Consider the following 130397-nt stretch of genomic DNA (forward strand, 5'->3'; position numbering starts at 1 on the left):
TCCTCCTCATTTATCCTGATCTCTCTTAGGATTTGACTGGACTGATTGTTAACCTGTGGCATGTTATCTGTTTTTCATTTTGTAAAAACCTCTGTGAAATACTCATTTAGAACATTTGCCACATCTTGTTCGTTTTCCAAGATACCTCAATTTTTGCCCTTTATCTGTTTCACTTCCTCCTTTATTGACCGCTTGCTGTTGTAATATTGAAAAAAGCTCTTTGCATTAGTTTTAGCTTGAAGAGCTATGTTTCTTTCTATTTCCCTCTTTGTTTTCCTGATCCCTTTCTTAAGATCTCTTTGCAGCTCAACATATTCTATGTATTTTGTTTAGTCTCCATCCCTTTTGTATGCGCTATACAACATTTTCTTCCTCTTTATATTTTCTTGCATACCTCTATTAAACCATTTTGGCCAGTGTTTTTTGGTCCTCAAAGTTTTGGTACAAATTGCTCCTGAGCCTCAAGTAGTACAGGGAGGGAAAAAAGTATTTGATCGCCATCTGATTTTGTATGTTTGCCCACTGACAAAGAAATGATCAGTTTATAATTTTAATGGTAGGTGTATTTTAACAGTGAGAGACGCAATAACAATAAAAAAAATCCAGGAAAACGCATTTCAAAAAAGTTGATGAGGGAAATAAGTATTTGATCCCCTATCAATCAGCAAGATTTCTGGCTCCCAGGTGTCTTTTATACAGGTAACGAGCTGAGATTAGGAGCAGTCTCTTAAAGGGAGTGCTCCTAATCTCAGCTTGTTACCTGTATAAAAGACACCTGTCCACAGACGCAATCAATCAATCAGATTCCAAACTCTCCACCATGGCCAAGACCAAAGAGCTGTCCAAGGATGTCAGGGACAAGATTGTAGACCTACACAAGGCTGGAATGGGCTACAAGACCATCGCCAAGCAGCTTGGTGAGAAGGTGACAACAGTTGGTGCGATTATTCGCAAATGGAAGAAACACAAAATAACGGTCAGTGTCCCTTGGTCTGAGGCTCCATGCAAGATCTTACCTCGTGGAGTTTCAATGATCATGAGAACGGTGAGGAATCAGCCCAGAACTACATGGGAGGATCTTGTTAATGATCTCAAGGCAGCTGGGTCATAGTCACCAAGAAAACAATTGGTAACACACTACACCGTGAAGGACTGAAATCCTGCAGCGCCCGCAAGGTCCCCCTGCTCAAGAAAGCACATGTACAAGCCCGTCTGAAGTTTGCCAATGAACATCTGAATGATTCAGAGGAGAACTGGGTGAAAGTATTGTGGTCAGATGAGACCAAAATCGAGGTCTTTGGCATCAACTCAACTCGCCGTGTTTGGAGGAGGAGGAATGACCCCAAGAACACCATCCCCACCGTCAAACATGGAGGTGGAAACATTATGCTTTGGGGGTGTTTTTCTGCTAAGGGGACAGGACAACTGCACCGCATCAAAGGGACGATGGACGGGGCCATGTACCGTCAAATCTTGGGTGAGAACCTCTTTTCCTCAGCCAGGGCATTGAAAATGGGTCGTGGATGGGTATTCCAGAATGAAAATGACCCAAAACACACAGCCAAGTGGCCTAGCCAGTCTCCAGACCTTAATCCCATAGAACATCTGTGGAGGGAGCTGAAGGTTCGAGTTGCCAAACGTCAGCCTCGAAACCTTAATGACTTGGAGAGGATCTGCAAAGAGGAGTGGGTTAAAATCCCTCCTGAGATGTGTGCAAACCTGGTGGCCAACTACAAGAAACGTCTGACCTCTGTGATTGCCAACAAGGGTTTTGCCACCAAGGACTAAGTCGAAGGGGTCAAATACTTATTTCCCTCATTAACATGCAAATCAATTCATAACTTAAAATTTATAATTTTTGAAATGCATTTTTCTGGATTTTGTTGTTGTTATTCTGTCTCTCACTGTTAAAATACACCTACCATTAAAATTATAGACTGATCATTTCTTTGTCAGTGGGCAAACGTACAAAATCAGCAGGGGATCAAATACTTTTTTCCCTCACTGTATATTCTTAAAATATAACCATCCATTTTCAACTGACTCTGTATCCAATGTGCTCCAGTCTACCTCTTCTAAGTGCCGCCTCATACCTGCAAGGTTTGCTTTTCTAAAATTGTAGACCATTGTTATACACTTGGTCCTTGTTTTTTGAAAGAATGCCTCAAAGCTAACCATATTGTGATCACAGTTTGCCATTGGTTCTCTAACTAGTGTCCCTTGGTCATTTGAAAAGATCAAGTCAATGCATGCCCTCTCCCTGGTTGGTTCCCTGACAAATTGAGTTAGAAAGCAGTCATCTCAACCATTTCTATTTCTGCTTCTGTAGTTCCCACTGGGCTTTCCCAGTCTAAGTTTGGAAAATGTAAATCCCCCATTATAACAGCCACATCCTTGCTACATGCAGTCCTGATTACACTGTGCAATGCAGCATCTTTCTGAATATCTGAGTTTGGTGGTCTGTAACACACTCCTACTGCTAATCCTCCAGATCTCTTGTTCAAAAGTTTCACCCACAAAGATTCTGTTTCATTACTGGGATCTAATACAAATTCTTCTGCCTCAATGTCATTTTTCACATATAATGCTACCCCACACCCTCTTCGATTTTGCCTGTCTCTCCTAAACTGTGTGTATCCTTCCAACTTGTATTCATCCCCATCATTTTCTGTAAGCCATGTTTCTGTCACTCCTACGACATCATAGTCACTCACCAGCACTGTGGCTTCCAAGTCTAACATCTTGTTCCTTATACTCCTGGCATTGAGGTACAAACATTTCAGGACTTTCCTACTAGCAGTTTCCCTTGGTTTTCTTTCCTTAGAGGAACATCTCCCTTTGTCAGAGCTCCCTGCCCCCCTGGTTCCTAGTTTAAATGATTCTCAATTTCACTGCACATACGCTCTCCCAATGCATTAGCCCCCCTTCTGTTTAGATGTAGACCGTCCGGTTTGTACAGGTCCCATCTATCCCAGAAGAAAGACCAATGCTCCATAAACCTAAACCCCTCTTCCCTACACCAAGCTTTCAACCACATGTTAAACTTTCTAAACTCTGCCCGTCTCCCTGGCCTGGCACGTGGTACCGGAAGTATTTCAGAGAAAACTACCGTGGAGGTTCTGCTCTTTAGTTTTGTTCCTAACTCTTTAAATTTGTCATGCAGAACCTCTGTCCTACCCCTTCCTATGTCATTGGTTCCAATGTGGACCATGACCAGTGGATTCCCCCCGGCTTTGGCCAGTAGCCCATCTACTAGTTTAGGGAGATCTGCAACCTGAGCACCAGGCAGGCAAGATACCATGCGGGTCTCCTTATCACTAAAACACACTGTATGATCTACACCTCTAAGAATTGAGTCTCCTACTATAACTACCTCCCTCTTCTGGGGGGGAGTGGGCACCATGGTGCTCTGGTGCTCAACTGCCCCCCCATCACCCTATGAGCTGTCACTGTCCAACTCGGTGTCCAGCTGTTGGAACCTGTTGGGCAATTCTAGCTCTTGGGGTGTCTCTAGGGGTTGTGCACGCCCTTTTCTGCGGTTACGACCTACTGTAACCCAGCAGTTCTGTACACTGTCCTGCTCTAAGGTCTCAACTCTCCTAGGTTTTGGCGTGCACACCATCTCTCTCATAGGCTGATTGACCAATTCTTCTATATCCCTAATACAGCGCAGATCGACAAGCTGAGCCTCAAGATCACGAACCTTGATCTCTAGGATTTCAACCTGCCGACAACGTTCACAAATGAAGCCTTCTTGGATGAGTTAATCCAGGAAGGCAATCATTCTGCAAACCTGACACTGTAGTGGCCACATGCTTCTAAATGTTATTTTTTATTTATTTTTATTTTTACGTCTCTTGGTTCCTGCTGCCTAGTCAACTGCCTAACTTTTGTCAACAAGAAACAGTGCAACAGCTGCTTTAAGTAGCTTTTGTCTACCTACCCCCAATTCACACCTAACAGGCCACACCTGGCTCCTCCTGCAACAGAATTCCTGCTAGTCCTAGACAAAATCTCCTCCTTTCAAACCTGGTTACTTTCACCAACTCAGCAGCTGAACTGAATTGACTTCTTCAATTTAGGCAAACTACAGACAATGCTAACGTCAATTAAGGCAAACTTAAAACAAAATGAGCAATGCTAAGACTATTCTGAAACTAGTGAAAAAACAAGATGGCTGCCTCTCACCTGTACTCTCCTGTCTCTCTCTGTGGCAACTTGTAAATACTTCTAATAGTTTTACATATGAACATCACACATAACATTTTCAGACCAGAAACACTGCATTTACATTGCTTTTTTGTTATGTTTTCAAAACGAGTGCATAGGTTCATAAACATGAAAAAACAAACAATAAAATAAACTTCTGTATATATACTGCTGTATATAGCGGTATGCACATATCTTAGCAGATGTATAAAACATAAATAACCAGTTGTAAAAATAGCATAAAACTGAAATATGACATTATGCACATGAAAGCGCTTTGAAATGGCTCCATCTATTACAGTTGCATATCAATGCAGAAAATGTACTTTTCAACACTACAGTGCTCTACACTAATACAAAAATAATTAGCATTCAAAGTAGAGACCTGGGTTTGCAATGTGAGCAACATTGAATTCCACAGGAAAGTTAGAAACTTCCTGAGCCGGTCAAGACAGACAGATGAGAGCTATAGCAGGTGCAAATCTGCTAATAAAACAAATAATGATAATATATGAATATGTGATGTGTAGAAAATCACATTTCAGCAATCAACACTATTATAACTTTCACAATAACTAATTTTATTACAAAGCTTAGATTTTTCTTTTTGTTGTTTACACCAACACGGAGCTAACTGAAAAGTGTTTTTGACTCGACCTCAGCTAGTATAAGCAATTCAATTTCACGGTCTGAAGAAATTGTTTCTTGGCCCTCTTTGCCATTACGCAACGTTCTTCCCAACAGAGTAGCACAATTGCAACTTGGCCTCTTAAAGGGATAGTTTCAACCAATATAAGCTTAATTGGAGTTGGTTATGTATGCAAATGATCACAAGCATGCACACGCAAGGAGATTACGAACAATCAGTATTTATCAATGTTGATTACTTACTAGTGTGCGTAGGAGTCATGTACGCATGCTTGCTAAATCCCAATTTTCATTTTCTACACAATGTTCATAAATGAGGGCCCTGGTATATTGTGAGCAGCGTGTCAAGATATGTGTATTACACATTTAAATCCAGGAAATACGTTTGCAATCACATATTACACCCAAAAGCATTGCTAAGAAATCTGTATTTAAAATAAATAAATAATAATAATTAAGGGGTGACATCCATCCAGTTAGAAAACATTTAAATTTTCATAGTGAAGGAAATGGTAGGCTCCTAAATGCAGGAGGCTCCTAAATGCAGGATTGTTACATTAACCAGCACTTTAAGTTGATGAAACCGAGTTGTCCGAGATCAACATGAATTCTTAACCTTTTCCCCCTAATATTTGAGCTGTCAGATAAATTATTAAATTCGATCAGGAACAAATGTATTTAATTTTAGAACTGCCCACCCCTAAGGCTGGCCCTGAGTTAAGATCATGTACATCCTAATATTCCACTTTTTTGAAGAAGCAGGGCTGTGTTCTCTCTTCCAAAGTTTTGCCCAGCAATGTATATAATGCTTGTCTTGTATGTTTGATTGTGGTTTTCAAAAGTCACTGTTTCATGTGGAAATTGCTTCAGAGAGTGATGATGATAATAAACAAACTATGGGCAGAGAATATAAAACCAGAATACTAGCTGAGTTATTGAAGGAGACTCTGGAGGTGCTTCAAGGAAATGTACAACTCACTAGAGCACAAACACGTTGGAGGTCAGTGTCAGATATTGGGTTGGAAACTTCCTAGGCCAAAAAGTATCCTGTACTAAGCTGAACTAAGCATTTATCTTCTAAAACACTTTCAAATAAATCCATGAATCCATAGTTACAAACTCAGCTCCTAATCCCACCTTGTTACAGCTGAGAAGGTATATTAAAGAGAAGGTATATAACCCTTTTTGTCCTCTGTTTTTCCACTTTATGTTTTATTGTTAATTTAGGATTTGTGTTACTGGACGTTTATGAGGTGAACAATGATTTAGGGCATCCTTTACATTGTCAATGCCAAACTACGACAGATTAAATAAATTTCTCACCCATGGTATCACAAAAGATGTTTAATAGAGATCATCAGCTTTTTTCAACAATTGTCACTGTAATGTTTGTTTGTTCTTCAGTATCAAAGAATATATATATTTATGAACCAAGCCAGGGCCAGAATTATAAGTACTCTTAGTCATCTTTAAGTTTATTCATCTTCAACCAGGAAAATGCACAAACAAAGGATTGTTATGAACAAAAATACATTACCATTTGTGTAAGGCTTTGGTTTTGTCTGGGCAAGTATAGCATTTTATTATTTTTAACCTGCAGCTGAAAACAATCAAGGTCAGTGATTGCATGGAGACTAAGATATACCATGACATATACAGTAATGCACAAGGCACACTTCCTTTCCCATTGGATCTTGTTCTGTGCTCTATACAAACAAACCCATGGCCGTTGATTGTTACCTGAATCTGCATAGCATTAAACCTCTGCACCAATAATATTTAAATACAAAGTTGTCTAGTGCAATACAGAATTCTGAAGTTTTGTCAAAATGTGCAGCATTTTAAATCTGTTTTTGCCAAAAATTGGTTTACCAACACATGTATTTCCAGGCTACATTTTGGGCCTCCAACCACTGATGAACTGCATAAGTTTCTTCACTTGCAACTTGCTCAACTTGAAGTCCTCTGACAGAATCTCCTCTGTAAGTTGCACAAGTAAATTACCATCAATCTTTTCTGTGACAAATAATGACACAACGTCTTCAGAAAGGCCTATAAAACGAAGGGACTTTGACACCTCTTCAATTGAGAGTCCTGTGAGATTAGTAGGTGGCTGCCATGGTGACCCATCACCACATGATCTTGGTGCCAGTTGCAGGTGCAGAGGAGAAGAGAATGGATATGAAATGGAGAAGATGTCTGGTACACCCTTGGGGCTTACTGAGTGATCTTCCAGCTGGTCCACTGCACCAGGCCGAGATTCTTCCTCTACACCTTCAGTGGCCGATGTTAACGATGGCACTTCTGCAACTTTGCTTTCATCATTAAGTTTGGGTGCTCTTGGTGGCAAGATGGGACACGAGAGGCTTTGCTTAGAGCTACATTCTCCTAAGGCCTTCTCTGTGTATGATTCAAGGGAGTAACTTGCAGATTTGGGGCAGCCCGGAAACATTTTAGCCACTTCACAGGGTTTAGACGGCAAAGCGCTACCTTCAGAGAGCTCGGGCCCTTCAAAATCAAAGGCTGCAGGATTATTTCCTTTAGGGGAACCTGGTGTTTTTTGCCGAGGATAGCTGTAATAGCTTCGACATTGAACTGGCAAAAAATCATTAATCCCATGGGACTCTCCTCCAGAGAAGTTGTTTGGCCACGATGATCTTGATGGAACGCCTTCGAATGTAGGGCTCCCAAAAGGTGACGCATTGTCACTGTCAGTTGCATCAGGTTTCATCCAGTTGCAGGGGTAGCACACTGGATTTTGTTCAGCTGGCTGGGCTACCTCATTCTCAGAGACCACACTAGAAAAGAACGAAAAACAAAAACAATGAAATAATTGCCATGCCATGATGCAATACTTTTTTTTATTATTAGTGCATTAAAAATACATTTATCCCTGACATATTTAAAGGGTATGAATACATTTGAACAATGTGCCTTTAGAAATATATTACATTAGTTTTGACAAATATGCTGGTGATATAAACATTCAGTCATACATTTATTTTACGAATTAAAAATAACACAATCAGAAAGTACACCTGTATTATTTTTACTAGATTTAGTTACAGTTGATCAATACTGTACATGTGCAAGCATGCATACACACACACATACAGTACAAAACAGTTTAATCTCATACCCAGAGCCTGGTTATTGTTAATGCATGTTTATAAGAGAACACGGGGGCTTACATATTGTGCAATCCAGAGGAGTAGTAAGAGAGAGTGGGGCTGGGGGAGCGGGTCTGCTGCTGTCGGTGTTTGGCGGTGGGTGCCGGGGCAGAGGGGCTGCTGGTGCTAGGCTTGGAGCTCCGAGGAGGGACAGGCGGGGCATTCAGGAGTCTGCATTCTTCCTTTACCTGGGGATATAATTAGCATTACATAAGATTACGGAAATGTGAAAATGATCCTGAAGAAAAGATGGAGTTCTTCACTGAGAACTGACATATGCATTACACCGATCACATGACATGCATTATACAGTCCTTTAAAATGTACAGGCTGAAGGTCAACATGAGAAACAAAGATATCAATGGAAAAATTAAGTGCATGTTATAGGACAGGGGTGGCTAACCCTGGTCCTGGAGAGCCGCAATCCTGCAGGATTTCCAGGTCTCTCTTAATTACCAATCATTAGATACCTTGAACACAGGGACATTTTGCCTAATTAAGACACACAATTGGTTCAATTAAGCAGTTAACGATCTGGATAGAACAAAAGCCTGTAGACCCTGCAGCTCTCCAGGACCAGGGTTAGCCACCCCTGTTATAGGAAGATAAATTCTGTGCAAAATACATATTTTTAGTAGATATATGAAATTGCTTAACACACTGATTAAAGGAGTAAAGATAATTCTTATCATTAACAGAGGCCTATTTAAATATAAAAACATACAAATACACAGATATAGACAGATGACAAATTAAAGGAAAAACCTGAATAAAATGAGTGGAGGAACATAACAAATGCAGATGCATCCAAACAGGTGCACTGGATGATACAATTAAGCAATTAACATCCTATTGTGCTCTGTGGCATGTGTAAAAATGCTGAGCAGGCCCAGTTTTCAACCCAATTGAACAGCTATGGGAGATTATAGACTGACGTGTTAGACAGAGCTCTCCACCACCATCATCAAAACACCAAATGAGGAAATATCTTTTGGAAGAATTGTGATCCATCCCTCCAGTAGAGTTCAGAGACTCGTAGAATCTGTGCCAAGAGCATCAAAGCTGTTCTGGCGGCTCATTGTGGCCCAAGACCTTACTGAGACACTTTCTGTTGGGTTTTTCTTTAATTTGTCACCCGTCTGTATATTCTAAGGAAACTATGAATAAACACATAGGTAGTTAAAGGTTTAGGTGGAGTTACATTATGTATCTAATTTAATTCTTATGAAAAACAAGTTGGGCAAGTGAATGTAAACAGATGGGTCTAAGTAAGAACTATTCAGCAGACAAAACCTGCTGGCATTGCAGCTGCTGAGACCTCAATATTGGTTTGTCATGGTTGGAAAATTCCCATGTTACTATGAAAAACATGATAGGACAGAGTGTTTTAACATTTGACTCAAACATCTAGTCTGTCAACTAGACTCAAATGGCACTAATTCAGATTAACTGTGCTGTGCAAATGATTAGCATTTCTTCTATAGTCTTTTTCTAGATTTCCCAGGATATTGGTAAAGATGCTGATACTGTATGCAGTTTTCCTTCCTTTGGTCAAACAGTGCGACTATCATATATATATATATATATATATATATATATATATATATATATATATATATATATATATATATATTACTATAATGAATTATCATTGACATCCTAAATGTATTCATCCTTCCCACACACATAAAATGCCAAATTCCAGTGAAAGCTGCTTTTGAAAAGGAAAATGCAGACTTATAACATTTAGTGTAAGCACAAAACAAGTTGTTTAACAAGAAAATATGGTTTGGCCTTGAAAATTAGGATCTAATATAAACAGTGGCATTCACTAGAAACATAGCAGTAAGAATGAATCAATATGGAATTCTAAAGATGGTGACATAATAATGATTCTGAATATCTTTTAGTTATATAGTAATGTGTTTGGAGAAATAATTCAAAACCACTGGATAAATGAATGGTATTACTTAAATGTGTGTCTGTGTGTGTGTTTAATAAGGTTTTAAGGTTGACTTTATTAAAATAAAATTTAAACCTTATGCTTGGATTTAATATAAAATATGCAGTGTCACAAAGTTAAGAATTTAAGCATGCTATCTAATATTGATACAGAATACAAAAACAGTTCTGCCTCGTGTCCCTATGGAAATTGATTGATGTTTCAACAGAAAAGCAGTGGGACGTAACTAACTGATTCAGGCAACATTATCAATCAATGTAATTTTGAGCTACATATGAGTGAAGTGCATGGAAGTTAAAGTTGATATATGGGTGCAGAGAGCAGATCGCTTGGACCCGCTGCTTCCCCATGAATGGCTGAGAGAGAAATGGAGATTCGCAGAGAAGTGGCAGCGGCTGGCATCACGGTATTGGACATTGATTACGATTGGGATTGACAGCTGTGTTTTCTTGTATTTGTGGTTTATTAGTTATATGTGTAGATTATATGAACAAGTTAACTATCCAATACATCTTCACACACTTGACAATGGCAGCAATGGCAATTAATTGTAACCTTTGTAGTTGTAATTTAAAGACATTGAATTGCCTGATTGTGTTTATTATTAAAATCAGACCCCTGAACATACTCAATCACGTCCTATGTGATGTATTGAATTAACAGTTTTGGCTAAATAAGACTTGAATTCCCCCAACACCAATTCTTCTAAAGAACAAATAATCTCAGTTGCCCAACCTAAGCTTCACAGTGAGTCATGTCTCTTCTGAACACATCTCAGTCCATATCTCTGTGATCCAAATGAAAATATCAGCACAGATGGAAAGGCACTTAATCACATTTTCAGGAACATTTTGTACCACTTGAATGATAATCCGGTGTTAAACAAACAACCAACCAACAAGAACAACAAAAAAAAGTGTTAAAATATAAGTGATGTATTTAAAAAAATATATATATTTATATAGAAATTATGCAAACAAATGTATGTAGCAAATATACTTTTAAATGTCAGCCTACTTTACATGATGGATTTCTGTTTGACGAATTCCGTCAATCAAATAATTTGTACACTAAAAAGTCTTAGATTTTGACTTGGTTCACATGCTTGAAGGCATGCTGTTCTCTTAAAACATCTCAATATCAATCAATAAAAACAGTTGCAATAGTCGGTATTGTTTGTAAACATTTAAGGTTAATTATGCAAAACAATACTAATTTCTTAACATCCAAATTCAGTTAATTCAGGTAAACACTTTGACATGTGTGTATGTTTTAAACACAATAGTCTAAAGTTACTTACGGCTTCAGATTTCGGAGGCACCGGAGGTGGAGGTAGACAAATTTCAGAAACCATGACGGAGCTGGTGGGGCCTGAGACAGGGAAGTGAGATGGCGTACTTTTTGTCCTAATAGAGCCCCTGTTGCCATCAATCTTGTTCTTTTCAACAGTAGAACAAGACACAGTCTGCCCAGAATGGCTGGCCATGCTCTGGTCCAGCCACAGCTCCTCATAAGGAATGTCTGACTTTGAAGGAACAGACTGCCCAAGCTCTTCGGTCACTTCAGGAAAAAGATAATCACTGCCACTATCTCCGGAGTCGGAAAAGTGCACAGGGTCATGAGAGTGCAGGGCCCAGTCTCCACACAGGTTCTTGCATCCCTGCAGGTTGACTTCACTGTTGCCATGCAGGTTGTTGCCATACACACAGACGGACAATCGGTGAAAAGACTGAGTCAGTTCATCTCGAGCGTAGCTGAGGGAGCTTGGCATGTGACTGTGAGCAGGGCAGTTGCTGTTGCCGCCACTGTTCTGCTTTGGGCTCTTGCAGTCTTCGTTCCAGTCCGCCCTCACATCGCGCACCGCCCGCGAGTAATCATCGATGTCAAACTGCTCTTGACAGTAGCTGAACCAGCGGTGCACCATGCTCTCATACCAGGCCTCGTTTTTCAGCAGGGCTTCTGGAATGGTGAACTTTGGCATGGCCAGGTGCAAGGGGAAGTGGGTGGGGATGATTTTGTTGCTTCGCAAGATGCAGCCAACGACCACTGTCTTGGTTTGGATGTTAACAAACTTATACCGATGGCCCTCGCGGATGAGGTGGAGGTCATGCTGGTTCCTCGGAGGGGTGCTGGGCACAGTGACGTTTACTGGCAATCTGGTTTTCTCCACAATGTTGCGGATGGTGTGCTCCCCTTCCTGCATCTGAATTTCCAGGGGGCTGCGTGTGCTGAAGCGTCCTTTGCACTGGAACGGCAGGCTGATGCTCTCGTTGGTCCTGTGGTTCATGCAGATGAGGCAGGGCATCTTGCCACGGCCAAACTTGCTGATGGAGTTCAATTTCCCAATCTTCTTGAAGATTGTGTTGAGCCTTGACTTTTCCCTGGAGGTTTTTGCATACAGGATTTCAGCCTGTCCCATTAAAGTCAATTCATCTCCAGTGCTGAGGGTGATGTTGTAAACTTCGGTGTCCTCGTTGCATTCTCCTGAAGCCACCTAAGCATTTTAGAGAGAGAGAGAAGAAAAAAAAAATAAAAAAAAAAATATATATATATATATATATATACAGTGAGGGAAAAAAGTATTTGATCCCCTGCTGATTTTATATGTTTGCCCACTGACAAAGAAATGATCAGTCTATAATTTTAATGGTAGGTGTTTCTTAACAGTGAGAGACAGAATAACAAAAAATAAATTAAAAAAAAACACATTTCAAAAAAGTTATAAATTGATTTGCATGTTAATGAGTGAAATAAGCATTTGATCCCCTATCAATCAGCAAGATTTCTGGCTCCCAGGTGTCTTTTATACAGGTAACGAGCTAAGATTAGGAGCACTCTCTTAAAGTCCACAGAAGCAATCAATCAATCAGATTCCAAACTCTCCACCATGGCCAAGACCAAAGAGCTGTCCAAGGATGTCAGGGACAAGATTGTAGACCTACACAAGGCTGGAATGGGCTACAAGACCATCGCCAAGCAGCTTGGTGAGAAGGTGGCAACAGTTGGTGCGATTATTCGCAAATGGAAGAAACACAAAATAACTGTCAGTCTCCCTCGGTCTGGTGCTCCATGCAAGATCTCACCTCGTGGAGTTTCAATGATCATGAGAACGGTGAGGAATCAGCCCAGAACTACACGGGAGGATCTTGTTAATGACCTCAAGGCAGCTGGGACCATAGTCACCAAGAAAACAATTGGTAACACACTACGCCGTGAAGGACTGAAATCCTGCAGCGCCCGCAAGGTCCCCCTGCTCAAGAGCACATTTACAGGCCCGTCTGAAGTTTGCCAATGAACATCTGAATGATTCAGAGGAGAACTGGGTGAAAGTGTTGTGGTCAGATGAGACCAAAATCAAGCTCTTTGGCATCAACTCAACTCGCCGTGTTTGGAGGAGGAGGAATGACCCCAAGAACACCATCCCCACCGTCAAACATGGAGGTGGTAACATTATGCTTTGGGGGTGTTTTTCTGCTAAGGGGACAGGACAACTGCACCGCATCAAAGGGACGACGGACGGGGCCATGTACCGTCAAATCTTGGGTGAGAACCTCCTTCCCTCAGCCAGGGCATTGAAAATGGGTCGTGGATGGGGATTCCAGCATGACAATGACCCAAAACACACAGCCAAGGCAACAAAGGAGTGGCTCAAGAAGAAGCACATTAAGGTCCTGGAGTGGCCTAGCCAGTCTCCAGACCTTAATCCCATAGAAAATCTGTGGAAGGAGCTGAAGGTTCGAGTTGCCAAATGTCAGCCTTGGAGAGGATCTGCAAAGAGGAGTGGGACAAAATCCCTCCTGAGATGTGTGCAAACCTGGTGGCCAACTACAAGAAACGTCTGACCTCTGTGATTGCCAACAAGGGTTTTGCCACCAAGTACTAAGTCGAAGGGGTCAAATACTTATTTCACTCATTAACATCAAATCAATTTATAACTGTTTTGAAATGCGTTTTTCTGGATTTTTTTGTTGTTATTCTATCTCTCACTGTTAAAATACACCTACCATTAAAATTATAGACTGATCATTTCTTTGTCAGTGGGCAAACGTACAAAATCAGCAGTGGATCAAATACTTTTTTCCCTCACTGTATATATATATATATATATATATATATATATGACTTCCCGATAGAATGTAAAAAAAGAACAACAACAATCAACACAAAGCCTTATGGACAATTGCATTTATAGTGTTTTTAAAAGAGTAGATAGAAAACCTGATCTGCCTGCCTTGTTCAAAGCAATTATGCCTTTAAATCCAGTTATAAAACAGAATATTCCAGGACAGAATCACATTTGAAAAACTTTTACTACAGATCTCACTGGGCACCTATGTTCTCCCGAGTACCTCAACACTTAGTTTAGTTTTAGGTTTAGTCTTCCAATTGGAAAAATTTGTAAATTTTTTCTATTAAATATATTTTTCCCTCAGTACTTCAAAAATTCAATATTATTGTAGGAGAACAAAATTATTCTGAAGCTACAGTGTAATCATTTAGTGCAATTAATGTACAACAAACTGGCAAATGACTGGCAAATCTCGAATAGTCTCTGCACGACACTGTGATATAAGGTTTGTGGAAAATGGAAAAATAAAGTGGTCTCCTACAAGTCTGAAACTTTTGAAAACTAAAAGCACTATAATGAAACTCCAGCAGAGGGCGCCAAATAGTTTTTTCTCTTTAAGAAAATCCCAGAGCAAATACCGGTATTAATTTTGTAAAGAGCAATATATTCATTTAAAATTAAAAACAAATTAAAAACTAATTAAGTAGTTCTGAAGATGATTTTGGTATTCAATACTAAAAATGCTTGGTACATAAACTGTTAATTACATGATCACATGCAACAACAAAGTTCACTCCCACGCTAAACTGACTCAGTGGAGCCATAAACATTGGTGCCCCAACCTGTTTTTATCAGTTTTTAAATGTGACAGTACAGATAGACATTTTAAATACAATAAAAAAGCACTTCCTTATGCAGACGAGGTGGACTATACACTAAAGTTTAACAAAGACCCACTTTACAGAAGTAATAAATGTTACAAATTACTTCTCTACTCTGCTAAGGGAAGTTATATCAATATCAAAAGGAGTGTCTGCCTCTAAGCACATTTCAAAACAAAAACACATAAACACACTACATAAATAAATAAACACACTGAAAATGCATCTGACTCCTTTTAGGACCTGAGCCAAACTGCTTGCTGTGCACATTGCAGTTTCGTAAATAATACATTACTTCAAACTACAGTTTAAAAAATAGTCATGTATTGATATGTTGAGGACAAAGAACACCACAGTGTGTCCCTTGTCTAAACTGTCAGATTAAACAATAAATTAGCACAGTATATTAACTAATGTTTATAATTCCAGTCACATATTCCCATGGACTGCACTGCAGCATATACTTGATTAATACTTTGTGGCTGTTCTCATGCAAATACTAACTTGTTCCGAGGGTCTGTCTCACAAGCACATGATACAGAATTATGCTCCTTGAGTGTTTTTTATGGTTGTGGTTTTGTATTTTAAACACATTAACATACAGCATATTTAACCCTTTGTTGTAATGTTTTATTTTAACACCTAAAATAGTAAACTCAATCACTTTTTATCTTGCATACCATCACCAGAATGATGCGTCATTTAGACATCACAAAGCATTGCAAACATCCCGGGCCTTTCCTTAAAAACAATGTCTAAATGAAAATAACTCTGCAGCACTGCAGTAATAGTCAGCATTTATGATTACTAATCATCCACGCGATTTATTTTATACGCATTTTATAAAGTGCCTCAATATAACAGTACACAATAAGAGGAATTATACAATAGTATGCACATGTGTTTGCACACCAAATTGTTGTAGTTTGTATTGGTTGTGTATGTGGAATAAAATCACAGAGCATCCTGGCATATTTACATAATATCTGTACAGACTACAGATTATCTCATGTTCATATTTTGAGCATCCAAGGCACCATTAAACGTGTGACAGACACCGAAAGCCATTTTCACAATCAACAACATAGGCAAGAGGACATTTAGTGGAAGTCTTCTAAAATGGACATTTAGAGGTAGTGCTTTTCAACCTGAATTACAGGAGGCAGTTCTTTAAACAAGTAAGGAGCAAGTCACCCAGTCACATAGTTGAAAGACACTTTCCTTCAGGAAACAGTTTGATAAAATCCTTGGATCAATTAAGTTATAAGAGTGCATCAAACTGAGCTAGCTAGAGCAAGAGGCTTCCTCTCAATTGTCATCTTTCTAATGTTCTTGTGACATGTCAATAGTGGCAAAGTCATCCCAGATTTTGTTCACAGCATCTTCTAATTTATGAGAGAAACTGGACTTGCTAATGCAGTCTGATGAATGCATGGTAATATAAGGTAGGAGATATTCTAAAGTCGGCGCCTGCATAAGAACTGACCAAAGAATACGTCTCTGAGCACTGTGAGAAGAGTTTCACGTTTTGCCATGAAGATTCCAGAAGCCAACCCGAGGAAATGATTTACCAGCGGCTGCTCACATTCCAGTCACGCATTGCTCGTTTGTTTCTACTTATTCCTTTAGTCACATATTGCAACACACAGAATCATCTATAAATGTACATGGAAACCAGTTTGTGTTCTCTGAAAGAGGTGGACCTGTAAATAATAATGATCATTATTTGTATTACTACTAATATGAAGATGAAAATTCACTAAAGTTATGTTTAATAATATATAAAACAAATATACTACATACTAACTATAACTTACATATACATGTGCCTGTCTGTATGTTTAGCTGAAATGGAAAAAGCTGGTGAGTAAAATATTTAATTTTGATTTGCTGTACAGGTAAAACATCTTGTTATTTGAGGTTTTGATCAAATAAAGTATGTTTAGGGCAGTGACTACAAATCAGATGTGGAATTGTAGCTTTACATTTTCATGTGTGTACATGAAGAGTTAATATCGTTACAGTGTAAAACCTGGGAAACAAAATTGTTTGGGGCTGTGAGAAAAATTGTAGTATTTAAAGAAAGGTTTGGAAAACAGCATATGTAAATGGTTGCCATGTATGTATGTATTTATTTAAATGTGAGTGGAACTAAGAGCTCATGAATATAAATTGCTTTTGAAATGGAATAATAAAAGACGACTCGCAAAACATTGCAGCCAAAATCGCAAAATCCTTTACATATAAAGTTATGATGTCTAAATGATTTTCAATGGGGAATGTCCTAATATGGTAATTGGCAGTGAAAAACAACAACAACAATCGAACAAATATATAACATTTGATTCCCTTCATGTTAAATTTCTTTCCAGTGATTAATCTCATAGGTGCTGATAAATATTTGCTCTTCATGCTGACCTTAACATTGAATGTTATTTCCTCCATGACATAAACCCGTTCAGGAAATGCCTTGGCCACCTCCTCCACACTGTTGAAGTATTGCACGGGTTCTTTTATGTCTCGGTCCTGTTCCAGCAGTTTGAACTGACCTACAGAGAGAAACAGAACAGAATTTCAATATATACAGACGTGAAAGTTTCAGTGAAGAATCTGCATACTTTCGTTTACTTTCATGGTTTGCACTTTTAAATTCATATGTATAATGAGCAACTCTGAAAGCACTTTTCTGTAATTTAAAGGTGCATATATCATTAAAAAAAAGTCCTCTAATGTATCCAATTATGAACTGCTTTGTGTTGACAAGTACAATTTAATGTTTTTGGCCTATAAAACGCAAAGTAGTTTTGCATGCATAGAGACAAAATACAGGCTGGTGTCATTTCACACACACATAAGAATGGATCATTTCATTAGCAAGGTCAAGAAAGTCTAAGAGGCTGCCAAGTGTCAGGAAGCTCGAAGGCATCAGGGTCAGTCATCCCAGCTTGACTGTGACCCACAACGTATTGCAGCTGAACTGTGCATGTCTCTTTCTTATACCCAGCTCAATCTTCAAGAACAGGCAAGGTCAAGGTAACACTTTGGCTTCCAGAGTTTGCACAGTACTGACAATGCACAAATTAAATACATAACAAAAGACAGATAAATGATAGCTAACCAGGCATGCCTAACCCTAGAGAAAATGATAGTAGTGATTACCCTACAAGAGAGTGAAATTCAGAACAGCTAAACATTAGGACAGTTCAGTAAAAAAAAAAATATGTAGCATATTTCCATGCAATGCAAAAGTCTGTATTTCCCATGAAAAATAAGAAATATAAGCAAGTTGACCAAAGTTGAAAAATTGTCTTGAAAAGCTAATGGGTATAAAGATGATTTGAAGAAGCAAAAATACTTTGTGGAAGCTTTAGAAAACGAGCTAAATTGTAGCTAAGATACACTATGACTGGTAGATGCTACTAGTACTAGTCTGCAGCAATACCATTCTCCTCAATAGGTTTCCAGTTTCAGCTGTTGACCTTTTCAGTTGTCAAGAGCTGAACTAGTACACATCCATTTATCTAGCAAATCTCAGAATATACTCTCATTACGTCTTTATGTCACAGTCATTCCCTAAATTAGAGGAGATTAAGATGTATTGTATAATAACAGTAATAACCAGAAGTTGCATGCAACTTTTAAGGCTTCCAAGCCGTATCAGAAGTTTGTAGTTTAAAATGCTTTTGGTTTTTAAATGTGTAATTTTCAAATTCAATCCAATGTAGTATACATTTGAGGTTTTCATTCTTGTGTCATTTGAAGTGTGTATTTCAGTCTCAGTGGACTTGATGCAGAAGTAATGTGTTGAAGTACCTAATGTCGCAGATACTTTGTGTTGCTAACAAATACTGAATGTACAATGTCCGCACAAGGTAGAGTGATTGCTCTGGCCCTCGCTCCGGATGAAGGGAAGGCTGAAGCACGTAGAGAGAGAGGACGGATGGTCGGTGTGGTATTTGTCCCGCCCCTCCTCTGCTGTGATTGGACGGCTGGGTAAAAAGTGACAGTGACGAGCGCTGCGTTTTACCCAAACTTGAACATTTTTCAACTCTCAGCGACCAGAAAAAAAAAAACGCCAAGCGCTCAGGTGTAAGTTATTGTGCGCAGCCTACAAAAACATAATATTCAAAATATGCGCAATAACCTACACCTATAATTGACAAATACCAATAACAGTTAAATGCAAATATAGCCTTACGAGGCACAATATTTATATGAATTACTTTAATTTAAAACTCAAATGAAGGCCTCTAAAATGCCAGATGACTGAGTAATAGCCAAATAAAAAATAAAACAAATAGGAAATAAATAAAAATCTCTCAGCTTTTCATAGAAAACATCACAACTGTTAGGCTAAAGCCTACCAAATGACAACATTTGCAAATATCACAATATAAGAAATAAAACGAACAACAGCTTAACAATTATTAGCTGTATAGCCAGATGCCTCAAGGTTTTTTTTTTTTTTAAAGAAAATAAGACATTCAAACGTAGCCTATGCTCAACAAAAAAAGATGTCCAAATATCAAACTTGCCTTGCTTTGGTTTTGTATAGTAAAAACCTGCTTTAATCTTCTTTTCAAACTTAATTTGTTGACTCCATCCTTCTTGTTAGCGCTAGCTAAATCCCGGGACCGCGGTATATTTTTTGACCGCCACTCCCACCTGCAGCACAGTAAAACCGCCGCTCCTGCAAGATTTGTGTTGGGTCCCGCGGGACCTCAATCCTAATGCAGTCCTCTGTTGTGACGTTTTCATTCTTATGTCATTCAAGATGCAGAATGCAATTTCCAAACTTGTCCACATGATGGAGGTAGAGGTCTATATAAGGAATGTCATGATGTGGCTGAAATGTGAAGCTGTCATTTTGATTGGTGTACAGCAGCCATGTTTTGTGTCCTATCAACTTGGCTTCATCGAGTTTTACACATTTGTGTACTAGTGTTAATCACTTAAAATTTAAGTACATTAAACTTTATAGTTCTGAAGATATTTGCTGCCATAAGTGTCATTTCTAATGCAATTTGCCACCATGCTGTGTCACCAATGGTGACGAAACTCACCGTAATCAAGCATAACATTAAATATTGTGTCAAGTTTGGTGAGATTTTGAATTTGGCTTATGTTTTTTTTTCTGGGGTCAAACTTCAGGCATTTAAAAATATGCATTTTTTAAATGTGCACAGTAATATTCTTGTGGCTGCCATGTTTCTGCATGCAGTCACTTGCCTCTTGCATATTTGACACAAAGCAGTATCTAGGTAACATACACAGAGTTTCAGGGCACTGAGCTTTAGAGTTCCGAAGCAGAAGCGATTTTCATATTTGAACACAGACACGTTAAATCCAATATTGCAGCTTAACCATGTACCCCACAAACTTCATTATCTGGTTTTATGTTCAAGGCGTAGACGTAAACATATGTGCAGAGTTTCATGTGTGTACTGTATTCCTGTGCGTAGGAAATGTGTAATGCGTCTGATGCGGCACATACGTTTTTTTTCATTGGCCCACGGCACCCTAGTTTTCACAGGTGAAACTCAACTTTAACAACCTTGATAGTACTCTGCATTAGTGTCATGCATGACAATTTGTGGTACAGTGGGCATTACGGTTCCGGAGTAGAAGCACCAGAATATGCATCAGGCAATATGGCGGACAAAGCGTGCAACTGGGCAACTTCTAATAAACAAGCGTAATAGTGGGGAATAAGGTATGTATGAGAATGAAGTGGTATATACATGTGTTAGTTGGTTTTGGAGAAGATGATTTTTGTAGCATTTCACAATTTCGCCGTTAAACGCAACATGGCGGCAGCATCATGTGACCAGCATGTGTAGTTTTCATTGCATTTGTAGGTATAAGTGGTTTCTTCAACACTTTTGAGTTTCGTGAGTTTTGATGAATGTATGAGTATTTTAGGGGCATTTGAATTGTTGGCGAAAGGAAATAAATAAAATAAAAAAAAAAACACACAAAAAAAATAGCACTTTGTGCATGTAAGCTTAATAAATGTAAATGGTTAGCCATAACTTTGCATAAATTGAGATTATGGTCAGTAGCCTGTGTGTGTGTAAACACACGCACACGCACATGCATATACACACAAACGGGCTACTGACTATAAGGCTTATATTGTGGTTCTGGTATCAAGAGCTTTAGCACATTTGGCTCATTAATACTTAACGTAATTGTCAAGATAAACAAGCAAAACTGTAAATTTACACATACACACGCTTTTCAGATTATTATTATACAAAAGACTTGGAACTGCACACACACAAATGTTTTTGTTATTGTTATTGGCCTGATATTTTGTTTCATACTGTTATACTTAACTGAACCACAGCTCCAAGTTGTTATATTTCTTACCAGTATATATTCATATTAATACATAGTGGCAGCAGGAAATATAACACGGAGATGTGGTTCAGTTAAGCTGAACAAAATCAAGCAAAATGTGTGTCTGTACTGAGAAGCCTTCAAAAAATGCTGTTTCCCATCTCCTGATAAGAAGCCAGGAGAACTTTGAGCTCACTATTCCTTTGCGACTACAGCTCCTATTAACATTATTAAGATGACAACAACTTCCAATAATAATAATTACTAGTACTGCAACTAAAAAACAAGCATCTACAAAACCGATATATGGACAGTATCATGGTAATACCCAACTTGAACACTTCTAGAGTTTAATTTCAATTCATTTCGTAATATGTATTGCATAAAAAAAAAATGAAGTCACAATAATTAGTGGATCTTGCTCTTTACGGGTATTTATTTTGGGGTTAACAGTAATGGCTTTGCATGGGTGGTAATAATACTTGAGAGGGGTCTTTTAAGTATCTGTGAAATAAAATTACCGGCCATACAATTATCATGGGACAAATAACTAGTTATTAACCAGATTATAATTTGTGAATATCCTAGGAATTCCACCACAGGCTTATTTAAAATCATGTCATTATTGTGCATTTGATTGAAGATGCTTACACATCCTCTGACAACACTTTGTTAATAATAATAACATCTTAGATACTTAAACTGGAAAGGAGTTGTTTTTCAATCAGTACATGCAGATCTGTTCATATCATTATGACATACTATGAATTACACATCTTTGGAATCTACCCCACAAAGTCAAGGATGATATAAAAAGAAAAATGTCTAAAACACATTATAATATACAAAACAGCTGTACCAGAAACACACTGTCTCACTTCAAACAATACAAAAACAGACAGGTAGTAAGTGTGGCACACAGTCTATCAGGAAGGGACCTTGTCATCACACAGCTGCTTGCCGTGATATATACTCCTGCTGAAATATGATCACAGGATAGTTGTTGCTCAATCCATTCATATCCTGACCTTGGGTTAGGAGGTCAACAGTTAAAATAACTCCTTGGGGAATAAATACAGTGGCAAAGACCATCTCGTCTTGCTTTGCTGCAAAATGTACATCCCCTACATTACATTTTATGAGCAGTTTATGGTTTACAGTGCACTTTATGGAAAGTGTGGGCAGTTACAAGTTTTCACAAACATGAGCCGATACCTCTGTGAAAGTCCTACTAAATCAGGGCATTGTCCATTTAATACTATAATGCACACAAAGTGATCTCCTGCCAATGATGAGTGTGTGGTGGTTGATAGTCTTGTCATATACCTATGAAAGTGATAATCATTATGAAAGCAGTTTCAATTTTTAAAATAATATTTTTTGTGCACACAAATTAAAACTAATTTCTTGAAAAACTTAATTATCATAAATGTATACATATCTTTTGAATTTTGAGCTATAGATACATGCTGACATACATAGGCATGTAGTCTTGAACATAGCAAGATTAATGTTTCCTTTGTAATACTACTAATAAATAGCTCCTTTAGGGGAATTCCTAGATAATACAAGATGCTCATCCTTTCCCAAATTACCTAATCAAGTCTGTGATGGTTTAATACAATTATGTAGAACCTGGTAGTAAAAATAGAAAAATCTGGAATAGCCCTAAGGCATTGAATCCAAGTACCTATGTAACAGAAAAATGGAAAATACTTTTTGTTGTTGTTCCTTAGCTTCCCAGATTATAGTATATGCAACAATACATTGATATCTTATATGTAATTTATTCTAAAGCGATTACCCCTCAAACTGAAAACTGTTATTAAATGAAATGGAGGACATGTCAAACATATATTGGATCTGTACATGTTCTTAATCCCTTATTCCCCCATACAACTGGGGGCAAGTTTATTTATGGCAAGCCCAAACCTGCCATTCACACTAAGGAAATGCAGATGTATACCTCATAACGCAGGACTGAACGCAATATAGCAGACTGTCAACAATGCTGTGCTTCTATTGGTTGTTCTTAGGTAGCTGATGACAGTGTTCACAAACAACAGATCTACACATCTGCATGTGCAACTAATTAAATTAATTAATTTTCAATATCAACACCCTGGCAAAATGTTTTAAATCAAGGCTGGTCATTTTAAAATCACAGATATAACCCACATTTGAAAAACAAATCAATTATTAAAATATTGATTTGTTTTTAAGTCATATTTAATACTTTTCACAATTAAAAAAGGCTTTTAGTACTCAGATCACATTAACTCTTAAACTACAGGTTATTAAACTTACAATTCTGCACTATTCAACCCATTTTCTTATTTAAATTAGAAAATAATATTATTTAGAGAGAATATGGTAGTACTGTAACTTTAACATTGCCCTGTGAATGCTGACAAGACAAAGTTACATGGACTGAAAAAAAACTGCTTAACATAAACAAGGACATCTCTTTCACAACATACATCTCCCCCTGCACCTTTCCTGAAAACAGACAAACATTCTAACTCTAATTAAAACAATTACTAATAAAGGTGTCCTCCATCCTCAGATCTCTTGGATTCAACTGAGAGAAACGCATGGATAAACAACAATAATTAGAGGCTTTAGAGGCAAGGATGGAAATATTTTAATGTTGACAGAAGATAGCCCTAATGATAGAGGTTTTTGCCTTATATTGTAAAATTAAAGTGTGACTAATAGGGTCCACCTCTCCTGGATCCATAAGAAAACCTGCAGAGGACTACGGACACTTACCAAGGCCCTGTACTTCAGAAATCTTTGTGGGCTGAGTACTTCAACCACAGCCCCTTTCCCACTTGCTTAACATTTCAATTTTTACAGAAGGAACCCAAAATGCTACAATTTCTTCAGTTAATAAAATTATAGTGAGGAAGTAGGACTTAGTTTGCAATAATTATTTTTTACTAACCTTTCACTGCATGTGCACGTGATTTTGTGCATTTTAAGGGTACCAAAATTAATCTGACATCATGTATTGCTGAACTTTAACACCCAGATTTGTGGGACTGTTGTTGACTCCACCAGCATGTCTCGCTTAAGTGGGTTTGACTGTATATACCTGTTGTGTTGTGGCTAAAAAGCTGTCGCCCAGGAGATGAAAGACCACACTGGTTTGTCAGAAAGTGATTCGAGTCCACGTAGGGAATTGCATGCTGCAGGATTTTATGGCAGTGCAGCCACCTGATCATCAGTCATTCAATGTGTGGATGCACAGAGATGTCAACTGTCATGCCAAGACCATCTGTGGGGTACAGAAAAGTGGGTGCATGTCCTCTGTTATTTGAGAGAGTCTGAGCGTGGTGGTGTGAATTCCTGCCACTTCAGTAAGGAGGTAACAGTGTGATGATGTGGGTGGGTTTCTCGCAGCTTTCACAAGAGGCATTGATTTCAGTGAGAGATACCATGACTGTATAACGACATCTTGGACAATATTAATAGGTTTTGAATAATATTATACAGCCAAAAACAATGTAACTCTATGGTGTAATAACACAATTTCAAGAAGAGGGGACTGCAGATTGGCAGATGGTGAATAGTGTTAAAAAAATGTCATGGCCTGATACTGTACTGTTTCTATTTTCATAGTCTTCACTGAAAAACTGTCCCATCGCTTTGGAAGAATTCGATCATTTTGTTAGGTCTGTAAACTTTACAAATAAATCCCCAAGATAAACGACTGTGGCCTGTTTTTACATTTAAGTGTTTCAACCCTCTTTTTTCATACAATGTCAAATGTCCTCATGGGTCTCAATGATCTCTTTAACCGAGTCATTCTTTCTATGTTAATTATAGTCTATAAAAATCCATCGGGGGCCATTATTGTATTTTATTCTTAAACAAGTTCAAAACACAGTACCACTGGGAGGTTCAGGAGTTATCTAGGATCCTGAAGCCTCCCTTGGAGCTTTCACACCAGGTATCCATGGCAACAAAATGTGTTCCTTAGTCATCTTTCACATTAGGATATAAACTAGGTGTAGTAGCCCAAAATGGCAAATATATGCCATACTGTCTATCAATCAATCTATAGCCTATATCATTCTTATTATTTTCACAAATGCATTTCATGAGGTTAAGAAAACAACCAGATTTTGGAATACTTATACGTATAGAGCTATCATTTTCCATGAACTCCATAACTAAAATAATATGTAAGTTCAATACAAAGCCATATCTTATTTGCATTGCCCTAGATTAGTATGTATTGAATTAAAAGGTTCACATTCTATGCAGACAGATTAGCATTTTCAACCCTCTCTCAAATCAGATTTTGCTTCTGAAACAAGAAACAAGATAAGAAGTATAACTGATTATAATGATAATGTGAGTCATATTGTCAGGCTGTGTTTGGTAGGTTTCCTACATCGTGGAGAAGACTGCTACAGCACAGAACACCATGTCTTGAAAGCAGAGAAGAGTAGCCAAGTCCCATTAGCAATTCTTACAAACAGCTCTTGTACTATATCTCCATAATCACAATAATATAATACTCATGATTATGCCTCAGCAAAGTAGATTAAAACCCTCTACAAGTGTACCTCATTTAATTAAATAGCAATTAGAATAAAACCCTGGTATTGTTCTCTTGTAATATCCAAAGGATTTCACTGACCATGATGTGCAGCCAAGATCGTATATTAATCTCTAAATGACCTAGAACAACCTTTTATACAAAGTACTAGCAGCCACTGGGAATATACCAGGCTAACTACTGCAATTGAAATATACCCTAACATGATCGACCACTACATTTGAGACCTTTCTTCTGTGGAACAGGCCAAGAGAAACAGAAAACAAAAATTCCCAATATTAATTAGTTGCAGAATTAACTTTTATCCAGGGTGCTGTTTTAGTGAGAACCATGATAAAATACTTGATATTCACCAGTTAGGAAAAATTATTACTGTAATCCTACCAGACATGATTTCCAAAGTATTCTTACATGTAGGCTATGTTTTCCTGACCTGCTCAATTGTCTGTCACTTAATAGTCCACCACACTTTTTTTTTTTTTTTTTTTTTGTGGTCTATGGTTTTTGTACAGGTGTGCTTGATTTTGCTTCTCAAAAAACACACAAACAAAACACTATGAAGACTATCATAAAAATAAAAATACAACTTTTAATGGATATTTATATTGATTCATCTGTATTAATTTACTGGCAATGTAACACATACATACATTTCAAATGCATTCAGCTTTAACAGTAAGACATTGTCTTATTGCAACTTTCACCAGCACAGTAGTTTAACTCAGAACCACATTAAACAGCTGTCAGCTTAGTTCCACTGAGGCCATAAGTTTTCAACTGAACTGAAGTTAGACTAATTGACTTCCTCAGAGATCAACATACACAACAGTGCGGTCAGGTCAATAGTGTAGTGGTCCAGTTCACACGAAAGACTTCAAAATAAATATTAAAATGGATAAAAAGATAAGAAGAGATTGTAAGAAGAGTAAAACTAATTGCTTTCCAGAGACACATGAGTGTTTAGCAGTAAAATACAAAGTTAATTCATGTTTCTAAATGTGGACTTGGGGTAAAATTGCTTTGCAGTAAGATACTAGTTAAAACTTGCTCTTATAAGGGTTTCCTTGTTCTTATTAGGATTTGTCTTGAAATTTCTCGTGAAACTTTCAATAAACTGAAGATAAACGAACAGACTTCAGTGTCTGTGAATTTATTTCCCGGGCCTGTCTCCTGTTGAAAAGTCTCATCTGTTACTGGAAGCGCTCACTGGGGTGCCTGATTCACTGGGATCCAAAGGGTTGCTTCAACTGAAGCGTTGTACCTTAACATGGAAACAAAGGGGATTTTTTTTTGTAAAGGATATATTCAAATTTAAAACAATGTGTGGCAGGTACTGATTGAAAATCACTCCTTTAAAGAGATGTAATGCCTACAATAGTAATGTGCTTTTGTATTCAAAGTTATACTTCTTCAGTAAATATGATGGTTTCACTGCCCTTGAGAAAAGTAACCTGCCCTCTGTAATTTATCTGTGCAGTACAGCACCTGAAGGAAATAAAGGCAGTAAACAACAATGCTGCTGTACAAAATAATAGAGGCATAGGATTGAAAGAATACAGCTTGATCCATGCAAAAACAAAAACAAAATTCTAGCTATAAAAATTATGATACAGGCCTAAACACAATAAACAAACTCAAAGTCTTTTTCTCATCATTAATTAGTAGGCCTACTGAGAATAATGTTTAGATTGATAATGAAGACATGGTAAGAAATCTCACCCTGTATGAAAGCTTTTAACAATGATCACTATCAGATTCAAATATATTAGAGGGGATTACCAACATTATTATTTATTATTATTTTCATTTCTTGGCAGACGCCCTTATCCAGGGCGACTTAAAACATAAGTGCAAAAATACATCTATTCATAACCCTTGCCCTTCAAGTGAAAACCAGCGGAAATTAAAACGTTTAATTCTAGTAGTAAAGCACATCCCAAAAAAAGATAAAGGAATCCACTGGAAGGTCAAAAAGATGTCAGAATCTGCAATCAAAGGAGTCCATTACCATGAACAATGTGCCTGCTCCTCAGAACATTTTGAAAACCATCTCAGTGAAATCACTGCTGGTGGGATTCGTGTAAAGACTGGTCTATTAATAGAACTACAACATCCTCACAGATTTCTTACAGCCTCAAGCAAGAGTGGGATGTTCTACAAATGTCAGTTTTGGATGTACCATCTTCAAAAGGCTGTAATGTGGCACAAATTTAAACAATTATGTACCTAACTGAGAAATAATAGAATCAGAAGAAATTACAGTGAATGACTGCATCATTATTTCAGTTTGGGATGATAAAAGTTTTACATAATAGATTCAAAGGGTTGACTGTCTTAACATTTAAATACACATTTAATTGATGCATGACATTTTGCTGTATTTTTTAATACCACTCTAATAATGTGTGGGAAACTCTCTCATAAATAGTGAGTCTCTTTACTGAGTATTGTGAATACTAAGTATGTGAAGACAGCATACTACAGCAAATTGAATTGCACAAAGAAAAGTATTTTCCATCTTATGTACAAATACAAAAAATCCAAGTTCTTACAGAAAATGTTAAGGGACCAAAGTAATATGTATGAATGGAAAATAGTTCATTTTTAAAATTTCTGAAGTATATAATACAAAGGAATATTTTACACAGTTAATTAGTTAACATTCTCAATGCAAATAAAAATTTAATAAAATTAAAAATAATAATAAAAAAAACAGCAGAAATTCACAGCTTGAGTGAAAAGGGTTAATATGTTAAATCAAATCAACAATATGAAAGTCGAGCTCATACTGTACATCCAGTAGGTTGAAATTAGCCATACATTTCTAAGCCTGGGCCCGTTCTGAAATGCTCATGCTGTTAGCTCATGGCTTCTTTTTGTTATATTTGATTTTAATACAACAAACCAATCACAGACACGATCAGGTCATGAAAAGTTTGAAACCCATGCTTTTTTCTTAATGGGATTAAATTACTGTGTAAAATCCTATTTGTACAATGCTAATGAAACCTCCCCATGAAGTCTGTGATTTCCCTGCTGCGTGGACAGATTGACTTAATTGAAAACATCACCGCTACTTGTACAGGGTGTACGGCCCTTTGTGTCGAATGGGCTTAATGCTTTGTGAGGGCAGTTCTAGCTTCACTACAGGAAAAAAGAAAATTGTTTCTTTGGTCTAGACAGGTCTCCATGGTTTGGAACAGCCCCTGTGACTGTAACACCTGCCGTCACCATCACGCAACGCTGGCGACTTCGGCAGCAAGGGCCTTGTAATCTGGGATATCAGAGACCCTCTGTGATCGGTGGTGTGTGCCAGAATCTGAGCGCAAAGGCCTCTGCCTGCACCACCCACACAGCACAGAGGAGGGGTCTTTGCCAGCTGACAGCTGCACTGAGGCTCAACCAGAGCAGTCCTTTGAAAGACTGGAAGCAGGAAACACTGGGTTTGCATTCAGGAAGAGGAGCTGCCTACACACAAGCCAAAAAATGGAAGCCTTGATACACAAACCGTGACAAATTGTTCAATGTGCAAGCAGACTCTGTCACAGACACCATCCTGCTAGATATCTCTGTACACATCTTATGGTTGAAAACAACAATGCAACAGCACCTACATTCTTCTCTCTCTTTGAAGTCCCACCTGGATAGCAACTCTAACGGAAGAATGTTTTAGATGTAAACCGTGACAGTCTCAGTGTTAGTTTTAAGATTTGCACTCAAGTAATATTATTGGAGCTGAAAGACAAAGAAAAGTCATACAAAACCTCTCTCTAGAGCCAACAAGTTGTTTTCACATGGTATGGAAACACTTGTTTAATAAAAATTCTGCTGTTTTCAGTAAATTACCCTGGTGGCTTCAAGACAATGATATGCTTCAGTATTTTACATTATCTTCCAAGGAACATAAGAATGTACCTTGAAATATTACATTGTGATTTCGGTGCAACAATCATTGTTTCAAATGTAAATTATAATCTTGTGAATATAAAAAATAGCATCCCAACTTGCACCATTTATGTAATTACTTAAAATAGTCTAGCATAATTATATATTTTCCTCATATCTGTATGAGAGCCACTGTTCCCAGAGGCTATACAAACCATGCAAGTACAATATGCAAGGTTATGCGAGTACTGGACTCTCCATAGCAAATGGTCACATTAAAACAAAGTTAATTCAGCTAATGTACTAAAAACAGATGAAAAGTAAGGTCAAACCATTTTTTAAAAAAATAAGTTCTTCACTACACTTCACACTTAAATGCATAAATCAATCAAGAGGAATAAATTGTCAGCTTTTAATTTTTTATTTGAATCACAATTTCCGTGGGGTGGGTTTAACTCACTTCCCAAGCCCTCATGTATGCATTATGTGTATCAGGCAGAGAACATTTAATACAACACCGTACGAGTGAATTAACATTCACAGAGTTTTTGTAGGCTTAGGGGAATGAAAGCTGCGTTGACCGTAACACTTCAGTGTGTCCCAAAACCCTCAGGCACACAATTGCTAAGCCTTGGAATATAAGCACTAAAAATAACCACTGTCGACCCCTTGAATATTGTAAAGCAAATTAGCAAAGATGTAATTCAAAATAAACACTTAAGCCAGTGAGGAGGTAATGAATTTATACTCCCAAACATTCACTGTGTTTGAGTCCTTAGAAGCCAAATGGCCATCAAAAGCACTAGTGAAAGCAAAGCTGCATACAGAACAAAGCCCTTCTGCAGTGGCAAATGAAATTACAATTCGCAGTACAGCACTCATGTCAAAGAAGGCTTTATGACAGCGGGGCTTTGAGAATGAGGATGTATAAAGCAGATAAAACTCTCTGAATGGGGAAACTTGCTCCTAAACTAAAGTTGTGCTATTTTGTGAGTTGTGAGCTGGATGTACACAAGGCATATTGAGAACAAAAATATAAAACATTGTTTACAGTATCCTTGAAATTGGAAAAGTGGGAACAGTACAGTACTAGAAAATAATTAAAGTAAATGCAACACAAAAAGAAAAACACATACAAGTGCAGGGCAGCTATGACATTCACACGATAAATGAGATTTGTTTTTTACTCTCATCGCTAGTCCTATGTCTTTTATTTGCTGTATGATACACTTACCATCAACACATTCATTTATTAAGAGTCCTATAAAAATGCTGAGGTTGAGTATTTTGCAGAAAGAGTTTTCTTGTAGCAATTTCACTGTAGTAGAAAACTAAGTGCATGGATACCGATATTTGATTATAGTAAATTTGTTTATGGTTTCAAATTCTAAGAGTGTAACCATGTAGCCATAAAGGTTGACCTGAATTGTCACCTTCATGCTAAAGTTAATTGAAGTGATATTTGTGGAGCGACAGATTTCACAAATGTTTATAGTTTAAGAACTAATAGGAAAAGATTGAGGCGGTGAAACAAAAGAAGAAAAAAACACTACACTTTCCAGGAAACAATTTCAATACAGGTAACCAAAAACAACCCAACACCTACTCAGTGCTCCAATTACATCACACTAAGCTCTTTCACCCAAAATACTAAGGAAATGGCAACTTCCAACCTGCTGTCTTACTTAATTCATGAGTGCCACAACTCGCCTTCCCACACATTTCTGTGCCTGTTCCCTGGAGAGAACAGCACATTCTCAGAGACTCTCAGGGCACATGCAGGTCTGCTATGAACTGTTTTTATTCAAAGGCATATTAAAAAAAAAAGATCATATAATATCAGAAATGAACACTTGACACAGTACTGGCATATCAGACTACTATTTCAATCACAAATTAATCCCAATATCATAGCAATGAGCAAATACCTTTATACAGTAACTGTTCACTTATAATTTAGCTTTCAGTCATATACATCATTTTAAAAGAATCGACTATGTATTTCAATTAATATGTTCCTACATTTTGTGCATAGAACATGCTACTGAAGCCGAGTATTTTTAATTTCTTGTATGACAGAAAGCATGCATTTTTACACATGTAATGGATGAAGGTTTAACAGGTTATGCTTTTTATACAGGTTTGACATGTTTCAGTTTTTACATTCTGCCTTGTTTATGCATATCGGTGTATAAACAATGCTCAGATGCTGAAATGGAGCATACACTTTCACAAGCAGGCCTACCCTTTGTTTAGATTGATGGCCTATATAGTAAAAGTAATGTGTCTCTTCATTAGCTTAGTTTTAAACAAATACCCTGTCTCAGATTTCAGATTAGCATATTGAGCATATTGAGAACAGAAATGGGGCATTTTAACATAACTGAAACAAGGGTGATTTGTTAAGACTTTGGCAAGAGGATTCCTGTGTTTGCGTCCATCCTTCACAAGGTCATATGAAAAAGCTAATGGATCTGCTACAACATGGTAACCTTGACGACTCTCGATTCTGGATTAATCCGACCCATGAAGTGACTTTGCTATTTCGAGCCTGTGGCAACTGTGATACTATTTGACCTAATCAATGATGAGTAGACAATATCTCCTGCAAATAACCCAGTTCTATCAGGAGAGCAGAGTGATGTCATTCCCAGAGAGCACTGCCACAGAGCCCCGTAGTTCATGCGATGGACATACAGGCTGCACTTCAATTAACTAAGTGTTGGAGGGGCATACTGACACTCTCCCAGGCTAAGAACATGTATAATTTCTTACTAAGACGGCACACTACAGGGGTGCAACTAGTTGAGCAAATAAGCACAGAGTGGCACTAACCTTTAATGAGTCTATTTCGTAAATTTAAATAAACTGTGCATTTTAAAAGAACAATTTGTAGTACCACTACAATACACATTAATTACAAATACAATACTTTACAAACACTACATAAGTGAGTATATTATTATATTTAACCAACCTGAAAAGAGCTATGTATTGTTCAATAATAATAAATTGATATATAAAAAATAAACCCATAACCAATAGGCCTAATGTTTCTCAGGGCTTTTTACTTTTATTTTTAATTGTCATTTTACAACTGTCAACAATAATTGCAATACAGAGGATATAATGCTTTAAGTGAGCCGATGCCAAATCAGGAATGAAACTGCTAATAACTGACCAGGCTGATTCATACATTATTGCATGACTGTACCTGTGAGATGTAATCTTACTGGCAGTCTTTAGTACTTAAAAATTGTTTGTGAAAATCAGCCCGCACAACTGTTCAAGTAAGATGATACGATGAACAATACAGAATTAACCATTGTTACCACAATGGTTATTTCAATAGCATTCTGGGTTTCACAACAGTTCTTGTAAAATCATCATAAAAGAGAAGCCATAACTAGAATCAGCACACCAACACCCACTGGAAAAACCATGGGGGAAAAAACTATTAAAAAAAAAAAAGTAGTGCAGAAACAACAGCTATGGCAATTTAAGTTATCTGTAAGCTAAAGTGATAAATTACTGTTAAGTTTCCTTCCAGCTAAGTACTTTGCGTAGTAAACATCTACAACTGTTATCAAGAAGAGCGAGAATCACACTAAAGGGAAGGATGAGTCAGACAGACAGACAGACAACACAATTTAAATTTTTAATTTTATGTTTTTTCCCGAAGGAGCTGTTCATCTCTGGCCTAATATTACATCAAACAGCATCTGACTACAAAAACTAAAATTTGTTTAAAAAAATTATATATATATATATATATATATATATATTCAGGAATATATTCAATTGAATCAAATGGTGATTCATCACATCTCAGGTCCCCTATACCTGAATTATCAAGTTGTCAACCAATCATGCAAGTTTGAGTAGATTATAACATTGTAGTTTTTTAATCCTGCACTGTTTTGTTTTTCTTCATATGAAGGTGGCTTTATCAAGATTCAAGATATGAAAATTGAAAAAAAAAAGAAATGCATTAAATAGTTCACAATTCAACAAGCAAAACTGGAATGAAACTCACACACTTGCCCCTCATCACAATCAATATAAAATAATACAATTTGTGAAGACTGCAACATAAATGTTAGTTTAAAATACAATGTGTAGTTTAATTGATATTTATCCAGTTTCCATGTATGCATGAAAAACAACCTGTGAGAAAGCAGCCAAATGTAGAGAAGCGAACATTGTAAATTGGATAAGACTTTGAGAACAATAAAGATGTTGAGCAGGGCAAATGGTAAATCTTTCTCTTTGGAGGCTCACAACACTGAAAGAAGCTTGAAACCTTTGGAAAGTACTATATAAAACCTGAAGAACTACATTCAATGTCAATGTCAAGATCAGGAAAAGGTCATACGGAACTGAAGTTAAGACTATATTAAGGTATATTTAGAAGACAATAAAAGAATTCCCAAATACATTTGCTGGGAATCCTATTTTTAGATAGAGTAATTTATTCTTACACATATATTTATTACTGCTTTTCAATGGAATACGTTAAAATGCTGAACTTTCAAAAACATGCATAATCAGGAAGCATTGGCTAGAAATTAGTTCAGCATTGCCTGCATTTAACAAAAGGAAACTCTGTAAGGATCTCAAGGTTTAATGTTACAGTGGTACAAAGACAGCTGCTACAGAGATGCCAAGGAGAATTTTTAAAGCAAGTGTGAGTGAAAGACATACTTCCTTCATGGAAACCTGTTCAAAATTACATTTACAGTGCAGTGAAAACAATTTAAAGGGTATAATATTTAGATCCTATATTTAATATTTATGCACATTTTCATTTTCATTCAGACCCATGAAGGAAGTGACTTCAATACAGGTAGTGATTTTACACCATTGTTAAAGAAATCTAATCAGGCCCAAGTAACTACAGTGGTCCTGAAGTGCAAAACAAAACAAAAAGAAAAACAAATTAACAAAAAAGAAACAATACCAGAAAACAAAATAAATAGAGAACACAATGACAAATCAGAAAGCACAACAGTAAGTCAGAAATCACGGCAAATCAGAAAACACAAAAAGCATTAACTGTAAACTGGAAAGGGAGTTTACATAGACAAAGATGTGCCATGCCAGTGATTGGAGGAACAACATGTCAATCACTGTCTACATGTAAATATATTTACAGTTAATGTTGTGTTCTCCGATGTTATTTTGTTTTCCTTTTTGTAGTTTGTGATTTATTGTTTGAAAATTACATTCAAAATACTAGCTTTAAAATCTGTGAGGGTTGTAATGAATGTGATTGTTTTAATACATTTTTTAATTTGTTTCCCACATGCGTATTTAGATGCAACTGCAATTGTTTAATTAGGGCAGGGCCCTGCCATTTTATATTATAGTTAAAATGGAGAGTTGGGACCTATCCCAGAGCCAAGAATAAACCTTGCAATGTTTTAGTAGGAAGAAAAGTGCCATGGGAAGGAGAGAGGCCAAGTGGGAGCTGCCTACAGGCTTGCCCAGGGGTCGGTCGCCGGTGGAGCTGAAGAGGCTGTGCAGGGTGGCACAAATTCCCCGCCGAGAGAGGCCACACCTACGAAAGGGAGCTGTGGTGGGGGACTGTAAAGTGCCAAAGAGCCTTCCCATGCAGGGACGGCTATGGCAGCAACATGGCAGCTGCCCAGGTTGCGATTGGATCCCTCTCCTAGTATCCCTTGGCTTTTTATCAATTGTATTTTATTAGATTGATTTTTAGATTATATAACACGTTTTATTTTAGCACATATTTTATCATATGATAGTTATTTGGGCAATATATGGGAGGGTTAAAGTTAACGTAAGGGTGGGAATCCTGTAGCCTGATGTTTTAGGCAATTGTAGTTTAAATCCATTTCATAACTGCATAACTTTTATATGTTGACTATCGACAATTCCACAGCTGTTGTTGACGACTATTCGAATAGTCACACCCCACGCCAACCATTCAAAATGACACTAAATTAAATGCAAAATTATGCAATGGAACAATTACTGCTATTACAATAAGTTCTGAACTTAAAATGCTTAGCTAACAACAAATTTATGATTATCGTTAACGAAGAGTCAAACTTTTTGTTCTGTAAATACATAACAAAATAATGCTTTAATGTATTATTGTTGAATTACTTAAATGTATCTTTACATTTATTTTATGCATGTATTTTTCTTGATATTTAAAATTAAATGAGAAAACAAGTACATTTCAGAACTCTAGACACAACAGATACTAATCTCTTTTTCCTTCCATATTTATCATCTGTGAAAAATAAAGACTTAATAGAAGAGGGGGGAAGAATGCTTAAGCTCTCTAAGGATGAACAGCTGGGGAAACATCGATGCAGTTTCAGAAAATGCTCAGGAACTCAGTCTGGTGTAATAACCTGACTAGACATTATTCTCCCTTTAGCTTGTCTGCTTCCTGCAAGAGAGATGCACTGCAGTATTGAGGACACTGTAATTGCAGGGCATTATGTCAGCAGAAAACAAGCAAGTTTTAGTCAGATGCGTAACTCACTAGAGAGGGAGTCGTATCTGCTAGTAAGGCCACTTTCTAAGCCAGTTGTAACTTCAGTTTTTGTTGGGGTAAAATTGCTTTCCAGTAAGATACTAATTAAAACTTGCTCTTATAAGGGTTTCCTTGTTCTTATTAGGATTTCTCTGCTCAGACTTATCTGTGTGGCAGATAGAGATAATTTCTACTGCCGTGGACATTCTTTAGTTAACGAACCAAAACTATATAACATGTTCTTATCAGTATAGTGTGTGCTGTGTCCTTGGTACCAGTGCTTCCATGTCTGGACAAATTACAAAGAAAATCTTATGAAATATTGTTTCTCATGTTGTGTACAGTGTCCTTGATATCAACGCCTCCATGCTTGAACTAATTAGAAAGAATACCTTATCAATGATTGCATCCTGTGTCTCGGAACTGCCCCGGGACATATGGTAAGAAAGTATCATCCAGGTTCGGGATGGCCCAGAACCTCCTTTGAAATATTGCTTGTAGATATATAAAAGGCTGTGTGAAACTTTCAATAAACTGAAGATAAACGAACAGACATTGTGTCAGTGACTTTACTTCCCGGGCCTGTCTCCTGCTGAGAGTCTACATTGTTACTGGAAGTGCTCACTGGGGTGCCTGATTCACTGGGATCTGAAATCCTCAAGCTTTGTCCATAAACATATTGTACATTCAACACTAAAATTGTAATATTAGCAACCACACCTTTCATGAAGCTAGTTCATACATGTCTATACATTTCCCCTTGTTTTAATATAAACTAAATGTTTCATATTCAAGTTGTCAATACAATTGTCAATTTGACCACTTGATTTTACTGACAATTTGGTTTAACACTACTTGCTTGTAAATGCTTATATTTGCTTATATTTATTAACCACTTGCAAGAGCTTGGGTGTCTAATGCATACATCTTTTCAGAATATAACAATTTTCCACAGGCTCTATTTAATGAATCGCAGGATCACAGCAGACAAAACAACCAAAAAAATCTTTAGAATCAGAATAACCATGCAATGTATATTGGTTTTTGAATTTTTCTATATATTAAAAAAAGCAATGTAAATGCAAATCTGATGGAAAACCCAATACTGTAATAAAAAAGTGAAGGAACAGGCTGAGTATTAGAGACCTTGATGAATTACACAGATGTCTGCAAGATTAAAAAAAAAAAAAAAAAAAGTATAATTCTACATGAGTACGGGAGACAACAAACTGTAATTACCAGAGAGTTGTCTGATGAGTGTGATAATGTAGCCATTTGAGTGTTCATCTAATCAAACCGGTTTCAACATCTTGTTTTGCTTGAAGCTCGATAGGTCTGAATTATTTCACTAACTTCAAAACATTAAGGGGTACATATAGCCTACTAAGAAAGGCCAGTCATAGAGCAAACATACCACACTTGTCTGTTGTTGTTTAGAGTTGCAAAGTAAGAACAAGATCTTATGTACTAAGGGAAAATATGCTAAAGAAGGCCGATGTAAAATACAGATTTAAATATATATTTAACGACACCTTTCTGAGAAGCATTACATGAGCTTCGTGATACTTTAAGAAATAATTAGCCTTGTCCTGAGCATACCGGAGGTTCACTCAATCACCACCATGGTCCTTAGATGCGTCTGTTTATTAAGCTATACCATGTAGGTGACACTGGATTCAATACTGGCGTCAGGATCCACAGATTTAAAAGATAGCCACTATCAGCTTTAGTACATCTCATTTGCACAATATCCACCCCATTTCTGCAGAAACACACAATTAAATATTCATCAATGGCTTAACCGCAAAGACAACTGCACAGAAGTATAAACAAAAAATCAGACGGTAATCACAAGAACAAAAACGAACTGTACATATTTCAGATATTTGTACCTGTGCCATTCACCAAGGTTTATGAACCACATTATACCAGTGTGTCTTTCTACATTTAATTTATTTAAGAGTAAATATTTAAGGTGGGACACAAGAATCAAACATTTTTTGAACCCAACATGCTTTGGATAATGACATAAGTTACTGTTTTTATCCTTCAGGAAAAAAAAAAGATCTTCAATGCTTTAAGTGCTGCAGTTGGAAGGGAAAGTAGTTTAGTCTGAGGAAAAAATCAAATGTATTTAAGAAGCATTGAGAAAGGATGCACGAGTTTGTATTTGAAAATCAAAATACATCAACAAAAGCTCTCAAAATCTCACACTAGCTTCAAGCTCTATATAAAAAGTTTAGAAGCTGCACTGCTTTTTAGAAACAAAAAGGTTATAAACTGAAAATGGCAGCTTTTGGCAGGTTTCAAAGACGTGGTGTGTGTTATGCATTAATAGAAGACTGGAAATGTAATTATTTGTTACTTCTACGGGAATGCAAAAAAACAAGGCCCTGTTCAGAAATTCCCGAGACAAAAGGAGGAATTGAACATATAAACAGCTGCAGTTTGAAGCCTTTTAGAAACTTAATATAATATATATCAGGTCATACAGAGTGCTTAGTGTTTTTTAGGAAAAATACACATTTCAGTGGTAAAGAGGTAAGTGTAAATATATTACCATGTAATGGATTTGGCTTTTGAAACAATTCCTGTTAGAACTGGTATAGTTCACAATGGCTGAATGCATTTTCCATTTGCAAGCATTAACTCGTATACATTATTTTTCAGTTTTTACAACTAAGCCTTGTGAAATTCACTAGGGAATTAGAATGACTAACATATCAATATTGCAGCAGAAACCTGAAGCTTTTAAAAAAAAATCGAGCCACTGCAAAGAATCAGATATAAACAAGTGAGAAAAATAATCATTATTTTGATACAATATGCTCTAATGGGAGCAATTATAGCAACTCAATTTAAAGCTTACTCTCCATCAGAAAATGTATTAAAATAAAGAAATGGCCAAATATATTCACTTATCAATTAATAATTTATACAAAAATAATACCTACCTGAAATAAATTAATAAACCTAAAAATAGGTGTGTGTATCTGTGTGTGGAATAAACCTTCAATACAGTTTCTTTAATCTGCATGTGTGCCGTGTAAGTCTTCTGCAATTACTATAGCAAAGCTAAAGCATTCTGATAAATAAATGAAAGTACTAGCTGTATGAGATCTTTATCTGTAAATTAGTCACTTGATCTTTTATCTGAACCACCAAATCTTGCATGTCATCACATAGCAACAGCTAATATATGAACTGAAGGCCCAGAATCTCCAGAAAAACCTCAAATAACATTAGCCTTACATAAGATTAATAAAATATGCCTAAATCATATGAAAATTATACAGTACTCCACTTGTATAACTGTTCAATTTAACATCAAAATCCATAGTTCTTTGAATTTATAAATGCCTATAAAATCAATTGTTTTCGTCTTCTTTGTGGATTATTTTCCAATTTTATTCAGAAGAAAATAACTAGCCTATACAGTCAATCTTTGGTTTAAATAATTTTATTAGCAATACTACATATCGGTCTAGGGTTGTTGGACCAAATGTGTCAATTGCACAGTTGTCCCTCGGTTGGTAGATATTTTGTTAGTAATGTGTTTCTTACCTAATAGATCACTTTCATTTGAGTGGCTTGATTGATAACTATATTATAGATGACGTAAATCAGATTCACCCTTGAGAACGGAAGGTCTTTGCTTAGAACCAGCCACAACCGCAATTTCAGATATTTGTAGTATTTAATGCAATCCTATATCTCTTTGGATCATTTAATCTTATACTTTATCTTATTTCACTGTATAACACTGAATTACATGGTATATATATTTGTCTGTTGACTCCAAAATATTCAGTCTCTAACATGTAGCTTAATATTTTCAAAAATAAAAGTACAATCCCAATTCCGAAAAAGTTGCGACAGTATGGAAAAAGCAAAAAAACAAACAAAAAGTAATTTGAAAATTCAATTCACCCTGTACTATATTGAAAACACATTATTAACACATTATTTGATGTTTTACTTGGGAAATGTAATTTATTTTGGAAAATATACACTCATTTCAAATTTGATGACTGCAACACACTCCAAAAAAGTTGGGACAGTTGACTGTTTACCATTGTGTAACATCACCTTTTCTTTTAATAACACTTATTAAGTGTTTGGGCACTGAAGACACCATTTGGTTAAGTTTAGTAAGCAGAATTTTCCCCCATTAATCCATTATGAATTTCGTCAGCTGCGCAACTGTACAGGGCCTTCATTGCCTTATTTTGCGCTTCATGATGTGCCACACATTCTCAATGGGAGACAGGTCAGGACTGCAGGCAGGCCATGCTAGCACCCGCACTCTCTGCTTATGCAACCATGCGCTTGTAATCCGGGCAGAACGTGGTTTGGCGTTGTCCTGCTGGAAAATGTAGGGACGTCCCTGGAAAAGACGACGTCTGGATGGCAGCATATGTTGCTCCAAAATGTGTACATATCTTTCTGCATTAATGGTACCCTCACAGATGTGCAAGTTACCCATGCCATGGGCACTGACACATCCCCATACCATGACAGACGCTGGCTTTTGGACCTGATGCTGATAAGAGCTTGGATGGCCCTTTTCCTCTTTGGCCTGAAGAACACGACCGCTGTTTTGTCCAAAAACTCTCTGAAATGTTCACTCATCGGACCACAAAACACGATTCCACTGTGCTACTGTCCATCTCAGATGAGACCGAGCCCAGTGAAGTCGGCGGCTCTTCTGGACAGTGTTGATGTATGGCTTCTGCTTTGCATAGTAAAGCCTTAACTTGCATCTGTGGATGCAGTGGCGAATGGTGCTGACTGACAAAGGTTTACCAAGGTATTCCCGAGCCCATGTCAGGATATCCATTACAGACTCATGACGGTTTTTAAAACAGTGACGTCTGAGGGATCGGAGATCATGCGCATTCAGAAGTGGTTTTCGGCCTTGCCCTTTACGCAACGAGATTGGACCGGATTCCTTGAGTCTTATAATTATATTGTGCACTGTAGAAGGTGAAATGCCCAAAATCCTACCAATTTGTCTTTGGGGAATGTTGTTCTCAAAGTGTTGGGTTATTCGCTGACAGATTGGCAAGCCTCAACCTGTTCTTGCTCTTGAAGGACTAGGCCTTTTTTTGGAGGCTCCTTATATACCATGATTACACGATTGCCTCACCTGTTTCACATCTCTTTCTAATTTTAACTTGTCACATCGCTATTAGTCCTAAATTGCCCGTCCCAACTTTTTTGGAACGTGATGCATGCATCAATTTCAAAATAAACGATTACCTTCAAAAAATTATGCAGTTGATTAGGTAAAACATCAAATACCTTGTATTTATATGTTTTTTGTTTAAATACAAGTCAAAGTACATTTACAAATCACTCCTCTTTGTTTTTATTAGCATTTTCCATACTGTCCCAACTTTTTCAGATTTGGGGATGTAGTAAAATACCATCTTCATGTTTTTATTATATTTTTGTATGCATTTATTATTATTATTATTATTATTATTATTATTATTATTATTATTATATTAAGTATTTTGAGATACGATATGCCTACCATATAGGCCTATCACTTACCAATTTGGAGACAATGATCTTGAGATTGGTGCATATTCTTGAAGGGCTGGTGACAAAGATCTTCTGAAGTACTAGGCTATATATATTTCTAAAGAAATATCTCAGACTGAGAAAGATTAGTTCTAGGCTAGGCACTTTCAAAAGGCAGCTTAACTGCTTTTCTAAAAACCAAGGCCAGCATTCCACAAGGCAGAACCATGCTATAGAAAAGAGAATAATTACATTATACACCGATCAGCCATAACATTATGACCACCTGCCTAATATTGTGTAGGTCTCCATTTTGTCTCCAAAACAGCCCTGACCCGTCGTGGCATGGACTCCACTAGACCTCTGGAGGTGTGCTGTGGTATCTGGCACCAAGACGTTAGCAGCAGATCCTTTAAGTCCTGTAAGTTGTGAGGTGGGGCCTCCATGGATTGGACTTGTTAGTCAAGCACATCCCACAGATGCTTGATTGGGTTGAGATCGTGAACTCGTGATTCATTAGACCAGGCCACCTTCTTCCATTGCTCCGTGGTCCAGTTCTGATGCTGACGTGCCCATTATAGGCGCTTTCGGCAGTGGACAGGGGTCAGCATGGGCACCCTGACTGGTCTGCGGCTACGCAGCAACATACGCAACAAACTGCGATGCACTGTGTGTTCTGACAGCTTTCTATCAGAACCAGCATTATACCAGCATTATACAGAGACTATGCTCCCAACGTGCATCAATGAGCCTTGGCCACCCATGACCCTGTCGTCGGTTCACCGCTTTTCCTTCCTTGGACTGCTTTTGATAGGTACTGACCACTGCAGACCGGGAACACCCCACAAGAGCTGCAGTTTTGGAGATGCTCTGACCCAGTCTTCAAGCCATCACAATGTGGCCCTTGTCAAAGTCACTCAGATCCTCACGCTTGCCAATTTTTCCTGCTTCTAACACATCATCTTTGAGGACAAAATGTTCACTTGCTGCCTAATATATCCCACCCACTGACAGGTGCCATGATAACGAGATTATCAGTGTTACTCACTTCACCTGTCAGTGGTCATAATGTTATGGCTGATCGGTGTATATATGGAAAATTAATTCATAAAAATTAATGTCAAACCATTGATGGCAAAAATAAGTTGCACATTTGCACCTGTGTCACTGCTACTTAACTTTATGTTTTCATGTTTGTTAGAAGAAGAAGCATCTAAAAATAACTACTTGGCAAACATCTGGGCTTAATAACTACTATTAAATTAACCTTGAAAAACACTTCCACTAGCAGCAGCAGGAGAGATGTAATAAGATTGCATTTAAGTAACTGACTTTGTTGTATATGCATGTGTGTGCTGTAACAGTGCCTCTAGGGCTACAATTTATTGCTCTGTAGTCCTATCTAGCAGCATACTTCAGTGCTTTGAGAAGGGGAAATTCCATTTAAATTATAATCACCTTTATTATACATATCGCCTTTCATGAAACCATATCTCAATACACTACAATAAAACTGAGCCAGAACATCAATTAACAATTTAAGTATCAATTTAACAGGATTAAAAGCTAGGATATAAAAGTTGTATTTGTGACTGCATGGTCTAATATGAGCTGGGAGATCATTCCACAGCCTTGGAGCAACAGCACTTTTGGGGACTGTGAGAAGGCCAGATTCCAAGGAGCACAAATAGCAGGTAGGTACATGGGAAGGTAACAGTTTACCAATATATAAGTTATTCTGCCTGCTCACAGAGTATGTCGCTGGCAGCCCTAAATTAACACAGAGACGGCTTGCAAGTGTTGAGGAGGCTCCTTGTTGGGGTGGGGGCATTAAGCCAATTAGTGCCTATGTTAGTGGCCCAAGTGCCACCTGGACTTAACAAGCATTGTTTTGTTTAAAAAGGGAGTCATCTGATGTTAGAGAGGTAGGGAGTCTCTGGTTTCGGTAGTTTGTTTCAAAACAAAGGCTGAGAGGATGACCTAGTGAATAGTGTGCATTATTTTATTTGTTTGTTCCACCTTCTTGCAGACAGAGCTGTTTTAAAGTGGCCTCCCTGTGTTTGGTGTGAGAAAAGTGCCACTGAAGTGAAAACCTGCGCTAACTGGACAAGCCTTATGTAAAATCCTGCTCTATCTGGCAAAAAGACCTGTGAATAAAAATATAATCTTTCGTTTTCCCCACATTCGCCGCCTGTTTTCATCATGTCTGCTCTGGGTCAAAAGTAACTCGGTCATATTAAATATCTATATATAAATTTCACTGTGTGGTCTCTGATGATAAATATGCATATAAATAAGTATGCCGTCATACAGATGAAAACAAAGGACACACTGTATTCAACTCTAATTAATTGAGTTAATGTAATGCACATAAATTTGATATTCTTAGGACACAAAATATTAAAAAACTAAAACTCTCTCATATTGTACATTTACAGTTGCATACATACAAACATGCTCACACCAACTACCTGTCAAAATGCAATAATCCTACAACAAAAAAAAGGAAAGCTTTACTTTTGGCCTTCACAACAGATTCTTATCCATCCCCAAAGAAAGTACATCTTTTTCTGCCATTTTCCTTCAGTTCTTTCTACGGGAAGAAGCTATACATGACATTAAACAAGTGACAAGATTGTCTCAGTGCTGCGTAAAAGATGGAAGTGGTAACCCAAAGGTGCCAGTGCATGTATTCTGCATCTGAAGTGACTTAAAGGGTTCACAGGAGTGCTAAAATGGTCACTGGGTTTTATTTTTATTTGTATTAGTCCAGCTTTCTACCATTTTTAACACTCCATCTTAAATCCTTATACAGAATATGGTTAGAGTCATGTAAGGCTCATATGAACCAATTGGATATTTTTCTTTCCTGATTTACTCAGAGATAAATAGGGAGGAATACAGAGGCTACATTCTCCCATTTAAAATGATAAGTAGATTGGGTTCCTTATTTGATTAATTGATGTACTATCATGCACAAAGCATAAATCATGTGTTGTATCATTTTTTAAAAGTATTTCAAATGTATTTAACAGTTCTTACTACATATTACACTAAATGAGAGTGCTTAGTGCTGTTATTATAATTATTTGCCTTAAGTTGACATGTTTCTGGATCTGAATACAAAAGCTTTTGAGATAAGACATGCAGACAAACTGAATGGATGAATGCTATTTGGAGCCAGTGGTCTGGAAGCAAAACCTTGAAAGGCTGGTGAAAAGTAAAATGGATTTCTAAAAAAATATTTCTGATGAGGAAAGACTGGTCAAACTAATAACAGACTTGTGTTTTCAAAAGGTCGCATTTGAAAGTGCCCAAGACACTTTTCTAAAGCCAGGGCAAGCTTTTCATTATACAGAGACATTTTTAGAATGACAGCCCCTGTTTTCATCTACCCACTGTTATCTGAATTGAACCATTGACATCAAAAAGTATTTGCAAACAATTACAGACATAGAAAATGGAATAATAGGTGACAGTTGATCCAGACTGTGAGTCAGACCACTGCATTCTTCATTAACTTCAGGCCTTACCTCCATAATGGACTGGGATCTCTATTTTGGGCCCAATTACATAATGGCCTTCTTCCAGACTGTGGGCAGTGATGGTAGTCCATTGTCGACAAGAGTGAATCAAAAGGTAGTCATTCTCTCGCAGACATTCGACGGATTCACCTGCACAGAATGAAAAGTATTTGTTTAGCATTTTATCTTTGGCTTTGCCGTTTTAAATTACAATTAGAGAAAAAGTAAACAAAATATTTGTTTATACATCATTGTGTCAAAAATTCAGAAAATACCAAGCACACCCACCAACACATATTTCTCTATGATTCTGTTGCTGCACGGTATGTACAGCCCAGAGCTATTACAGTACAAAGTATTTTCTGGAGCAGTCAAGTTAAGAGACAAATTGATAAACTCTCGTACCTATAACTGCACACCCATGCACACGCTACTCCACTACTCCACTCCCTCCACTGGCTCCCGATATCGGCACGCATTGAGTTCAAGACACTGACCCTCACCTACCACTGTCTCAAACAGACTACACAGTTACCTGCAGATACTCGCCTCTCCATACATCCCCTCCAGACCGCTGCGGTCCAGTGCCAGAAGACTAACTCTGCCTCCTCTGCACTCTGCTTCATCCAGAGCAGCTCCTTCTCATACCTGGCCCCTAAGTGGTGGAACGACCTTCCCACTGAAAACTGAGTCCCTGATCTCCTTCCGGCGATTACTCAAGACGCATCTTTTCAGACTCTACTTGTAATTTAGTCATTCATTCTCCTGTAAGATTGCACTTATACAACATTTTGTCATACTACTTGCCTTGCATTACTAGTACTCATATTGTTATTTTGATTTCCCCTATGCTCCCTTCACCTTGGCACTTGACTCTGACATAACATCTTGTCTGCACTCAGCTTTTACAATACAGGATGTAAGACTTGTGTAAATACATTTGTAAAATGTATTATGGTTTGAATTGCACTGTTATATGTAAATTGGAATTTGTAATGTTTTATGCCTTGAACTGCACTGTATTTTTTGCACTTTGTATTGCCCTTAATGCATAAAGAAAGAAATCCAGAGACTTCTATTTCAAACCTATAAATTCTCATCTCCCATTGTAGATTTCTGCCAATAAAGACACATGCCTTGTTACAAAGTCGTGATTTATTTTTTATTTTTTATTATTTAATAGGAACACATGAGAATCAGTTCATGATTCTACAAGAACATCCCCATTTCTCTGCAAAAATTGTTTTAGAACATATGCATGATTATCTCCAAACTCTTTGTGCTTTAAACTGGCCTAATTAGCAGGTAGACATTTCTTGGAAATGCATTAAGGGTCATTATTTTCTTTAGAGGACAATACTGCCCAGTCTTCACAGCTGGGAGAGCATGCTGAACTAAAAGCAGGCCATCATTTAAAGTAGACAATTCATTACATATTCTGACAACTGTCCAGGCTTTTTAGTTTACTATACAAAACAAAATCTACAGAAACAAGGTATTCCAATACGTTTGCAAACTACAACATTTTAAATGTACAAATTAAGAATTAAATAAATATATTTGGGTTGATGCACACATATCCTTTAAACATCAAAAATACTGTAATTTTTTTTTGTAAAATTACAAAATCAATTATTCCCAATTCTTAGGGTTTTTAAGGTCTTTAGTTGAGATCAGAAATTGATTCACAAACCAAAGCAGCTACCAGTGCTTGAATTTAGCTTGAATTATTGCTTCAGTATCCTTTAGTGATTAAAGTACTGATGTATAGTGGAATCTGTAAAGAAGGTACACGTGTACAATTGTCAAGGGCAGAACAGACTACAACAGTTAGCAGTTTTAAGCCATGTGTCCATCCAATAGTGTTGATGGTTGTCTATTTACGACCATTTTGAACAGTTAATGTCCCTTGCAAGCAAAAGCTATTAAAAGAATTAACAGCGCAGGCATTCTGACTAAATGCATTACATGTACATTTGATTGTGGCCAATGGGGAATTGCTTTCCAGCCATCTACCAAAACATCCTGTCACGTTTGGTTATTCTGTGCAATACAAGGTACCTTTAGCACATCTAATTATCCCCTGAAGATACACAATGTCAAACTCTTAGCAAGGCCACATTGATAATGACATGATTTGAAGTTGATGTGATGTGCAATTAATTAGTGCATTGGTACGAAAGGCTGTTAATAATGACAAACAAATACTCAAGAGGTAAGTAAATCTGCAAATCCCTTTTTTATTTTTTATTTAAGACTCTCTCAATGGTAAATAACGGTCAAATCTATAGGCTACTCTTTAAGCACACAACACCAATACTGCATGCATGGCCTTGAGCAGTGATGTAACATACCACAGATTTTAATCTCTACTTCAGGAACAGCACTAAATGTGAAATATAAACAAAACGTGTTTTTTATGTCTGCACAGTAAAAAGCTAATTCAATCTTTTATTATCAACATTTTGTTGCATAAATAACAATGCAGCCTGGAACATTAATTTTCATCAAATACAAGTCTGCTAAAGACCATTAATGGCATATTTGAAAAGACTGAAATCATGCCATATACCACACTAGCAATACACTGTCACTAGCAATCAATTAAGCAGGCTCAGTGTCCTTGATAATAGCCTGAATAGAAATGTGGTAGTGTAGCATTGAATCAATGTATAATAGAACCAAGGCCTAGCTGTTCTCCACAGATCTGTTTTAGCACTGTGCTTGCAGAAAGTCAGAAATTCTGCTTTTTCTACCGATTAAGATGGTACATTTTAGATAAACACAAAATACATAATTTAATATGAATCTGAATAGTGGATTTAAAATGCTTTAAGATCATTTTTATTAGAACAATGTCATTTCCAAATAAAAGTATGAAGTTAAAAAGCTTTCAGATTTCTCCAATTTACTTTCACACACACAAATACCTCAGCATAAAAAAAATAATTATGGTATAATATAAAATAAATGTGTGGCTATAATGTGTGGCTGTAATGAAAATGTTTAGCTAAATGCAATAATGTTACTGGACGCTTTTTCATTTGTGGAACCCTAACTTGTTGTTTTAAACTGGAGTGGCTTTGTTTGTGGATTGGAACAAATAATCTAAAATGACTCATACAATTTCAATTTAGAGTAAGCCTGAAACCATTCAGCAATTGTGCATCCATCCACAAAGGTAATTAGGCATTGATAATGTGCCACTAAGAAAGCTGCACTAATTTTACTGTCTGTAATGGAAAAGGTACTTGAGTTTTACATGTCTAGATTTACACAGCTCCCATTTTAGAGAAGTGCATACAGTAAGCATACTATTGTCTTTTACCAAGTGCTGTGGGTACAAGCCAATTCTGTAATAAGCAATAGACAAAGCAGATAGACAGAAACCTGATCTCTACAGTGTGGGAGAAGGGTCACCTTACAGCTTTTGTGACATTTAATGAGAAACCATGCCTTATATATTGATATAAACATAAAATAATTAGTTCTGCATGGTCACTGAAAATCTCAGCTGTTGTTCGATAATGTTCTTTCCAAGTATTTTATGGGCCGGATTAAAAAAAAAAAAAAAAATGTTTGGAAACCCCTCAAGCAAGAAGCTGAAATAAAATTGTAGGTCTGAATATCACAGTTTCACTTCTTGCCATATTAAATCAAAAGTATCTTGAGCTGTGAATAGTAAGGAGACACAGTTAACCGGTGTGGCCTACAAAATGGGCAGGCAGCAAGAAAGTTGAGACAATCACAGTGGTTGTTAATAAGCAAAAAAATGGAGGGTGGAATCTGCAAAAGGTCACTGTAAGACTAAACAGAAGTGCCCTGCTTTTTGTGTACTTGTATTGTATTTTAGTGGGTCATCGGAGAGTATCTACTTTTGTTTAATACCCACATTAATGCATTTAATGGTCTTAATTGTGTTGCAATTAAGTTGATAGCACAATGTTAAACAATCATGACCATTTACGAGAATATACTTCAACCAGAATCTACCGAACTACCTATGGGGAGATTTCCAGATTCTTTTTAAATAGCTTGGCACATTTTCTGCACTTTCAGAAAAACTCTTAAAACTGAAAATATAGTACACATTAACACCAACATACCTAACATTCATAGCAAACACAGTATTGACTCCAGGGAAATTATTTTATTCCACTTGTTATTGGAGGAAATTGGCACTGTGTTAGAGAAACCTAAAATAAGGTGAACTTTAAGAATATGACATCACACCTCATAAATTAACAAGGTGGCGAAAGAAAGGAAGTGGCTAATTAAAAAAAAAAAAAAAAAACAACTCAAAATGCTTTGGCCAAGTTCGTATTCATGTTGACAGTGGATACATTAATATTATATTATTATAAAACAAATACTTATATGAAACTGTTAGAGTAGAAACAAAGCATTTGGAAAATTGAATTAAACACAAGGCAGTCACAGTAGCAGGCTGAACATAAATTAATCCTTTAAATCCTGTATACTTTGCTGTGAAGTGGTTTAAGCTTCTGTTTATACCATGTGCACAGAGATATTATCAGAGATATTATACAGTATTCACATTTCAGTTTATAGACATAATATTTTCTTGCCTTTTCCGTTTTTATTGGACTCTCAGTAGCCTTGATTACTTGCTGGCTTTGATTGTATAGCAGTTTCCAACAAATCAATGACTTTCAGATGAGTGAAAGGATGAGATATTGCTACAGAAACAAAGGAAAGATGCTTGAAAGCTACTCTGTGGAAAAAGAGAAAAATGCTAGTCACCTACGACTTCTCAAAATATATTTGAACAAAACAGTAACAATTGTTGTAAAAAAAGAAAATGAGTGAGCTGGAGTGAAAATTATTCACTGATATGTTTTCCAAAGTTATTCTGGTATGAACAAATTTTAAATTCGGGCCTTGTGCCATTAAAAGAAATGCATCAGTAGGTCATGCAGTTGAAATGTTGAACTAGTCATCTTTCCTTTAACCAAGTCTCCACTATTCTTGTTAAACCAGCAGTGCAAGAAGATTTAAAAACAGTACATGGCTCCTCTCTTGTGCAGCAGTCAGCCAAAGAGATGAATGATTAAGAACTACAATGTAATCATTTAAGGAAAAACACATATTGTGATGAGAGTGAAAATAGTTGGATTATAGAAATGTAATTGCATCTTCTTCTTTTTCTTTTTTTAAAGCAGTTTTCATGAGCAGTTGTTTTATTATTAGTTATGATTTATATGGCGGGAGAATTGGTTATAAAAAAATTGTGAAGGGCACCACAACTTGTGTGTCTACCCTGTTAGGATATATATATATTAAACAATTTGCAAATTACTAACACAGATCTGTAAATAGAAGTTGTGTAAATTAAACCACCGACCATACCAGTGCAGCTGCCAGTTGATATCTGTAAAGCTGATTTACTAACCAAGTAACAATGACCAAACACCTGAAGAGACTGTACAGACTGTTTGCAGCATCTGTGATCTCGAAGACATGCTACAGTCTGTGTAGGAATCTCGAACTTTCCACTATAAAGAAAAAAGTAATTCCAGAAAATGCAATGGATTTACAGCTGTCACTGCTCAATAGGCTTAATGGATGGTCAATTCCAGCAACGTCTATACTTCAATGCTGACTGGTAGTTTTGCCAATCATAGCCTATTCTGACAACTTTAAAATCTTATTAGGTCTCAAGACAAAATGCTGTTGTATTTTTCTAGTTCAGTGCTACTGTGTATATGGAGCTTTAATTTCAAGCAGGTAGTCATCTTTTATTCTTTTTGTAACGTGATATGCCTGGGACATTTTAGAAGATCTCAAAAATGGCTTCAGGCAAGATAGTATTGTAGTGCACAATTCTCAATAACCTATTATAAAGGCAACCACATGTCACCAAAAACAATATAGATGAAAGGAAAGGAGTACAAAAGGAAACCTCTTCCACTGCTACAGTCAGTTAAAGCACACATATAATGCTTATTTTCATATTAACACTTTTAATAGCAGAGAAGCATTAAGACACATGTCAAAGTAGGAGCCCTCAGGTGATAATAAACTTTAACTCACTATCACAAGGCATGTATTTATAAGAGTGCTGTCACTTTAAATCATGTATAAATACTGGGATAGAATCTAAAAGTTATGGGAATTTACACCAAGCTAAAAATCTTACACTGACAAATGATTAGATACTAGTATACAGATACTAGTTACAATCAGTGAGTTATAGAATGATCATCCTTAGCCCAAAGACCATATAGAATTCTACAGGTATCAAATCACATAAAATATTCCTACCGGGATCTCGCTAAATCTATTCTTAGTGAAAACAACCCTCCTCAACATTTGTCATTATCTGACATTAACAAGCTATACAATACTGCAGACCTTTTACTGACAACTAGTAAATGCATTCTGGGGAAGCTGCCAGGGTTAGCCTAAGCACTCAGAGGCTTGAAGCAGAAATTAAAACCTGTCCATTTCATCAATGAAGAGATCAAATGCAAGCGAGCCTGTTTCAATGGTGGCCATGTCTCTGCCACAACTGCACTAATATTCGCCTCCATGGCGGCATTAGATGTCTGGATGAATATCTCACGTTTTTGTTTTCTTTTCGCTTTGCAGCCGACAGGCCCTCGACCTTAAGTTGTAAGATTCAAAGAGCAGGCCTTCTTGCTAAGAAGCCAGGGAGATGCTTAGCGCTCTGGCTCTCGGTTCTAGGTGGACTGGGATTCTGTCAGTGGGCTCTTCTTGGGTTTGGCGAATGTCTCTTGGAATTCAGTCTGCCGGTTGGATCATTTCCTTCCCCAGGAGGGGGGGAATGATCAATGGTTGTCAAGACTTGCAAAGCAGGCCTCTCAAACAAATGTGAAGTCAATAACAGGAAGAAAAAAACAATCAACCATCTCCATTTAATTTATACCATTAGGGCTGATGGGGAAAAAATCCTGACTAATACTATATATCAGTGGTTCTCAACCCTGGTCCTGGCAGAACACTGACCCTGCTGGTTTTTGTTCCAACAGAGCTCTCAGTTACTTAATTGAAATCCTAAATCAGCCTTTTAATTATTTTTAACAGTAGGGGTTTTAAGTTAAGTAAAAAATTGTATAAGAAATTATCTTATTAAGGAACCAACTTTTTTATCAGTTACACAATTTAAAGACTTAAAAAATGTAAATCAAATTAAGGATTCAATTAAGCAAATAAAAACGCATTTGGAACAAAACAAAACAAAAAACAGGTACTCCAAGGAAAGGTTTTGAAAACTGCTGGGCTATAGAATAAAGAAAAACTATTTTATAGACAAGATTGTGTGTGTGTGTGTGTGTGTGTGTTAAGGAAATATGTTTGTTTTTCTTTCCATCACTTGTTTAAAACCTGTAAAGCCACATACAACCAGTGCTATACATTGTCTTCCAATATATTAACTTAAAATTTAATTCCACAATTCTGTGCCATTAAACAGTGACAACTTACATCCTGCACAGCTGTGATGATTTGTTATGCATTGCTTACTTACCCCATGCAACTATTATGCAAAATATATGTAGCAAAAAGTAAATATTTAGTCAGTACACAAGTTCAATTTGTGCAAGGTAATGTTCTCAAGATCCAGGAGCGAGAACTCTCCCCAGTTTAGGCTGGAAGAATCATGACAATTAAACCTTGGTCTATGGAGAGACAATCCCTAAGATGTATTACACAATATAGAACATGAAATAGATTAACACTAATTATATATTTGTTGTTAATAAAACATTGCTGAAAATATTCTTAATCTGAAAGTAAATATGTACAACTGAACTTTTATAATGGACTGCATATCAAAAATATCCATTAAGTTCTTAAAACTTGCCAAAATTGACCCATCTCTCATATTTTGTCTTGCATCTGTGCAATATTATGTTTATTTTATGCCATTTTAACAATAAATATAAAATGCAGAACCCCAAGTGGAATTAACAAATTGGCTTTTGATAGACGGGCTATCGCTCATGTGCCACAGGTTTCGTGTCTTGGTGTTAACTCGATTATTAGTCCTCAATGGAAGAAAATATTTTAAGTTTATTGATTCTAGGACACGGATATGACATCACTGCATTAGACAGTAAAGGAGCCCCCAGCATTTACAGTAGTACAAATAAGCTTTTACCTGAACCTACTGGGAAATCACATGAGCTCTCTACGTCAGAGAGGATAGGAAGGTATTCTGATTAATACGTTTCCCAAATTGTACAAGAAAAAATAATTATTTTATGCTGCAATATTTGATATCAGGGAACCAGTCACTGCCAAGATAAACATTAGACATCACACAGTGACACCCATTGGTGGTACCCTAACAATGAGGACAATCCTTATTTAAATGCTTCTACATTATCATAGAGTATAAGAATGTCAAGGTCTAACCACAACTTCACACAACCTCTCATGCCATTGTACCTGTACAAAACTTCACACCGAAAGTCCAGGGAGGCCAGGCCCCATTGGTCTTGTTTGCATTTTACCATCTTGGATCAAATAAGTTGAACAATTTAATCTAGATTTAAACGAAGACTGGGCTGAATGTATTGCTCAGTATGAAATTATCACCCAAAGTTTCTTGGTCATGTAAATCCATAACCAAATACTTCTATTGTCCTTTGAAAATGGTCCTAGACTAAAATTGGTTCACTCAACTCAAGAAAACATTTGACATTTATAATCTATTTCAGATAGTACCAAAACATTCCCAAATTAAGTGGACAAGGTTCTAACCGATTTTGATATACCTTACTTATTGCACATAATACCTAAAATAGGCCAATATGTATAACATTCAACTACATCTGAACCTAGTCTATTTGATTGTGCAGGAGGTAGTTGTGCTGGGAATGAAACTTAAAAAAGGGCATGGCTTGTTAATGTTAGAAACTGTGCTCTTGCATTTGTTAACCTCAGTTTACTCAATTACCATCCAATCCCCCTAGGTCAATCTGGGATGGTTAATTGAATCATGAGATTTTCCATTTGTGATGCCACCTATACAAACTTCTCAACATCTTACCTCAAAAGCTCTCCTGTGGCTGTCACCATGAATACACCACTCATGGAAAAACATGAATGAATTACCAAATTTAAATGGAATTTATTTTTATTGGAACAGTTAGATTTTGGTAGTTATACAGGGGAGTAAAAACATTCAGATAGATTTGTTTGGAACAGTTTCAATCATAGGCTGGCAAGTGAAATATTTTAAATGTCCCGTATCCCTTATCTTTTCAAAGAAACATGAATGTTGATGGACTAACTTTCAGTTTAGTGCAACTACAAAGCAACAAATAAATTCCCTTTAAAACTAAAATGTCACTCAATGAATCCCACTAATGTGAAATAAATTATTCCTTTGAAAATTATGCAAATCAATGTCTACCCCCTTCCCTTAACACAGAATGTAAAGCTATGCCTTTTCTAAATACAGGCCATGAAGCGGACTCTTCATTATAATAATTCACTATGAAGAAGGTGGAATATAAATATACAGTTTACAACACATATTTCCCCAAACAAGAAAGTGTGAATAGAAGTCTGAATATTCCCATCTTTATTAGAAATCCATTTTTAGCAGATTAATGAAGCAAAGAATAAATACAAATATAGAATTATCTACTGTTCATTTTATTTTACATTTAGAACTGGTGACAAATCAAATGGAAAACAAATTGTACATTGTAAGAAAAAAAAAAAAAATCAAATTAAGCATTCTTAACATTGGCCAAGACTAGGGGAAAAAAAGATTACATTTGTCTACTCAAGATACCATCACGCGACTGTCTTCTGGAACAGCTTCCACCGACATTTTTTGACAGTCATTAGTGCAACAGTTTACAGCAATTTCAGCCACAACACTCCCCTCTCAGCCTTGAAGTATAAATTCTAATGTTACAGATAACAGAACAGTACATTAGCTAGACTATATAAAAAGGCACAGTAAGTATAGTACTTTATGTCTGATTTAGGAAATAAATCGTCTGAGCAGAAATATCTACAGTAATGTACATATGTGACCAGTAATCTTGCACTTCATAACAATACAGACAGAGTATGAAAGCACAATGTATTTAAGACACTTCAGACTTCATTGTGAAGCCTACTTGTTACTATGGCTTAGCACTATACTATACACTATACTATATCTTAGCACCTATACAAAAAATAATATTATAAAAAATATATTAATTATATTCCTCTTTTAACCAATATTAAGTCAGTACCACTGTAGTCCAAACCAAAGAAAACATGTCACTCACCCACGAATGGAAAACTCGATTTCCACTACTTTATGGTAAAAACACATATATTATTTTAAGAATGTGTAAAAAAAACAAGACATCAATTCAATCCAAGCACAACTGTAGTAGACCTGTCCATTAACACAGTGTGACCTATGCTTGCCATTAGAAGCAGGCAATATTTGAATGTGGCACAGCTTAAGTGGCATACATGCTACATCAGGGACAACCACCATGTTTCCAGCCTGATGGTAAGACATGCAGGGCTGGTTTTGTAGCAAGAACTAGGCTAGTCATGGACGACCCAATGTTATTTTAGGTGGAGTGGTCCTAGACTAATGCTAATCAAGGTCTGTGCTGGTAGTCTGTCACTCTGCATTCCTGACCCTTTCAAATTATTCTGCTGTCCTTCTCCCTTTGAATGCCAGAGCTGTGATATTTCACCAAAGCATTTATGGTTTTAAAATCATCCCATGATAGCTTCTTGAACAAAACATGCGCCAAATCTGCAGCCACAAAAAAATGCATCTCTCTAAAGAACATCCACACACAGGGACAGGGATCACTCACACACACTTTTAACATCACAGTGCAGCAGCAAAGAGATTTTTTTTTTGTAATGAATCTTAATTTTAATTTCATTAACCGAAATAAGACAGGACAAATGACATAACTACATTTACTTGTAGCCACAGTAAAGAAAGTTCAAGATGAATGACAGGAATTACATTAAACGCTCTTCTTCACGATGGGACATTACCCTGAGTGTAACGCGATTTGGAGAATCAATTGCTCAATACACGAGTTTGGACAGCAGAGCATTTGTAATTCAGATGTAATACACAGGTTTATAAAATCAAACAATGATCTAGTTTCCTCAATTCCTCAAAATAACCTCATCTGTGAAAGTAGTTTTTCTGAGACAACCAGCAGAAACACTATCATCTAAAAACAAAATCTAGTTTGTAACATACAGACCCTTAACAGAACAAAATCCTTACACTGTAATTGAAGATTAAAACAGGGGCAGTTAAACGTTTGCAAAAAGGGAGCAAGCACATGCATTGCTTGGGGATTAAAATGCAATGCTAAATCGCAACAATAAGTAAATAAAAACGTGTTTTGCTCTCCCAGACAGTTAGCTAATTCAGTAAAACAATGTTTTACTATTTGATCATAAACACATCTCGATATTTACCCACCAAATACTGACTAGTATTAGATTTAATTTATCTACAGCTCATATCACTAATATGTATACAAAATACATCATCCCAGAGCTTAAAGCATTCAGACCTCGTTTTACTACTGCAATAAAGCCAATCACACAGCACTTACTCTGTGCATGTCTTTCCCATAAACAGATAAATAAATAACCGCTGCTCAGCTACTCCCCGTCCATTGCTATCCCAACTAGCGCCCTGCACTCCGCATGTGTACTGTCTGTACCCAGTCCACTGAAAACCGTCCGGATAAGTTACTCAATGTGTTTGAGTCATGTTTTCCCATCTCCAATCTCTGGTTTATGCGGTGTACTTGTATTACTTTAGCATGACGGTGTGTGATGCACTCTGGTCTTATCTATGTTTTTAATCATCCTTACCACTGTCCAGCTTGACGATCTGCGGCAGACGGTATGCGCTGACCAGTCGGTCTAAGGGCAGAGACGTCGTGCTCCATGTCACATCTTTCAGGTTGTTATAGAGCATTAATCCCACGTCCATGTTTGCTCGCTGGCATTAAACCCCTTGCAACCGCTCAGCGAGAGTCAGCCATGGTCCTGGCAGAGACCCGTCTCTCTTGCTCTCCTTCTTTCTGGTTTCCAGGACTTTCGGGAGTTGTGCTCCTGCCCTTGCCGTGCCTGTTGACAGGAAACGCCATGGAATTGCAGTGGGCAACAGACCGAAGTAACGCCAGGACGCATGCGCAGAACCAGAGACGCCGCCTCCAATCCCTGCTCGCAGTCGGAGCAAACGCCTTGCCCTCTTACGTCGCGCTGTTGTCGCGCAGTTTCCCGCAGATCTGCGCAGAGCTGCAGAATTCCAGTGATCCCATTGTTGGAGCGGCGCGAAAATCTGCGACCCTATTTTGTGTTTTCTCTCTCGCTCCTCCTTTTGATCGAGGTTGACCTGTGGTTTTCAATGCCGCGACTGAATGGAGCAACACCTGAACTTGCAACCCTTGTAACAATGCACAAAGAGGAAACACAATCCAAGGGCTGTGATTTGGAAATAGTGGTAATCAATGCATATACCATAGTGATTGAGTGGTACGTTTTCAAGTATAATTCACTCACTTGCTATAAATCATTTTATAAATAAAACATTCAAAATATAGTACAGTTATCAGTATATTTTAGTACACTTTCAAGTGCACTTATAGTTTAAGTGAATCTAAAAGTGTACTTAAATTATTTTTCATAAGGAAATATAGAAATATACCGTGGCTGGGTTCAACAGAAATTATCACTTATTGCTACATTGGTTGATGTAATTTGTCCAACCCACAATGTGGTATATATTTCTGCAGTATGTAATCTCTATTATTGGTTACACAATATTGGACTTTTTCATACAAAAAGTTAGCATGCACAGCATCAGGTGCTTTATGATTGAATAGCCTAGATGTAACTCAATCATGTTTGTTGTGTTGGATAGTCACAATAATGTTCAATTTAGGACTAACACCAATTAAACAAATAAATACAAAATGTTGATTGATCATTATCCTTTGTTTTCCTAAGTCCATTTTACACCCCCACACCCTCAAAAAAAGTGAAACTGAACATCGTACTCCCATGATCCTCTCCCCACACCCACACACAGAATCTGATTCCGTAGCCAACTTTGTGCATCCTGCTGCCAACATTTTGGCAGAGTGACACTCCCTGCCTACTAACTCTTTGAAGTAAATTCAAATTAAACAATACCATGCACTTGTACTATATAAAAGCATCCTTTATACACATTTTCTATATGGGGTCTCTGTAGCTCTCATTATTATTACTATTAATATTACTACTACTACTACTACTACTACTACTACTACTATTATTCATATTATTATATTCATCTGACTAAATGAGCTAGTTTTACCAGCTGATACATTTTATTTTACTAATTAATACAATTAATTAAACTAAAGTAAATCACTAAATGTTTGTGAGTCTTTTCAATAGTTTTTCAAGGGGTGTGCAAAGTCATAAAACCAGTAAGACAGGTTTAATTAATTACTTAAGTAAGCAATATATAGGTCATGTTCTTTCCAGTCTAACAATATATGGTTATTTGGTGCAGTCAAGTATGATTACAGTCTGGCAGAACAACAAAAGCTTTGGTGATGTCAGAGATTAACTGGTGAACAAAACGCACTTGTATTAATTTAGTATATTAAACATTTAGCTTAATATTCATTTTGAAAATTAGGTAATCATCCTGCCCCGATAATGAGTTAGATGATTCGATAGACATGTTGGTTGCTTTTTGTTTCACTTCCATCCATCAAATGGAAATTAACTAACACAGTACTCTCTGGACAGGTTCCAAGTTCATTTGGTTGGGGCCTATGTAATGCTATTACCTGCAAGCAGTTTAAATGCTACACAATTAAGTTCACTAATGCATAAAAACAAAAGGATATATTTTTGTAGAATCCACTTATAACAGAAAAGACTCTGAATGCCATGTTAGTTCAGCATATATAATTATAATTAATCTAATTACTCAAACAAAACAGCCTTTACAGTAGATTCTCAATTTTGTCAATTTGTACACAGTATAAAAACATAGTAAATATGAATGTAATAAGACACAAATGGAAGAGATCAATGTACAAGAAATGGAACTCTGGCGACCTCATCAGGTCAGAATCGATATTGCAAATGCCTGGTGATAGCTGCTGTAGCAACTCTGGAAAAAACAAACATTTTAAAACACCCCCTTTTTTATAACCAGTAGAATACATAGGTTTAGACAAATAAATACATAAATAAATAAATGATCTAACCATTTGTTGAGTGTTAAAATGAGCACTGTTCTCATGTTCAAGTTTGTAAATATATTCAGTAACTGCAATGCATTAACTACAGAGGATCATAATAGCCATACTTAGTTACTAATAAACATATCTCACTTTACTGATATTACACAACTAAATGAGTTTCGGGATTTTACATCACATTTTTACATTACATATGTTTTTAAAATTTTACCAATTGCAAATTCAATTTAAATAACATTCTAAACAAATGTTTTACATTCCTCTAGATAGGGAAATAAAATAGAAATCAGCATCAGATCATAACATAAAACTGGTATAATGGTATATAGTGGTATAATGCAGCACCACGGTAAAAGACAGCCCTATGTTGAATAAGAACCCCCAACAGGCAATGATGAGTACATCTCTCTTCCTGTTTTGTGTGTATTTTGTGATGGATGTTTGCTGAATGTCCCCTTATTTGACAGAAAACTCACAATGATGGGTCGCATAGTCAAATACAAAAATGTTGAATATCAATACCAGTACGAAACATACAGTATCTGTTATATTCAACAAGGTATCATTAATATATGATACACTAGGATATGAATAGACCTACAGAGTTGTTTTCCACCACATACTAGAAGATAAAGATTTCTTGCAGAGGAATCTTTGATGGACATTCCAGTGCCTGAATTCTGTATGTACATAAAAAAATAAATTGGTGAGCTTCAAGTAAACAGCATGAGGCCAGCAGCACTCTGAAGGTTCAGCGGCTACAACATTTTTTCTTCTCAGGCTTTTTAAGGTTCACTACATCAGGTTTTTCACCATAGGAATAATTCTGTGGACAGAAGACAAGGTTATTCTTCAGTCATGATGATGGCCAATATAGGAAAATGTAGATTTAGTAATGACTGCATTGTTAAGGTCTTGCTTTGCAATGTTTTTACTATACACACTGAGGAAAATATAATTTCATATTTTACAATAATAGAACATTTACAGAGAAGCAATGACAACATATTTATAGTCCATATACATTTACCTTCTTTAGTATATCCTCCACTAGAATAGAAAAAGCCTGCTCTATATTAATATTATCCTTTGCACTTGTTTCAAAGAACTTGACTCCATGCTCCCAGGCAAGCTGCAGAACAGAATTCTGATTAGATTCATTATGTTTTGCATTATTTGTCATTACCTTCAGGTCGGCAGTGAAAACAATCCATAATTTCTCCCCAACACAATATACTACTGTGGGCACAAAAATGTATCTAAATCACCATTACAACATGTATAAAGACCTCCTTCAGCAAAGTTGCGTACATGAAGAACATCAACTCAATTTTTATATGTCCGATTTAATCTCAAGCAAGTTCCCAGAGATCTTCTCATCAAGTACATTCCACACACCAGACACATACGTAGAGTGCATAGAAGCTTCACCCCTTTAAATGCACCTAAGGACATAATTAAGCATAAGGCAAACAGATCCAGTTTTTTTCCATTTGTTTTATTTTGTTATTCTACTACAAATTGGCAATGTAGAGCCCTCACTAACTATGAACACATACCTGCTGTCCTTTTTCTTTAGAGATCACCCTCTTATCTTCCAGGTCACATTTGTTGCCTAAAATGATCCTGTCAACATTCTCTCCAGCATTCTATAAATGAAAATAAATAGAAAGCTACATTATATTTTGGCAGGATATGGCAAACATCATTAGTGATTCTTTTCACTGTAATGTATTATTAAATAATGTTGAAGTGTATTGCAATTCATGTTTTAATAATGCAATCATGCAAAACTAATTTATAATATACAACTCTAACTCATCTCACTATAACACTTAATATATTATAACCAATCTGTGATGTTATTGCACATTAAACCAGTCCAAGGCAAGTAACTGCTGGCGACAGAAAACTTCAGGAACATACGCCATTTGGTTTAGCTGACTCACCACATCAACATCTTTCATCCACCAGACAACATTGTCGAAGCTTAATACATTTGTGATATCATAGATAATTAAAAGGCCATGGGCTCCACGAAAATAGCGTGTTGAAATGGTGTGGAACCGCTCTTGCCCAGCTGTATCCCTTTCAAAAGAGCACAAAATAAAATAAACACATAAATATCAACTGTTGTGCTCATATTGAGTCATTGTGGCATCAGGAGAGGCAATGCTCCCTCTAGTGGGACGTTGTGTCAATCTGTATAGATCATATCAAACGTCTCTTACATACAACAGACCTCAGAGAGGTGATGTACAGGTACTTATTTCTCAGCAGACACCCTTAGGGCGTCTTACAGTTGTCACAAAATATAAACATTTCCAGAAACATAATGCAAGAAGATGGAGAAAATACTATACAACTCTTGTCCTAATCAAAGTAAAAGAAGCAGCAAAAATCAAAATCCAAACAATAGGCTTTTGGTCGTCTCTGTTAGTTTCATATGCATTTCTTTGGCATGTTCATTGTTATATGAGAATTATGAGCTCTTCCACTTCATAGTTCAATTAAATATTTCTCTACTGCTAGATGTGATTTAGGCTGCAAAATGAACAGACAAATTAGATAGTTTAGCAGATAGCTACTGCAAACTACATGAAAACTAGGCTGATGCACAACTAAAGTTGGAAAAAAATGAACATTTAAAAAGTTACCAGTTATTTTAAGCATGGTTTACTTTCATTCCAATGTACAAAAAAAGTTTTCTTCGGCTGTTAGTAGCATAAGAGAATCCTTGTGGTTAGACCTTTTGTTGAAGAAAAGCCCACTACTATTATCCAATCTGCTACCCATTACCTCTTGAAGTTTATTACTTTCAAGTCTGTAGACATAGAGTCTTTGGATCTTGAAGCATCAAGTAACACAAATGAAGAACATGTGAATCGGATATCCTCTACAACGCACTCTGCCTGGAAGAGAGATACGAGCTGACATAGTGTGTAGGCTGTTAAGAACTTAATGTGGGGTTACTGTAGTTACATTTCTCCCTCCAGACCTATGAAAGTAACACATGCAAATTATCCACAGCCATTACAATGTTGTTCACATTAGTTTTACAGCTACCTACGTGCCTATCTACTTAACTAATTATTCACCCAAAAGACATGTTGGCAGAATGCAGCCTCATTTTAAGGACTCAGCTACAGCCCATATGATTATATGGTGTATATTGTTGACTGGAATAACAATGTGCTTTAGTTTTTTTTTTGTTTCTTTCTTTATAAGAGTTTACAATTACATTCTTTTGTTACATTTTTTTTAAGCATAAGTCCTGGCTTTAGATATATTGTGCTATCGCAGTAGGATCTTTACACTTTGAACATCTTCACAGTAAAATAAATAATCAATTCTCTCTTGATTGTGACAAGAGTTTTGTGCATACCATTGGCAAGTTATCCTGGGAGGGTAGTTCTATAAATATTTCTAGAAAGAAGACATCTGTACAAACAGGTTTTACCCTACATCTGTTTTGGCCAATGTTTGCCAAGGGCTATAAACATTTTTGTTATTTTTTTTTTGTTTTGGTAAAGGAGTTGGTTCACAGAATTTGAATTACCCATGAACACACACTGGATTCAAATGCAACATGGCTAACAAAATAGTTTGAGGACTTAAGTCCAAATTTACTTAAAACCCTTGATGAATGCACTTCATTAATATAGCAGGCAAATTACCTGAAAATATCAAAGGCCATATAATTTAAACCAAATGATCTGTTCACTTTATATGGTTCAATATGTTTTGTCCAACGATAGACAGTTGTCACTGCCCTGTCAAATGTAAGACCATTTTTTGTTCACATTAAGCTCGGAAAGGCCCGGAACACCACCCCTTAATATTTCAGATGTACCATATGATACAACATGCAAAAACAAATCAAGCAAGCAATGAAAGAAAGTAAGAAAGAAAGGAACAAAAAAAGTGATATCCATATGTGTGCACCAAACAGAAACAAGGCATTGCAAATGCATGACTTAACCGGGATCTTACCAGATCTGCAGTTTAATGAATTTGCCATTTACGTGTAATGTCTTCACTTTGAAATCAATGCCTAAGGAAGAAGCAGAATGTGTTACACTGCTGAGCAGTCATTCAGCTGCCAGGACAAGTGCAATGCCTACCATCTGTCTACATCCATACAGGCAGATGGTAGCCAATGCACTTGTCTTTCATTTTCAGTTCACTTCCTAAGGATGAGGGGGGAGGTATTTTCTATCAAAAAGTTCCAAAAAGAGATGCATGAGTGGAAGCCCATTAAAGAATCAATGAATCAATCTCATAAATCCATACACATGTAGAGCACAGACAAACATGGGACATGACACCCAATAGTTTTAAATCCAACTAAATTCTTCATATACACTTAAATAAAGATACTAACGATACAATTAAATCAATCACAAAAACAACAACAACAACAATCATAACACAACCGCATTCTGGAGTGGATAAATTTGGTTTGATAATCCATAGTACTTTGCACACATACTGGGTCAAATACAGAGGTATTATCTTAGCTCTGTTGTATTTATTCATAACCCCCTCACCCGGAACTCAGTGATCGATTTTTAAACAAATGCACACAAAACCAAATCATTAATTGAACTCGTGTACATGATTCTCTTCAATATTCAGACTTCAGCATACCTTGAAGTATACAAGCAGAGTAAAACCTTCCCTTGAAAACTGTATCCTGCATATATCAGACTTAAAACTGACTTTTCATCATGATACTGTAGCACAATTATGTTTAAGAAATTATTTTGATTTGACATATAGAGTATATATTTTTTTATAGATTTGCTATTCACCTGTGCTAGGCTACATCAATTATTTGGCAATATATCCCTCACAGCTCCATAACTACATGCTGAGTGCAACTTTAGGGACTAAAGATAGGGGAATAGTAGATTCTCTCCATCTTGATACTTGTCTCCAGTCCAAAAACACAATGTAGACTATATTATTAAATCACATCACACACCACCATAACACATCACACAAGGACTGTGGACATATCAATATTCTGTATTAAAAGACGACAATTTGTGCTTGTTTGTTTTGTTTTTTGCTATCATAACTGCATTTTAAAATGGCATTTGTTTGTGTTGAATAAAATCATTTGAACTGATTACTGAAACTCCCAAAGCACACATAACATTAATAAATACATGATTTCCATGACGAGGAACATGAATTTCAAAAACATCCAAGAATTAAATTGAAATCCTCCTGAAAACTTGTATGCATAAAGCAAACAACTATAGTATAACAGAACGGCGTTATAATAACACAATTATGATAATCAATTCATAATATGTCATATTTAACACTATGCATTGGTACAATCGAGAGGTTCACGACAACTACTTGTATCTACACTCTTCGTACTTACCGATAGTCGACACATACGAATGATTAAAGTTGTGATCAATATATCTCTGGAGTATGCAGGTTTTCCCAACCAAAGAGTCTCCAACCAAAATGATTTTTAATAACAGAAAACCTGACGTTTCATCCATCCCCCCATACCTAACCAGCCACCTCTAAGCGTTTTGACCTTTCATAGCACTCCTTACGTATGTAGTATCCGGATTAAAGTTTCATTACCCAATTTACGAAACCAGGACATTTTAACTGCAACTGACACATTTATGTTGAACATTAAAATTAATTCCTCATGTTAACGTATTTAGTATAGATTATATTTGATCTAAAACGCAGTTTACACATACTAATTTATGTATATTTACCACGACCTGTCATTCAGTTCAGTTACTTCTACTCGGTACATTGTGGCAGGTGCATTTCCGTCCCATTTTTCTAACCAGGACTCCCATGTAAAAACAGTCATTTAAATTAATATCAAAAATACGAAGCGATGTTTGTATAATAGTGTATCTTATGCCCTGGTGCTAGGTGCTGGTTTCCATTAAAACGCGTTTCCCAGTCTAATCCCGGTCTCTTCTCCTGTTCCCGGAAGCTCCTGGGTTTCAGGGGCGGGTCACAGGCCGCGACACCTGAGCGCACAATAACACCCCTGTGTGTTTCATTTGCTCTTTTCTTATGCCATGCTGTTTATAATTTTATCTCCGAAGCAATCATGTATTCATATTATCGTTGTGGTTCTTGATTTATTTTTGGTTTGTTTCACTCAGAATAACTTAAAGATAAGGATGATTGACCTGCGTCTATTGACTTGCAAACAGAAACATCAACATGATCAAAATAACTTGCTTTCGGACTTTTCTTATCATTTGGTCCTGATCTCAGAGTTTGTAAATAAACTAGGAACTGCAGCAATACAGTTTCAGTTCAATGATTTAGCTGACTCTTCTTTGTCCCTAGTTAAACAATAATTAATACGCAATGTTTTACATATATAGAATATTACAGGGATAACAACATCACTATACAATTAGTCTACGAATTGCAGTATATAAAACTATGGTATAATATAACTTTAGAGTGGTCTACAGGTAATCTACAGATTCTCAGTTTAACAAAAGCAAAATAGTATTCTGCCAATTACATTTCAAAATTGCAGTTACTTGTCTTTATAATACTAACATTGCCCAAACAGGTTTACTTTTCTTTGACGTTTGTGATTCCCACAAAAGCATACAGTACATTGCAGGAGAATGCATACATAACAGTAGCTGCACAGTAGGACTTCTTAACTGTGAATATCAATGAACAAGCAGATGCTTTTATCCGTTGTATGGAAAGTAATCCTATTAAAAGACAAAGTGCACCACATTCATAAAAGCTTCTACATTTAGTTAAATTGGTATATATTTACAGTATATATATTTAATTCTCAAAATTATGTGTACTTATAAGTTAAAGTGTAGAGTTTTTGAAGATGCAAAGGTACCAATAAGGTATTGGTTTTCCCAGACAAACAGGTAGTGTAACAGCATGGACCTGCTGTCTTTTTCAGAGGTATCCGATTCCAGATCAACTTACCAAGCAAGGGTACAAGATTTCCGTACTTTGCATTTTTAAGCACTGGGAGCTAATAAACATCACCACGATGAGCATGCATTCATGTGAAGAAGCAGATAAAGAAAATTAAACTTATTACATAAAGTTTTATTTAAAGTTCTTTCTCAACAAGCAAGCTTCATTTACACATTCTAATACTGTACAAAATTTACATTCACACCCCCCTCCCACCCGCAGGTTTTGAACATCTCATGCCTTTTTATGTCTTGAAAGACAGAAATAATTTACAGTACATCTTAAGCCAGGTTAATAAAAATCACAGAACAGTAAAATACCTTTTTAAGGTTAGCAGTTGACAGTTTGCAGTTTTTGCTAGTGATGGGCAACAGTGAAGACAATATACACTGAATCACATTACAAGGTTTAGGAAATTGAAATGTACAAAAATATAAATAAAATAGCTTCAATTTAATCAAACTTTATACCCCACACATTAAAGCCACAGTCCCTTTGAAACAAAACATGGACACTTACAAAACAAAGAAGTATTTTAAAAATGGGTACTTGTGTATGTGCCTCCAAAAGTGTGCCGGCACATGCTATTTCTACATTGAATACAAATTGTATATATGTAGCATGTAGTATATGCACATACTCAGGTTTAATATATGTTGCCAATAAAATTATATTTGTAACTGAAATAAATATGATTTTAATATAATATCTGAACAGGTGTTGAATGTAAATTACCCCTTGCATGCATGTATAATGAGTACCTTTAATTGGACTTAAAGAGAAAAGATAGGACATATATACATTTTGTAACATACTGATATTTCACTGTGACTTCATTATAAAATACAGTTTTCTTAACTATGACATGAATATGTTTTCTGCTTTTGAAAATATACAGTTATTTATATGACCTGGTACTTTTGAATTATATTTTCCATGAGAGAGAAAAAGGGAGATAAACAAATATTATTTTACTCGTACTGCTTCGTGTTTATCTACGGATTCGTTAATATTTTAATATAAAACTTATGCATTAAAAAAGACATCTGCTGTGGCTTTCTAAAATTGCACCATGAGCAGCCAGGCTGTCACACAGCATGTCTGTTAGATGAAAACGATACATAACATTTTATAATTTGTTCCTCTCAATTGAAATTGGGTTGAACACAAACCATAATGTCTCTTTTACATACTGTCTAATGTGTTTTATTATTTTTTTAATCCAGTGAAGTGGCAGCCCATAAAAAAATCTGTTTAGCAAAGTGTACAATTGCATATATACAATGTTGCCTTCATACACTGTATTATAAGAAGTGCGAAACAATTGCATTTTAATTAATGCAATAGAATGTTCACACAGCCCCTTCTACAATAACAGTTCTGTTTAGATCATTTTAAAACAGCAAAACAGCAGCAAAGCCTCATTAGAAACTAAGGCATTAACAAGTGGGAAAAAAGGAGATATCTGCCTTTTGCTTTTTACTTGTGATGCAGGATAAGAAAAATCACCTTAATTAAATGTAACGATGGCATCCTGGTATTGGGGAGAAACATATGGTCTTACTTGACCTACACATTTGTATTTCAGGAACTTGATTTGCCCTGTTGTGATATGTGTTGAATTTAAGTTTGGCCTGTCCTCAAGGAAAGGGTTTACTGAAACTTTTATGAAACATGTTTCTCATCCTGTTGCCAACAAACCGGTCTCTGCACTATTGATCTGCCATGAAATATACATAGGTTATCTAGAATGAAACATCACACAATAACAGTAGGTAAAAGACATTATACAGTACATTTTAAAACATCTTTGAAAATTGTTGTCCTTAGTTTAATTTCTTTAACTGAACAGACAGTTTTGCTACATGAGTGGATAAAGGTTCGATGTTATTTCATCTTGTAATGTGATGCTTTTGATTAAAGGTGTGGCAAACAGTTTGGCTGCTCTGAAGACATTTTATACCGTATCATACATAACACAATTTATCCATTAGAAACTATTATTATACTTCGATTTCAGAGAAGTTTGCAATTTACATTATAAATGTCATGGGGATTTTCAATCTACTACTTAACACCACAACTCATTTTAATATTAGTAAAAAAAAACATGACAGCACAGCTGAATTTTAAGAAGAATAATGCTTTAAAAATCATGAAAATGATTTAAGTAATCTTAAACGTTAAGTAATAACCCAGTCATCGCAACCCTGTAAAAATCTTTTATACAATTTCCATGAATTCTGCTGATTGAAGAGCTGGTAACAAGCAGAAAGGTTCAATATAATATTGTGTTGTTCATGGATGGTCCTGTTACCCATCACTACACTCTCCTTCCTTTTGCGATCACTTGCGAAGACTATAGTTATTTGTTGAATGGCACACAAGCAGGCAATATCACTGTAGCACAGGCTGGGCCAGCTAATGGTTCGGCCACATCTCCCTCCAGTTCTGTCCATGTTGCCTTCTCTGGGCTGTAACAGATGGTAGAGGACTTATATGCACCCTGCAAGAGAGCAAAATTGATCATAAATCAACTGGATGTGAGTGAATACAGCACTGTTTCAATGTAAGCTATATCAGATGACCAGCGTGCTTTGTCTAATACTACAAAGGCACATTTAAACATTCTCATGCAATTAATTTGAAGGTTGTGAAACTAGCAGTAGAAAGTAGCTTAGGCTGCAAAGTACTTCTGGTCGTATAATAGCTTTTGTGTTCTAAATTATAAGCCCTTAAAAGGCAGCTGTAAGCTTCACTCCCTAGCATACGACTCAGGATGTGCAAAATTGAAATATTCCTCACTTACTCCTACTGATGGAATTCAGAATCTATGCCCACACAGTCTTATTAAAACACCACTACAATCATAGAGAGTCTGTGTTTATTATACACACTCCCTTTTTAAAAGTATAACACCTAGCTGAAAGCTTTTAAATCATGTATGAGAAACCAGCCAATCACAGAGTGGCACTTCCCAAATTTCCTATACCTCTTATCTTGTTTAAATTGTTTAAATGCCATCCTGTAAAGAGAAGTATCACTATTTCAAAATTCTTCAGTTACCAACAATGTTTCAAGACACTTAAAGGCTAGTGCTACAAGTTTCATAGGATGTATTTGTTTGTTTGTGCATGCAAATCGGCCACTGTAGGTCTTTTACAGCAGGTCCTGGACCGAAACATTTTTAGATGGACAGACGGGGGTTTTCTTTCTAAAGTTTTATAAGCAACATGACCGCCTTCTCTTAGCTAAAATATGCTGCCACCGTTTAAACCCAATTATGTATAGCCTTGTGATGTAAAACGAATGTCGAGTACGGCAATTGTGAAGAATAGGCCTGAGTATTGTTGGGCAGCTTTTGAAACAGGTGAAAAGGTTGTGGCATTTTCAGAAATATTGAACTGAACATATATTACATAAAAGATATGCATCCTAATTAGGAGTTTGAGATGTTTTTCTTTGCTGTTTGAAAGATCAGCACTTCTAAGCTGCAATCATTTAAAAAAAGGTGGATCAAACCCGTCTCAGTAGTGGAGGGATTTTAGTTCACATGCCGAGATTTAGAAAAAAAGGACCATGTGGAACTAGGATCTGTGCTGTGCTGATTCTTTCACTTTGCACATTCATTGTAATTTTATGTATTATCATTTGAATTCACTTGATTATTAGGCCACAATGTATAGTAACTCAAAACACATGTTGTATTGTTGACATCTGTGCTTTATTGTATATAATTAAAACAGGAAAATAATGCCATGTATTGATTGGCTCATTGAAAACCCAAGGGAATGGTATGGCACTGGATGTTCAAAGTTCAGAGATGATGAGCATATAAAAGTTGATGGAGACAATACAGAGTCTGGCAAATGCTTATATAGGATACAGTGAATACAGGGGAATACTTTACCATGCTCCAGCTGTAACCCCCGACAAGAAAGATGCTGTCCTCCAGTACGGCACATCCAGGCCCACTCCGGCCCTCAAGGATCGGGGTCTGAAGGATGTTCCAGTGGTCACCTTTGGGATCATAGCACTCTACTAGCATGACGTCAAGGTGGGAAAACCCTGCAAAAATTACCAAGAGTAGACTGTTGACCAAATGCACTTTGAAATTCCACTCCATGGCTTGCACAAAAGTGCTTTAACCCACTGCTCCTTCCACACATCCAGAACAAAGAAAGGCCAATGAATAGTTAACATTCCAGAGATAGTTCAGAAATTTTCAATGGAACTGAACAAAGACAACAAACAGCTTTCTTCAAATACAACAGAGGGCATATATATTCTGAATGTGCATATGGTTGTGTTTGTGCATGTGTGTCTATTGGGGGGATGGTTGTAGACACTACATGGTATGCATTTATCTATGTCACATTGGACTGAGCTTAGAGGCAAACTGTTAGCTTCCTACAACAGACCACCGGAGAACTCAGGATGCTCTTGGGAGAGGTGATTAGAGCTGTGTCTGGTGTACTCCCTCCTCCGAGCCACAGCTTATGTAAACCTGTCCTTTTTTAACTGTGATCATTTGCATTTAAGTCATTAACTCATCTAACTCCACTAGGTATGGAATTATGCCCATGTCATTTTTGAAAATGCTGGCTATTCATTCTTTATGTTTTTTTTGCTTTATTTATATATCCTATTATTTAATATATTAAAATATGTATTTTGCAGCATTTTATTTGTGTTAAATTCTCACCATGAATTCTGTTCAGATTTAATTGCTAGCACATTTGTTCCCCACTGAACTGAATTGTCAGGGGTTCGTTTTTCGGTAATCTAACAAGGTAACACAAGGTATTTATAAGGTAATTAAACCATATAATTATGAATCTGAACTACATAAAAACCTACTTAAACCAATGTAATCTGAAGTAATTCAAGGAAAGGCCAATGTCTATGGAAAATAAAGATGAGAATATCATGTGATAAAATTAGCTTTGATGCATGCATCATTAACAGGGTGACTCATGCAACATCATGCTGAATAAAGGCCACAGTTGACATAACTGTTTATGGTCTTCACTATAAGCCATGCTTTAGACTTGAAAATGAAATGCCTCAAACAATTAATGAAAACAAACAGCCAGTTATCTGAGTGTAAAGGGCAGATGGCCAAAAAAGCATATAAATCTCAGAACTGCATTATCACTGATGGTGACACATGACAACTCTAAACTGCCATGCAATCCTTTATGTACCAGGGATAGGAAACAATGCAAGAAATACACTAAAGCTATTACTGCTCCTCTATGTATTCAAAACTAAATTATATTATTCATTTAAATGGTAAACTTTAGATTAGGAAACATATGGATAGATAAAATATTGAAAGACACAATGTGTAATATTAAAATGCATAAATGCGCTCTTTCCCTCCGGTAGAAATATTGTTAAATATACTTTAATTATATATGTCTGTGACTCAAACACAAAATCATAGTCATGGACTAAATGACAAATATTGTTCATGAGTATAAAAGAGCCGAGACCAAATATAAATTTGGATGTGAATTAATCAATATTAATTAAGGTATACTTTTAAAAGGATTAATTGATACTGTATTTGTGTGTTACAGGGATAAAACACCGGTGCTCTGCAGACTTATATGCACAGATCCACTTCACAGATCACCAGCTGCATCATTCTCCCCGCACTCGCTTCATCAGGCAAAACGGCTTTCAGGTGAAACGCTGCAGCAGGCAATCAGGGCGACCAATCTGTTCATGTGTACCTTTGGTACAGCACAGATGTGTTTTGTCTATATGTCCATTTTGCATTAGTATTCCTAGCTCTCCACAGGAAGTCTGAGCCTTGGGCGTTTTTAACTGTAAAGAAATACCACATAATCAAAGGGCATATTACCAGTGTACTACAGTCAGGCTGAACAGATCATTAATCTACCTGACATGGAGGCCATAAACTTTAGATGGGTTGCTTCAACATTGAGAAGAGTCTGAGGGTGGTGTTGTTTTTCAGTAGGGTTTGGGGTTGGGTACCAGGATGATCAAGCTTAATTGTAGAGATATAACCACACATGAATAATTAACTCCTTTAATGAAATGGTGCTTATTAAACAAACAACTCCATATGTTGAACTTCCTTTTCCGGATCACAACCTTTTGTTGTATTTTAGTAGTTTTCATATAACAAACTCCTCACCTTTCAAATGGTTTCCGCCGATGGCATAAAGACGATCGTTCATTCCAGCGAGGACATGAATAGCTCGCTTTGTGTTCATGTCTTGCTTCCTGGCCCACACATCCATCACTGGGTCATAGCAGTAGAGCCAGGACACATACTCTCCATTGTGTACTCCCCCTGCGAGAGGAACACATACACATTAGAGACGTGTTTGACTGTGACGAGACTGACAACGCCCAGCCTGCAGCCCACTGTACAATGCCCCAGCTGTGATGCGTTCACTGCAGAGAGGAGAATAATCGACTGATTGACCAGAATGGAAATGTTTGGAATTTTGCCTGCATAGAGAATCAATTGTTCAGGTGTCTCTGTACAAATCAAGGAATCCCACTGGATTTACCCAAGAGTAAATTCTCAAAGTAGATTCTCAAATCAATTCAAAGTAGAATCTCAAATCAGTTCAAAGTAGGATATCAAATCAGATTCTCTGGTGTTCATTTTAGTTTCATCACTTTTTTTTTTTTTGTATTACTTGATTGCTTTTTAGAAGTTCAAGGTGTTGAAAATAGCTTTTTGGTATGTATCTATTACAATACTGCCACCAACAGGTCCATAGCGCTAAGAATCTCTGTAGACTGTACCATATGGTAATATACATATGGCAAGGCTTCCCAGACGTGCTCTAGGGACACCAGTGTCTCCTCATTTTTGTTTTGGTTGAGCTTTTAGTAATTTAATCAAACCCTTACATTAAACTAATTAGGTCTTAAGTTTTATATTGTTTTCAGAACCCAAAAAGTTGCAGATTTCAAGTAACTTATAAAGTTCAAAGGTAACGTTAAGTCTATAAATGTTTAATAGCTGAAAAATATTAAAGAGGTCTAATTAAATGTGGAACAATAAAGACCCCCTGGTGTCTGGTAAACTCACATAATATTAGTATTACTGTGACTACAATGATTATACCATTAAATCACTGGAACAACAAAGAGCAACATTTATGTTACATATCTAATCTTATGTCACATAATATAATATGAAGTGTGTCATATAATACTTCTGATTTACACAAAATATCAATAAACAGTTTGTAGTTTAATGAAAACCATTTGGGATATTACAAATGTAACACAGCTGCTTAACAGAAAATATATATTTTTATTACATACAGTTTTTTATGACTTATTACTACCAGACACGGAATTATTAAACATACTTTTAGCGATTTCATTATCAGGAAATAAACTAAAGAATAAGAAATACCTTAACCAACAATGTTGTGCAATAACAAAACAACTGAAGGTTTATACAGCAGAATTACAAATATAAAAAAGATGGTTATGTGTCGCCAATATTCATATATTACTTTAATTGTGTCCTGTACCTAAATATGTCTTTGACCTAGAAGTGTAAAGGTTCAAACCTGAGATGTATATTTTTCCATTGTGCACGGCCCCTGCATGTGCCGCCAGAGGCTGCGGTAATGAAGACACATAGTTCCACTCATTGGTTTCCAGGTTGTAACACTCCACACTGGACAGATACCCGCTCTCATTCCTCCCACCGATCACATACAAGTGCTTCTCCAGTCGGCATGCATAGAAGCTGGCCCTCCTGAAAAGAAATGAAAGTAATAATATTATAATCAACATATTATTATATCTTAGACATATTTTTCAAACAATAAGTAACTGTCAAAAGAAGCTAGGTAAATTGCAATCTGGACAATGCATATTGACAGTAAAAGGCATGTTTTCATTGTCACAGTGGCCAAGTTTCAGTCACAGCAATGTGTGCCATGGATATGCTATTGCAAAATGTACATCTCACTACAGGTAGCCGAGGACAATTTCTCTTTTTGTCTCCCAGCAATAACCCCCCTCTGAGGGGCTGGCAAGGCATCCTGTCCCCCACCCTGGAAGGCTGTCGAGGGGCCCCCACTAGAGGGAAGACCACAGCTAGCAGTACCACCAAATAACTTTCTGATCTTCTGGCTGCCTGTCTCATAAAAATATACTGCCTGGAGGGGAGGCAACCATTAGGCCTAGGCCTTAAGCCATGGACCCCCAGAGATTTATTTTCTCCTGCAACAATTTACGATCCTATAATAGTTTATGTTTTTCTCTCCTCTGTGCCTAATGGTTTATTTGTATATTTAGTTTATTTGTCTGTTTATTTTCAATCTTTAAAGCGCTCGGTGGCTACCCTGCAAAGGCTAATAAATAAAAACAGATTGACTGAATTGATAATGTAATAGAAAATATCATCAGTACATAAGTTGTTCAGTTCTCATTACACATTATGTAGGTTTTAATATTTAGTATAATATATATATATATTTGTTTTTGGTAAGCTCAGGTTCTGTTATTCAAGTTACCTTTCTTGCATTGGGGGGAGCTGTATCCAGCTGTTAAATCTTGGATCGTAACGGCTCACAAAATTGGTACTGTGCTTGCCTAGGAAGAAATGTAATTTAGGAAGATCAGAAAATAATAATAAAAAAGCCACACAACAAAAGCAAACAACAACATTCTCAAGAAGTTAATTATGTGAAATGCAAATATTCTAAAATTAAATTCATAGTCTACCTTTATTGTATAGTTTGATTGAAAGATTGTGTGTTAGAATAGTTATAGTGAGACACTTTGAAGTGGCAGTCAAGGTAAACACAAATGAAGGGTGTGAATATGTTAATCTATAACTGTATGCTTTCTAAGTAGTTCAGGATGTTAATTCCATGAAAATTTGTTCTGCTCTGGATTAGGTCCCCAGAAAAGTGTTTGTGGTCCTCTGTGAACATCACATAACAATACAAAAATGCACAAATGGGTGCTGTGTTGGAACTGTCCAAAGATTGATGGGAAATGGAGGCTGAACATCCCTCAAAGGCAGAGTTGAAGAACAGTGTCTTGTCTATGCACTAAAATCTATGCACTATTCATAACCATGAGAAGAACAAAAAATAACTGGACATAAATACTTTCTAACTCTTTTTTGCTTTCATATCATGTATATTTCTACATGTCAACTGCAAGTTTATGTTTGTGCTCAAATACATCACTTGTTTAATTGATTGATTCTGCTCTTCCTTTATAAAAAGAATTCAAACAAAATGTAAGAGTTTATTTTGACAATGATTTACCATTTGGATTCCACTGGTCTTCTCCTCCAAGCACGAATAAGAAGTTCTCCACCTCAACAACACAGTGGTGGGCACTATTATAAGGCATAACTGGAAAAAAAAAAATGTGATTAGACTTGTGATCATTGTTCAATAGGAAGAGTTTTTCATAATTTCTCCTCATGTTTATTTGATGATACACAGTAATGTTCAGGATATATTCAGCATCACAGTCCTACGGTGTTCCCTCACCTTCACGCTGGAATTCACATTGGACAACGCCAGCAAGATTGCTGAAACAGCTGCTGTCTCATGACTCGATATATACAACTTCAGATACATTCACTAACATATTTAGAAATCAATCAAAGCAGAATGTGAAACATGCACAAGTGACCTGAGATATGAAACAAACTGTGAACACTTTAAGCTACATTGTAGACTGGAAATTATTTATTTATTATTATTATTATCTTATGTCACCATAATACCTCTAAAGAATTAAGTCATGTTAGCTCAAAGGCTGAAGAGTGTCCTACAAAACCCTCAAATATCTTGGGATAAATAAATAATGATCAATAAATGATCAAAAATCAAACTAAATGATAATTTTTTAGATTTTCTGCACAAAATATATTTAATGCAAAGCTTTGGTCCTTGTTTTACATTGGTGTTATTTGAACATGTATTGTAAGATGCACACCAATAGGTACAGAACTACATACGATTCCCTGCTGTATAAATATGCCATGGCAAAAAGGATATGTATATATATATATTTTGCATGAAGTCTACAAGCACAGGATTTTTAAAGCAGCACTGATTTTTCTCTCTCTTCAACCCTGTGTCTGAATTATAATTCTGAAGTTGATCTGAAAGCCTCTGTCAATCACCCCTAGTTGCTTCTGAAGTACTACGGTGTATCACTCAAGCAACATCATCTCCTTTCGTTATTTAAGGATAAAGCTGTATTATCCCTTACTGAGACAAGCCATAATGGAGGCCTTCAGCATGTCAGTCAGTGAGTTAGAGGGAAAGGGTAGGGAGAGGCTAATCAGGAAGAAATGAGATTAAAGGCTGTCTAATTTTACAGCAACTGTGATCCATCAGCTACTGTGAAAGTGACAGTGGAAATGAATGATGGAGACAGACAGGTGGGGTTGTACATTTCACTGATTTATCCTCAAACGCACTGGGCCTTATTTTATTGAGTGAACATGACCGCGTTCATCATGACTGTCATCTAAAACCACTTCTCTCCATTTAAACAGGGTCACTTTAGCAAGGGATGATAGAAGAGCGGCTCAACAAACACTAACACACACACGGAAAACTCTTCCCACAGAATCCCTCTGCTGTAAGATGCACTTCAGAAGCAGAAATTCACTTCTCTCACTGTATTACTGAATAATGTTGTCCTTTTATGCAAAACAGAACATAAATAAGACATTGTGATGAGAAATAGGGAAAATCTACCGAATTCCAAGGGTGTCAAATGGTCCTATTTTTTTGTGACTGTGCCACTTCTCAGCCCACACCTGCCTCACCTATGAATGTTCCCTGTAAATGGATATAAGCAATACATATGAATGAGCAGTATGTTGGAAGCATTCGTGCAATTTCTGGCTAGAGACCAGATCTTTCTGGAATATGCAGTTTACAGAACTAGCCATTCAATACTGATATTGCATCAATCTCAAGCCACTCTAAAGCCTGTGTTGACTTGCTAGTTATCTGAAATGGTAATGTATGAAAAGTGTATAAAAAGCAAACCAAATCACCTGAATATTAATTATATTTTACTGAAATGGAAAGAAAATTAGACCACATCTGAACACTGTCTTATGTGACATGCAGTTACTTTTTTCACCTATATTTCTGTGAAATTAAGAATATACCTAGAATGAATATGTGTACCGGCAGCATTATAATATTTTTATGTCTGAACAAATAAGCGGCCTTCAAAAACCACAGATGTAATTCAAATGCAGACCAAAGCCAACAAGTGACAGTGCTAGGAAACGAGTCAGAACAGAATACCCACAGATGCTTTAAAGAACTCTGAGCATGAAAAAAGGAAAGAAAAATGACAACAATTTGGCATCCCATTTGTAGCTGCTCACTGAATCCACTAGGTGGCAGTAATCACTGCTTCATTATTCATCGGCAGCAGTAGCACATGTCAAGATAGTGTAGCACATTCCTAAAATGTGTTGATAAATGTCTTAATCAAATGCTGTCCTTCTTAGGTTTTGCCTCATTTACATGTTATAAGTGAATTTTAATAATCTGCATTTCAGCTATCATTGGAGAGAAGCTACATCAGATGGTTGTTGATGTGTTAAAAAAGATCGCTTTGCAATTCTGTCTTCATAGCAGACTACACTGGTAATTAGGATGTTCAACACTAACACCTTAAAGTGTACTTGATTTTATATATTCTAATGGTCATACCCTCCCTGTTATTCATATTGAATTATTTAAGAATTCACTGTTTGTCTTGAGCCAATGCGAATGAAAATGTCCCTCACGACACAATTCACGTCAATAAAACTGATAAATGTTATGTGTTAATGTATGGAACAGGATTCACCATTCATTAACAGAGATCATAGCAGTGCAGGTGTTTCCCAACAGGATGTTCCATATTTACTGATGTGTAAGAAAGAATAAATAATGATTCTAAAACTAGTAAGTTCACAATTATTTTGATACTGAGCTGTATATGTCACTATTTGCTTTCAAGGTGTTGAACAGTAAGGAAAATACACCTTTTTTTGACTCAAACAAATGAAATAATTTGTGTCTATACAATGGCCATGTGACACTAATAGCCCTTTCGATGAAGGAGACTGTTGGTGAGTGAACAGCGTTCATTTTTGTTTTCCTATTGAAGTGATAACTCAGAAGGCCATTAGAGTAGAGAAATAGAAAAAAAAATGCTGGATCACTGCCAATGCAGTACACAATTAATTACTGTAGGTTCAGAATAGGAAAAGCTGAAAATCGACTCTTTGGGGATTACCTCAGACCATTTGTATTTGAGATATTTTAACAATGCAATTGTAGGCTTTAAAGACAATTTTAAGGGTTGCCATTTCAAGAATACACAGTTTGATTCAGGAACAATATAAAAGAAAAGATACTGAACTTCAACACACACACAAGTGTAGGATAAATATTTTTAACTGAATCAAATTCACTGGAGGGATAAAAAATGAATTGATGAAAAGGGGGGTTGACATGAAAAATCTCCTTTCTTTGTGAATTGAACACCAAATATTTTTTTAAATTGAATTCAACTCTTCAGGCCATCTGTTATTTAGTATGCCAATTTGGGAGTTACTTTTCAACATGGACAGTAATGTCCACATGCTGTGAGAACTGGGTGTAACAAACAAAATACAGAAATATGACTTTATGAATTTGAATTTGAATACATAATTACAAATGTATGATACTGGAAATATTTGTATCCTAATATTTTTGCCTATGATCTTATTAAATTACATTTTTAGAAAATCACATATATGCAGACTCGCAGTGTTTACATCCTAGAAGCCATTAGTCGCACGTTGATATATACCTCCCTTCTGAAAAACTTGATTGAACATTGCAAAGGAAATATGGAAGGCCTTGATTGAAGACAACACTCACATTATTAGCATTTTTATGTTAAGATTTACAATTTGAGTGAATGTGGAAAAATTGTGATGAAGTCACTGCTGATTACTTTACAAGGAATACATATGGTGTGCCATGGGTTGTGGAAGGCAATGCATTATGAAAATATATATATATATATACATGCCAATGTAGGCAGAAAAGTTCATCATGGATGGTATCTAATATTACACAATATTATCCAGATGTGCTGTCCATTGTCCTTGCATAATGTGCATTCATTTACAGTGAAAATATACAGATTTAATTTAAATAAAAAAAATAAAACACTTTGTCACATTATTAATAGCAGTTCCTAGTTCAAAAGGGAACATTTGAACTCCCTAGTTTGTGAGGAAGTCTCTACTTTTAAAACTATTTCATAACTTTGGAATCTTAAAACTTTCTTTAATCATTCATATGTTTTCTAATATATATTTAAAATAGAATGGTCTGAAGACTATAGAAAATGTACAATACCGGTATATACTTTTGGGACTACTTTAATTGCATAAATTAAAATCCAGATTATTATTATTATTATTATTATTATTATTATTATTATTATTATTATTATTATTTATTTCTTAGCAGATGCCCTTGTCCAGGGCGACTTACAAAATATCAGAGCAATACAAAGTGCTCAATACAAATACAATGATTTTGTTCATGGTTGTTTAAAAGTTAGTGTTTTCTTATTATTGGTTTGGATTGAGTTCTTCTCTGGCATGTCCCACTTCTGTGTACTATTTCTTAGTGTGAACATCAGGAATCATAAAATCTACGCAAGTTTGCAGATGAATATATGTGTAATATGGCAAGAAACTCATTCCAGGCTAAAACACTGTCATCTCTGCCATACTGACATGGGCTGGGATTAAATCACTTTGACCCACTCGCTAATAGAAAACTACAAACCTGTACATCATAGCGGTTACATTTCAAAATTCATACTAAAAATGAAGCCGCAACTGAGTACAGTTCTGTAGTTTTCTATTAGCGGGTGGGTCACAGTTTTGATTTAATCCGGCTCATGATGTGGCTGTAATAGGTTGCTTATGTGTTTAAGTAATTTTGGACACAAATCAAAGCCTCTAAATTGCACCTGAGTTCTGGAACAATACATTACCAGCAGGGGGAGGCTTGACCCAAGAACCTTTGGTAATAACTACACAAAAATCATCATGGAGGTATCATGTCTTGATAACTTGCTGCATTTCAGTTTCCTCCAACCACACAAAGATTTCCAGTTCCTGAAGAGCTCAATTAGGGCCACACTATGAGGAAACTACAACTTTTGTTCTTAATATGAACTTTGCTGCTTCCTTATGAGGCATATATTTGTAAATTCTGGTATAGTGTATGCTCTTAATCTTGTATTTTAATGAGAAAGATCTAAGCCTATATTCAATGAAGATATATTTGGGTAGGTATCATAAAATGTACTTTTGTGATGTAATTTTATAAACTGATGTACTAGTCAGTTATAACTGCACAACTTTTATAAACCTCTCATACAATTTGTCTACTGAATAAAACATATATTGTACTTGGTCACGCAGATATTGTTAGGGTCCTGATTGTAGCTTTTCATTTGCCCATCTGGTAACCAATATTGCTCTCCTTCTAGGAATATCAGACCCTCTTAATGCTTTTCTTTAGTGTTAAAATACTGGTGATTAGCTTGCTTGTCACAGACAGTTGATGTGAAATGAGACTACCCATGACATTATTTTAATAATTGGTTTGTATGCATATAGCCATTATATGTTAGTTGAGGTGAGCCATCTAATTGGGTTAATATTTTGGTCTATGCATTGTAAACATTTTTATAATGTAGTTTCTGTTTTATTATAGGTATGGTATTAATTACCGCAATAAAGAAAGCAAAAATTCAGGTAACAAACTCAGCTTTGGTCAATAAACTAGCTTTTCCAATATACTATATACATATTTTTTTCTTTTTTTCTTTTTTAGTAAAGAACAAATTATTTCAATTTCTGTTAGAAAGAGAAAGGATGAATTTCATCATCCAGTTTCCTTCCTAAATCACATTAGCAATACATTTTGAGCTATCTTACATAGGAATGGAAAGAAGACATAAACTCAATACGAGCTACGAGGAGAAATGCTGATAAAGCACAGAGAAAGGTCTCTCTCCACTAGAAGGGTTATAACATACATTGTAATGTAGAGGGGAGATATCATTCTTCAATAGGTCAACACAGACTCCAGAAAATGTACTTGGAAAAAGGAAGGAAGGATGATTGGTGGACATATCAGAGCCAGAGGATTTTATGGTCTGATCTCTGTCCTTTCTAAAGTACAAAACATGTCTGTGGTCATTCTCAATTGTTGAATTAATATAGATCAGTGTGATGAGTAATTTGTCATACATTACTAATATACATGTATTAGAGGTCAGGAGCGAACCCATTGGGTCTTAAAATAACCAGGCTTAATCATGTACATTAACACACTATGGTGGAATGGAACACGCACAATATTTTGGAAATAAACATTTCTAGTTCGGAAATTATGGTCTCAGCTCCTTTATCACAGCAGATTTGCTTCAATGCCGTATTTCCCATTTGCTACCATGTGAATATAAAAAATTAACAGCAGAATGACACCAGGGCAGATGTCACAAAATCCCATATCACGATTCAAAATAAACAGTTGTTTTTTTCAGTCTGATAAATATATTATAATTTCTATGTCATCCTTAGAATTTAGAAAACCTACAGACCTGAAAAATTGAAACATATGTGCACTATTTGCAGCATTTAACTATAAATTAAGCATCTAAATACAAATATATTTTAATTAAATTGCAGTTGTTTTTTTTCACTAAAAACTCAAATAGGGTCTTTTTCATAATCTACATTAGCCTTTTCTGATCCACTGCTGGATGAAGGCTTCCCCAAGATTTTTCCACTTGTTTCACTCTATATATGTGTATATATTATATGGTGTTCTTGTGTTTTTGTAGAGGATTGTAAGCTGTATGTACACGTTAAGTGAATTATTCAGTCACGCTATTTAAAAGTGCTTTAACATGTTCGCCTTTAAAAGTGTTCCAGCAGGAATACTCATCTCATCCTTTTGATGTTACATCTATACTAAAGCATTAAACTAAAATTAATCTTGTCAAGAGATTTCAGCAAAAACAAGTGAGCCCATGCATAAAGCTTCACAACAGTGTGAAGTCACGCTCTGATTAAAAACCTATATTAAAAGTGATGGTAATACATCATTGCCTTAAGAATTTAAGGAACTGTTTTCACATTTTACCTTTTAAAAAAAGTAATTCCAAGGCTGTGCTTCTACAGCCGTCACACATCTCTTTTTAGAAAACAATAGGTTTGATGCAGGCAATGAGGACGTACTACTCACGTGTAAGGATCTTCCATGTCTTCTTCTCATCATCATAATACTGGACTAAATTGCTTGGGAGTCGATCTGGTCCAGGGGGCAATCCACCAACCAGCAACAGCATTCTTTTATTGGAACGGATTCTAGATCCCAGGTGAAAAAGAGACAGGTTAAAGGTTAAACACATATCTGCATAAATGTCAAGCTAATGTAGACTAAAGAGGAAGCACCTTGAGCCCATTTTTCACAAACTGATAAAACAACAACAAAAAAACAGGTTAAATCAGTGGTTCTCAATGTGCCAGTGTGCTTTTCTGGACAAAAGGTGCAGAAAAGCATCACAAATCTATAAGTCTGCCAACAGGGCAGAGAGTAATGTTTTCCTCTTAAACCTTCTCTGGTTCAACTGTCAATCATAACTTCTGATGTATAACTCATGTTAAGAATTAAAACTAATCATTCATAAGAAGTGAGTGTTGTGTTTGAGCTGAAATCTAGAGCACACAATAATGTCTAAGCACTGTGTAACAGAACAGTGACTGAAAGCTGGGACCCCAATAAATATGGGCCATTTTTAGACAGCTATCTACCATTAGGTTTGATAGAATGACTTGCTGACTCAGTTTGTAATCTGTGGAGAAAGTCTTGCCAATGACAGCATGAAGCAGACCAGGAAACAAAACTCGACATGATGATTTTGAATACTTTTGAAGAAAAACAAAAAAAGGAAATGACAATTGCCAATAAACTGATCTGCATAAAGACTGCCTTTGAAAGAACAGGCAGTGATGCACAGAAGGCCACTGAAGCTTAATTTTGCTCTTCACTTTTAATTGCAAAAGCAAAAAAGCCACACACTATTGGCAACGAACTAATTAAACCTGCATGCAAGAAATGGTTGAAAAAATGTGCGGACCACAAGTTGCAAACAAGATGAGAGCTGTCAGAAGATACAGTAAAAGACACAAAATGGCTGTAAATGTGCAAGGAACATTTACAGAAGACTCTTCTATCCACCTGGAAGAAACAAACACAGTGGCAGATAGGGATGACTAATACATTTGCAAAACATGAAGCTGAATTAAAACTGTATATTATAATATCTGCAAACCTTCATACCATTAGTATAATTTTGGGAAGTGGATAGTTACTTTACTGTGAATGGCCTGCCATATGAGAACCTCACTGCATGCGGCTTTTAATGTGGCAGGTTTTTAGACAAGGTTTTCAATAAGTCAATAATAACAGAAAGCTCCTAACTGCAAGATATTTCACTTTATGATTCATTGGCAGGCCCTGGCAAGTTAGAATCTGTCTGAGGAACTCAATAAAACCCTGATGACAGTTGTTAAAATGGAAAATTACATTAAAGGTTGAGCACTTTTCCGAGCTGTGTGGAGCTGAAGCTCACCAAAAACTCCTATTTCTCAATGATTGCATGTGGAAAAGTGCTCCTTAGTTTAATTGAAAATAGTAAAAACTGTACGTAAAGAGGACCTCTGTACATTTTCTCCATGAGTCTTGAATCCTGAGTGTGTGTATGTTTCAAGGGGAATAGATTGTAATAAGGGGGGTTTTAGGCCCAGAATATTATGAAGATTACAATTTATAATCTAATAATGTGAAAATTGTAAATCATCTTTTCCAATACAAATAGCATCCATATTTCTACCAGAACACTGAAAATGATTGAATGATGTGGATGTATGTGTATTTTTTTTATACTGAAAATGTAATATCAATAATGACTCATCTGAAATTTTTAATTAAGATATAACTCTCAATAATAATTAAGTCAGATAAATCTAAAGGTTATAATATTAATTTCATATTCATGAAACATTCACATTGATATTTTTCTAAATCATTTCAGATTCAAATATTTTCATCTGTAGTTCTTAGCCAAAACAGAAAATCGTCAGTAAGAGACACATGTTCAGTCCTTATAAATTGCTGCTATAAATACAAATAGACATTTGACAGAGGAAGCACACAGGCAACCATACCATGAATGGGAAGTTAACAAGAAATTAAGGCTACAAAGGGGCAGACAGGTGGGAAATAGGATGCCGGTAAGATATAACAAGGCACCTGATATCTATGAACTGTTAATTGGGTGACCATTAATTTCTAAAAGCCAATTTAAATTATTTCATGTGTGTCATGGATGCCCAAAGCCAACAAAACGGGCCCTGTGTCCCGTAAAGTGCAGAACCCTGATAATTGGCAGCAAATGTGGCTGAACATGAGTAGGGAGCTGCAAGAAACATGCACTATAACCTCCACCTCGTGTGCATAATGAACAAGCAGTGAGATGCAAAAAACTTGGCGACTCATCGACTGCCGGTAGCGAGACGGATATCACCACACCCTCTTGTGTCTAGGATCACTTCTCTTTGTTCCTTTGAGTCCAGATTTTTGTACAGCACTACTTGACACTGCCCACGGTGCCAGATCAGATCACAAGCACCACTGTTTCATTGTTAGCTGCTTCCTATCCATCCCATAATCCAGCGCTCTGTTTGCTATATTGCGGTATCTTGAACTGTATTATTTCTCTCTGTATAACTTTGTGTTGTTTCCATATATTGATTTGCTAGAACAAGATCAAATATATAACCTCAGCACCTTGTAATCTCTGACAGTTTCTTGTTACATGTGAGCCGCCTTGATGCCAGACAAATAAAATAATAAGGAAAAGGAGAAGAAAAAGAGGAAAAAGAAGGACAGTGGGTTTGTTTTGGTATGGTGACGTCAGCCCATTACATTTAATTAATGTCACAGAGTCATTTGCACAATTATATATATATATATCTGCCTGTCATGTTATTGGGCATTATTTTGAGCTTAAATTTCTTCATTTTTAAGCCAATAGCCTTCTGTGCATGAGCAGTCTTTTTGCAAGAAATAAAGACAGAAAGAGCTTTAAGGCCCTGAAAGTAGAAACATCAAGATACATGAAAACATTTTACAGGAAAGGATGAGATAAAGGTGTGAAGACATTAGTCAATGACATACAACTTTTAAAAACTTGACCCTGAAGTGGCTTCTTGAAACTCACTATTGTTTTATTTTTAAGATGTAAGTCTAATGTGGCTGCTTTAAAATAATTGAAAATATCTTATGTCTGATGTAAAGAAAATAATATTGCACTAAAGCACATTGTATATGTAGGCAGGTATTTTATGGACTGCTGCTTCTCATTTACATAAATCAGACTCCAGATTACAGAAAAACACACTGTCAGTACACATTTAATATGAGGAATCCAAGAAGACAAAACTTTGGCACAAAAATATAATTAACACTAAAAGAAAAACTTAAGGGAAATATTTGTTTTCCTATCCAAGCAGACATATCTTCTTGGCACATAGCTCTGAATTTGTTGAAACTCACAACCTAAGATCTAATCTATTTTTTTTTTTATTCTTTGGCATAGCTCAATGAACTCAAGACAGGCTGTGCTATGCTTCAATATACTTTTTAACATACACTATTAACCTTACAAAGTCTGGGTAGTTTTTCATACAAAGACCTGTGACTGGAAATAGTTTACAAAAGTTTCTACAGAAATATATTATTTCCTGGCACACACAAACACTGCATATTACTTAGTTAAATAAATAAATAAATAAATCAGAAGGATGCTTCATTTGGTTTCACTTGACTGGTAAATGCAGCACCGTGACTTTGGTCTTGGCATATAAGAAATTTTGAAATTTGAAAAGTTAACAGTTGAGGGCATGTGGCAGAAATGAGGAGACAAGGGAAGCCTTTTCAGTGAAGGGATGGGATTTCTATGGAAAAAGAAGCTTACTCAGAATGCCCTCAGGTCAGAAAACCTAGTGGGAGCTCTGCCTAGTGCTGATTAAAAGTAGACTAAAAAATAGGATTGTTCCGAGATACTCTTTAGATCTTACAATGTTAACATCCTGCAAATGTCTAAAGGTCAGACTGCTCATGTGAAAATCTCCGTTTGCGATTTGACATCACATCCTTTAACTTGCTCCGTCGTTTCTGGGCTTTAGGTTTTCATGTTTTAAAACCACTGCACAATGCCATGTGGTGTGAGGGTCATCGAAAGATAGCGACGCTGAAGAACATGCACATATAGTGCTGTACTGTTTCTGTAAGCTACACTGTAAATTTAATATAAAATCATAAATATGCAATTTTAAAAGAGTGTCAACACTGGAAAACTCTCACAGAAGTCTTTCTAAATTAAACAGTGTTTGTGTTCAATTAAATGGAGATGCTGCTACAAAATACACAATGGAAGATTCTTCAGATATTGAGAATGTGCCTAGTAAATAGCTGCAATATTTTGCTGCAATATGCAAAGATGAGTAACATTTTAACTACAGAGGACTTATTGATCCTTACATTTTGTATTGTGCAAAATATAAAATTGCATATTATAGAAGGTATTGTTTTGGGTTGTATCAGAAATTATTATTTTTATGATTATTACTAATATTAAAGCTAATTTACTTGGGGGAAGGCGATGTACATGCAGACAATGAGTCAACCTCAAAAGGTTGACCTTACTGAATTATACATAGTTTAAAAAATAGAGCATTTTTAGTAAAGAAATTGGAAAAGACATGAAAGGATGGCACAGCAGATTTTATGGTTAGACCGCTTCAAGGGTAAAGACTGGCTTCTAGAGCTCTCTCATGTACAATGGTCCTGATATCAAAGCAATGACATTGGACCCGATTCACTGAGAAGCTGCAGGGGCCTTCCATGCCACCTGCAAACTGCAATGTGAGGAATTTTTTAAAAACCCCTGGAGCTAGAACCCAGTACCCCACTGTGCTCGCAGGCTATGACTTCACTCCACTGCGCATCCATTAATATGCATGGCTTCACTAATGATCCCGAACAGACCTGAATGATGTGGATCTGGAAGCACAGTGTCACACACTCACAACAGAAGGAAAGCACATCTTCTAATTCCGGCGTCAAACCCTTTAATTTGATATTTTATTTAGCTTTTACTGTTAATAGGCATTGCTTTGAAATAGCTTTAAAATACATTCTTTGGAGAAAGCAACTAACCAAGACTGATGCTTTAATTTGTTTTTTTGTAATTCTGTAAGAGGTAAAAAAAAATGCCCATGACCATCCTTTGTGCTATAATTCCCATTTCAAGTATTTAAAGGTGAAGTTCTAGGCTCTCATACTTTTTCCATGGTAATAGTGACTGAGGAAACTTTAAAATTGAAATGGCAGGTTTGAGCAAAAAGAGAGGTGTATGAAGTTTAATAACACCCACCATTCAAGTAATTCATGATACCTGACATTATGTTAAACAACAGTATGATTGGGCCTGCTCCAAATGCGAGAGGCAATCATTTCCCGAGATATACGTCTCTATGTTTGAAGCAATGAACCTGAAAGAGGCGACAGTGATTGGTCAGAAGCATCCATTGCACAGGCAGACATCCATTAAGTTGTAGATGTATGTGATGAGATTAATTTCCACTTGGCCATGGTAGTTGAGATTCCTTGTATCTTTTCAACAGGTTATTGAATGTGCTTTGAGTGCTGATACACTGCCCTCCACGAGCACCTCACTCCTCAACAACGGGAAGAGAGAAGACAGGGGCACACGCCACAGCTTTAACGGACAAGATTACTACATAATCAGGGTCAGGTGAATTCTTAATTGTTTCACTGCGATTGTGTCTGTACCTCGGACAATCATCACCGGAATTAATTAATAACAAGCTAACGGCACTGAGGAATATGTTGTTGTTGTTGTTTAGTAAACAATAAAGAAAGATGCAAAATAATAGTATTACTTACACAGAGAGTTGAACTCCCTCAGGAACAAGGATTTGTGGAAATTAATTTATTATTAATTTATAAGACAAGGAAGAGTCTTCTTCGAATGATAACCAACTGAGAACGGATTTTAAAATATATGAAAGGCATTAAATGCATTTTGCATGTCTTCATGTAGTATGAGTTGGGTATGAGAAGGGTTTGAAAATGTGGATCTGTTAAATAGAGACCCCTGCTGTCCACACTGCTGTCTATGTGTAAAAAATAATTTTAGAACATAAGAACATAAGAAAGTTTACAAACGAGAGGAGGCCATTCGACCCATCGTGCTCGTTTGGTGTCCATTAATAACTAAGTGATCCAAGGATCACGTCCAGTCTGTTTTTGAATGTTTCCAAATTGTCGCTTCAACCACATTGCTGGGGAGTTTGTTCAGATTGTGACAACTCTCTGTGTGAAGAAGTGTCTCCTGTAGGGGAACTTCATCAAGAGCAGGAGTACAGTGTGTCAGAATTGCATGCAGGAAGTTATGGGACTGAACTCCCAACCACACAGGTATGTGACATTTTTGTTAAATTAAATTTTGTCACCATTTGAAGGGGGATGTTTTGTAATTCAGGCTGGAATTGCTAAATGGTAAGGACATCTCCCCACCATCCACTGATGACACAATTTCACAATTACATCTGATTAGGGGGAAGCACAAGTGCTGTTAAACTGTCGTTGGGTCCTCTATTAGACGCATGTGGTGATGATCGTGTGCATTTTATAATTGCTCATGAATCTGATCTTTCAGGAACTTCAGGAAGTAAGGCATTTAGCACATAAAATGACAGTATAATATTAACCCTTCATCAGGAGCAACAGCTGATTATTAAAATATATATAATAAACTACATTGTAATAGCATTTTACTGAAATTGGGCTTTATAAATGTATTTACTGAAATTGTGAGGACGACCTCGCTAGAATAGCCTGCTTACCAAATATAGTGAACAAATAAAGCAGCACACATCTGTAACAGAGTGACTTTAGGTTAGTTAAGAAGAGAAAAAGAGTTGGCTCTCCTGGCTTACAACTGAATTCCATAAAGGCAGTGCAGCATGACCAAGAGGACTGCCACTGATATTACAGGACCTAGCCACAGGTACAGCCAAGAGTTCACAGATCTGCTGTTCCTTTAGCACAACAGGAATAAGATATCTGATATACTATAGCAGAGGGCCAGGCCCTTATAGTGGATGTCAACAACATTAAATTAATATAAAACCTGACAGTAGAACTGGAGCCGATGAGCTGAGTCAGACTTGGGTAAAAAGAGAGTCTATATGATTGGTATGAGTTAAGAATCTAGATGGTGCTTTCTGCAAAGGCTGCAGAACAGAGCATGAAGAGAGATCAACAAAGAGAGCATTGCAATAGTCCAAGCGGTAAGAAACAATAGCATGAACAAGAATTTCAGCATCACTGACGCAGAGTCGAGAGTGGACCCAGGCTATTTTTACGAGGAGGTATGAAAGAGATTTTCTTTTCCCGTAAGAAAATGAATAAGGTCTGTAAAAATTAAACAGTTATGTTTTAAGAGTAGAGGAGAGTGTATTAAGCTGTCCTTGGAAATAAGTTAATTAAAATAGTTAAGCAATTGATCATTAAAAGGAACGTAGTTTCCCCATAATCTACATGTGCATTATTATTACACTTCCAGGCATCAATGGACATCAGTACCACTATGAAATTACGTTCCGTAACTCTTTTTATTTGGAATACAGTTCTGAAGCGCCTACCAACCTTGCAATAAATACATCAAAAAATTGATTGCCGGGGTGCATATACTACAATGTAAGGCATCGTCTGGAAATATATACAGCTCCACAAACAAACATTCATTTGATATATTGATTGCAAGAATGGTTATTAATTTCCACATTTTAACATAGCTTGAGTTAAACTGACTTGCATCTCAAATTATTATTTTTTAAATTGTATTCAAATCTCTTGAGAGCTCAGTTACTCAAAATGAAATAAATATTGCATAATACATAATAGTTGTAGAAACCTCAGGCAACATGTTTTCTTGTTTGTTTTTAATCTAAAGATGATCAATACAAATGACTGAGAGACTAAAATTCCCAAATCCATCTAAACTACAGAGGATATGTATACATCTGAACTTTGAAATCAAATCAGAATTTGATTTGTATTCAACTATGTGAGTCAACAATAACAACTGTCAAACTGTCACCAAACTATTGTCCAAACTTCAAATGTGTCTGATAATTTCCTGTAAATATTTGCTAAGGAAAAATGTGCAGTTCTGTGTTGATTGTTTTCATACCACAGAAGAGAATCGGAGATTGCTTGTTATTAGCCTCTTAAAAAAAACACCAATCATTAACATTCTGTTTTATAATCACTGAAGAACCATCACATACAAAATATTGATCTGTTTTATGAACAAATCATAATTCAAATAATTACATGTGCTTACATGTGTGAAGAAGTGTTGCATTGCAATTGCCCATAATGTCCCTTTGTGACTCAATGTCCACCTCCTACTTTTGGTTTCACACCAACTCTTTTTCCCCTGAGCTTTTACTGGTCAGCATCTGGTAACTGATAATATCTCATTAACTGAAACGGAAGTTTCAACTTTTTCAGACCTTCAGATTCTGAGGCTAATTGGAATATGGAATTGCTATGCTTATTAATGACTAATTAGTTATCACTGATATTAGTTATATCACTGCTTTTTTCTTCAATAACAAACAGGAAAAAAATGAAAATGTTATTAGTCCTGCTTACACATTTCAATTCATAATAATTAAAGACAAAGTTTGAACATTCATTATTTCCAAATACATGACCCATCAAGGCCTATAAAGAAGATAACTGAAGTGACACTTTTGAACTTTGTAACCCAGTGGTCAATCCCTTCATCCATATGGTACTCAAGAACACCATCCAGTGCACGAGGTGTACTCTGGAATAACCTAATGCTCCTTTTCCACTGGCACATCCATGACCCTTAACCAAGCCGGAACCTATTTCCATCACAAGCTTACATATTTCAAAAACTGTGTTGCAATATGCAAATATTTGGATTAATCCTTGTTACCATGTATTCATTTGTAATTAAAAAGCTATCAGATTTTACTGTTATAAATAAAGAAACATATCTATTGAGAGAGGTGAGAGATCAAGTTAAAAAAAAAAAGTCATGTTGGAGGTTAAAGACCTAATTTATAGATGAAGAAGGGCTATCACTCGAAACAACCTGTAACAAATTACTTTATTTACATATTTTCTTGTAGTTATGTTCAGTTAACTCCTCCCCCTGGCTGAAAACGTACGACCTGGTTCAGGGTCGGCTTGATAAAATTGCCAGAGGGTAATGTGCCACGCAAGCCTGGTTCTGGGTCGGGTCGAATATGCCAGTGGAAAAGAGGACAGATGGATAAATGGGTATTATTCAATGTCTTCATTATAAGATTTATTAGTTATGGTATGTATTTATTAAATTAATTGTATCCTTTCAGATTAAACTATGGAGGCCATTTCCATATATAAATATTACTTTCATTATTATTATTATTTTTCTAATGGACCTAAATAAAAAAAAACATAATAATAATAAAATCAATGTTGGTTGAAGACTGCAAGATGATGAACGTGGTTAAATATTGTTCTCCGAAGGGAGGTTCACGTTGGCATTACAGGTGCTGCTACACAGCGCTTGATCACTTCTTCAATTTGAAATTAAAACACACAGTTTCAAATTGATGTAACTGATCTCAGAGGTGTTTTGAACTCCACTGGCACATTTGCTATTATTGCTTTACCTCTTTTTCAATCTTTGAGCGACATAATTACCTCAAGTTTGAACCCCCCACATCTCCACCTAATAGTATTACACTAACAATGGCACACATTAAATAACAGACCTCAGGGATGGCATTATGTGGATTAGCAGAGCAAACTGCAACACAATTTATTGTCACCGCTGTGCTCATCCTTTTTTTGAAAGCCGTCACTGCTAATTACTGGGAAGCCATTTCCCAACTGCAAACAATCAACGGCTTGCATGTATATTTTTGTCTGGGAATGCATCCAAAACGCAGATGGTCCTATAAGTTTGCAGGTTTTTTACCTGTGTATTTCTAGGAAGCCACGTTGTGAGTAAAGGTGAACATGAAAAGATCTTGGAAACATTAGACTAGGCACAGAGGATAAAATATTTCCAAGGTAATACATTTATCTCAATTAAGTCAGTGTTACTGTTTATTTGTAGTAAGATTAGTGGCAGAAGTAACTGCTGTAGTAATAACAAGAGCATTGTACAGTCATAGAAGCTGAGTAGCTGTAATACTAGACATAATACCAATTTGGATGAATTGGCAAATTGTTCTTATATAAAACATGTTCTTATATAAGGACCCTTTGTTGCTCAAAGTCTGTTTAAACACAAGCCAAGCTACAGAAGAAAACACATGGTTCTCTTTCTTCATGCCTAACTGTTTTGAGCATAGTCCATGACTTGTACCGTTTTTCAAATACAATAGAAATAACTACAAAAACAGCATGAAATAAATATTATGTTTTACATATTTTTAAGCAATTTCATATATGAAATATATATATCTATTACTTTTTGAAAAATGTATTTGACAAGAAACGAATAAAACAAAGTTAAGCCTTTATATTTTTTAGACAACATTTTCACTGACCAAGATATACAATATAACTCATATTTAAATTCAATTATTTAGAGTGGAATACTTAGCATATATGGCACTACTGTATTCTATCCAGTAACTTACAGGCAAAAACTCTAGCTAAATACCACTGCTTGGTTTCACTGAAAGAAGTTGCATTGCTTGTTGTGGTGAAGAGAAAGAAATGGACAATTAGTGATTTGACACCCATTATAAGAACACACCCTAACTCTTCAGCTGAGAAAAGGGCATGATGCATTATTAATCCCAGAATACTGTGTTTAAATCTCACACATGTATAATTCAAATAATGCAGTATATACTTAGCAGACAAACACAATTTAAATGAAAGATGAATATACATACAAACATTACTTGGGGGCTGTATGCTTTTCTTCCTACATACTTAATCTCCAAGCTGAACACATGCACGTGTCCTGAGATTTTTTAAGGAACTCTAGTAAATACAAATGTAGTGAAACTGTACAATTACACTATAAATATCTTCTTACAGAAACAATGCTCTGTTATATGTATTTCAGTGTATTTGTGCATATACAATACAGAGAAAGGAATTCCTCTTTGTCTTCCACAGAAGAAACCATGCTCTGCATGTTTTTAAAACCATCAATAGTTCTCTGATATCTCAGAATTTTTACCCTTTTTTCTGTTTCCAAAAAATGTTAACAGCTCAGGATCTTCATCTTTTCACATGTCCCCCATGGTCCACTAACCTGGTGTCTTCCTACTCTGAAATATTATCCAATTCTGAGGGAGTAACTCAAAAAGAAAATCTATCTTGTTTATTATATGCATCTCTCTTGTTGTTTCAAATACAGTAAGACACATTAAAAAAATCACTGCTTAAGTCATTATGTAAATTTCAATTGCTATCCATTATGCTTTTACATAAATTATATTAATAAAGCATTTTTTATTGAAAGACTTGAATGAAATTACTATCAGGTAAGTGTTTTTTCAGTAATGAACACACTTTCTTGTTGTGATATGCATAACATTTAAAGATTTGCTTCATTTGCTAAAAGACTAAACCACCAATTAGAAGAGGATTCACCATAACTCTTATCTATTTTGCCTCATCATAGTATAACTCAGTTTTATGAACTTTTTATGGCTCTTTAATTTCAGTAAAGTCATTATTTTTAGCAACATAACAAAACTATGTTGATTACTCTCTATTTATCTGCAACATTGTTTCACAGAATTAGACGGATGACATGTTGTTTATCCAGGCTGTGTACAACCCCAGATGTACAGACTTAAACTAGCTTCCTCTGAGACCTGCTCCCAAGTCACTGAAATCAAATCGCTACACCACTACTGATAACACTCACATGAAGCATAGATGGTTCTGAAGAAGATACAGTAACTCATTACTGGTGATAAAAAGAAAAGAAAAACACAACAATATTATTGATTAGCCTGTTTAACCCTTAAACCCTTTGGAAATAAATAATCTAATAAAAAGAAAAATATGTATAATGATTCATCCCCTACAGCTAAGCATAACAAGAGCCCTATCTCTTAACACAAATGAGCCATGCGGTTACATTTCTCATTCACCCAATTTGGCTCTATCAGCTTACTCTATAAACCTTCAAATACATTGGAGAGGTGCTGATAGCGCAACTGTTAGTTTGCAACATATGTCTTTATATTAGAACATTTGAAAGAATGCACATTTAAAATGAATATACAACTATTTGTGTTATAATTCTGATGTTTTGTCATGTTTTGTGTGCTGTAGAATGTGACGTCACTTTCACAGGTGAAGTGGTAATAATTAAACTCTAGGGTCATGTAGCGTAATAGGAGTTGTACACTAATATGAAAGAACTACAGAACATTTTTGGTCCCCAATATTCAGCATTTGTAGATTTTATTCCCAGAAGCCCTATTCACCCCCTTACCTGCTGGCCATGCTCTGTCGGCAGTGCTGTCTGAAAGGCATCAGGTGGTAGTTCATGGCGTCCAAGAGCAGCTTCTGGCAAACAGGGTCACTCCTCATGAAGTCTACTGACTGAACCCTCTCTACCAGTTCTGGGGCTGGGATCAGGGCAAACCGCAGTCTCTTCATCAAGTCTGGGGCGTACTGCATGCGGGTTTCTCGGTCATGTTCTAACCACAGCACGGACATCTGGAAGAGGGCCAGTTCCGACTCCACTGGGGGTGGCAGAGAGTCCAGCATGGCGCACATCTCCTCAAAATTCAGCAGCAGCACATCCTCCACTAGGTACTTGTTGGCCAGTTTTTTAGTCTCGTCCAGACCGTGGAGCGCTGCGATCTTGCAGATCTGCTTGTAGTTCTGCACGGAGATCTGGTCATTGAGGAACTGCACACAGAGCTTAGTGATCTGAGGGATGTTGAGGATCTTGCTGACAGACAGCACTTCTTCCACAGTGTCCAGGGACAGGGTCACATTGGCAGTGTATAGGTACTCCAAGACCAGCCGGAGACCAATGGAGGAGCAGCCTTGGAGCACCAAGTTGTTGATGGATCTGGGACTGGCTATGAGCTTCTCATCAGGGGAGGAGGAGGGGGTCCCACCACTCCCCTGGTCCTTGTTAGAAATGCCCTCATTGTTGAGGGGATGACTGGAGAACAGAGACCTGAAGTACTGAGAGCAGGACGCCAGCACTGCTTTGTGGCAATGGAACTGCTGTCCCTGGGCAGTGAGCGTCACATCACAGAAAAGCTGCTTTCTCCACAGGAGGTTTAGACCATGTAGAAGAGTATCACTGTGAGTTGGGTCAAAGGTGGATGTTCTGTCACCAGATCTGGACATGGCTACCTGGCTGTTGACTCCACCTGACAAACAAAATATGCACAATATATAATTTCCTTATATTTCCTTTTGTTTATAATTATTATCACTATAACTATTATTAATAATCATGATATTATTATTATTATTAATAGTAATAATAATAATAATAGTGTTTAATCACAATACTAAATAAATGCATTCAATACATTCTTAATTTAAGAACACATTACCTATATCTAAATAAAGTTTTTGTATGCAAGTGCAGAGTATTTATTTTATATATCTAATATCTCACCAAAACATCAAGTGTAATTAACATGTCCTCAATTAAAATTGAGGTTCAAGTGTACAATGCACTTAAACATGCTTTGAAATGCTCCTCGTATTATTATTATTTTCCAATAAAGCCTTACATTCTATTCGAATGATCTTTAGTGCAGGATTCTTGCTAAATACCAACCCCGACCCCATGAAAAAACACATACATACATTGTAGTCATTTATTTGTCTACATATCTCTTCCTGTTAATAAACGTTATTACCTACGTTTTGTCTTTTAAGTGCTAATTGCAAAGGGATGCTACGGCTTGAAAAGAAAAGGGGGAAATGAGAGGGGATATTGCAGCACCTTCCAGAGCAACGTAACAGAAGTTGTCCGTGCTAGGGGAAAAAAAAAGCTGTATCCCCTCGTAAAGGTACAGTGTAGTATTCAAGCAGCTTTTTCTATTTTAAGCCAACCTTACTGCACTCATGCTATACACAAAACGTGAACGTATAGCACACAATAACACACACGCACAGAGAGGTGCAAAAGCAATACGCCAGCCCCTAGGACCACAATGCTGAAGCGTTCAGTGCATTATTTCCTTTCCTTGCAATACTTGCTGAAAACAAGCTCTCGGAGTTAGGGTTACTGAAGATCAATGGTGGAGACACTTAAAAGACCCTTATTCATCCAGAAATTAACTTCCCAGACGGATAGGGAGCGCTTTTAGCCTCAGCATTGATCCGGGTATATGTGCTACATTATGAGACTGTCTTTTTTTATTTAAATCTGCCAGTAGGTACCATCTGCTTTCACTACATTCTCCAAAGCAGGCGCTTGCCACAACTAAACAATGTGAGGATAGAAACACAGGCCAAACTTACCTGAACACCAGCTTGGCAAAAAAAAAGTAAAGCTTCACGTCCTCAAGATCCTGACTTTTCTTTCTTTCTTTTTCTTTTTCTTTCTGATTTTAAACAAATCCTCTCCCTTTGGAAGACTATGTTCGATTCCTCAAAATGCTCCTTGATTCCCACTCCTGCAGACACTATTTTACATTTTATTTTTGGTCGTTGATCATTTGCTCTCCTGAATTAGCAAGAAAGTGTTGTGTGAGTGTGTGTGAGAGGGAGCAGAGCTTTCTGCAAGAGAAGAAGAAGAAGAAAAAAATGTACGTGTGACAAATTATGCTACCAAGAAACAACACATCATTATCCTTGGGCCTGGGGCTCAGTGAGTCGTAACGAGAGTAATAGGAAATCCACGGTTGGGGAGAGAAACGGTCGTGCATGGCCGGTGGAGAGAGACCATGCAGGGGGATGGATGCTGGAGAGACTCGCAAAATTATGGCTCAAGGCTATTGTAAAAACTGTCGAGCGTAAATGACTGCGATTTCAAACATCTTTGGAAGAAAGAAAAGAGAGAGAGAGGGGGAAAAAGCGAGTCTCTCCCTCGCTCTTATGGAGAGAAGCGTCAAGTTTTAGTGCGCATTGCTAATTAGTCAATTTCTCTCTGCCTTCACAGCCTGGCGACTCTGCTGCTGAGCTGAAACTGCTAATTTCTGGGACCAGCCTTTTTTTGGCTGTGATCTGGATGGATGAATAGCTTGTCTCGCACAGATGACAAAAACCTCTGCTTTAATCTCCATCGCCAAAATATTACCCTTCATCTCTTTCTGCTGCTGCTGCTGCTCTTTGAATGGAAGTGCTCTGTGCAATCTGCTAACTTTCGTGGCGCACCTGCATCAGACAGCAGCCTACTGGACGGAGAGGAGAAGAGATAAGATTTATAAATAAATAAATACATACATACATAGATAGATAGATAGATAGACAGATAAATAAATACAACTTGTCTCCTCTTTGCATAGGTCTGCGTTCTTTAGTGTGCAACGCCATTCCCAAACTTTTATACCACTTTTGAGCGCATGGTCACCAGCATTAAATTGTATATAAAGTGTGGACGCACTACATAATGATAACACACATTGCAAACCACGGCACTTCCTGTGTAGGTTCCTTTATGCCTGTGCAAATAAATCTTCAGCGGAAAACTGATCAACCAGAGGCGTTTTTGCAATTATCATAAGCTACCATCCTTGAATCAAAAGGAAACTGCGGATATGCTAGACCACGGAGACTACTGTCAATCAAACTGTATTGGTTTGGCATCTAAGATATATATATATATACATATATATATATATATATATATATATATATATACATATATATATATATATATATATATATATACATATATATATATATATATATATATATATATACATATATACATATATATATATATATATATATATATATATAATACAAAATGTATAAAATGAATGTCAATTCATCACCACATAAACAACAAATATTATATGCCTTTAAATATAATGCCTTTAACTTCAATATTGTCGTCTTATTTTATAGAAAATGTCTTATGAGATTCATTCACATTCTGCGCTTTCCAGTACTGTAACACTGGAGTTAGTAATTGCTTTCTGTTCTGTTTTACATAGCTATTATGTATTACTTTACATTTAAATCATGAGTGGAAAATTACAATTAAAATAAATGTTTTGTTTTAACAGGATCCTTTTGCTTTGGCTTTCTAATATTTCCCTTTGTTTTTGCTTTTGTGTTCTGCACCACTCCCTCTTCTCATCCATCCAGTGAATTACCTTAATCCTAAAATTCAGAAATGACTTGATAGTTTCACCCCCTTTCTCCCCCCCCCCCCCATATATAATATTACATATATATACATATGCATATATTTGCATTCAGTATACTGCTCACACAATTACAGGTATCATTGTGCATTATTAAAAAGTCTGACACATGTCTGTGGAACACCCAAGTAGAAAGTGTTCATTTGGTTTAACAATGCATTTACCACTTGACATCAGTCCAGCATTAGCAGCATGGCAGTCTTGGCAGTGATATCTCATGGCTGTGGGGCTTCTCTTGAAGAGCCATACCCAATTCCCATAAGATCTCTTGTGTTGGTCAAAATTACAAATCTGACCAAGAATATAATAATAACAAAAATATACATACAAATTCACAAATCAGAGGAGGACAATTGATCCATCAAGCTCATTTGGTTGCTCAAAACTGATAGACTGGAGACAGGTCTTGGTAGAGTGCTTATCAAGGCAATGTGTGGATGTTCCTCCTGTGGATTTGGTCAGTACGGATGTGTTCTTGGTGAGCCTGGGTGTTCTCATGGGTAGCACAGTGTATGATTGACGGTCTCTTAAATTTGTGGTGAGCAGGCGATCTTTCATGGTTTGTGTTGAGACGTGGACTCTTGTGGCCTGCTGCAGTTGTGTTTTGTAATCTGTCAAACAGGGCACTAGTAGCAAGCAGTTTGGACAGAGGGTGGTGTGACTTGGACACCCAATATGGGGTAAATCAGTGACGTTTCCTGTTCGTAAGAATTAGGAAGCAACTGGTTATTTTTATGGATGAGATATTTAGTGTTGTCACAGTATTATTGATCCCTTGTGCTTTGACTATTTCAAAATTGTAAGTTTATTCATGGAACAAGAAGACTACAACATTCTTAAGAACAATAGTGGAGGCTGGGTGTCAGTGTTACTGTTAGACCACTGGGGGTACACGGTGCTGTTTGACCAGGGGAATTATATCCCATTGCAAATCACAACAAGGCTTTAATGCTCTAGTGCATTTCATGAGGTTCTTCCTTCAGGAAGGTTTTGGACATTTGCAGGAGGAGGGTGGCTGGCTGATCAGGGAGACTCACAGAAGTTTCTGTAAGACCTGATCTGTCTGAAAAACTATATATGAGAAAACATGCAAAACAAATTACAAGTATGGTGCTGGAATGTACCCCTAATCTATAAATATTGGAAACAAAAACTGTCATTCACAGAAGTTTCACAAAACCTTTGCAAGCTCTTATTAGAGTATATATTACACACTATGTACAATAACATATTATATATATATATATATATATTATTTATGTATTTACACAGAAACACACACACACACACACACACACACACACACACACACACATATGTATCCCAAGCCTTCATTTTACTTTTACTTAATCTTCTTGTCTTCTTGTAAACTGTTTCCTTTTGAAGTTAAACAATTCGAATTCGAATTCGAGTACCATTTGTGCATAGATTTAACCAATTTCTGATGGTTTACTCATCTGGTCTCTGAGCTGCCAATTTCCACATTATATATGTGTCAGCAACCATCATTGATCGTGTGATGTTGGCTAGGTTTGTCCCAATTGTTTCTTGAAGTTTGGCATATGTAATCAAGCCATATGTAGTCTGGCATATGGTTTGATCTCTGCTCTTGTTTTCTAAGTTGGCTTTTACAATATAATTCAACATAAAAGTGTCTCAGGCATAAATTGTGAGAAATTGAAACAATTTAACGTAAGATTTGTATGTGTTTACTTGAGAAAAATGGTAATCCATCAAATTCTTATATGCAACAACATTTGGTGGAAGTTTAGTATTCCTGCCTGTAGTTTCAGCATGTCAGCAGCGGGTCAATGCAGGTCAGAGTGACTGGAGCTGTGTTTGTTTTAGTTTAGTGTCACACCTGATTGAAGAGGTGTATACAGAGTATCTCAAGGTATATTTTAATCAGGCCTCAGATTTTTATTCTATAAAGGATGGTTTAAAAAAGCACAATGGTTAGTGAAACCCTCCTTCTATAATGGCTTCACAGATGCCAACCGCGTTAGGAACAGTCAATTGGATTTACATGTTTTATGTAAAATGACATGTAATTATGTAACAGAGAAAAGACAGGATTATGTGGGGAATGTTCTGATGGTAGAATCCCCAGTGAAAACCTTTCAGCACTATTATGGCTGCACTAAGCAAGTTAGCCTGTTTAGTAATTAGAGGGCCTGACTCTTGGGCAGTCAGGTGTGCAGAGAATGAAGGACAGCACAGTAACCATTGCATAAACCACAATGCATGATAGGAGAACAAATATGTTACTTAATATATGCTTTTACATAGCAAAAAAATGATAGTGAATTATAGGGTCACTTACAATATTTATGTGTAACACGCTTCACTCATTTCAACAACAGAATCTGGGTTGCAGATTAAAGCAGTCAAAATGTACTGTGTAATATCTATTTGTAAAAACATTTATAATTATTTTGTTTTAAATATTCAACTTAAATGAATTTAACTGTACCTTAGGTCTTTATATTAACGCAACTATCAACTGAACACCAAAACTAGGTATGATCAGAATTTGTCTTTTAAAACATACATTTAAGCATTCAGTTGCTCACTGGAAATAATGAGAAAACTGGAGCTGCTCATCTGTGGATATCTGTTAGTAAGGAACAGTGGGTTTCCCTGCCAACACCTACAGTGCAAACCAAAGCTCACCATCTGATCAACTGAAGGAACCCAAGTGACAATTTAGTTTCACAAGTTACAAAAAGTGTTATCAATGATCAGTGTGGACCTGTTCTGTCCTGTGTGCTGCACCAAGCCAAGTGCAGTCCTGAAGTCCTGAATAAAAACACTTTTGAAAAGTCAGTTTATAAAACTCACACTACTACTACTACTACTACTACTACTACTACTACTACTACTACTAATTATTATTATTATTATTATTATTATTATTATTATTATTATTATTATTATTATTATTCGTTTAATACTGTTAAGTTAGGTGTAAAAGGATTTGAAAGAGGATTTCCCGTGGACAGTTTTTCAATGGATGACCTTCAGCCTTAGAGAAGAGTGCAATCTACTGATCCAGCAACAACCACACATAAAAACTACTGGTCTGGAGCATGATTAGGTAACGATTGAACAAGCTGGTTACCACTGTAACAGTCTTTACTAAATTATAATAATTTGTCTGGAGAATTTGTCCTGATTGTGTGAACAAAAATTCTTTACAAGCTCTCTGTTGTTATTTATTATTAAGTTCAGTATTAATTGCACTATTATATTTGCAAAATAATAATTGAAAGGCTAGGCATTCAATTAACATCTGTCGTATTTATTAAACAGTATTATATTATACTGGATAGCTTTAAATATATTTGTTGAAGACATTTATACAATCATTTTATTTATTCATGATATGACAAACTTTAATTTGACCAAACTTTGCTGCCATAAGCAAATCACCCAGCCTTCCTAAGGATTACGTTATAATAATGGAGATTACTATTAAAACAGTAAATAAGGTTTTCAGTACATATATTGTAATTCAATACAGCACCTGCCATTTTGCCTAATATTCCAACACAATGCCTGTGTTAATATGTTACAGGAGTGTAGCAAGTACTCTAAATATAGGCCTTCCAATTAAAAATAAGTAAAACAAGTAAAACCCATTGTCAAGAGTTTACCAAACTGATCCCCGATATCAACAAATACAAATGCATGATAGCACAGTACCATAACAGAGCTCAGCAGGAGTTTGTCTGGGAAGACGTAAAAGGAGCCTTTTTTTAACGATCAAATTAATAAAAAGAAAGATCCTACTGAACAATTACTCAACCATTGTCACATAAAAGATTTAACTGGCCAGTAAACCTGACCAGTACAATCCTGGTAAAGGTAAAGCTTAAGGGTCAAAGTGTAAACATGAAACAAAGGATCTGATACTTGTTGCTCCAGAGTGAACATTTCTCTAGAACAATAAAGACATACAGGAAAATAAGCTTGTATTAAACTTGTTAAAAAAAAAAAAAAAAAAAAAGTCCTATAGTCTGGTGATTCGTCATGCTTCTGTTACATCGTGTTTCTGAACTATTGGTGCTAGGAGGCCTGCTGTTGAGTTCGGCTGTTCTCTGCAGAGTGACAGTGAGTTATCGTATCTCAGTCAAATGTTCCCGTCGGAGGGCTCAAGTACCAATGCTCCTGGTGGGTTGTGTATTCTGTACTGGGACACATGATTGCAGCACATTTATGACTGTGTTTGTCTTCTCCCATGTTTATTCCAGGACAGTAAATTGTACATATATGTTTTATATTTATGGCTGTCTCAAGCTTTTGGTCTTTAAACATGTAAGATATTATGAATAACTTTAACATTGCTTGTATGCTCATGCCCATATTGCTTGTTCAGTGTAAACATTTACTTTTAGCATGTGCCTTAAGAATAAATTGAAGATAACTTTTGAAACTGCTTCTATTAACACTGAATTAGAGGCTAAGTACTAAGAGTAAAACTGTTTTGTTAAGGCATTCTTTTATTTGTGATATTGCTTTATTCAGATTCATTACACCTTAAAATTACCATTATCCATTGTGACAAAAATAACGAAACTACAACTAACTCAGAAATGTATCCTTGTCAAAGAAGATCAAAACACAGAATGAAATACAACCAAGGAAATAGTATAATATACCTGAGCAATATTCCCAAACATTTACTGTGTCTTTTAAATATTAAAGGGTGTGAATTAATTTATTGGCCTTGGCAAAACAATAACTCTGAGTACAAACTAACTATAAACTGTTCCTGAATAATTCATGGTGTACCTGCATGTCATGAAATATTACTGAGCCTGTGGCTTTGTGTGTGAGTTCTTGTGTGTGTATGTGTTTGTGATTTCGGTGTCCCATAAAAATCAACTTCTGGCATGTTTACTGTCACTGCATAGAGTCTCTATATGATTGCAAAAGGTAAGGACATGCAGACTTGAGGATAGGATAGAGTACATTAATTTTGTGAAATTGATTGAATTTATGATGTCATCACAGTGTGGGAGCCGTGCTGTTAAAAAAAAAAAAAACGGAGGCATTGGTTTCAACAACTTCTGTGGTGGTCAGGGAGCTGGGTATAATAGGAGAATTCATGAATGAACAAAAGAATGACACAGAAAATAAATACAATATAGGGCAATATAATAAGGTTATCTATTTTCAAAGGTCATTTGAAAACTAAGAGGTCATTTCAAGACTAAAACCACTGCTTGTAATCAATGAAAGTATTAATTATTGCTGGGAGGACTTTATTTGTTGCTGAGACATTTACACTCATATACTTTTTACAACTGTTTTTGTGGTTTCTCTTCTTAAATGCCAAACTGTGGTGTATATAACCAACTACATATCAAAGTATTTGTGCAGGGAATGGTCTTCACTTTAAGGTATAATTAGTCTGTAATCTCAGTGCTTTTTATGTTGTTTAATATTCATTAGCCCATTCATTTATGTATTCATTAAGGTGTCTTTAATACCAATTTACAAGGCAGAAAGTGATCCCCCAATACATCAAGAAAATTCAAAACCACAAGGGATACTTCTTTATACATAATACATCTTTATATCTGAACAGACAAACATGATTGCCAGTTATTCAAAACCAATCCATATATTCATATTACACTATCAATTTACAATTTGATTACATTTATGTAGGGCTTAGATCCCAAAATACATTTGTGTTACTGGAGGACATACATTATTGGTGATGTGACTCTGCCCCTGAAAAACCTCTCCACCTTGACAGAACGATTGCAAAGTAACAGCAGACGTGGAATTCTTCTAGATTTACAAACATCTATTTGTGACAGTGTCTCTCTGAGAGTTTATATTTTTAGTTGGAATTCATTAATAATTAAGTTATGTTTGTATGTTTCATTTTGTCAGAAAAAAGCTTGGTAATGTCTGTCAAAAGTGATTAGGACATCACTGTTTATTTATTTATTTTGAATTTTATTTTTATTTTTTTACATTCAAGTCAGTCCCAGAAGTGAGTCATTCAGGAATGTTTGAGATGTTTTGATTTTCTTTGCCTTTCTTGTAAACCATGTAAATAGAGGTGAATTCATGTGTAGTAAATGGGACATAGCCAATCAAAACCTGAAGGTTAGCCACATGCTGAGATAACAGAACTTTGCTTGTCATTTTGCAAATGCTACTCCAGGTGGTTAAAGTGTTTCAATTTACTTGAGAAAATAAAGATACATAGGATCTAATAAAAAAATGCATATCTTTTCCAAGAAAGATCTGTTCCCCAGTTCTTAGAGTAAAATCACACATTTTAAAACTAGGAGGCACCTAAAAATTCAAGTAGTGCTACATAAATAATTGTACACCCACAACAAACCGTCTTTTGTGAATTGTATCACTGTATGACGTTACATGCCATGTATGGGAAAAAGACAATGCATATCGTTTTCAACACATATAAATAATGAAAGAGGATTTAACCTACAATTCTAACACCTTAATATTTTATCTTTCACAAAATACAGCAACTCATACTTGGACATAAAGAGTGTATACGTCTTTATTGGTTGCACTGGGCCAGAGACATATCAATAGCATCACTTTTACTGATAACATTTTAAAACAATATATCTTCTAGCTTGAGACACGTCATTTTAATTTTTTAATATTTTGAGTGCTTGAGAAGTATGTAGGCTTAATAAAACATTTTGCATTGAATATAGCTACACTTATAATTAGTTTAACTGGTATCACATTACTGTTGGAATAGGGTTGATTATAGTAGCCTCCCTAAATTCCTGCGAAACTCAATAAAATCTCGATAAAGTGACAATTATTAATCAATATCACAGAAAATGCACTGAATGCATTTATCTGGGTCAAGGTATATATTATTGTAAATTGCATCATAGATTAATTCTGTTCCATTTGCATCAGGGAACATACAAGTCAACAAAACAATCTGAACTGTCTAGCAAGTGAACCATTGAACACAGAGCTATGAAATGTGGAATCACAAGAAACTCACTAGACTGAACTCTTCAGATATGTGTAATCAGGCTATTACAGAAAATTGTACTAATTTAATCATTACATCTTGTTGTTAAAGAAGAACCCCATATATATTAAAACGATAGGTTGCAAATGCATATCTGAAAAATATAATACTACCCAAAGGGGGATGGGACATTGTATATTACCATGGGGAAATAATGATTTTTCTAAACAAGTTGCCTATAGGCCACTCTGTGCTTTGACTCAGGCAGAAGCAAGGACCAACAGGTGTCTGTACACCACCTATCAGACCAAATCAGGAGCAAGGGCTACAAGGTCATGCTCAACTGAAAACTGAAAACAAGTCCAGGAGCAGGAGCAGGGGTCAAAGGCCACGCTCAACTGTAGTATGGGAGGGATCGGTTCACATAAGCGACATCCGAAACCAGTAGCCTCCCAGGATGTGCAGACAGAGGCTGGACAGACCGGATAAATCAAGAATAAAGTGGAGTGAAGCATCAAGAAAGGGCCCTGGGAAAGTACATCTAGCACTACATCAAGGTGCCATACAGGTAGAGATAGAGAGCAGAGAGGACAAAGCCACCACACAAATGGTACAGTTTGAGCGTGGATTGGGACTTGCTCGCATCCAAAAGCTGCTAGAGGAACTGCATAATCATTGCCATTGGGCAGGTGACTGGGTCATGTCCTCAGTCCATTCACCACGGTCTGCCAATGGTAGGAGTACTGTGACCTTCTAGAGGGAGCTCTCACTGACTGAACTGTTACAACAAAAATTGTCTGAAAACTTAGGGGCAGACCAAGAACTGCAGGAGGTCTGGGCTCAGGTTGAACAGCACCCTGTGCATGAGACATGAGATTGTCTGCAGGGGAAGCTGCCAGAGATTGGTGCACAGCAGGGGACAAGGTCTGAGAACTAAGGCCTGCACGGCCACTGGGGAGTGACTAACCGCACTGTTGTTTCCTCATGCCTGATCTTCTCCAGGATGACTTGAAGAAGAAGAAAAATGGGGGAAATGTGTAGAGAGAGACCACTAGGCCATCGGTGGGCCACCACATCGATCCCCAGCATCCCTGTGTGGTCCCGGATGGAGAACCATAGTGGGCAGTGCATGGAGATCGAAGAGATCGATGCTTGAACTGCAGAACTGACTCCAAAGGCGCTGCACCACTTGGGGGTGAAGGCACAACTCTGAGGCAAGGGGTCCTGCTCCAGATAGGAGGTCAGCTGCTATACTGGACAAACTGGGGAGATGAGTGATTGGAGCCCAGGCTGCTCCGAGAGGAGAAGTCTGCAGGCCAGGCTATTGAGCATGCATGGCCGCTGACCCCTTGCCTGTTGATCTGGGCCAAGACTGAGGTGTTGTGACTCTGCACCTCCTTTAGGGCAGCTAAGGTCCTGTGGTTCCGCAGAAACTGGGGGAAGCAGACCTTCATGGCAATCAAGGAGTCCACCCACTTCCTGCACTCTCTGGATTCGAGTGAAAGCCTCTCCACCATGAATCGGGATGTGGAACAGTCTGTCTCAAGATGGCAGAATTTTACTTGTGTGCTGCTGTCGTTCAAAAAGGGAACACAGAAGAGCTTGGTCTTCAGGTCAGGGGACCTGAAGGTGATCAGCAGGCCTCAGAATGATCACCAGAAAGTCACGAGATGCAGGAGGGGCAGTGATCTCTTCCACAGAGATAGACAATTGATGTGGGCCCAAGAACCTACAAGAGGGCATGGAAAATGGGAGTGGTAGAGTTGGGCACCCCACGTTGCCCAATGATCCTGCCTCCCATTGCCTTCCGCTGATGTTCCCCTCCCCTGATGTGCAGCTGCTGCCATGGCCACTCTAAATGATAGCCAGGTAGCTGAAGGAGAGTAGTATCTTCATCAGCAAAGTAAAGCAAGCAGCAGCAGAATCAGTGTATACATTGAAAAGTAAATTAATATGAATTAGTAATTGTTACTTACCTGCAGATCCAGTGTGGCAGACTCCTCTTGGGACAGCAGTTTCCATGGCCAGAACCAGCCCCAAGCAAAGATACATGTGGGGAGGGAAAGGCAGAGTGGTGCGGTAAGGAAGGGAGGTGTCCAGTGGTGGCTGCCATGGAGTGAATGAGGAAACAGAATTCTATTGGAGCCTCAGAAACTTACAGCACTGATTCTTGAGACCATCTGATCTCTCCCCATTGAGTTTACAGTGTCTTCTCCTGGTGGAGCTGTCGGGGGTCTTGGAGAAGGGAAGGAAGATCTGCTGAGGAGCGCCACCCAGAGGAGTCTTGAAAGCCACTGGAGTGATGCACTTACCTGCTGCTTTGTGGAGGAGCTCAGTTCTTGGATTGGATTGGTTCCTGGATTGGCCTTAGAAGAGAAACCAAGAGAGTGATAAGCAATATTGCTCTTTTTTTCTATTAGCCTGTTTAATTGAATTGCTGCTGTTTTTTTTCTTTTGTATTAGGGGAATATATATATTTTTAAATTAGGTTTTAGCTGAGATCATTCTGTTTGCTGTACTTATTTTTTTCATTAGGTTAGAGTTTTAGGTATTTGCCCATTTTTATTAAAGACGATTTTAGTAGTGTTTTAGGTTAGGTAATTCTTCCCCTTTCCCTTCCCCAGGGGTAATTTTAGAAGTAAAATAAATACTTTTTACTAACCTGAACCTGTGGTGTGTGTCCTGGAATCCTGACCGAACCTGCAGGGGAAGGGTGGCTGTGAGGTTCCCCATTCTCACTAAATATCTGGGGTGGTGTAGTTGTGCTATTGACTTGTTTTGCTGTCCACCTATGACAGCTACATTATACAGATGATGTTGTGATCAATGGATGTGCTGAGAAATACTTGGACAGAAACAGGATATTACAATTCTTACATTCTCAGCAAGTTTTTTGGGTGTTTCTTGTAAAGGTGATTAGAAGACTTCAGTCTTCTTGTCTAGACTACACCCACAAACACGCATGTGGCAGGAGTTAAAAGTGAGTCAAAGGATAACTTGAAATGCTGAAAAGGCACAGCAGAAAATTCTTGCTACATTATGCACAAAATATTCTAATCAAAACACAAACAAGGTGAACAAAAAGTAAAAAAAAAATTAACATGTCCTTCAAGATTGGGCAATAAAATATTAATTACAGAAGAATAACTGATCATCTGTTCTTCCCAGAGATCTCTTACAATTCATAATTATAATTAAATCAATGTTTTAATGAATGAAATGTATGTTTTTACAATTGTGTGAGTCTGTGTCACATGCTATTTGAATTGCTGTAACAGGTAGGTCTGATAAGTGACTGAATATTGTAGACTGCATTTTCCACATGGAGATGTATTTAATTATTTACTGGTACAACAATGAATGATGATGAAAACACTACTGATTAGATCCATCTTACTCTTCACTACAATTGGGTTGAATCTGAGATAAATTAAGAGATTTACAGAAATCCTGAAGGAGACACATGATTTATGTAAATTGAAATTCTTACTTCCAACAGATGTTTTATACAGAACTGAGGGAATCACACAATACTCTAAATTGGCCCTTTCAACTCTATTCTCTGTAGTAAAGAATTTAAGAAGGAAATCACTGTTTTGTTTTATACAATGATCACACAGATTTTTCATGATGTACAATGCATTACCACACAACACAGTGATTCAGTATGTCACCCAGTTCAAATATATTAGCACTGAACCAAAAATGTAAAACCTAATCAAAACTGTCATGTGGGTTTCCAGAAAAGTAGGTAAAGAAAACAAAAAAAACTTGATGCTTGCTGTAGAATAAAGATTTATGTGTGCACTTAAACTTAAAAAACATCATAATAATAGACTTTCAGTCCCAGAGACTAATATATGCAATTTCAAAAACAGTTACAAGCAAACTGTTTGCCAGTCTCAGAGATTACAGCTATGGTATTCATATCCCATCTTCAGAGGAGAACAGTAATGGTGTGGATGAGTTAACAAGAAAACCACAGATCTGACATGTCAGGTTACAGGCCTGGAAGGCACAATCCCCTGAGAATGGCAGAGTGGCACAGGAACTCATCAAGATTATTGTACATTATCATGGTCAAAGCAGAGAGAGAGCTCATTCATTAGAAACAGAGAATATACAGGACTCCTGGGACTGGGTACAGAGTCATTGTGAGGCAAAAAACTTAAATGGGGTTTTAAATAAAATCTTAATGACATCCAGAAACAGAGATAAGTGATGCCCAAAGTCGCCCCAGTAACACATGACTTGTCATCTGTTTTCATCAGTGTCACAATGGCATAAGCTAAAGTGAAAAACATGTTCCAACCAAGAGCTCTCTCTTCCCCTGAAATGGCCCCATCGACTGCTTAAAACAATAATAAAGATGACAAAGTCATGATTTGAGACAAAGTCAACAAAAAAGTGATTTTGAGTGCTGTCATACTTTGAACATTTAGGACATGTATTTCAGGTTTTGGTAGAAAAGAAAGGAACTCAGTCAAACGTGTGTAACATTTCAGGACTGTAATGTGTGTGACTGTTAACTACACAAAGAAAAAGAGATAAACAAATAATATAGTATGCAATCTACCTTATTTTGCTTACAGTTGAAAATAATCAAATCAATAAAGGAATCTATTCCACAGAAGACCATACTTTGACATTTTCCCTTTGCTCGTCCCTTACTGTACTGATAAATGCCAAGTTACTTTGAAAAAAACAACATAACATTGCAATTCAATGAACAACCTTTCAGTATAAACAACCATGTGGCCAATAAACTAAAATAATACAGCATCACATTGTGGAAGTTATATAAAGGATAAAAATAGTATTGTGACTAAATATTTATTTATCTGGTTAAAGTCTTTAACTTATGCAACTTAAAAGGATCAGACTAAGCCAAATTACAATGCTTTGAATTTATGTGGAAAATGTAATAGCCATGTTCAGATGTCAGCACAGGACAGAATAAAACACAGAATTAAACACAGTGAAACAAAAACAAAGTCAAAGTTATCAGCTGGTGAGGGCCAATAGCTGATGTTGTTGTCAGAAAGAGAAGGAAAGGAGAAATCATGAATATTAGATTAGACTTCTCAGTTGAACATCCTGCTAATGGAATGGAATATATTGAGTTTTGTCTAAGATCCCGCTCTCTTAAATGAACAAGAACAACAAAAAAGAGAAAACAAACCTGTTACATATTCGTATGTGTTAAATTATTTTTCACTCCTGGAACTAAATGGCTCATTAATAGCAGCAAGGAATTCCATCCCAATGATGACCCTAATGACTCACAAGAGAGCTATTTTAATGAGGAGACCTAAAGTGGGAAGGCTGAATTAAACTATAGGACAAAGATCATAATTCCAGAGATGTTGATGGATGGATGCAGGGAGTCCTAACAGGGAAATGTTTTTAAAGAGATAGAAAGTGAAATTAAATGGCACTGTTGACAAACCACAGAGGAGAAAACTAGTAGAGGGGGACATGAAATTTAATTGCAGTTTTTCCAGAGAATGTAGCCAAGGCTGTTAATGAAGTGACCGTTTGTAGGGCAGCTTTAGTTTTCCAGCCTTAAATGTTTCTTATATATTGATTTTATTAATTGATACAATAAGAATTTAAAGACCATTTTATATTACATTAAGTATGTTCTTATACCTTTAAACTTTAGACTTTTAGGGGTTTTATATTCTTGTTTACTTTTCTCCACATCATCGAAAAATAGTAAAATTAAAATTAAAAAAAGGATTGTAATGTATTTTTATTATTGCTTTTAACTGTCAAAGTATTTCTCTATTTCTTGTGGTTATTCTATTCCTGTACCTGCATCAGCCCACATATGTGATTTATTCATGTCCTCTAATGAGCAAATGTCTTATTTTAAAATGGATACACAGTATTTAAAATATAACCTTGATATCAATGCTTGGTAATGACACTTTGTTCATTGGACATTGAGGTGAATAATAGATATCCAAACTGTATCACAACCTTTTGTCTGAATGTGCTCCACCATCTCAAAAATAAAATGTCTTTTGTCAGTCTCTTTCAAACAAACAAAATAAATAACAAACAAAACATAAACATAAACATAAATAGATTTTCCTTGTATTACTTAATACAAAACATGCTTGAAAGAAATGATTGTCTTTTTCACACTATCAACAGGTAACAAGTATATTTTCAAACAGTATGGATATGTAGAATTTGAGATAGTGTATTCATGTAATCCAAATTGACTTCCATTATTAACTTTGTGAAAGTGGATATTGTGCTGTGTCCCGGCATGCCATACCTGCAGATAAATTCATTAATTCTCATCCTCAGTTTTGTGAAGCAAAAATCAGGAGGAATGTGTTGATCTGTAAAGCCCTTTTAGCAAAGTCCTGCTGTTTCTCCCACTGATGTGCATGTTTATATTATACCTCCGATCTTCTACTGCTGCGATAAAAAGAAAACACTATCCCAAAGAACATAAATGGGTAGAGATAGAAAAATGGGTTCTGGCCTACCCAAGCAGAAAGCAAATTTATCAACGAAATCAGGAAGGTGTCTGAAGAAGACTGATGCCAGAGTGAATGATGAAGATGAGATTGTTGTCCCCTCAGACAATCAGGCATGAGTTGCGGGAAGCTAATTCGGCTGGTAAATTAATGCTCTAAAAACAGAGGGTATTGTGCACAACCAAGAATATGAGAGCATTATAAAGAGGCATGCTGTGCCTTCTGGTACAAAAAATATTGGTTGCACATCTTCCTGCGGTTAATGATGCACAGCCCCCTAAAAACTTTGTGGAATCCACATGGAGTGAAACGAAAAACCTTCTCCTTTAAAGAATAGCTGAATCTTTAGAGCTAATTACACAAATTAATGCAAAGTAAAAGTAATGAAAATGTTAAAGGGAAAGAAGGATTTTAGTTTTCAGTAAGCAACAAATCATCATCTTATCCTGTTGATGTGCAAGTTCCTCCTCCAACGCATTGTTTGTTACTCTCTGTTGTTGTCTGGATATTGAAAAGATAATATGTGTTTCCTTACAAGAAAAAGGTGTCCCACTGGTTAGACAAATTGGATGTTGCACTATATATATTACTGATAATAATTTTGCCTCTAAGTTCAGCATGAGAGTACTTATGATCTTATTTCAATTTTGAATATGTAAGAGCAGGCTGGCCAGTATGTTAAATGAGCACGGCAGTTAGACAATTATGTTGTAGGCTGATTGATGTTGAATCTTTTTCAGAAATTAATGTTGCCCTGAAGCAATGGTCAAAATATCCACAATATCAAGTGCACAACTTTTAACTATCCTATTAATGTGGCTATCTAATTAATATTTGCTATATTCTTTGACGTTTCTTCTTGTACTTCAAAGTTAGGAAGCCACAGAATGTAATTCTCAAAGTCACAGGAAAAGAGGTACATCTCTATCCTGATATAAAGCAATATGCAATACAATGAGAATTCAGATATAACGTGGTAAAGCATTTATAGCATTTTTAAACTTTCCCTCTATTCTTCATTGCATAAAACATTGTTTTTTCGGTGAGTCTTAATTCAAATTAAAGTTTAAATCTGTTGGTTACCCTTTTTTGGTTAATTTTAACCTTTTCTATAAGTAAAAACTTCCATAATTTTTTCAAAATATTTAATACTTCAGTGCATACTATTTAATCTACGTATAACATAGTGGCCCATGCTCCTATTTGCTAAAATACCAAAGTCCTTTTTATACAACAATTTGTAAGGATGTGTAATTAAAAGCATTTTCTGAAATTTTATTTGAATTTAGCATTGTCCTAAGCATTACATGCAGAATACATGTTTAATGTATGATGGAACCTAGCCCACATGGTTGCATTTAGCAGCGTTTAGTACCTGTGCTAATACACTGTATCTTTTACGTACGTTTATAAAATAATAATTGTAAAGAAAGGAGATACAATTTAACCTATGTAGAACAGATTTATGTATGGCATACAACGTGTTAGCTCTAACAAAAATGTTTTGCTGACTATTAAATACGGAAATGCTCAAGGTCAACGCAAGTTTGATATAACATGGTTTCACCTGTAACGTGGTAAGACTTTTGGTCTCCCAAGGACCATGTTATACCGGGGTAGAGGTGTAATTCCGGTCCATCTGTTATTAGTTGAACTAGAAAGCTAAGAATGTATGCTTAAAATAGGTGGAGGTGGCTGGACATCGATTCTTCATATCCTTTGCTCCAGATGTCTACACTACTGTTTCACCAAAAGCCCAAATGCACTTGCAAGGCAGTAATTATGGTCTGTGTGCACCTTGGCCCGGTTCCAAGGCTGTGAACAGTACAATAATATATCCAAACAACACATATCTACAAAAGGCACTATTAACTTCCACAAATATGTTTTTTAGCTTTAGTACAAAAAAAAGCACATAGTGCTTTCTAAATACTGCCATATATATTTTTATTAAGTTCTGAAAATGGCTTGAGAGTCAACATTTTATGTATCTGCACACGGTGTAATTCCTCCTTGCTTTTGCTTCGAAAAATTGGACAATAAAATAGTATGTGCACATTATGCCGCGCTCTTTGCCTTTTTATTTTTAGGCACTTATGCCACAATTCAATTCATCAGTGGAAATCAGCCTGCCAAGGTCTAAGCACTTGTTAAAGACACTGTTAGAATCTGAAGGAGTCTGGAACCCAGAGAACAATTACCAGAGAACAACAAAGAGCAACCATGTTATTATTTTGTGTGTCTAGATGAAGGGAGAACACAATCTACCTCCTGAGTCTTGATCTCAGTGCCAAAGTCATTTTTCTAAGTTGAGATCAATTTTTATACATTGCAGTTGTCAGCGAGTAGCTTGTTTGTTTTTATGGATGAAGACAAAGGACTAAATTTGTAATGTCTATAGCATATCATGGTTAGGATAGAACTATGTTATTATTATTAGAGCTAATTATAGATTTTCTTTCCTTATATTTCATTACTGGAAATGAAATGCTTTGGTTGCAAGATGAAAATTAAATAAGAAACAAAAAGAAAATATTAAACATCAGATTTTAGCACTGTAAACTCTCCCAGGCATAATTCTTGGTGCCGCTTGCAGCAGAGAGCGTATGCTAAGAGGGAAAGTATTATTTTTCTAAATGGAAGGTGTCAGATGGTCACGGAAATGTGACTGCCTGTTCAAGATCACTGCCTCCCATCTGCAATTTGTGACGTGTGAAAGATTCTGCCCAAATGTGCTCACCAACTGGAAATCCTCAGCACTTTCTCTTATCATGGAAAACCAAGATAACCAGATGTTTACAGATCAGGGATCCTATCATATTAATATCATTGAGTGTGTGATATCATCTTGTTTGTAAATACATTTCCTCTACAAAATGTGGAGTATGACAAACCATCAAAGTGAAAGTTCCATTTTATTACCTAGGAGATATGCCAGTTACACAGAATGCAGAATTTAATTTTTACTAGACATTTCCTAAGTATGCCAGTTCTGTGACAGCAATGTTGGAAAATGTATTGCTGGTATTATTATTATTATTATTATTATTATTATTATTATTATTATTATTATGTATTTTTCTGATGCTGTCAATGTTGTTCTGTATATTATATAATATATACATGTTAAATCTGGGAGAGAATGTGGACACTCATTCTGCTTTCGGGTTAAATATACAAGACACAAGAAAAATAAATACACAGCTACACAAAGATGGAAGGTTTTCTCAGAGAAAATGGGAAAATCATGTGAAAAAGAAAATATCACAAAAGTCCTCATATATGAAGGCAGAGAGTGAGGCTTGATGTATAACATACTTTCAAATACAATAAATGAACACATGTACATATATCTTTAACCACCTAACTGCATTATGAAAGCTTCAGTAGACTGTCATACAAACTCCATCTGTGCTTTCCTCCACACCCAAATTTCCACTGTATAAACAGTGAGTGCATTTTACCTGCTTCTTCTTCTTCCTCTTATTCTTTTTCTTCTTCTTCTTCACTATCAATATGCATACATTTTTACATTTCTGTCAATGGAGACAAATGACAATAAAAACAGTATTGCAAAACTAACTAATAAAGACATCAAGTCTAGTTTAATTGTTTTCTCTTTTTTTCTATTTTGTAATTCATCAATGTCTTTTTCTTTTCATTTTTTGACAAAGCAGAACTACCTTTTTTCTGTCTTAACACAAAGCATCCTTAACATGACACAGAGATATTGCTGGATTTTAATTGTTTTGCATGATATTTCCCCTTGCATTTGATGTTAACACAGTGAAACATGAGAAATGATTGCTTTGGAGATTAAACTTGTTTTTTGCTAATTGAAAGTATAACATAAGTATAAAGTACCCCAAAGAACTATTGTTGTCTTCATAGTTTTTACTTTAAGGAAAAGGGTTTTAATGTTTCATTATAGCATAGCCAGCATTCTTGTCTTTTGTTAAAGTGGGGTTATTTTACTCTGTATTTCTCTGTCTGCATGAACACAGGTTACATACAGCAACATGGAAAAGAAATATCTGCCTCTTCAATGCTAATCTATTCTTAGCAATCTAGCAAATACATGTATAGTCATTGATGTGCATCTGGAGAGTACAATCACATTCTGGAAATCTCTGAAGGAGCCGCCAGAGTATACATAATAAAGCATCTCACCTGCCAAATCTTCAACGAAAATACAATTATTCTATGAAGATTTTTAGTATTTTGTAGAATTGTTGACATCTTTGGTGATCCTTCATAGAAATAAACTCTTAACACAAAAGAACAATATTTCGTCTCAGTTTATCAAAAAAAGTATAGTAAAGCAATATATGTGGGAGTCAGTTCTGTAATCTTGGCTTATAGGATTCCCAACTGTAACACTGCAGAAGAGGGAGACCTTGTGGTAAAATAGCATGAACATGAAGGGCACCAGGTATTTAACACTATTTTATATTGTTGCTATCATACAAAATACATTCCTCGTAAAATATCTATCTGTTGTTATACTCACATTAATCAGTCATCTGATTCAATCAATTATCTACATGTACTTGTTTTATCTCATGATGATAGGTCATATATTAAATTAAAGAAATTCACACTTGCTTTCTCTTTCATATGATTTAACCATTGGTTCATGCATTTCTTTGTAAATATGAGTTGTTTCTGGTCTGCTTCTTCCCATTGATATTTAAGCATGCATGCACTGATATTAAACCACTCAGACTGCAATGCTCTGGGAGTCTTATTTCCATTGCTGTGTTAAATAATTTGAGAGAAAAGTTGTCAGCATGGACAGCATGTTCCTTACTGTCCCTAGCGCCCCCTGCGGTGCTGCAGATAAGACTTTATATTCAAGGTTGAAGACAATGATATACACTTCAACATTACTAGAGAGTGTAACAGTTAATAGCCATAATAACGAAAAAGTCTTAAATTCATTTTTTTAGGTAAGGGCTCTGTTTCCCTTGGTTTGTTTGTCAGTATACAATGCCTATAGAAAGTCTGCACCCCCTTTCCAAATTTTCACCTTTTGTTGTTTTCTAGCCTTGATTTTATATGCATTCAAATTGTCTTTTAATCTCTTTATCTACACATCCTACTCCACAATGTCCAAGTTAAAAATATATTGTAGACATTTGTAGAAAATGTATTAAAATAAAAACTGAAAGCTTGGTTATAGCAATCCTAAATTACCTCAACCACCTTCAAAATCACACACCAAGTTAAGTGGCCTCCAGCTGTATTAAAGTGTAGTGATTCACATGATTTCAGAATAAGTTCAGCAGTTTCTGTAGGTTCCCTCTGCTGGGTTGTGCAATTCAATGCCATGAGCACCAAGAAGCGTTTCAATGGAAACCATTTGGACAAAGTTGTTGAATCAGGGGGTGGGTATAAAATAACTTAAAAGGCCTTTAATATCCCTTGGAGCCCGATCAAGACGATTATTAAGAAATGGACGGTGATCAGAGAAGTGTGCATGTGACAACAATATCCCAAGCACGCCACAAGTCTGGTGTATATGGTGCTCAAGAAAGACCACCTTGAATCTTGTTTGAAGTGTGCAAAAAACACTCAGCTTCTGTATCCAGGTAAAAAGTTTTGTGGTTTGACAAAACTAAAATGAAAAGCGATATGTTTGATGCAAACCCAACACAGCGCATCACCTAAAGAAGCATGGTGGTGGCAGCATCAGTTAATGGAGATGTTTCTTATCATCAGGGACTGGGGTAATTGTTAGAATAGAAGGGACAATGAATGGTGCAAAATATAGAAAAGTCCTTGAGGAAAACTTGCTGTCCTCTGTAAGAAGTTCAACTTTCAGCGTGATAATGACCCAAGCACACAACCAAAACTAAACTGGAGTGGCTAAGGAACAAAAAGGTAAATGTCAGTAAGACCACCGACCTAAATCCAATTGCAATTTCGTGGCATGACTTGGAGATTGCTGTCCATCAACGCTCTCCCAGGAACTTGAGAGAGCTTGAACAATTTTGTAAAGAGGAATGGTCAAATTTTGCCAAATCTAGGTCTGCAACCTTGATAGAGACCTATCCCAACAGACTCACAGCTGTAATTGCTGCCAAAGGTGCTCCCACCAAGTATTAACTCAGAGGGTGGAGATTTATCCAATTATGATACTTTTTTCCCCTTAACACTGTGGAGTATGGTATGTAGATCCTAATTTAAATGCATGAAACTCTGAGGCACTGACACAACAAAATGTGAATCTAGTTCAAGGGGGTGTGGACTTTCTATAGGCATTCTCTCTCTCTCTCATATATATATATATATATATATATATATATATATACATACATATGCAGTATTAGAACCCAAAAGGGATGTGGCAGCCTGTATTTCCTCCTCATTCTGTTTTGATAGTGTAGAAGCAAAGCTGTTTCCAAGATTCTGCAGTGAACTTTCAAACTCAGATGTACATCTGATGGACAAGTAGTGACAAATCACTACAAAACCGTGTTCACATACCATTAATCCACAAGACTTGTCATTCAGGGTATAATCCTTGTTCAGTGACAACTGAAAAAAAAATCTAGTATGACTGTCTGGATGTTCATTTCCCACACACCAACGTGCAGCCAACCTCTATAGAAGCCTCTGTCAAACAGACTGAAAGATTCTGTAACAAATGACTGCTTTTATGTGATATCATTACAGCTTATCTAATGATTCCATATGATGATTCTTGCCACCCTGTACTTTTTTCCAGGGTGAACATATTCTTAACAACACAACTTAAAGCCCTGGGATTGTTTTAAATAGGAATTAATACAAACCATACTCTGCACTCAAGGGTTGCCACTCGGCCCCATAATTCGTTTTTTAATTTGTCCCTAAATTGAACTTAATTAATCCCTAAAGCAAGCACTAAACCTATGCTCAACAAATATCCCTGCTTAATTACTGTGAAGCAGCATTATAATATAAATCAATAGGCTTGTATGAAATTACTACTACTGCTACTACTTCTTCTACTACTAATACTAATATATCATGTGTTTTCTGATCATTAGTATTACACTTGGAAAGGACCAATGAGAAGGATAGGGTGAATTGAATTAAAATGTGAGATTGACTTTGAGAAGCAAAACCTCCACTGTTTCCAATCCAGCATCTTGGGAGAATCTCGGGAACGTGTCTGGAGCAGAGCGCTGTAATCCTACAGTCAACCATGCCGATCTGCAATATCTCGACTGGGCAATTGCATTATCCCCAAGTTCATTATTATTAAAAACATTTAATTTGAAATGCACTTTTAAATTAGTTAACATTTTCAGTACTTAGGATATGTACTACACAAATCATGTTAGCAAAATAAGGGAAGGGAAACTGAAATTATTAAACACAAAATATTTGTATTATTATTATTATTTTGTTTTTATTTCTTGGCAGACGCCCTTATCCACTTTTTAACATGTTTCTGTGTTTTAACAGTTTCATTTAAACAATACATGTAAGCATTGTGTATTTCCTTGTGGGACTCATACATCTTGTAAATCTATCAGTTTTTTCTCTATTCCAAGAAATAACATTTTTGGCATATTTCTGCCAAAATATGCATAATTTTACAACCCAATGTTTACCATCATGTAATGCAAAACAATTTAAGAAATGGCGAAAATTCCCCAAATTAAGTTGGATGGATAGATACACCTTTGAATAAAAAACAAAGCACACAAAGAAAATAACAACTCCACAAGGATGTCCACACCAACAGACCTGAAAGAATAATGTTTTTCTTTCAGACTGGGAGGATGCCACAGAAAATATTTATCGGTAGAATCTAGTAACAGAAGAGGGTGTAACAATGGTTCACCCCTCATTGTGTTGAGAGATAGGTTTCCTGATTAGTTTCATATTGATTTCTCTTACCTCGTGCTTTGTGTTGTGGCTTCAGGACCTCTGTTGAGTTCTTGGGATGATAGATACTGAGATCATAATGCGTAACATGTCATCCTTTGACCTTTCATTTGGTCCGGAGCATGTTTTTATTCAGCTGCCAAACCAATGTATAATGCTTAACATAAAATTATCATTTTCACTTTCATCAGTGCCCTTCAGAATATATAATTTGTTTATACTGTGGCATTTAATTTCAAACCTGAAGTTCTTCACAGTCATAAGATAAGCAATTTGCTGGGAAATTTTCTTTTCTTTCTTTCTTTCTTTCTTTCTTTCTTTCTTTCTTTCTTTGTTTCTTTGTTTCTTTCTTTCTTTTTCTTTAATTTTTCTTCCTTCTTTCCTTCCTTGCACTTTTTCATACCAATCCAGTCTTGTGGAAACTGTGATGCTGTTCAAGGATGAAGAATCTGTCCAGGGTTTTTTAAAAACAGAACTCAGATAAAATTCAATACCGCATTAGCATCAAATCATGGTGGACCAAAAATATTGCCAAGGGAAAATATGAGATGTCTGTGAATTCAGTTTTGGGATCTTTTGGAATAAAACACTGTAAGTAGGAACCAAATAGTTTTTGATAAAACAGCAGTTCTGCCAAAAGTAGGGATAATTAATCATCTCACAGCAGAGAATCAAGAAATGATTAAAAAGTATGTGGAGTTCAAGAGCATGTATGAAGACATGGATAAAGCACATTGGTTTTGTTAAACTATGAATCTGTCATATGGTTGAAACCAAAGATACACTTTTGTTTGACAAACCATGTTTATTTCAATACAGAAATAGCTCATCTTATTGAAAATAATACAATTTCCAATAAAAGTCAATAAAAAGTAGACATAGATAATACAAAAAATTCTGCAACAAGAATGCTGTCCAAGTCTGACTGCTTTACTGGAGTCCCAGCATTTCTCACACACTAGGAAGCTCTGTTATGGTCTTCAACACTAGTTCCAGCCCTGGATGCTGGTCGCCACGACCACCACTGGACCACTGAACAGGAGAGTCCAAATTGTTGCAATATTTACATTAATAATAATTGATAATGTCCTTTCCCTTGAAAAAAAATGTCCCGTCTACGTTTGGTTCTGATAATAATAGTAAACCTGTCCCCTGCAATCTTTTTCACGGTTCATCATTACAAGGCAGGCTTTCACTTAAGCAAACAGCTGGTGATTCTTTGCTAACTCACATGCTAGAAATATTGTGCAACAAAACACAATGTCACATTACTATGTGTGTGGCTGGCAGCAAACAAATAATTATCATTTCTAACAGGTATACCTTTTACTGTAAATACGTGCAAACATGTTAGTAAGGCCAGAGGAAAAGATATTCATATAATGCAAGCTTTCAGATATTAATATTACATCTCTCATATGTGTTTGCTGAAATTACACCGTACAAATGTTCCATATAAAAGCAGCTGAACGCAAAGAAATCTGTTCACTTAAGCAAGAATAACACTCTTCTGAAAAGCAGAGCCCTGTCATAGGAATTACTGTCAATGTATTCTGAAGTGGCACTAACATACCTTCAATACAACGCATAATAGGTCAGAGCAAAGAACATTAATTCAACAATTGTTCTGACTCTTTCTGAAAATCAATTTTGAAATCTTCCAGCTGCATATCAAGGCAAGTGCAATAGCTGTTTTTAGTTGCCCTGTAAGACGTAAAATGAATTAGATTTGTCTACCCGTGGCTGATGGTGCTCAGTGACCTGGATAATATTTTTTTGTTTAGGCTTGGGTATCTTGGACTTCATGTGGGAGGTCTTGAATGTTTTCAGAAAATGGGCTAATGGCATGGCAGTTAGCAGGCAGTAATTTACTAGCTGATAGCAGCAGTAAGCAAGTATTGAGGTTCGCTAGGCATACTATTCATGCAAATGCTACTGTAATTAAGACAATCACAGTACTGCAGATTTGTATTAATAAATAACATTTTGACAGCAGTTTGCTCAGGGCATTCGATTTGTCTGTTTTTGTGGTGTAAAGTACACCAGTTTCACCAACCAAATTGGAAATTAATACTTTTCAAGTGATAATAAGGTTAAATGAGTAAACACAAGACTGCATTTCATGGATTTAGTCAATTCAGTTTAGGAAATGTACTGTCATACTCACTAGAAGTTTTTATTCTTAGAACTTAACAAATGTACACATTTTACAGGGATTTAAGAAAGACAAAATATGAAAGCATTTTATAAATAAACACTCACAATTTCATGAAGCAAGATAAAAGCTTGGATATTAAGCCACAGCAGAGCAAAGTCTGCTTTTTTATGCTTAATTGATTCTATAACAGGGATGACAAACGTGAGATGAAGACAGTTAATTTCAGTTTAATACATAGCTTATTTTTTTATATTGAAATATACTTGCCAAAGAAAGGTTTCACATCTCACAATTAGCATTTTGCATTATTTCAGGCTTAAGGAAAACAAAAACTGGAATAATTTAAATGCACTTTTTTTTTGCACATTGCTATATTTCAATAATAATTGAAAGAAGACTAAACCTTTGACACACTTGTCCAGTGCAAATTACCAATCCAGTAATTAATGGTAGTTTATTCTTCATCAGATAATTATTCCTGCTATATGATATATTGTTTTATGTATTTATTGCTAGGTGCATAACACAACAAAAAACACAATACATATTTTGAATAATGCTTAAAAGTTCTAAAAGTTTATGGAATTAAAGTGAAATCAGAAGCTCCATTAATAATTTAAGGAAGGTTTGGCAAGTCCCAAACTGAATCTAATTTAAAAGGTATTTTTATGAAATAGATATGCTTTGTTCATAAGCCATGATGTTTTATAATGACAACATGATATGCAAAAATATATTTAACCATTAAAAGCGTAACAAAACAACATCAAAAAGAACAGCAACAATAACAATCAATCAGTAAATTTCAGGCTTTATTAACCTCAGGAGATGAAAAACGCACACCGCCTTCATAAAATAATGGTCCATGTTTACAAAAAAATAAAGAACAAAATAGTTTGTGCTAATGCGAAACAAAAAAACAAATGAACAAACAGAATACTCAATCTTTTAGTCACGTAAATACAATGTAGACAATAGGCTGCAGTGTTGGTATTTGTGTGAGATTTAATTGGAATTGAGAATCAAGCTCTGTCATTCCATGTTTATTTATTTATTTATTTATTTATTTATTTATTTATTTATTTATTAAGCTCTTTAAGTCTCACCATACTTTAGCTTTTGACTGTCACATTTACCCTTGTTAAAACTGTCTGTTTCTAACATGGTCACCACTCCCAATTATTCACATCAGTGACAAGTGAAACAAACGGGGGCCAACTAGCACATTTTCCATTATCTACAGAGTCCTGTGCAACTCTGACAATTATTAGTACAATACCAAGCTGCAGTTACGCACCTCAGCAACAACGTAAGCTCTTGCATTACAAGAACTCTTGAGACAAGGATTACTTTGAGCTGAGTTTATGTGGTAACAGTCGGCCTATTTACCACCGAGCTCTCAGAGATTTGCTTTTCTCTCCTCTCTGGATGAGAACGCTTGAATGCACACTAACAGCACCGAGGTCTGTAAATATCATTCTGAAATAAAGGTTTCCAATCAAAAATAAGATTTACATTTACTCTCTTTAGAATCCTTGCAAAATGGAGGGAAGTGTCCTACTCCTACTGTTTTGGTAAATCAGCACAGCTTTTACTAGGTATGGATTGTAATGTACTAGGTATATATATATATATTTCTCTTTTGCACCACTTTTCATGAAAAAGGAAGACAAGAACTAAACATATGCTCCAACATCCCTTTCAAGAGGAGCACCAATTGATTCATTCTCTAAGTAACCACCAGGCTTTTTTTTTTTCAAACAGCTCCTTGTTTGTGTGTGCGTTGTTTCACCAAAAGTATGCAGTGATGCCTTATTCTTTGCTTCTCCTAATGATCTCATCAGAATGCAAACGCACCAACTGTGTTATAAAACCAATGATCTGTTATATTCTGCAAGAATTTACAAAAGCCTAATTTCATTTACTATAGCATGAAACCCTAACAAAAAAAGCTGACGTGAAAACAACTGCAGCAGCTAAAACTTTAAGCTGTTTACTAAAGGAAAGTGCCAAATGCATTATTTTGTATCAAGTAGGACTAGTAATCAGCTGGCTTTTGAAATTCCTAACAAAATAGTATTCTTGCTCTGAGAATTAAGAAAAGATTACAATGTCCTCTGGTGCACTTGTAACACTCTTCAACAGCACTTGTGCGCTCTTCATTTGCTTTCCCTTAATAAGAATAACAAGTTTAACAGAAACATTTTAAAAACTGTCCAAGTTTAACTTTTGCAGGGTATGCATTATAAAGATATGCAGGCAATGAGACAAAAGCTCTGCAAAGGCAGCCAGTAACGCACATGGCCAAAAGAGCAATATGGAGAAGAGTTCGGTTTCATTAACTGAAATCTCATGGATTTTGGAATGAAGGAACAAGACTGAAAAAAACACCACCACCAGATGTGAACCTGGAATAATTCCTGTCTTAAAATATTCAGCCATAACATTTCAGTGATAGTTAAATCAGATGATTTTGAACCCCCCTCCTCCCCACAGAAATGTACAAAACAAAAACAAAACAATCACCCCCCTTGAAAATAAACAAACAAACAGAAATCCAGTGTAACTCAACTGGGTTATGTACAACATAAGCAAACAAACAAAACAATGAAATATTTCTGTTTCTAAAGTATCTTATGCTTTTTGATTTGAAAATCTTGGACTAAACAAAATCTAAACTTTGACATAATTGCCAACAGCAAAATATAAACCTGTACCCTTTTGTGGTACTTACAAATCAACACACCTCTGGTAATTTGAAGTAGGTCAAGGTTTTGATTTTGTCATGACCATTTAAAAGGAAAAAAGTTGAATCCTTGTTTAATAATTTAATTGATAGATATATTTTCCATACTCACTGACAGCCAAAACATTAATTATTAAGATGCTTTTAAATATATAATTTACAATATTGTTCTTAATATGCAGTTGGCCATACATAAAGTAAAAAAGGAAAGAAACATATAAATATATAAAAGCAAAACTGATACAACAAGACCTGGAATAAGGGGTCAATTTACTCCACATGGTAAATCTGGAGACCAATAATAAATTACAAAGACATTGCCTGCTAATTTTCTCAGTTTAAACAGCCTTTTTAACTTAACAAGATATGTAAATTAGATTACGTGAAAGAGAACACTGCTATATTTATTTATTTATTGGAGTTGGAATTAGTAATTTCTGTTTCTGTTCAAAGTTGTTTAAGATCTTGATTTTGATCCTAACCCTAGACTATTATATTTATTAAAAATTAAAAACCCTGTCTTGACGGTGGATCCCTTCTGGGATAAAACAAAGAACTGTGTGGTATGCAAAAAAGCTGCAATTAATACAAGTGTAATAACTTGTGATTAGCTTTGTGGCTCACATTTTTGCTTTAATCCTAAAACCTACAATTGCAGCGGGCTTTCAGAGCAGGGCTGGGGGAGAGACAGTTTACTGGACTTTGACAACATCAAGAAAGCAGGTGTGCTAGGGGCATAGGAAGAATAATCCACATAGTCACAAAAATATATTATTTGTATTTTTTTATTTTTTTTTATTTGTGTAACTGTATTTTCCTGTAATTCCTTAATTATGTATAGAACGTGAATACACTGTAATGGAGAATGTATATACATCCTCTTGTGCTATTATTATGAAGTATCTTTGCTATTTTCAAAACCCGAGACTTTTGAAGAGAGCAGTAGATTAGTGTATCATGCAAATATCTGTTTGTTTGTCTTAATGAAGTAATAAACGCAAAGTATTTAGCATATTTTCCTTTTTCATGATTAATTACAGAATTTGCTCATGCAACATGATCCAAAGAAGGTTTATTCCATAAAGCAGAAGATTATCATTTGAAAGCAGCATGAAAAACCTTGCCTTTTGTTACTCTTTGAACTCTGTGACAGTGACAGACAGCATTTTGATTTTCAACCATTTAGAAAATAAATAAAATATACAATATCTCAGTGTTTTAAGAGGAGTTACCAGTAATATGTGGAACAATTAGTGAAGATGAACTGAGTAACTTAAGTATGACTCACACAATGCTCACACTGTAAAAACCTACCTGACAACACAGTATATTATTATTCCTCTTGTAAAAAACAAAACAAAACCACTGTGCAGGAATAAAAAGCTAAATATGAAAATACTATGTATTTCTAAGTATCTTAAATGTAGCTGTGAATTCTGATGCAGATTATGAGTATAATACACCTTTACATTTACATACACATCTTTAAACTACTGTTTATATGATTATTATTTATTTCTTAGCAGACGCCCTTGTCCAGGGGGCGACTTACAAAATATAAGCACAATACAAAGTAAAATAATACAGTGCAATTCAAGGCATAATACATTTTACAAATTCACAATTTACGCAACTGTATACGAGATAAACAATACATAAGGTCTTACATCCTAGAATGTAAGTGCTGATAAGTGCAGACAAGATATTAAGTCAAAGTTAAGAACTAAGGGAGAGGGAGCGTAAGGGAAATCAAAATAAACAATACAAGTGCTAGTAATGCAAAGGCAAGAGTATGACAAAACGTTGTATAAGTGCAATCTTACAGGAGAATAAATGACTAAATTACAAGTAGTACTGTTAAGATAAAAGGAAACATACCATACCACGATATCATCTGTATTCAGCATTAACCTGTGTATGGTACATATATATAAGACATCATATATAAATATATAATTAAAAAATATATAGTGCTTTTGATTGTGTGAAAGGTAAGAATTAATAAATCAGATTATGTACATTTATATTTTACCAGTGGTTTAAACTGTTGTGATTTTTATTATAATTAAGTTAAACAAATGGAGAACAAACACTTTCAAAACAGCTGAGATATTCTACACTGATGCCTTAAAAAAACATTTTTCTCTGGTATGTATCCTGTTATTATAATAATACATATAACTTGCCTTTTCCACACTCCTGTAATTTCAAAGCCACATTTTTAACTGGATTTTCATTTGTGATAGTCTCTCACTTTTGTGGCTAGCTAGCATGATAATAAATGCATGGCTTGGAACCATTTTTAGTTAATTAGAGTCAATCAATCCAAACTTTGCTTACTTACTGGTGTGAAACAGGAGTATAATGAGCAGAAATCAGCAAGATGATTGGGAAACACAAATTACAGCTGTTAAAAAAAAGAAACTGTACCATTATACTGACTTCTATTGATGTTGATACCTGTTGAGTAGTTGTAAATGCAAACAAAACCATTTCAATAATGTAGTTTGGTGACTCTTAAAGTCCAGGACCAACATTCAAGCCACGCAGAGACTATTTCACTGTCAGAATGAAAACCCAGGGCTCCTCGCCAATCTTTAACAATAATGTCATTTGATATTTAGTTTTTTTCAGCACTAAACAAAACTGTACATCAGTTGTTAATTAAAACTAATGCAGAGACATTAATGTATTCCTTCATATAATAAAAAAAACTGATTAAAGCAATGCCCTTTATGTACCACAACATGTTATCTCTCTAAAGCATGTTGGAAATTAAACAGCTGCAGGTCTAAGCAAAGCTCAGAGAAATAAACACCTCGTCCCTTTGTTGGATTCCCCGACTTTATATATTTATTCTGATATAAAACATGTAACATGTAATGCGAAGGGTGGTCTATCTTCACTCTTAAATAAGTCACATACCTTGTTCATTTTTAACAGTAGTCTTCTAATTTGTGGACTTGCTGCAATGTCCTAAAATGTGAAATTATACATAAATGTGTCAAGAACAGGGGACAGAAAAAACTGGGATCATACAGTAACTGGTTAAAAAACACCCAATATGACAGAGGACAGGTTGTTTGTTTAAAAGCAGAAAAAAAAGATGCAACTGATGCAGTTCTGGATAACGAATGATAAACGCTGCTGCTAATCTGAACATGATAATAAAAGCCAAGTGGTTTATATTCAATGAGGTTACAGGACTATCGACTGGATGGTACAACAGATGGAGCTGAATGCATCATTCTTGCACCTGCAGCGTTCCCAGTTTATATGCTCTGTTCAGCTTTACCTGTCATATGCTATCTTATTAAAATAGCTTCAGTAAGCTTCGCTTCACAGATGTGAGAATAAGATCCTGATATTTTAAAGAGTCCTCAAAACACCACTGGTGTATAACACAGCAGCATCTGGTCAACAGGTCTGTATGAGTGTGAACTTCGAACATTTAGTTTGATTTGTTATAGGAAAGGAGTAAATGATTGGAGGGGGAAGGGGGACCCATTGCTCCTTTACTAATATTTAGTTTTTATATTGTTTGCACACCAGTAGACATACAACGGAAAATGCTGTTGTACAACAATCTACACTCCTAACATGCATTAGAAAATGATTGTGTGCCAACAGCCAATCAGCTTCCAGATATAGCCCCATAGAATGGTGAAATGCCCAACTGTAAAGTCAATAGAACAAATTTAAATAAATCAATACGCTCATATACCGGCTTTTCTGCAATTGGTCCACAGTTTTAACTTCAGGAGGATCCAAAAGTCACTCTTGCCTCAAAACCAGCCAGTCAAACTGCAGCACTGTTTCAGCTCCAGCCAATCTGCTCCCTGCCAGCTTGAATGATGCCCTGCCTCCAGGAACAAGTTACGATGGAATATTACAGGGACTGTTCAGTAATGCCACTTTCTTTGACAATGTCCAGATCAACTTAAAGATGACCAATGACACAATAGTAATGCAAATGAATAAGGATATATTTTAGCCAAATAAAAATAAGAATTTTCTGTATGTGTAGTACGTTGGGAACTTTTTTCTCAGTGGAAGGTTATTGGACAAAATATTAGAATATCAAGGTAAGTATAGCTTTGTAAGTGTATTAAATTAAACAATAAACACATACATCATTTTATAATAGCAATAGAGCCCTCTCGATGCAGGCTCTAATGTTTGATAGATGATAGAATGTTAGAGGCCACATCGATGGGCTCTATTGCTTAATTATTTCAGGCATGCCAAGACTGTACAGCTGGCTTGTACAGATCTATGTACCATTTTAATAATTATATATATATATATATATATATATATATATATAGGCACAATCAAATATATTTTTGTCTTTCCTTTCTTATAGCTATATTCTACAACCAAGAGTCTTACAATGATTGGTGTGTGTCTATTCTGTGTCCAAAGTTGGTCTCCCAGAACTACGATGAATATGAGGAACTGGTCGAGAATAAAAGTGAAGCGTTACCACAGCTTTAAAGAGGCATTTCTATTTATCAAGTTACGAAAGTCAGTTTATAAGGTCAAATGTATATCCAACCCACATTACTGATATACATTTGTAACAGCTGGATGTGTTTTTCAAAACCACTCTTCACAATGAGATATTGTTTAAACATTAGGGTTACCGTAGCTATTACAAAGAAAACAAACATTTATCAAATTAATACACTATTTTTATCAGAGGCAGCAATTTTGCTTTGAAGCAGAATGAAATAAAAAAATAGCAAATTTGCACAGCATGAAGGTATGCTTACAAATTACATTTTTATTTCAAGTTGCCTGCTGGTTTTGTGTGCTTTCCTGTCTTAAACTGATGTATTCTATTTTGCTTGCATTTCAGATGTCAGTCAAAGAACTCTAGACAAGCACCTGGATTTTTTTAAATTTAAATTTGAAACCTGTGTTCTATATCTTATAATCAGTGAATAACAATGTTACGACAACAAGTATGCAGCCGCACTTTCAAATGAAAAATA

General features: G+C 36.1%; 3 protein-coding genes across 3 annotated transcripts; all 3 read right to left on the reverse strand.

The window, feature by feature from the left end:
• Nucleotides 1-6186: 6186 nt before the first annotated feature.
• garem (GRB2 associated, regulator of MAPK1) lies at nucleotides 6187-57668 on the reverse strand. Its single transcript, XM_066719613.1, has 6 exons — nucleotides 57167-57668; nucleotides 45311-45451; nucleotides 17359-17489; nucleotides 11291-12484; nucleotides 8049-8215; nucleotides 6187-7655 (listed from the first exon to the last, which is right to left on the reverse strand). The coding sequence occupies exons 1-6, from the start codon at nucleotides 57285-57287 to the stop codon at nucleotides 6749-6751; spliced, it is 2661 nt and encodes an 886-aa protein (XP_066575710.1). The 5' UTR covers nucleotides 57288-57668; the 3' UTR covers nucleotides 6187-6748.
• Nucleotides 57669-59248: 1580 nt separating this feature from the next.
• LOC136765767 (ras-related protein Rab-10) lies at nucleotides 59249-65549 on the reverse strand. Its single transcript, XM_066719614.1, has 6 exons — nucleotides 64961-65549; nucleotides 63556-63616; nucleotides 61512-61650; nucleotides 61122-61211; nucleotides 60593-60694; nucleotides 59249-60388 (listed from the first exon to the last, which is right to left on the reverse strand). The coding sequence occupies exons 1-6, from the start codon at nucleotides 65085-65087 to the stop codon at nucleotides 60314-60316; spliced, it is 594 nt and encodes a 197-aa protein (XP_066575711.1). The 5' UTR covers nucleotides 65088-65549; the 3' UTR covers nucleotides 59249-60313.
• Nucleotides 65550-66645: 1096 nt separating this feature from the next.
• On the reverse strand, nucleotides 66646-96167 carry klhl14 (kelch-like family member 14). Its single transcript, XM_066719615.1, has 8 exons — nucleotides 95272-96167; nucleotides 82860-82981; nucleotides 75822-75911; nucleotides 75057-75135; nucleotides 74103-74293; nucleotides 72698-72856; nucleotides 70439-70596; nucleotides 66646-69034 (listed from the first exon to the last, which is right to left on the reverse strand). Exons 1-8 carry the CDS (start codon nucleotides 96144-96146, stop codon nucleotides 68894-68896), a joined length of 1815 nt encoding a protein of 604 aa, XP_066575712.1. The 5' UTR covers nucleotides 96147-96167; the 3' UTR covers nucleotides 66646-68893.
• Nucleotides 96168-130397: the final 34230 nt, after the last annotated feature.

The sequence above is a fragment of the Amia ocellicauda genome, chromosome 2 (assembly GCF_036373705.1).
Source record: "Amia ocellicauda isolate fAmiCal2 chromosome 2, fAmiCal2.hap1, whole genome shotgun sequence".
Lineage (NCBI taxonomy): Eukaryota > Metazoa > Chordata > Actinopteri > Amiiformes > Amiidae > Amia > Amia ocellicauda.

Excerpts from the sequence above, each read along its gene's own strand:
- garem (XM_066719613.1), bottom strand. The coding sequence starts at position 57,287 with ATGGACGTGGGATTAATGCTCTATAACAACCTGAAAGATGTGACATGG. Across the intron at positions 45,452-57,166 it reads GATCGTCAAGCTGGACAGTG|GTGAATCCGTCGAATGTCTG; the intron begins GTAAGGATGATT and ends CATTCTGTGCAG. Across the intron at positions 12,485-17,358 it reads AAATAACATTCAATGTTAAG|GTGGCTTCAGGAGAATGCAA; the intron begins GTCAGCATGAAG and ends TAAAATGCTTAG.
- LOC136765767 (XM_066719614.1), bottom strand. The coding sequence starts at position 65,087 with ATGGATGAAACGTCAGGTTTTCTGTTATTAAAAATCATTTTGGTTGGA. Across the intron at positions 63,617-64,960 it reads TTCGTATGTGTCGACTATCG|GCATTGATTTCAAAGTGAAG; the intron begins GTAAGTACGAAG and ends CTTCTTCCTTAG. Across the intron at positions 61,651-63,555 it reads TTCATTAAACTGCAGATCTG|GGATACAGCTGGGCAAGAGC; the intron begins GTAAGATCCCGG and ends CTCTTTTGAAAG.
- klhl14 (XM_066719615.1), bottom strand. The coding sequence starts at position 96,146 with ATGTCCAGATCTGGTGACAGAACATCCACCTTTGACCCAACTCACAGT. Across the intron at positions 82,982-95,271 it reads CGACAGAGCATGGCCAGCAG|AATCCGTTCCAATAAAAGAA; the intron begins GTAAGGGGGTGA and ends CCTGGGATCTAG. Across the intron at positions 72,857-74,102 it reads TGGAAAAATATACATCTCAG|GGGGAGTACACAATGGAGAG; the intron begins GTTTGAACCTTT and ends TTCCTCTCGCAG.